Source organism: Oryctolagus cuniculus, chromosome 15 (genome assembly GCF_964237555.1).
Source record: "Oryctolagus cuniculus chromosome 15, mOryCun1.1, whole genome shotgun sequence".
NCBI classification, from domain to species: Eukaryota; Metazoa; Chordata; class Mammalia; order Lagomorpha; family Leporidae; genus Oryctolagus; species Oryctolagus cuniculus.
The window spans coordinates 54,089,165-54,221,329 of NC_091446.1; the positions used below are offsets into that span (position 1 = coordinate 54,089,165).

Below are 132,165 nucleotides of genomic sequence, written 5' to 3' on the forward strand. Positions count from 1 at the left end.
ATTTCTACATAAATTAAACCATCCTGAATGTATTCATCGGCCACAGAAGATAATTCATTCTAGTTGTTAAAGTGGTAATGAAGAAAATGGCAGTAAGAATGCATGTTTCTTAAATCACTGGCAAGACAACTACATTCCACTCAGACAAGATGAATCTTACTTTTGGGTCTGCAAGAGGGTGCAATGATGGAGGGTCTGTGGACATAGCAGTAGCACCAACATTTGAATTTTCCCTTTACCACCACCATCTCAGCAGTAATGGTCTGTAAGTATAGTCACCTGAAGTCAATGACTGAATAATGAAATTGTTAAGTTTTTCAAAATGTTCTTCCTTAATGGTACAATCATATTGATTAAAGTAGGTGAGAAAAGCCACAAATTATTTTGGTCATTTGACTATTTATATTTACAAAATAAATAATATTATTTGGTTTCATTTAGAGCAACTATGGGCACAGGCTGTGCTGTTTTCTATTTCCTTACATAGTTGCCACTTTAGAATCTTTCTGTGGATTTCAAGCTATATTCCTTCCAGCTAAACTTTTTATTTATTTATTTACCCATCTATTTGATAGACATAGAGAGAGAGACAGTGAGACAGAGGTCTTCCATCTACTGGTTTATTTTCCAAATGCCTACAACAGCTGGGTCTGAGCCAACCTGAAGCTAGGATCCAGGAACCCATCTGGGTCTCCCATATTGGTAGCAGGGACCCAGTCCCACCACCTACTCAAGCATTAACAGGAAGCTGTAATGGGGAGTGGAGCTGTGACTGAAACCCAAACATTCTGGCATGGGATGCAGGCATCCTGAGAAGTTTCTTTTTTATTTAAATTTTACATACTTTTTATTTATTTAAAAGGCAGAGAGACAGAGAAAGGGAGAGATCATCCATACCCTAGTTCACTACCCAAATGCCAGCAACATCCAGAGTTAGGCCAAGCCAGACAGGAGCCTGAACTCAACGAAGGTCTCCCACATGAGTGGCAGGGACCCAAGGACTTGGCCATCACCCACTGCCCCCCACGGAGCACATTATCAGGATGCTGAATTCAAAAGAACTAGGACTCGAACTCAGACAGTCAGATATGGGATATGGGTTACCTGAGAGTCATCTTAAGTTCTGTGCCAAACAAGCATCCCCTAAACAATATCTTCAGCACTATGTACAATGCCCATGTTCCCCTGCAAATTTTTTAAAAGTGAAGCTTCAGTAGGTAAATAATTGAAATGTTATAAATACATATTTTCTTATTACAACATATATTACTATAAATGTTAGCATAATGAGACTCTTCCATGTCATCTCAACATCAAATTTTTTCAATGTTCTTAGTATTAAAACACTGACAAATGTCAACATAAGTAATTGCAAATGGTAGTTCAGAGAGAAAACAAAACCTTCCCAGCTAGTTTTAGAAACTCCTCAACTAAGGTAAATTCAGAGCTTAAAATAACATCAAGGTTTAGTCACTGATTATATCTCAACTTTTCTCAAATATTAGGTAAGAAGCACCAAAACCTAACAGACAGTACTAGAATGACATTTAGTACAACGTTATATACATATGTAAGGGTTCCCTTGTTAATAAGTTGATGTTTCCACTAAAATGCAAACATGGAACCAGCAGGTGGACGTGATCTAGTCTATGCTACACTTGAGCTGTTTTACTAGTTTATGCAAATAGACCTGCTAAGATCTGAATTTTTTTCCAATCATTCAAAATTAAAACATTCCTAGCCAATGAAACATTTATACCCTTTGCAAGTGCACAGAGATGCAAAAAGGTCGCATATGTGCAAAAGTGCCTAACACATACTTCAGTAGTTTGAGGCCCTCAAATATGTTAATATGTGGATTACAGTATATTTGAATGTATCCTTTTAAATGTAGTTTGAAAATATGGCTAACTATGGACATTTTAATAAACTAATGCCAAATCAAATCATAGCAAAACCTCCAAATTCAGTGTGGAAACAACTGCTTTGAGACCCAGTACAGTATACTGTAACTTGGTTTTTAATATGATAGACCTGAATTTAAATTCTATTGCCTCTCCTTAAAATTTACACAAAACACTGGATAAATAATTGACTTACTTAAACTTCAGTGACCACATCTGTTGTAAAGTTTAAGAAAGGTTGTGCACAAAAGACAGTTGACTGGAATACTAGTTATGATAATGATTTTGCTCAATTCTTGTCTCTTTGCCAAGGCCTCCCCTGACCATCCTGTGTAAAGCTGCAGAATATCCAACCCCACACTTTTGATCCTCCTCAATTTGCTCTATTTTTTCTTCCATTGCTCTTACCACTTTCTAAACAAACTCTTAACCATCAGGCAACAGGATATGATTTCCAGTTTAAAAAAATCACATATAATATCAGGCTCTTTGTAGATCTTAACATCTCAGACTCACAGAGACAAAAAGCCTTCCAAAATAATAATTAGCGAGTTCTTAAATCTTGAAATAGAATCTAGGTTTATGACTCACTAGAATGGAATTTCTGAGAGGACAAAGAGTTTCTGTCTCTTCTGTTGACTGAGTGCTTAGAATAGTGTCTGACATTTATACAGTAGCCCATAAAAAATTGTTGGTTGAATAAATAATAAGAAAATGCCTCCATACACATTGTCAGTTATTTTAAATTATCTTAAATTGTGGAGAAAATTCCTCATACTCCCTTTTCTGTTCCTATTACCTACATAATAGTAATAGGATACATCAAAAAGTTTGCAGAAAATGCAATGAAAAAGATCAGTTTATTTTGATTCAAAAAATATTTTTAAATCCAGGCATATTTTTGTTTTTCACAATATACACTTCCCATGAACTTTTTGAAGGCACTTCATGTAAGTAAGCAATCATCACTAGAGGTGGAGTTAGATGCAAGGCTTTAATATGGAGTTGGTCCCTATATTCGGAGACAGCCCAATCAAGTTTCATTAGCACTCCCTGTGATTTAGGGCTCTACTAGGGATCAAAGGAGACAACTCCCTAGGCAAAGAGGGAAGTTAAATTTACAGGATCTCCTTGATCCAGGCAGAACATAGCATATACTGCTGTTGGAGATGATTTGGGTAGATTTGTTCCAAAAGCTTGGATATCGAAAGAAAAATGGTTTAGTCATTATCTAATCAAGAGAGGAATAACAATTTTGCCAATTGGTTCCAGAGGACACACGTTAACAAGAAATCAGAAGCGTACCCTGCCTTTTGTTGAACTCTTGAACCTTGGACCTCTGATTGATGGGTTTTACCTTAGGGACTTGTAACCTACACCATGGAGTCTACCACTTAGGAAGTCCATTGAGTTGTGTGACTGCTGTTGAGCATGGCCAAGATGTGATGAGAAGGCGGCCACCTCAAGAATGGAAAGTCTTTCTCTTTTTTAAAGATTTATTTATTTATTTGAGTGGCAGAGTTACAGACACAGCAAGAGACAGAGGGAAAGGTCTCCCATCCACTGGTTCACTCCCCAAATAGCAGCAATGGCCAGAGCTGAGCCAATCCAAAGATAGGAGCCAGGAGCTTCCTCTGGGTCTCCCACATGGTACAAAGGCCCAAGGACTTGGGCCATCCTCTACTGCTTTCCCAGGCCACAGCAGAGAACTGGATTGGAAGAAGAGCAGCCAGGACAAGAACTGGAGTCCTTGTGGGATGCTGGTGCCTTAGACTTAGTCTACTATGCCCCAGTGCTGGCCCCTTGGAATGGCCAGTCTTTTTGAGGGGATGCTAGGTGAGAGTAACCTGCAGGTCTTTTAGAAGGCTATGTTTTCAATATATCTCTGCTATCTAATTTAGCTGCTGAACTGTACTCAAATTGTCTTGGTCCACTCTATATCTATGGCCATGGCATCAAGTATCTTAAGTGTCTACTGATCAACAGAAAAACAGTCTTAAATCAAAGTGACATTTGTTTGGAGGATATAGATCAAAAAAAAAAAAAAAAAACACTGTAATAGCAACTCTCCTACTAAATACCAAGGTAATTCTACAACAAACAGAACATGTTGGACGAATCTCAGATGGGCTCATTCCTAATGACGGAATTATAATCTAATGGCATATTGGTTTCAACTCAACTTTCTATTTGACTCCATTTCATCTCCCCTAAGTCTGAACATCACTTCTGTTCTGCCATCCATCTTCCCTTTCCTTCTTTTATCCCAGTCTTCTATTTTTGTCTTCCTGTGCAAACATTCTAGTTTATGTGCCTTAGCATACAGAATTGTTTAAATATTTTCCAAGTATCATATATAATGCATGAAAACAAAAGCATTTTTCCTAAGATTACTTTAGCTAGGCAAAAACCTCACTTGACAAGGTTCACTATGCTACCCTGCACTCAAGCTATGTCTCCCTGGATACTGGTGGCCTCCAGGTAGAACCATAATGGGCATGATGTGTTTATCAAAATAACAAGCAAGTTGGGGGCAGGTGTTGTGATGTGGTGAGTACCTGGATTTGATTCGTGCCTCTGCTTCTGATAAAGCTTCATGCTAATGTGCACCCTTTGGGTGGGTGGAGGAGGGCAGCAGATGATGGCTCAAGTACTTAGATCTCTGTCACTTACATGGGTGACCTGGATGGAGTTCCTGGCTCATGGCTTTGGCTTCCATCTGAGGAGTAAACTAGGAAATGGAAGATAGTTTGCTTGTTCTCTCACTTTCTCTCTCTCTCTCTCTCTCTCTCTCTCTCTCTCTCTCTCATATCACTCTACTTTCAAATAAAAATACAAAAATAAATGAATTTTTTCAAGAAACCAACCCTTACTTTCCAATAGGCTGTGACCTACTTTAAGGAAGACCTTTCTCTCTGTCTCTCTCTCTCACTGTCCACTCTGCCTGTCAAAAAAAAAAAAAAAAGAAATACTACATATCAAACAGCTCATGCTCTTTACAGACCTAGCCTTCCAGCATTCATAGACAATCAGCCCTCCTCCCACAAAATTCATTTTCTTCTATTATATGATTAAATGGAAAATCCCATGATCATTTCTTGCAATATTCTGAAAGCTGAACAACAACACTATGAATTTCTGTAGTTAGATGCTTAACTCATCTAACTACTTTAAGGCACATAAAATGCATTTTATCTGTGAACAATATGCATAGGCCTTTTGGTGATACAGAGAAATAATATTTAAATTTGCCACCTTGTACTTAAATTGGGACTAACCTTAGCTACAAGAATATTTTCTTTTTTAAAAAAAGATTTATTTATGTGAAAGGCAGGATTACAGAGAGGCAGAAGCAGAGAGAGAGCTCTTCCATCTTCTGGTTCACTCCCCATATGGATGCAACAGATGCAAATGGGCCAATCTGCAGGAGCCAGGAGCTCCTTCCAGGTCTCCCACGTGGGTGCAGGGGCCCAAGTACTTGGGCCATCTTCTACTGTTTTCCCAGGCCATAGCAGAGAGCTGGAAGTGGAGCACCTGAGTCTTGAACTGGTGCCCATATGGGATGCTGGCACTGCAAGTGGCAGCTTTACCTGCTACACCATAGCTCTGGCCCCTACAAGAATATTTTCTGTTTACAAATTCACTTATTTATCATCATGTTCTACCTGTTGATTGGATGCCTACCAAAGCACTGTTACAGATGCTGTGGACAATGGAAGACAATATTAAGAGCAGCTTCCAACATTAGAATATTAGAATAGGTAGAATAAAGCTATCTCTGGCTGGTGCCGCTGCTCACTGGGCTAATCCTCCACCTTAGGCACCGGTACCCCGGGTTCTAGTCCCAGTCAGGGCGCTGGATTCTGTCCTGGTTGCTCCTTTTCCAGTCCAGCTCTCTGCTGTGGCCAGGGAGGGCAGTGGAGGATGGCCCAAGTGCTTGGACCCTGCACTCACATGGGAGACCAGGAGGAGGCACCTGGCTCCTGGCTTTGGATCAGTGCGGTGCGCCGGCCGAGGTGGCCATTTAGGGAGTGAACCAACAGAAGGAAGACCTTTCTCTCTCTCTCTCTCTCTCTCTCTCTCTCTCTCACTAACTCTGCTTGTCAAAAAAAAAAAAAAAAAAAAAAAAAAAAAAAAAAAAAAACCTATCTCTAAGATGAGATCTAAGGACGTACCAGAGAAGACCTCCTATTTCCACAATATAAATCCTATAACTGAGTAACCTTCCATGAAAGCCTCATTCATCTGAGATACAAAAGAATTTTCCATCTTCAAGAGTCTCCTAATAGAATATAAACACTCATTTGTGTGCTAAGCCATATCACTTCATCCTGTAGTTATTACAGTATACCTGGGTTGATAACCTGCTGACTGTAAAACACTAAATGAATGAATAATTATTGCAAAGGCACTGGGGATATGAGGACAGGAGATGAGAGGCATTGAGAGGGAGACAGAAAGTCTCTAGAGATAAATTCTATCTGCCCACCCAGGCTCTTGAGAGCCCCATGCAGCGCTCCACGTGAGGTGGTGTGACCTGGTGGGCAGAGTGACAGGAATCTTAAGGACCAGTTCTCACCTGCACCCACATGCAGCACACTTAGCCATGAGACGTTAGGTCAGTTGCTTGGGCCCTCTGAGCTTTCATGCCCTCATCTGCAAAACAAATCCTATCTCCCTCTTACTGTGACTGTGATCATTACATGTAATTATGTGTGTTATTTTTCCTCCCTGGGATTATCAACATGCATATGAACCAGAAATGTTTAATAACAGCAATACTGCATATTTGCCAAAGTGAATGTCTCAGGCAATGCATGCTTTGGAAAATTATTATAATAGGATTTTTAAAATGAAGTTTCCTTAGAGATTTTCTAGTGACTTTCAAATTTTTTGCATCTCAAACGCCTTCCTTCTAACAAAATTTCCAAGAAAGCTATTAGGTAAAGCAGAAAAAAAAAAAAGCAGCATTGCTATATCTTAAAGTAGAGAGGAGCAAGAGGTTGCCCAAGGAAGGTAGCAACACTTGCTCACTGAGACACTTCCCAGAATTTCCCAGGAGAGATTTTGTCAACGTTTCATTCAAAGAGCAGTGGAGTCCCCTGTCATTAATTAAGTGGCACCAGTGACTTTTAGGCAGTTTCAGAAGTTTTAGTACTTCCAGTGAAATAAATCTGCTCATACACATTTTAGAAATTTAAAGCATAGAATATATTTTGATTTTACAAAAATTCTTTATGGCTAGTTCAAATCATGTGTTTGCAGATTCTGCTTGTGCTTCAGGAATTTGGGTCACTCTGCCTTAGCTAACATTCTGAAAATAGAGTGTAGTTTTTTCTCAGCTGAAACATTTTCATATAACACCCATATACATGTCATTGCTCAGATTTGTTAACTCTGTTTTTTTTTAATTTTGCATTAAATTACCAGTTCATAATTATGGATGGATGACTTTAAAATGGCCCACTGAAGCATAAAAGGAGTGATGAAAATACTAACATAAATACTGCAATAAAGAATAATTTGGGAATGGAAATAATTAACATAACTTGGGTACAAATATGGATTATAAATCTGAATGTGCCGGGACAAGTGAATCCATGATGCACAAACATACTTGTAATTCTGCTCCATCCATCCTGGTTTCTGGAAAAATTCATAACATCACATGGCATGGGATAAGGCTTTACTGAGAGAGGTCAAAGCTTTAAGGCCAAGATCAAGAAGAAGAAAACAAGAAGGCACTTTTCCTCTCCTGCCCAATTGCCATCATTCAGAGAGGCACCCCTAGGCCCAGGTGATCTGTTCTTTGGTCATTTTATATGGAAACTGTTGAAAAAATTTTTGAAAACAGGGAAGCGACACAGTCTGCAAGGCTAGGATTTGGGCAACCAGAAATGTACAAAAGCTGTCTGAGATAGCCAGCTGACCAGGACATAGATAACACAGGCCCTGTGGGTAGTTTACCCCCCTGCCCCCATCCCCCATCAATCCTGAGGACACCTGATCTTGAGTACATGCCCTCCAGCTGGACTATGGGGTGGCTGGAGTGCAGCCTAACTAGATAATTGTTCAGGACGTCCACAGTCAGTACCCAGGATCACCTACAGACAATGCACAATGCATAACCACTAAATGGTAGGCAATAACAATAGTGTTGATCAAGCCAGACTTACTCTATTTTTAAAAGTTTTTGAGGCAATTTTTTCGCTGATAGCAGTCAATATTCCATCAGGAAACAGATGGCACAAAGACAGTAACTGACAAAAATTTTGTAGACAATAGCACAGGGGATGGTGCAGCATGCCAGGGCTAACAGCAGGAGGAGCCATTATCATCCTTAGGTGTGAAGGGATAAGGAGAGAGATGGTTACCTCAAGCCAGAGAAAGCTGTAATTGGAAAGACACTGAGGGACAGGCTGTGGCCTTGAAGACCTTTTGAATAGGAATCCAGTTACTACTGTTATCCTGCAAGTAAGGAACTGGGAAAATAAATGACCTGATCTCACTCTTCTACCCTCCTTCTTTCTGTTCCTTCTTGCATAGCCAAAACCCAGCCAAAAGCCTGAGGGCAACAAATGTGGCAGATGCAGCCGATGGAGCCCAAAAAACTTGGTCTTCTAGGGCACAAGGCCAGATGGAGAAGGACAGAGAGTGGATATGACAGACAGAGGATGTCCATACACAAAAGAAGGCAGGAACCAGTGGCCAAGCTTCAGAGGACTGCTTTAGAAGAGCAAACGAGGTAAGAGACTGATAAAAGGCATGGAGTAGTTATGGAGAGGTATTGAGTAGAAGACTACATTTTCAATGAGTTGCCCAAGAAGGAACGGAACAGGATGCAAAATGATCTTAAGGAGATCTCTGGATTAGGAAAATATAGTATTTCCTGACTTGCAAAAAGACAGAATTTTCATCTGAAGAGCAGAAGGATCAGCTGTAAAATGAATGACTACAGAGAAAATGACTAACAAATGAACCCAAAATGAGACGGGAAAGAAAATTATATAAATAATGTCAAAAATATTACCATATGAGTATTAGAAAGCATTACCCCACTTGATGCCCAATAATAATTAGTTACTGTTAGAATGCATTTACACTATTATATCAATGCCTAAATGTGTTTTGTTAAGGTAACATTTTACATTTAAAGGACAAATTGGAATTATTCTAGTGTGATCCTCTTAAAAAAACATAGGTGTCACTTAATGGATTAGAGATCTCAGGGATCAGTGTTTGAACTATGAATGTGTCATTAATCTTATTAGGGACAGTATATGATTTATTGTTGAAGAATCTCATTAATACTTAAAATATGCCAGTTGCCAGGAACCATGAAGAGTAGAGTCAAAAAGTGTAACCACCTCATGAAGATAGCTCTCACCATCAGTACGGCTGACCATGTATTGTCACACCAGAGCACTGACAGCCTTCCTAACATTATTTAACACCTTCCTGGGAGTGGGTGCTCAGCCATTAGCTATTAAGGTGCCCACTTCCCACACTGGAATACCTGAGTTTGACTCCTGGCTCCAGCCCCTGACTCAAATTTCCTGTTAATAGAGACCCTAGTATGCAGCAGTGATGGTTCCAGTAACTGGGCTCCTGTCACTCTTTTGGAAGACCTGGGTTGTGTTCCCAGCTCCTGGCTTTGGCCTTGGCTCACCCCCAAGATTGTGGGCATTTGAGGGAGTAAACCAGCAGATAAAGTGTTTCTTTTTCTTTCTTTCTTTCCCTCCCTCCCTCCCTTCCTTTCTTCCCCCCTCCGTCCCTCCATCCCTCCCTCCATCCCTCTCTCCCTCCCTTCCTTCCTTCTTTGTTCTCAGTCTTCTCTCAAATAAACAAAAAAATTTCAAAAATCATCTAGCCCTTTCCTGAATTTTTCTCTAGTTCTTAAAAGTGTACTTTGTTTTAAATATCCATCCAATAATTGAACTGGGAAAGTTATGCAGATGCCTCTCTTCAAGAAAAGCTCATTCCATTAGTAAAATGTGCTAGCTACAGGGTTATAGGTGTCTATATTGGAATATTTTCATTAGAACAGGTGTCAATCTGATTAATCAAACAATAATAGCAAGCAACTCCATGTTACTCTAAATAATGGTAAACTACAAGATACATGTTTCCTTTTTTTTCAGCTCTAAAACAATAAACTAAGATAATAAGTAGAATTTTGCAGACTGGTTAGAACCCTTTACTTTCAAAAGAGACTTGAAAAGGAAGACTGAATGACCTTTCCATGAAAAAGTCGATCACCTACTGTTATTTGTATCTCTTCTTGGCAACTCCCTGTGAAAGGAGTGGTGAACTAAAATCAGCTTCAACTTGTGCAAATTAAAAATAACCTTCAAGCTAATGGCTTTTCTACACCACTCTTTACTGAGCAAAAACTTTGTGCCCCATAAAATTAAATTACCTCTTCAAAACTGACTTCTATAATACATTACAAATACATTGAAGTAAAATTGGAATTTCTATGTAATAATATCTTGCCCCCCAAGGTAGCATTCTTTTTCCTGTGAGGATTGATTTCATCCTTAATGGGAATACTCCGCCTAGTTCTGGGGTCTACAACCTGAGAGGGGGCCAGGAAACCTAAAAATTATCAAAAAATGGCAGAACAATTAAAGTCTCCCAAAATAACTCGATCTTTGAGGGAACTAGAACTACAATTTAAAGAAATAAATACTTGACTGCTTTACCAAACACTAAATTGAAAGAATGTGAAGCAGTCTTACCTCTTGGAAGGTGACCAATGATTTTCAATTTCTTGAGCAGAGATCAGAACAAAACAAAACATTAAGTATTGTGATGAATTAGAAGGTGGTGGCTCTGGCATTAACTCTGGTAATCACTAAAAATTGACTATGTTTTCACTAATTGAAGACGTTCTAAGAAGTTTAAAACGGGATGAAAGTCATTGTTGAGTGGATGTTTTATACTGAGAACTAAACCAGGTCTTTTAGCAATGAAAATGTCAAGAAAAGAGGAATGCTGTAACGCACTTGAAAAGCTGAGTCATATAAAACTCTAAACACAGGTTGGTGGTACAAATTAGGCATATAATTTGAATCATAAGACAACTGGAAGGAAAGGCACAATTTTCATGAGGTTGTAGAAAACTAGCCTGTTAAGATTTTGTCTGAAAGACAATGGGTTAATATAAAAGGCAGGTACGTGATAAAATACTATCCTGCCAGCTGTGCCTAGGATTGATGAAAGTCAGAGCACATTACTAATAAAAAACTACCAATACCAAACAGTTACAGACCACTACTAGGTGTCTGTTCTAAAGATTTCCATATATATATATATTAACCTGTTACATCCTCAAAGTGATGCTTTGAGGTCAATACTGTTATTATCTCACTTTACAGATAGGGAACCTGAAGCACTTAAGTAACGTCTGATTCTGACAGTAAGCATCCTGCATAGCACTGTGTAGTCAATAATTAACAAGCCAGGTGGATTTCACTTTCATTGCCAGCACTGATCTTCCAGAAAAGCCAAGAATACTCATACTGCCACAAAACATACCCATTTTGGAAGTTTCATTATGGCAATGTTCAAACATAACACCAGTAGAAAGAGTAGTACTGACCGGGATCCCAGCCCCTAGATACCCAGCCTCGATTCATCTTTCTACCTCCACTTGTTTCCAGTGCCCTCAGACTTTTATCATTTCATTATCATTACCACATTGTTCAGTAGGTGTCTCTAAAAGATAAGATTTTTCTCCCTTCTAAACATGACCACAATGCAATCACAAGATCTTGAAAACTACTATAATTGCTTAATATCAGATATCAATCCATGACCAAAGTGCCAGTAAAATAGTTCACTTTAATATTGATTGAGAGAACTTGCAGTCATCTAGCACTAGGCACTTTCTTTCTTTTTTTGACAGGAAGAGTTAGACAGTGAGAGAGAGAGGCAGAGAGAAAACTCTTCCTTCTGTTGGTTCACTCCCCAAATGGCCGCTATGGCTGGCGCACTGCACCAACCCGAAGCCAGAAGCCAGGTGCCTCCTCCTGGTCTCCCATGCGGGTGCAGGGACCCAAGCACTTGGGCCATCCTCCACTGCCCTCCCGGGCCATTCCTGGGCCACGACAGAGAGCGGGACTGGAAGAGGAGCAACCGGGACTAGAACCTGCTGCTCATAGGTGATGACGGCGCCGCAGGCGGAGGAATAACCAAGTGAGCCATGGCGCCGGCCAGCACTAGGCACTTTCACATATACTAGTTCATTTAAATGACTCCTATTTGGTTAGGACGATGGGACTTGTTCTGGGTGGGGTTTCTGGCTCTGGCTCCTGATTCCAGCTTCCTGGTAATGTGGACCCCAAAAGGCAGCGGTGATAGCTCAAATAATTGGGTTCCTGTCAGCCACGTGCGTGACCTGGCATGCCCGCCCCGTCTTTGATGGCATTTGGGGAGTGAACTAGCTGAGGGGAGCGCTCTTGAAAAAAATAAATTACTGCTATTTAAATCTCACCAGCCTCCTCTCATACACACACACACACACACACACACACACTTAACTCTTTCTAAAAGGTCCAAGTCTGCCTCCACCAGACGACTCACAGCTTCCAGCCTGTCTCCCACCTGGCCCCCAGCTCCTACTGCCCGGTCCCCAGCCACTTCCCAGGCAGCCGCAGGCTCCAGGTCCGGGAGCCGCTTTCCCTGGGGATCCGTTCCGGGGCCCCGCGACGCTGGCCCCACCCCGGTTGCCTAGGAGACCAGGGGCCGCTTCCCTTTGAGACAACATGGCGACGTCTGTGGGGCCGACTCCTGTGGGCACGACCCCCTTGGGGTTGACCCCAGCGGGAACCACGCCCGAGTCGGAGGTACGCCGCCCCTTTGCCATAGTCATCTGGGTCCCACGACTTCTGAGCTCCCGCACGCCCTTCCCGCGGACTCCGCGGAGGAGGCCAAGGCCTGCTGCCCCCGGCGAGGCGCCGCAGACCCGACGCGGCAGGTGTCCTGCCTGGGTTGGTGGCCCCGGGGTGGGAGTAGGAACAGTTCCGGGATTCCTTAGCGCCCGCCGCTGGGGTCCGCCTTCCAACCGGTCCAGCCTCAGCGCTCGGTTGTGCTTTAAGTCGTAAGTGGTATTAGTTCTTGGTCCCGACAGTTCTGTAGCCAAATTACCTCACAGACACATGTTTTTACCTAAGTGGAAAAAATATATATAAAGTGATCTCACACTTTAAAATGGACCGGTCCCTATTTGAGACTTGTCCAAAAGGCATCATGATCCTTGGTAATGGATTGAATAATGTTAGAAGGCGGGGCTTGGTCTTCATGTTTTTGTGTCGTTTCTCTGAACAAATACAGTATTAAGAGAAGGCAAAGGACAGCGGCGTGAAAACCGGCCTTGTGATTAAGCTGCTCATAGTCCACGTGCATTTAGAAAAGTCATTTAACCTCCTGGGACCCCTGTAATCTCCTGGGTAACATAAAGAAGTGTTCTGTGTTCTCTGTAGGCGTCTCCCCAAACCAACTCTAATAAATAGGTTTTAGGTAGCCCTACTCATACACTTAATAATCTGAGATTTTAATAAAGAACAAACATATCTGCATTCCAGATAGTGCCAAAAATATTTAGGTCTTCACACACTGAATCTATCTTACAGTTCCTAAAAAGTTTTCTTCCCCCTTTGGTTTATTTAAGGCTTTGAAGGTGAACAGTGTCTTAATTAACATTGCTTGGCTTGGCTCCCTTGTCAGTCAGTCTAAACAGCATTCTTTGTGCAGAAGACAAGTATTAGCTGCAATTTTATAAGCAAAGAAACACACAGAGCCAGTAATTCTGTGCCTGGATCAGAGATGTGCAAGTCATTCGCGGTGCAGCTCCCTCTCCTTAACTGTGTGCAGACCACTAAGGCATGTGGAAGCTCAGATGAGCCTTTTGAAATTAGCATGCGTTAAAAGTACATTGTAATGTGATAAACCAGTTAGGAAGCCAGTTACTCCCCTGTGATCTGGGATGTAAGTAATAGAATTTCAAAAGTAGCATAGGAAATTTCCTAATTAAATTGTGTTGTTTAAACATATACAAAAACTTAGAATAATGCACAATTGTCAGTGTATACATAAACATATTTATCCAAGTAGATGTTGTCTTTCTTAGTAGACTGATAATTTGGGGTATTAATGAATTTGCACTTACATTAAAAGAAAACCATATATATTTTTAAAATTGTAAAGATGCTTCATGGTTCACAGAAAAGAGACCCTAGATAATTATCTACCACCTCAGGATTGTCAGCTTGTATATTTGCTAACTTCTTGGAGGACCAGGTATTCTCTTTGACACACAATTCATGTTATTCTCAGTATCCTGAGTTGTTTATAATAGGGAAAATCACGTTGTAATTCGGACTCACTTTTCAGTACTCATCTGCCCAAGATAACACGTTAATAATGCTGCATGGTGAAAATTCTGTTTTCCATTCTGTGAAAACAAAGTTCCTGTAGTCCATGGAGCAGACAGTTGCTCTATAGAGCTCTGTCATTTATTAGAATGATGAGTCCTGCCTGCCACCCATTTGTGCTGAATGGGGATTTCAGAAGTTCTAGGGAAAAGACAGCAAGACCCTCTCTTGTAGTCTGTTCCCAAGGCTACAGCTTTTTAGTTAGATGCGGAAAGGTTTTTCTCAGATCCAAATCTTTGCAGAGTTGATCCCCTGGGACCTATTCCCTTATGGGGTCATTTCTAATAAATTCTGTTTTCAAATTGACTTAGCCAGTAGACCACTAGTCAGCTGAGCCAAGCAGTATTGTAATATTTCTTTTCCTGCCGAATCTATCAGAAATAAAGCATAAGCTTCCAGTAGTCTAAGGTTTCCCATGTGTTGTTTGTGGCCAAAATATAGAATAAAAATGATTAACCCAATCACATAGTAAGCATTTGAAAAACTGTGATAACGACTGTAATTATAATCATGGGTGGTCTGACGTATGCCAGGAAAGGTGGTAATCATAAACTAACATCTACTCTGTGAACAAGCAGACAGTAGATGCATAGCCAGGGAAATAATTTTGTCTGTGACATTGCATTAGTTTGGCTTGCCAGCTTTAGGAATGAGCATTCCAGAGTCTTTAGTAATATGCATCCCTTTAAAAGGTAAGGCCCAACTTTTGAGAGACATTTGGTATAAATGCTTAAAAACAGAGAAAATGACAAAAATCTGAAAATAAATGTTTGCTATGTATAGATGTGTAAATGAAAGTTTATACATGCATACTTAGAATTCAGTGATCAATCTTCTATTGATAGTTTGTTCACAAACTGACTTTCTCAATATATTCAAAAATGTTATTTAGGAAATATAATCACTTAAGTAGTATATAGGAGTACCTAGTTCAAGCCCCAGTTCCTTTTATTCTGATCAGTTTCCTGCCAATACACATCCTGGAAGAAGCAGGTGATGGCTCAACTATTTGAGTCCCTGCTATGCAGGTGGGAGACTCAGGATTGAATTCCAGGCTCCTGGCTATTGCATGGCCCATCCTAGCCATTGTGGGCTGTGGGCACTTGGGGAGTGAACCAGTGGTGAAAGATCTCTTTCTTTCTTCTCTCTCAGTCTCTCTCTGTTTCTCTCTCTCTCTCTCTCTCTTTCAAATAAAATGAAAATAAGTAAATAATAAATTTTAAAAAGAAATATACTTCAATTCACATCAGTGTCCTAATGGAAAATGCAAAGTATTATTTCCCAATTGCTTCTTCTGAATGATACCTGTTAAATTGTTATCACCTCTCTTAATACGTGACATTTACTCAGAATACTCGGGGCTTTATAAAGACAAGAGCACATCTAATCCTGAATAGAAAGTTGGTGTTACTTGTCATAGAGATAGTCAGTGTGGCCAGGAGACAGCAGTAGACAATTTTCTATACACTAAATGGTTCCTACAGAGTATAGAAACAGACTCAACTCCATCATTGGATGATTTGTGAGAAAACTTGGGCTCAAGGTGAGGAACGAAATGATTAGGTTTCTGTAATTTCAGTATCATTCAGGAAGTATTTATTGAAATTATGAATAATTCAATATGAATAAACACATAGTGACTAATAGTATAGTCAAACTGTAGGCTATGGGATGATGTAAATAAAAGTCTCTTAAAATATTTTTGAGAAGAAAGTGCTAATGCATCTCAAAATGTTAGTATCTAGTACTAGTATTTAGCAGGTACTGAGAACCTATGGCAACTACTAGCTGTGGGCATGGCAATAGTAACAAACATTTAGGCTTATCTTGCTCCTCACCATTTGTCTCAGGGCTGCCTTGTTTTAAAAATCTTTGTCTTTCTCTGTCTTCCATATTATCCTTCGGGTAGCAAAGAACAAATCATCTTCAATCTTTTGCTAATATTTAAAGTTTTAAGCCCAGTGCTGTGGCATAGCGGTAAAGCCACTGCCTGCAGTGCCAGCATCCCATATGGGCACCAGTCCAAGTCCCGGCTGCTCCAATTCTGATCCAGCTCTCTTGCTATAGCCTGGAAAAGCAGTGGAGGGTGGCCCAAGTCCTTAGGACCCTATACCCATGTGAGAGACCTGGAGGAAGCTCCTGGCTCCTGGTTGTGGATCGGCTCAGCTCTGGCTGTCACTGCCATTCGGGGAATGAACTAGCAGATAGAAGACCTCTCTCTTTCTCTCTCTCTGTGCCTCTCTGTAACTCTGCCTTTCAAGTAAATAAATAAATAAATAAATCATTTTAAAAAAGTTTTATTTTACTAAAATCTCTATTAAGTCTAGACTTAATTTTTTTTTATTTGACAGAGTTATAGACAGAGAGAGACAGAGAGAAAAGTCTTCCTTCCATTGGTTCACTCCCCTAATGGCTGCTACGGCTGGCGCTTCACGGATCCGAAGCCAGGAGCTGCATACTTCCTCCCGGTCTCCCATGCAGGTGCAGGGACCTAAGCACTTGGGCCACCCTCTGCTGCCCTCCCGGACCACAGCAGAGAGCTGGACTGGAAGAGAAGCAACCGGGACTAGTACCCGGCGCCCCAACCGGGACTAGAACCCAGGGTGCCGGTGCTGCAGGTGGAGGATTAGCCATGTGAGCCACAGCGCCAGCCTAAGCTTAATTTTTGATAAATGTATTTTGGGTATTTGAAATGAGGGTCTAATTTTGTTTCCTTTTAAAGGTGAGTCACCAATTATATCAGCTTCATTTATTAAGCCATTGAGAAGGGACTGACTGTTGCTATAACATTTTATATATACATGGATGTATATGAGAATGGACAAAATAATCAGTGGAAGAGATTAGAGAATACAAGAGTGTACATATGTGTATCATATATATGATATGTATGTATGTAATTTTTGTTCTCAGATTTTATGTATATATACACATGTGCATATATAAAAAGTTCATGGGAATGAATATTATGAAAAAAACTATGTTTGGATTTCAAAAAATTTTTGCACCAAAATAAACATCTTTGAATTCCAGTTTCCATGAACTCTTTAAAGTCCCCTTGTTTATGTTTACAAAACAATTTTTTGGAACCTTTATTGTCCATCGACAACCTTGTCCCTTCTTGTGTCAATATCATACCATTTTATATTCAGCTTTAAAATGTAATTTGGAAAGATTCCTCTAGGAAGTTTTCTTTCCTATTATGTTTATAACCAAATCAATTTTCCAATTTCCGTTTCTAATTAATGTCTTATAGAAAGAAAAGCATTTGACTTTTCCCCCCTAGTATTTATTTATTTATTTGAAAGGCAAAGTTTCAGAGAAAGAGGGAGAGACAGAGAGAGATCTTCTATCTGCTGGTTCACTTCCTAAATGGCTACAATGGCCAGGACTGTGCCAGGCCAAAGCCAAAAGCTTCATCTGGGTTTCAGGGACTTGGGCCATCCTCTGCTTCTTTTCCAGGTGCGTTAGCAGGGAGCAAGATTGGAAGTGCAGCAACTGAGACTCAAACCAGTGCCCATGTGGAATGCAGGGATCTGGCTACATCACAGTGCCAGCCCCAGTAACTGGCTTTCATATATTTATGTTATGCTCATATAAATCATCTTGCCAAATTTCTTTTTAACTGAAGCAATGTTAGTACACTGTCAGGTTTCTTAGGTATGCAATCATACAGTCTTCAAATAAAGATTGTTTATTTCCTCATGTTTAATATTTAAGCCAAATATTTAATTTCCTTATTCTGTTAGTTAGGACCTCTATAGTGCAATAATGTTAATGTTGCTAGTCAGAATCGCTTTATACTTCCTGGTTTTCATAAGAATGACTTTAGTATTTCACCATCACCATCCATGATAATTGCTATTGATTTTGGCAAATAATCTTCCTCATGTTTAAAATATTTTTTCCATTTGCATTTCACAGAGAGCTTTTCTGCTGGATCTATAAAGTGCTTGTTTATTATTTATTTATATAATCATAATTTGTGTAATTTAATTTGACATAAAATTGTGTTAGAGCTGTTAATGATGATCCAGCCTTGAATCTCTCAAATTAATCCTATTAATGATAAGCTTATTATTCTTTTAGTACATTGCCTGATTAAATTTTCTAGGATCTATTTTAATTACAATTTTTGCATCTGAATTTATTAGTAATTAGTAATAAATTTGGTCAGTTTAGGGTTTTGTGTGTGGACTATATGGACTTCTTAAAAACTGAACTCTCTACAGTAATTATTAGACTAGTACAGAATTTATGTGGTTTTAACTATTAGACAGAAATTCATCTGGCATGTTTGTAAAAAGTAAACTTCCAGTTGAGTTCATGTTTGGTCAAGTTCAGTTTCTCCTGTTTGATAACTTACATTTTCCCAGGAAATCATTAATTTCTTTGACATTTTCAAATGCATTTATACTTAATGTGTCATGTACTTATTTTCTTTATTCCTTATTCATATTAGCCAAGGTTCGCTTATTTTGCTCATTAAATCATCACTTCTTGCTTTTATTTTATTATTATTTCATTTATTTCCTTCCTTTTCTTGTCCTTTTTTCTTAATTGGCTCCATAGCAAGACTCACTTTGGGCACAAAGATTTAAGGAGAATTCCTATAATCCAGACAAATCACATTTTAATGCAATACCTTAAAAATGAGCATCAATGCAAAAATCCAAGATGGATCAAAATTTTAAATAAAGGCAGGATCAGTGTTGACGATTTTCCTTTTTACCTCAGGCTGCAACATGACTCAATACAGCACTGCATCTTAATTCATTTATTTTCAGGCTTGATAAAAGCCTTTCGAAATCTGGACTTTCTACACCAGGCTGTATTTCTCTGTGACTAGGAAAGCCCTCTTTAGTAATCTTTGGTGAAATCTGTTACTTTTTGAAATAAGCATTTCTTAAGAATCTTTTTTTATATAAAGCACTGTAGATACAAAGCTGCCTCTGAAATCTCACATTCTAGAAAAAAATCATATCCGGGGGTACTTCTAAAAGGTTTGTGTGAAAATGAAATTAAAAGATAATGTGCATTTTTAATGATGTTTTTGAGGACCCCTTGGACAAATGTGGGAAGTTTATGTGGCATTAGAGGGGAGAAAATTAAAGGCAAGATGATCTGACAAATAATACCAGGTTTGCAATTTATTGCTCTTGGAATAGCTGCTCAAATCCACCAGGTGGTGGAATAAAATGAGTTTGCAGTGCAGTTTAGCTTACATATTTTCCTAGTTGGAGATGTAATTTTACAGAGAAAACCATAATTACATATCCCTTTTTTTATTTTACTGATGAATTTTCTGTTACAATTTTTAACAAATCAGAATGTACTTGTTGAAAGAGTAAAGATTTTTGGCCACCTAGTATTCTTTCTAATGCAAAGCAACACAAAAACAAAGAGATCTCCTTAACAATGGATCCAGTAATACAATATAAGACAAAAGAAAAACACCCAGGTGATCATCTTAAGCTTGCAATGCTTCAGTAAAAAAATGAGGCGCTAATATTAGGCATGTTAGCTAGACTTATTCTTATCCAAGAGGTTATGATAATTGTATTCTCTTTCATATAATTCTTGTGTGACCTACTTTTCCCCTATCCAGAGATTTTTCAAATCAAATAAATTGATCTGAATGTCTTTGTAATTTGCTTTTCATGTGTATCTTTATTCATTATTAATAATGACAGCAATCTTGTGTGTATTAAAACATATTAAATGATTTTTAATATGAATCCAAATTTAGGTTAAAACGACTTGCCTTAAGTCATAAAATTAATCAGTAGTCAAACCACTGTGAGATCTGAGGCTTCTAGAAGATCTGCCTTCATCATGCTCTACCATCTAAAAATGTCACCATGTGATGAAAATGAATTCAGACCATCCGTTAGCAACCTGTGTTGACATATCAGGATCTTCAGAATTTTGAAAAGAAGTAAGATGGAATGATTGTCTCTAAGGAATTTACAATCTAATGGAATTGACAGTATAGAAATAATCGTATGTTACTGCTAATAAAAAATGTATATAACCAAAAGACACTTAAACAAATGTCCATGTATTGTGGGACAAAATACTAACTTATATAAAGACTGAGTGCAATTAATTCAATTTACAAGTATCTTAATGCCTACTAGTTGCAAGAAATTAAATTAAGTACTACAACATTTTTTCCTAATGAATTTATAATTTAATAGCGTGACCTAGTTTAGGTTAACTTACTCATCCTACAGTACAAAATATGGTTATTTCTATAGCGTATTTTATTTCTAAACTAGGCTTTTAAAAATAAAAAATATAATAATATTATATGGTGGATATTATGTCAATGAAGTATTAGGTTTTCTGTTTTTCTGATCTTGAAAAAGAGTAAGGAAAATTTGGAACATATTATGGTCAATTATCACAAACAATACGCTTGATGTTCTTATCTATTGGAACCCATTCACCTGGAAGACTCAATAATTATTTGTTGAATTGAAAAACATTTGACTGCTTGTGTTCCCAAATCCTACAATCCTGGATTTTAGTGTAGTTCTTAGTATCCCCTTCCATATTCCATTCTCAGCTGTTCTCTTCATGCTCTGGATTTGGACAATCTCATCCACTCTTACACTTGCAGTTGATTCCTGAATCAGCATCTTTAAGCTTGAGTTTTCTGACTTCAGCATTTCTAATTGACCTCTAAACATCTCTTCTTTGCTATCTGCAGTTTGTCTTAAACTCAACCACTGAAATAAAACTCACCGTCTTGCCTCTGTGAAACTAGCATCACCTTCCAGCCTTGTTTCTAGTGGTCTAACAGCGGTGTCATGTACAGTTGTGCAGGTTATGCTCTGAAGAGTACCTGCACAACATCTTGTAGTTTGTGAGCACTCAATAAGTAATGTTGAATCATCAAGTTCTTCTACAATTTGTTCAGAATGCCCACTTCCTAGCCAAGTTCAGTTCAGTCATATCACGGTGAACTGTGAACTCCTTGACATTTCCAGAGCGTGTCCCTGACAGTTCTGTCTTGGTTACAGCAGTGTTACAGATTCATTCACCTGGAGCATTAGCCGTGTCGATCCAGAAGACCCATTTCTGGACCTCCTCTCTACAAATTTGCTTTGTCCTATCCTTGTCCTTGTCTTTCCTTTTAGACCAAAAGCCACATTTATTGTGCCACTCTTACCATGTTCCTCTTTTTTTAATTTTAAAGACAATTTTGTGTATTTCTCTCACTAGATACTAAGTTTCTGGAGGTTAGCAAGGATCTCCTGCTTGTCTTTACCTCCTCTTCAGTCCCAAGTTCAAGGATGAATATGTAGATATTCAATAAATAGTTGTAGAATTGAAAACTCACCCAGTTCCCATATACTCCAAAAATAGATCTACCAGCCACTTGTATTTTCAGAGGAGAGGTACCATTACTTAAAAATGGAAAAGAGAAATGCTTATCTAGGAGACTATTGTTTTTAATTTTTTTCCTAACAACAATTAGACCACAAGAAAAACAAACTTGGGGGCCGCTGCTGTGGCATAATGGGTTAAAGTGCTGCCTGCAACACTTACATCCCATGTGGATGCCAGTTTGAGTCGTGGCAGCTCCGCGTCCCATCCTGCTCCCCGCTAATGTGCCTGGTAAAGCAGTGGAAGGTGGAGCAAGTACTTGGACCCCTGCTCCCCATGTGGGAGACCCAGATGAAGTTCTGGTTCCTGGCTTTGGCCTGTCCCAGCCTTGGCTGTTGCAGCCATTTGGGGAGTGAACCGGCAGATAAGATTCTCTCTTTCTCTCTCTCTCTCTCTCTAGCTATGCCTTTCAAGTAAATAAAATAAATCTTAAAAAAAAGAAAATTTGATATCATTGTTTTTAATAAGTAAAACATGACTAAAATAACTCATGCCACTTCTTTTTTTTCTAGAGAGATGATGAATTCCAGGAGCATGAGAAGATTCTCTCTCCAGATTTTCTTTCAGTTGCTCAAATCACTGATTTGCTAACTGAGGACGTAGCTGGAGTTCAAGCGTAAGCACATCAATATTACAATCAAATATAGAACAGTTGTAGTTCTGCACCTATAAATCAATATGATATATTAATACATATTTTAAGCTTTTTAACATTTTTATTGTGTATGAAATATATCAAGGCTCTGGAACACAGTATTCTCAAATAACTGGCTTTTTGCTCTGTTTAACAGTCTTCTTTGTGGGAAAAATACATTGCAAGCAAGCTTGTTAATACCAACCAAGGGTAGGGACTTATTGTTAAAAGCAACGTCTAGCAAATGCTGTGTTCTGTTTCATTTCTCTTTCATTCATAAATCTGTCAATATGCACAAGAACTTAATGGGCTTACATCCCTTCCTAAGAAGGGTGAGTAATGGTTTTGATATTAATAGTGAATACATTTTATTTTTCTGTAAATTCTGAATATTAGTCATCTTCCTGTGATTTTATCGGAAATTTAGCTATACTGTGCATGTACACTGCTTAAAAATGTGAGTATAACTGAATTTATAGGCAATAACTCTTAACACATGTACAGTAGATCTTTTACCTATAACTCTATGGTCAGATACTTAAACCAACCCAATTTCCTGAAAGTTGTTTGTATAATCACGCATTTGAAAAATTCTCACTTTAAAATGGGAGCCTAAGTGGACCTCACGTGTGGAGAATGGGGATGATGTGAGGTTCTGGACCACGACATCCTGGTGTCAGGTCTCTGCGGGCCAGCCCCTGGGACACACGGAGGGTGCTGTGGGCCATAGTGGACAAATAGAAAATTACTCTGGCAGTGGTTATCATTGGCAAATCTTACAAATATTATGAATCAGAGGCAACTTAATACTGAAAGGCAGTATGACAGATGTACTGGCTGGAACATTGACAGGCCTTTCACAAAATGCACCGCATCCTTGCTGCTTGCAGACTCTGCTAGAAATTGATGATCTGCGATGGGCTGTATTGCCTACTATCTGCAGCTTTACGAGTACTACTCAGTGAGTTAAAAATTGCGCAGACGGAAACAAGTATCTCCAAATTGTTTTAACATTTTTGTAGTAATCAGTGTTCTTTGGGAATTCTGACTGTTGGTGAAAAATCAATAAGTAAAATGCGATCATTGTGTTACTAACACTGATTATTTATATCTTTATGTAAAATATAATTTTACATTTCCAGGTCACCTTAAATGCTATACTTTATTACAATGCAAAATAATAGCTTTTGAATAATAAACAAAATAATACAGTGCAAGTAACAGATATATAGTACACTTCACAATTTATTTGTACCAAGTATTAAGTAAAATATGTCATATTAAATACAAATAATATTTTACTTGTATATATCACATTGTAAGTTGTGCTGTATTTCATTCTTTGTGTGATTTTTAAAAAATTACTGGGTCTCTTTTGTTGTTAAATACCTAAATCATGAAAATATTCTCAATTTTCAGAAGATAAGGTCTAGGACAAAATACCTGATAAAAAAAAAAAAGGAGATACAGAAGTTAGCACTATACAAACAGCCATGTTCTGTAGCAGACTTTTTTTTTTTTAATATTTTTAAAATTTATTTGACAGATAGAGTTAGACAATGAGAAAGGTCTTCCTTCCATTGGTTCACCCCCCAAATGGCCGCTATGGCCAGTGCTACGCCTATCTGAAGCCAGGAGCCAGGCACTTCTTCCTGGTCTCCCATGCGGGTGCAGGGGCCCAAGCACTTGTGCCATCCTCCACTGCACTCCCGGGCCACAGCAGAGAGCTGGACTGGAAGAGGAGCAACTGGGACTAGAACCCAGCGCCCATATGGGATGTCGGCGCTGCAGGCGGGTGATTAACCAAGTGAGCCATGGCGCCAGCCCCTATAACAGACTTCTTATTCTGTCTCATTGATATGGAAATCACATGAAGTAACCTCAGATTTTAGAACATCATTCTAAATAAATATTTGTTATATTAAGAATAATTTCTTTGTAAAATAGTGTTCTGGATGTTCTTTATTTGATTTTTGGTAATAGTAATACCAAAATATTTGCAATCAACCATTCACTTTTGATTTAAAATTAAAAGTATTGTTATAAAAAGAATTATATACTTTTCAAAACAGTAATTTTAGTTATCCTGTCAGAACTCAATACATTTTCCTACTTTTAAAAATTAAAAACTGACCTCCATGAAAGCAGCCAACCACATGAAATATTAAATTATTGTTAGAGCATATTTCTGGAATATACTTTAAAAACAGTTAAATGTCTGGATACGTTTCTTATGATCTCTCAACTGTTATCAAAAATAAATATTTTAATGTGACCCTGATTTTATTAACAGATCCACCCAAATCTTCTTTTTAAAAAGATAGGAACCAAATTGAAGATAACTACATAAACACAGAAATAATACTGAGACATCTTTTAGTAACCTTTCTATACCTGGGTCTCCATGAGCTGTTGTTTAACTTTTGCCTTAAGATATATTTCTGCATGTCATCATATTTAAGTAAAAGGAACTTCACTTTCAAAACCATGTAACAAGAATATAATATTCTCACTGGAGCTCTTATTGAAACAAAGTAGATAGTTACATCACCTATCACTATAGCAAAACTTCTGGGAACACAGTTAAGCGCCTTCCTCATTTCCTACATTCTCTCACAGCCATCTGGCTGCCCATCCCTGTTCTATTCTCTTATACCCAGAGAAAAGGTTTGCAAATTTGCCAGTAAAATACAAGGAAATTTTGCATTCCAACTGCAGCAGTGTCTTCTCCAAATGCCTTCTTGCATTATCTTCACGTGGAGTGAAATGACCGAAAAAGGGGGTAGAAATGATAAATACTTAGCCTGTAGTTCAAGTTAAAGGGGAAGATTCAAATGGTACTAGGGAGAGTGAAGGAGGGAACATGGAGGAGAGCAAAGGTGGAGGGGGATCAAAAAGATTTCCCCCAAATATTCCTACGCAATAAGTAGCTGCCTTCATTTAAACACAACTAAGTATTGACAAATGGAAGCTAACAGCAAAGAATATATGGAAATATTCAGGTCAAATATTAAACGGCAAAAAGTACTATACAGATGGCAGATGCAGAGTACACTTAGAAGGAAAATTAACTGCTAGAAATAAAGTGTGAGGCAAAATCTGATCATTAAAAAGGACATCAATTCTACAATATAAGAGAGTAAAGAAGAGGCAAAAATATGTAACTAAGCTTTTAGAACTAAGGAAAGAACTAAGATTAAAGAATAAAAGTCATGGCTTGCACCATGGCTCACTTGGCTAATCCTCTGCCTGTGGCGTCGGCACCCCGGGTTCTAGTCCCAGTTGGGGCACTGGATTCTGTCCCGGTTGCTCCTCTTCCAGGCCAGCTCTCTGCTGTGGCCCAGGAGGGCAGTGGAGGATGGCACAAGTGCTTGGGCCCCTGCACCTGCATGGGAGACCGGGAGGAAGCACCCAGCTCCTGGCTTCAGATCAGCGCAGCACTGGATGTGGCTGCCATTAGGGGAGTGAACCAATGGAAGGAAGACCTTTCTCTCTGTCTCTCTCTCTCACTGTCTAACTCTGCCTGTCAAAAAAAATAAAAAATAAAAATAAAAGAATAAAATCATGTTGAACTTAGTTTTCTGAAAATCAAGTCAGTAATGTGGAAGATAAATTTTAGAAAACTTTAAAAATGCTGATTGAAGTAATTACTAGATATTGGAACATATATCTGGCATAATGAATCAGAAAACAATTTAACCTTCAAAAAGAAAGGCTTGTTTTTAATATTTTAGTAGAATGAAATTTTGTGTGTTATCTTATCTCTGGGATAAATCAAGTCACCTATTTAGGAAAATAATCAAGGAAGCCAGGATCTGCCTTAGAAATGTTAGATAGCAGTACTCAGTAGAGCAACAGGTCACCAAAATTTAGGAGTCAAAGATTGATTCCAAAATAAAATACTAATTTGTGTTATGGTTTAGCTGTAGTGACAAGAAGACCTTATAACACGAGGACACTTCAAAAAAATTCCTAGAAAAATACAATTAGATGATGTATTTATTTTTGGTGCAAAAAGTTTTGAAATCTGTGCAGATGTGGAGTCTTCAAAGAGTTTATGTAAAATGCAAATAATAAAACTGCACGGATTTCAAAATTTTTGCGCCAAAATAAATGTATCTTTTAATTCCATTTCTATGAACTTTTTGAAGTACGCTTATATATACAAAAACTCAGAAAATATAGTATACAAGGATCTTATTGAACAACCTACCTTATAGTATATCTAAAAGATGAATCAGTTCATTTTTGAATTCAAAACAACAGAGCTGCCAATGATAAACTGTTACATAAAAAACATGGCCGTTATCATGAGATTCATTTAAAATTCAAGTCTAATAAGGTAATAACAGACTGAAATAATTACTTTAGTGCATGTCAACAAAAACAGGTGTGCAAATGAGAAAAAAGTAGTTAATTTCCTCCTCTCACCTAAATAAAATTGAATTTCAGGTAGCAAAAGGTTTTTAAAAAGTATCATGAATATAGAATATCACTATTGCCCAGTATATACACAAAAAAATTCTTATAAATGCATAAAAAAGAAAAGCATCAAATAAAATTTAAAAAAAAGAAATCTTGGGAATGGGCATTTGGCATGACAATTGGTGTACCTCCATTCCATATCAGATTACCTGTGGTTGGATCCTGGTTCCAACTCTTGACTCAAGCTTCCTGCTAATGCATACCTGGGAGGCAGTGATGATGGTCCAAGTTGTTGAGTCCCTACTGCCCCTGTGGTAAGAGTCCTAGATTGAGTTCTCAGCTCCTGACTTCGGCCTAGGCTAATCCTGGCTTTGCTGGCAAGGATAGGAGCTCTCTGTCACTGTCCTTTCCCTCTCCCCTCCCCCACCTCTCAGACTAAAAAAAGAGAAGAAATTATAAAAAAAACAAAACAAACAAACAAACAAATACCAAAATCCAGTCTGACACGCAAAGAAATACACAAAAGATGGTAAATTTTCTATTAGATTAATAGATATTAAAATTATGGACAAAATCCAAATGAGATCAGAGTATAAGAATGGTCCTTTTCATATGTAGGTTTGTAGGTAAGGAAAGACACTGAAACCCATTTGGGAAGATATGTTCTATTTTCAGCTTTATTTAGAGTGCTTTCTTACTGATAAAACTGGGCAATGCATGAAGACTTTCCACATCTATTCCCCTGTTGAATACTAATCTTTTTTTTTTTAATTTATATTGATTGCAAACTTTTTCCCATCCTGCAGCTTTTCTTTTCAATTTTGGTTAATTGTCTTTGGTCACTCAGAAGTGTTTTGTCTTTTTTTTTTTTTTAAGATAGAACAATGTATTTATCTTTTTCTTTATGATTTGTATTTTGGTGTGATGTTTCAGAAATTTTGGCCCACCCAAACATATATATTTGTATATTAAAAGTATATAATGTTCACTATTGATATTTAGATTTTTAATCCATTTGAACTTTGTTTTAATGTATTAGGTGAGGTACTATTTTAGTTTCCAGCACCATTTTTAAATAGTCCATGGGTCCTTCACTGATTTGAAATACTACCTCTGTCATACACCAGGTTCCCATATACATTATCTGCTGAGTTGTATGCTTGCCAAGATGTACCAAAGTGGGTCATGTAATCACATAATAAACTGATCATGTTGACTTAAAAGATAAGTGCACACATTCACACATATGAAAATACTTCAGGAAGTTCTTGGAAAATTAAGAGTCATTTATTTTGGTGCAAAAAATTGAAATCCATTCATAGTTTTTTTATAATAGTCATCTGCGAGCTTTTTGAAGGCCTCTCCTCTTGCATGCACATATATAATATGTGTAAAATACCACATAGCATGAAATTCAGAGATAGGTTCACTTCACAATTGGTTGAGTCAAAGCCTGAATAGCATTATCAAGAAATGAGGCTTAATCTCAGGTTTGATTTTTCTTGTGATTAGAAGATGGCTTCCAATAACACTTAAAGCTACTTGTTTACTTTAAAAATTTTTGCTCAACAGAATGAAATAATCTTCATTCTTAGTTATGAATTATTATGAACAATTTACGAGAGTGCCTAACTCAGGACAATTAATATTGTAGAGCAATACCACATACTAAATGGAATGATGCATCATTATGGGAAAGGAGTGAGATTACAGTAACTGGCTTAGAATAGTCAGACGTCATTTTTGAGTTTGAGATTTATCATCTGGTTAAACACATATGGACAATAGCTTTATTTATTCTGAAACTGTTTAATCCTTCTCTGATTATTACTTTGATCACCCAATATATTTCAACATTATGAATAAAAAGAACTTACTTTTTTAAGCTTTCATTATAAAGTTATTGCATATATCCTTCCCTACCCCCATCACTGCAATCACATATGAGCAACAAGGAAATACCAGTTCTGTCTTTATCAAAACAAGGAGAATGTTGAAAGGCCAAACCACAAAATACAAAGATGACTGCTGTGATCATTACAGATCAACTAGAAGTACAGGAGAAAATTTAAGATATGCATAGTTACAGATCTTAGGACGAGCCGGAAAGCATTTATTTTCCCACAGGGAGAAAATCCTGAAGGGTCAATCCAAGAACATTTGTTTATAACAGCAGGACCAAGTAGTACAGATTTGGAGTAGATACACTCTGTACCACAGGAAGTAGATTGTTTTATCATGCTAAAGAGAAGCTATCCCTACTTTTTTTTCTTTGTTTTCCCTTGCTAGTTGAGGAAAAAAGTAAAGGATAGAATAATTAAAATAAAGTTACTTCGAATAGAAAACGCCTACTGGTTTGTAACATTGGCATGTCCCCATTCTCCAGTATGTTTCCTGAAAGTGGCTATGTAAGGACAGAAACTCACTTCAGGCAAATGTATTGTGGGAAGAATAAATATCAGATAAAAAAGGAAAAAAACACCAAAAAGATGTAGCTGTGAACAGACAAAGCTCAAATATCAAAATACAAAGCTCAAAGATCAATATTTTGTCATGAATTAAAATATGAAACAGTCACAAAGCAAGGATTTAGAAGCTGAGAAAAGGGACAATAAGAAGTAAAAGGTTTTAAAGCAGTGTTTTAAAAATGAGTAGAAAGGGAAATATCTTTCAGAATTTGAGGTGAAATTTATATAGCCCAAATAGCATTGTTTGAAACAGACTGAAGGGGCTGACACTGTGGCTCAATAGGCTAATCCTCCGCCTGCGGCACCGGCACACAGGGTTCTAGGTCTTCCTGTCCAGCTCTCTGCTGTGGCCTGGGAAAGCAGTAGAAGATGGCCCAAGTCCTTGGGTCCCTGCACCCATCTGGGAGACCCAGAGGAGGCTCCTGGCTCCTGGCTTTGGATCCGTGCAGCTTCGGCCGTTGTGGCCATTTGGGGAGTGAACCAGTGGGTGGAAGATCTTTCTCTCTGTCTCTCCCTCTCACTGTCTATGACTCTTATCTCTAAAATAAATAAATAAAAAATATTAAAAAAAAAATGAAGGAAGAAGAAAGAAAGGACAAAGTGCTCTTTCTTATTTTTAATGTGTGTGTTTCTCTTTTGAAAGTTTTTTTGTACTTAAGGATTTTGATATAACAAAATACTTTTAGACTACAAGTTTTATGTAATTTCAACTTAAGAAAAATGTGTTTCCAAAACTTAGGAAAGGACCTGCTTGGTATTTAATCTGATTTGTTTGAATCCTGCTTTTTGTTACAGAAAACTGGGAATGTTTTTGAAATTCAAGAATGTTCAAACTTGTTTAAAGGATGCCATTATACTTGATTATTATGTGTCTGGATTTTTGTGGGCTAGAGGAATGGAGTTTTCTACTGTTCAACATTCAAAATTTATGACTTTACTAGATATGTTACTTCAAAATCTTAAAAGTAAGTATACTAGTCTCTTTTTTTAAGAAAGGGAAGTGTAGTCCTCTATCTAAATTAATATTCTTATGCAGAAATCCCTGATTTTATTGTACATCCTTTGATGAAAATTATAGGTTTCTAGTAGTTATTGCAAAGATACAGTTCATATCCTCACTGAGTTGTAAAACCCAAATAATACTTAATGAGACTGAAGTTCTCTTAATTAATTTTCCAAGGAAATGTTAATTTAATTTAAACACCTTAGTTCTACTCACCCTCTAAATATTTGGGAACTCTTGAATATTCTTGTAATTTTCTGTAAATCTAAAACTACTCTGAAATTAAAAGCTTATCATTGAGTATATTCCCTAAAATGGAATATAATTCACTATAAACTTAGGAAAGAGTGAGGAAGCTTCCAATGCAGGGTATGACAGACTATATATTGTTACTGATTAAAGCAACATGCAGGATTGTGTACTTTTGTTTACTAAAAACACAAAGGTAGAAATTTATACATTTCATGTGATATATAGACAAATAATGTAAGAATGCAGAATTAAAGTGACTCATGGAAAACAGTCATGTGGGCCACCAAGGTAGAAGAAGCCTTTATAATAGATGATTGACAGATCAATAGATAAATAATATTCATGTGCACAAGAATATATCACCTAAGGAAAAAAACTAAATTTTTTAAAAGAGAATATATGAGCTAGAGAGTCCTGAACTTTGTTTTCTTTGAGCTGAGTATTCATAAACTAGAAACAGAATAAAGGAACCTAAAACACCCTGGTTCTCACATTCCAAACTTCAGATGCTATTTCCATTGTAAAACTTTTCTGTAACTTATAATTGAATCAAGGATATTTCCTTTAGGTGAAACTTTATATGGTTGATATTTCAGAAGTGAATTTCTAAAACTTGAGCAGGATCTATCCAGCTACCCATAAACCATGAGAGAGTGAAAGTACATATTTGGCCTGCGCCGCGGCTCACTAGGCTAATCCTCCGCCTTGCAGCACCGGCACACGGGGTTCTAGTCCCTGTCGGGTGCCGGATTCTGTCCCGGCTGCCCCTCTTCCAGGCCAGCTCTCTGCTGTGGCCAGGGAGTGCAGTGGAGGATGGTCCAAGTGCTTGGGCCCTGCACCCCATGGGAGACCGGGATAAGTACCTGGCTCCTGCCATCGGATCAGCGCTGTGTGCCGGTCGCAGCGCGCCAGCTGCGGCGGCCATTGGAGTGTGAACCAACAGCAAAAGGAAGACCTTTCTCTCTGTCTCTCTCTCTCACTGTCCACTCTGCCTGTCAAAAATTAAAAAAAAAAAAAAAAAAGAAAAGAAAGTACATATGTAAAACCTAAGAAGAAAAAAAGCAAGAATTCTAATTCTTTTTTCTGTCAGTTAAAAAAAAAAGAAAGAAAGAAAATCCCCTTAAAACTTTTTTTTTTTTTTTTTGACAGGCAGAGTGGACAGAGAGACAAAGAGAAAGGTCTTCTTTTTCTGTTGGTTCACCCGCCTAGTGGCCTCTGTGGCCGGCGCACCAAGGCCGGCACACCTCGCTGATCTGAATTGAGGAGCCAGGTGTTTCTCCTGGTCTCCCATGCGGGTGCAGGGCCCAAGCACTTGGGCCATCCTCCACTGCACTCCCTGGCCACAGCAGAGAGCTGGCCTGGAAGAGGGGCAACCGAGACAGAATCCGGCACCCCAACTGGGACTAGAACCCGGTGTGCCGGCGCCGCAGGCAGAGGATTAGCCTAGTGAGCCATGGCGCTGGCGCAGTGGTTAACGCCCGGCCCTGAAGCGCCGGCATCCCATATGGGCGCCAGTTCGAGATCCAGCTGCTCCACTTCCTGTCCAGCTCTCTGCTATAGCCTGGAAAATCAGTAGAAGATGGCCCAAGTCCTTGGGCCCCTGCATCCACGTGGGAGACCTGGAAGAAGCTCCAGGCTCCTGGTTTCGGATCGGCACAGCTCAGGCCGTTGGGGCCATCTGGGGAGTGAACCATCGGATAGAGGACCTCTCTCTCTCTCTCTCTCTCTCTCTCTCTCTCTCTCTGCCTTTCCTATCTCTGTGTAACTCTGACTTTCAAATAAATAAATCTTTTAAAAAAGAAAACTTTCAACTTAGCAAGTGGTGGTCAACATCAAGAAAGAGTGTGCAGTTAGCCAAGTGTGCCAGAGGATGAGCTGTGGTGTGTATACCCTTAAACTCAGGTGAAATGGAGTTCTCAACACAGTGAGCCCTCCCGTTCAGCAACAATTTAACAGGCAAAAGACTAGAGGTGCAGGCCAGGCTGGCAGTGGTAGTGTGGTCAGTTCAGTGTGGGAGCTGAACAGGATTTTGATCTGATCCTTGTCTCAAACTTATGCTGCATATCTAAAAGGCTTTCTACAGACAACCCACATAGAATCAAGTTGGATCAACTTAATAGTTTATGGAACATAGGAATTGCAGAGTTATGTGTACAGGCAGTTCTCCATATCCATGAGTTACATTGGTGAGTCAGTCAACCATCATCTGATAATATTTGGGGAAAAAAATGCACCCATACTGAACAAGTACCGATTTCTTTCTTGTCATTATTCTCTTAACAGTACAGAATCACAACTATTTATATAACATTTACATAATGTTAGATAGTATAAGAAATCTAGAGAAAATTGAAAATGTATGGAAAGGTTGTACAGGTTATATGCCAGTACCACTCCATGCTAATGAAGAGACTTGATTATCTGGATTTTGACATTTCTAGGGGGTCCTGGAGTCAATCCTGTGCAAATACCAAAGGATAACTGCGTTTATTTTGGAGTCTAGTTTTTCTAAGGCCTGGACAAGTACAAGCTGTAGAGTATTAGATCAGCTTGATATTTGGCCTTTTTCCAGATCCAGAGGGCTACATTATTTTTCCTTTAGAGAAGGTGAATATTAGTACCTACAGAATATTTTGTAATTCCTATGATGCTACATTATTTTTCCTTACATAGGAATAATGACAAATAGTATTTATGCAGGATTAACTTGGCCCACTCACAGTGTTTTAGAAATATTATTTTATGTAATTCACATTCAAATTTACGATAAAAATAAGTAAATTCAGAGAGATTAAATAACTCCTTAAGATCACAAAAGGTGAACTCCAGCAAGTGAGAATCCATCCTCCTGACCACAACACCATCTGTGCCCGTCCTTGGACTGGATTCTAGGAAGCACTGTACATACTTTTTGGTTACCAAGAGTATATGTGAATTCTTATTTCATCTTCACAACAGCACTATAATATTGAAAATAGATATTATTCTCATTTTGCAGATGAAGAAAATGAGAGTCAGGTCACCTAGCAGGTAAGTGTCAGGTATAAGGCACCATCTGAGTCTTCTATTTAATTCTAAGTATAGTGTGTTCGTTCATTACACTAAATTTTCAAGAATAAAATTTATTTCTAGCAGCCGTTAGTAGTTAAGTGGTTTAATATTTCATATTTTAATCACATCACTAAATGTAATTTTTAAAAGAGCAAATATTTCAGTTAGACATGTGAAATAACTCCCCAAATTTTTTAAAGCAATTATCTATAGAAAGACATTAGACATTAGAAAAACACTTTTAGGAAGCTTTTTTTCAGGATAAGAAAATAGTCATATAAGTCTAATTTTGTGTTTGATAAGTAATTCCATCAAACTATAATCAGTTATATAAGAATTTTTTTCCTCTGCATCTCTAATTAATATCATTTTATTAATTAAATGATTCATACTTGCCATTCATTTATGAATTACATTTATCCAACAGATTTTTCATTTCTGAAGTTACTTCCACTATTTTCAAAAGAAATTTATCATGGAAAAAGAAATGTACAGTCGATTTGAATTCCACTTAGAATTGCATGGGAAAGCCTGATAATCCAGCAACAATTTAGTGTATTGACTTAAAAGATGAGCTAGAAGAAGACTATGAGAAATGGACTGATTGGAATTCATTAAACTAAATTTTACTTGTTCTTTTAGTTCTTTTTAGTAATATACATCTTTATATAATCAGTATTTCTTCCCAGTTCCTACAAGTAGGAAAGAATCTAGACTAAATAAATGACAACTTTGTGTTCATAATACCTTTCCCAAATTTTAATCTACTACCATTTTATTAACAACTTTGGTGTTTGGAATATCCAGCATTTACATCCCAGAGTAAAAGACTGCACTCCAAAAGCTGCTAGGTCCAACAATCAGCATATATTCTCACAACTTGTTTTATCTGCACACACAACCCACCTCCTAAAAACTCCACTCTGTTACAAAAAGTGGCAAGTTCACTGATGGTTTCCTGAGAGAGACAGAGATTTGGTTGGTAGAGTTCTCAGTGAGCAGCACTACTCCCCAGAAGCCTCATCCAGGATCCTCATTTTCATTCTTTTCCCCACTCACTGCCCGCCCCCAGTCAGCCCAGTCTCAGTTTCTCCAGAGCTTTTGAACTCTCCACCTCCAGCTGCCACAGTTCTATGTCCTTACACCCTGCACTTGTTAGCAAGCAAAGGACCTTCTGTCCAGTTACCTGAATGCATTCTGCATGGAGAGAAGTGGGGGATGATGTCTATGTGGATCACAAATAAGGCTTTTCCTGCCACATGGAAAAATGACTATAATTTTAAAAAAACACAAAAGATATGTTAATTTTTTAGCACATACGTGCTCCGATTTTTTAATATTAGAACAAAAGCCTACAAGTGCTCTGTCAAATTGCTGCAGATATCTCTACATTTATTTCTTTCAATTTCCGTCTTTGTTGTGGTCTGGGTCCAGGGCCACACTCAGGTGGTTACGGTGTCCTCCCGGTTGTCTGTTCTGCTCATCAGCATCCAAGGTCAGACCTGGTGAGCAGATCTCTTCTCTGTGGCAGCTTTTTTTTTTTTTTAACTTTTATTTAGAATATAAACTTCCAAAGTACAGCTTATGGATTTCAATGGCTTCCCCCCATAACTTTCCTCGCACCCGCAACCCTCCCCTTTCCCACACCCTCTTTCCTTCCATTCACATCAAGATTCATTTCCTTCCTTCCTTCCTTCCTTCCTTCCTTCCTTCCTTCCTTCCTTCCTTCCTTCCTTCCTTCCTTCCTTTCTTTCTTTCTTTCTTTCTTTCTTTCTTTCTTTCTTCTTTTTTGACAGGCAGAGTGGACAGTGAGAGAGAGAGACAGAGAGAAAGGTCTTCCTTTGCCGTTGGTTCACACTCCAATGGCCGCCGCGGCTGGCGCACTGCGGCCAGCGCACCGCACTGATCCGAAGCCAGGAGCCAGGTGCTTCCCCTGGTCTCCCATGGGGTGCAAGGCCCAAGCACTTGGACCATCCTCCACTGCACTCCCTGGCCACAGCAGAGAGCTGGCCTGGAAGAGGGGCAACCGGGACAGAATCCGGCGACCCGACTGGGACTAGAACCCGGCGTGCCGGCACCACAAGGCGGGGGATTAGCCTAGAGAGCCGCGGCGCCGGCCTTCAAGATTCATTTTCAATTCTCTTTATATACAGAACATCAGTTTAGCATATATTAAGTAAAGATTTCAATAGTTTGCACCCACATAGAAACACAAAGTGAAAAATACTGTTTCAGTACTAGTTATAGCATTAAATCACAATGTACAGCACATTAAGGACAGAGATCCTACATGAGAAGTAAGTGCACAGTGACTCCTGTTGTTGACTTAACAAATTGACACTATTATTTATGGCATCAGTAATCACCGTAGGCTCTTGTCATGAGCTGCGAAGGCTATGGAAGCCTTTTGAGTTCACCAACTCTGATCATATTTAGACAAGGTCGTAGTCAAAGTGGAAGTTCTCTCCTCCCTTCAGAGAAAGGTACCTCCTTCTTTGATGACCTGTTCTTTCCACTGGGATCTCACTCGCTGAGTTCTTTCATTTAGGTAATTTATTTATTTATTTATTTATTTATTTATTTATTTTTTACCAGAGCGTCTTGGCTTTCCATGCCTGAAATACTCTCATGGGCTTTTCAGCTGGGTCTGCATGCCTTAAGGACTGATTCTGAGGCCAGACTGCTGTTTAGGACATCTGCCATTCTATGAGTCTGCTGTGTATCTCGCTTCCCATGATGGATCGTTCTTTCCCTTTTTGATTCTATCAGTTAGTATTAGCAGACACTATTCTTGTTTATGTGATCCCTTTGACTCTTAGACCTATCATTATGATCAATTGTGAACAGAAATTGATCACTTGGACTGGTGAGATGGCATTGGTACACGCCACCTTGATGGGATTGAATTGGAATCCCCTGGTATGTTTCTAACTCTACTGTTTGGGGCAAGTCAGCTTGAGCATGTCCCAAATTGTACATCTCTTCCCTCTCTTATTCCCACTCTTATATTTAGCAGGGATAACTTTTCAGTTAAGTTTCAACACTTAAGAATAACTGTGTATTAATTACAGAATTCAACCAAGAGTATTAAGTAGAACAAACAAAAAAAAATACTAAGAGGGATAACATATTAAGTTGTTCATCAACAGTCAGGGCAAGGGCTGATGAAGTCACCGTTTCTCATAGTGTCCATTTCACTTTAACAGGTTTCCTTTTTGGTGCTCCGTTAGTTGTCACTTTGGCCTGGCTTATTTCATTCATCATAATGTTTTCCAGATTCCTCCATTTTGTTGCAAATGACTAGGTTTCATTGTTTTTGACTGCTGTATAGTATTCTATAGAGTACATGTCCCATAATTTCCTTATCCAGTCTACTGTTGATGGGCATTTGGGTTGGTTCCAGGTCTTAGCTATTGTGAATTGAGCTGCAATAAACATTAGGGTGCAGACCTCTTTTTTGTTTGCCAATTTAAACTCCTTTGGGTAAATTCCAAGGAGTGGGATGGCTGGGTTGAATGGTAGGGTTATATTCAGGTTTCTGAGGAATCTCCAGACTGACTTCCATAGTGGCTTTACCAGTTTGCATTCCCACCAACAGTGGGTTAGTGTCCCTTTTCCCCCACATCCTCTCCAGCATCTATTGTTGGTAGATTTCTGAATGTGAGCCATTCTCACCAGGGTGAGTTGGAACCTCATTGTGGTTTTGATTTGCATTTCCTTGATTGCTAGTGATCTTGAACATTTTTTCATGTGTCTGTTGGCCATTTGGATTTCCTCTTTTGAAAAATGTCTGGTTAGGTCCTTGGCCCATCTCTTAAGTGGGTTGTTTGTTTTGTTTTTGTGGAGTTTCTTGATCTCTTTGTAAATCCTGGCTATTAATCCTTTATCTGTAGCATAGTTTGCGAATATTTTCTCCCATTCTGTCGGTTGCCTCTTCACTCTCCTGTTTCTTTTGCAGTACAGAAAGTTCTCAATTTGATTCAATCCCAATAGCTGATTTTGGCTTTGAATGCCTGCACCTCCAGGGTCTTTTCCAGGAAGTCTTTGCTGGTACCTATATCTTGAAGGGTTTCTCCAATGTTCTCTAATAACTTGATGGTGTTGGGTCATAGATTTAGGTCTTTAATCCACGTTGAGTGGATTTTTGTGTGAGGTGTAAGGTAGGGGTCTTGCTTCATGCTTCTGCACGTGGAAATCCAGTTTTCCCAGCACCATTTATTGAATAGACTGTCCTTGCTCCAGGAATTGGTTTTAGTCCTTGATCAAATATAAGTTGGCTGTTGATGTTTGGATTGATTTCTGGTATTTCTATTCTGTTCCATTGGTCTATCCATCTGTTTCTGTACCAGTACCATGCTGTTTTGATTACAACTGCCCTGTAGTATGTCCTGAAATCTGGTATTGTGATGCCTCCGGCTTTGTTTTTGTGGTAAAAGATTGCTTTAGCTATTTAAGGTCTCCTGTGCCTCCATATGAATTTCAGCATCATTTTTTCCAGATCTCAGAAGAATGTCTTCAGTATTTTGATTGGTATTGCATTGAATCTGTAAATTGCTTTTGGGAGAATGGACATTTTTATGATATTGATTCTTCCAATCCGTAAGCATGGAAGATTTTTCTATTTTTTGGTATCCTCTTCTATTTCATTTTTTAAGATTTTGTAATTCTCATCATAGACAGTCTAAAAGTTAAGTCTGAGATTTTTGATGTGTACCTACTTCTTTCTCAGCTGGACAAATGCCATAGAAGACCGTTTTGGTGTTTGTTTGTAGCCATAAGAATAGACTAGAATCATTGAGTTGTTGGATTTTGGCGATGCTGGCAAAGCCATGTCATGCTTTTTGAGCTTTCATCTGGCTCCCTCCAACATCACTGGGCACTTGAGAAACAGCTTACATGAGTTGTAAGTCTGTAACCATGGAAAATTAAAAAAAAACTCAATATTTTTCATAAAAAGCTGTACTTTTGACTTTTACTAAAAATCTTTAGGCAAGAATGTTAACAGTAAACAAAAAGCAAGTGTTGGACGCCATTCATTTCCATTTCAGTTCTGAGCTCAGCTCTGCTGTTTATAATAACTCAACCTGCCAAATGGGTCTTCCTAACCAGCTTAGTCAACCAACTTTATTAAAGTATTCTTTCCATATATAAATATACACATATATGTAAAAATATACATATATGTAAAGAGTACTTTACATACATATATATTACATCTTACTGCAGATATAAGCTTCCAAAAATTGTATGGTATCACAGTAATTTATAGTTGTAGGGTTTGTCAGCTGCTGTTCTTTCACACAAAATATAATCATTAATTTATTGTCAAGAAACAGTGAGAGTTTACCATTTGTCCTCACAAATGTTAAACAAAGTAAATTTTGGTACATTTAGGACATTGTGGATTATTTTGCTCTCAAAGCATCTATCAAGATAATGCTTGAGATATCCCTGAATTTTATTTCAGCTCTACGTATGTCATTGGAAGACAATCTAAAGTGGCTTGGGGAAGTTATGGCTGAAATTGGACCAACCCACTTAGAAAAAAATGAAGAATGGAATTTATTTGATGTAAAACAAGCCAATGCCATCATTGATTACTTACAGATCAGGTATAGATTTTTAATAGCATTTCTGTTAATTTCATAATTTCCAACAAATATCTATTCAATAAGAATAATTGTTTTCAGAAAATTAAGATACTTCACAGAATTTATGCAGTAATTAACCCAACTCATAAATAGAGAATATTCAAAGTTTGCATTCTATAAATAAAAATCAGATCATTGAACATTTTGGCTAAACTTGCACTCTAAGAAAATGAATTATGTTTGATAAATATAATTTCATCTAGACTTATATAAATTACCCAAGAATTTTTTTGTTACATTTCTAATACCATTTTATTAATACAATGATTCTTTCAGATTAATCAGATTCTATTACAACAGATTGCATTTTAGATAGTTGATGTGTTCAGTGATCTAATTTTTCATTCTAAAGAACAAAACCCATTTCCATTTATTTAGTTAGTTTATTTTAAATGCTTTGTATTAGAAATGAAAGAGATTTATGTATATGCTTCCTCAAATATATTACATGCCTTGAAAAATTTTGTAATATTGACCAATTAAATTCATTATTAAGTCTTTCTGCTTAAAAAATGATAGTGGATGGAGGGGAAGTATTTTTATTACAGTGATTCTTCATTGGTGAGTGAACAAATCTCTCTTTATATAATCTGTCACAAAGCCTGCATTAGAATCATGCATCTCTCCGAAAGGATGTTTTTGGAATTTGCAAATAATCGAGCAAGAGTAGGTAAAATATGTTTCTTTTGCCTAACTAAAATCATCTGTAGAATATGTTTGCTACACACTTTCCTTTTATGGCATATATTCCAGTGTTTTCCAATTTCAAAATTTTAAATTCTGATTCAAAGAGTGCTAAATGATTTCCTAGACATGCTCATGGTTTGCTTGGCAAAGATCCTGGTTGTAGTTTGGAAGGTTTATAAATATTAGTGTGTTTAATATGATAAAGTTTATATACTGTTTTCTGGCATGAATTAATAGTGGCATATGATATAATATTTTTGTATAATCACATTTGATATAATCTCACGTTACACACATACAAAAAAAAGCTCCTATTGGGTATCTCTCACTAAAAACTACAGTAGTGTTCTTCTCTGTGAGTGGGGAGGAGTCAGGAAGGAAGTTCAGAACTAGAGAAGGATCATATTCCTCAAGGTCTCTCTGCCCATTAGGGTTTGAGAATCAATGAGTGAGAGGAATTGTACTCTGCGCATTTGTATCAGCATCTTCTTTCTCTTCTGCGTCTATTTGGGCATACCAAGTTTCTCTTGCAAAACACCTATTTACAGCCGAACTCTGTGCCCAGGAAGTTTGTTAGGAGCGTGGGGACTGATAGTTAACCAGAGCTGCAAAATCAGTGTAGGCATCACAACACCTTGTAGACAATGAAAAATGGCATCTCTTCTCCCTTTCATCTCATCTCTCTAGACATATTTCATGACATTTTCTTTCAGAAGATTGTTATGTTATGAGGGATCATCAGTGTTAGTACCTTGATATTCCAACCAAAGTGACTTCATATACCAAAAATCTCTAATCTTACAACTCTGAAAAAAAATCAATATTTCAGATATCAGCTAAAAAATAGAACTATTTCAATTCTGTTAAATCTTCATGATGTAATTTTAAAGAAATTATACATTTTAAATAGCCATATTATAGAAAAATAATATCAAGTTACTAGGATATATTGAAGTTGTGTAAAGTGAAATAAGCTTTTCTACACCTGTCCACAATCCCTCATGCATACACAAATGGAAGCTTAGTGGCAGTTAAATCATACAATACTTTTCATTTTCATGACTACAAAGCAGTTTTCTTAAAATATGAATGTATCTGAATTATCAAAAGTATAACTATTACAATTTAACCCAATACTGAGTTTACCCAAACACTGAAATCTCTAGTCAGTTTAGGAAGCACTCATAGCACATGAGCCTGACAATAAAATTAAAATGTCATTGAGTGTTCTTAAAGCAGTCTAAACTGCATATTCTGTCTTATATCTGTAATTTGAAAAAAACTCATACCAAGATTCCTTCCCAACATTACTGTAAGTAGATGTGTATAGATAGGCAGATAGATACGTGTGTGTGTATGTATGTATTTTTTGTATATACCATGTAATATATTGTGCAGTGTATAAGAATATATGTACAGCTGCAGCTTTGTAATATAAGTCATCATTTACATATATAGCTGGTCTAAGTACGCATTTGTCTTTGTGAATTCTACCTGTCCCCTGGGAATGAGGTGGAAATAAAGTACACAGTCACATGCCCTGTGTAAGAACGAACTCTTTCCCTTTGTACATAGCAAGGCATTACACTTCCAGACTTGTAGATACATTTCTATTCCATCTTCTTCTGATTTAGCACTAAGACTAGATGTTTGACAGAATAGCATAGGAGCCTGAACTAGCACAGATTCAAAAGGAAGAGGGAGAAAATCCACTTACCTGGTTGAAGTGTCACTTTGCTCCCATGCAAGACCTAATAGCTCCCTAGCAAAGCTGAAGGTTGGGGGTGAGATGAGGAAAGAGAAGCATCTCAGCCTACCCCTGAGAAAATGCCCCCTTAGGTACCTACCCTGGATATCTAATCCTACTCCTGACTCTGTCCCCAAATACGCGTGTTTAATCCCCTCATCCAAGTCATACATTTTATTTTCATTGTGAGAAGTAAATCTTCTTTTGGCATTGGACAATTAATTTCTACATGCAATGAAGAGAATAAGACAGAAAGACTATGAAACTGTCAAAAGGAAAATGTATGAATTAAATAATTTGTGTGACACAAGATGGAGAAAGGAAACTCTTACATTTGTTTATTGAGAGGGAGCTAAGTTATTTCCAAAATCCTCCATCTTCTTTATTTTTCTACTCAGAATTAGACTGTAGGACTAGTTGGATGCTGTGAATATACTAAAACCACTGAATTGTAAATTTTAAATAGATGGATTGTAAGCTTTGTGAATTACTTATCTCAATGAAACTGTTTTTAAATTTTCAAAAAAAAAGATCAGTTATTATCAGTGCAATGTTTTTGACCTTAAAGCTTTTCTTATGTCACCAGTGTAAAAGAGAGAAAATTGGAATTTATTTTGCTTCATCAGAATTATCAAACTTCACTAATCTTAATTTATTCTTCTAGCCAACAAATCAAAGTGATGTCAAAAGCTAACTTAGTTTTCTGAATTTTGATGGATAATTTAAATGTACAAGCTCCCCCCCCAAAAAAAATGTGGTAACTGAGTTTGCACACCCCTCACTTTTTAATGAATTGTGTTAGTAGTGAGATCAACTGCTAATATAACTCAGAGAGACCCAGCTGCCTGAGGATTTCTTCATTGATTTCAAATGAATTGAAACTTTGATCCATTACAGCATTCAGGAGAAGCCATTATTATACATGCTCTGTAGCTACATTTTGCAAATGTTAATTTCTCAGTTATATTAAAATCAATTTTCTTAAATAGCAAAACGCACCAGAGTGAAAGAGAAACCACTAAGACAATTTTTTTTCTTGTGCATTTTGCTGTATTATGAGTCTATTAATTTTCCCAACCAGCAGGAAGGGAATTAGAAAAATTCAAATATTATCACAAACAGGATATTAGAAGTCAGCCCTTCAGTAAATTTTTAACTCTCAATAATACATTGCTGAGCTCTTGAAAAATCACTAGAAATGTTTGTTTTCAGTACCTTCTATCCTTTAGGTCTTTGTAGCTTTTAGGTAGGAAAGGGACACATGTTCCTTCTTAAATTAATTTCACCCTTTGATGTGCGACTGAATATTTTTCAGGAAAATCAGAAGGCTTCTAAATGGATTTCAGTTCATGTCAAATAATTTTTTCAGGTGCTTTTGGAGATTAATTTAATTTTGAAACAGTTCAGGAATGTGAGAACTAATTGATATGGAAGTAGATTGCAGAATTCAGTGCCATTTTACTGGAAAAAAATTGACTCCATTTTAGACCAAAACGTAATAAATAATGTGAAGTTTAATGTTCCTTAGGGATGGTGCATTGTTTGGCTTAAAACTAGGAAAAGTCAAGTCAATCTAATTGTTCCCTTATCCCAAACCTATCCAATCTTCACAGATAGACTTACTGATATCATTGTAGGTACCGTGTTACAGTGTCAACCTCTCAAAAAATAAAACTGACTTCTTAGCATTTAAGGACAATTTCTTTTGGAATAACAGATATGTAAACTCTATGTTAGCATTTAATATCATTAGCATGGTCATTATGAACTTTCTTTTAATAAATACCATAATTTAGTTTGTTTTTCCTGAAATAAATCCATCAGTTACACAATCATTTTGTATTTCAGCTTATTTCAACACTACAAGCTGTATGAGTTTATGTTTTACTTTACCAGAGAAGAAATTGTGATCGGAACTGAGGTAAGTAATTTATCTAGATGGAACCAATTAAGCTGAATCACTTAATGCATGCTGATCAGCATCTGGATATTTAACTGCTTAAAGCAACTTCTTGTCAAGATTATTCAAGTGTTAATATAACCAACTTCTAGTCTGCAGAAAGAATAATTATATAAAGTGAGCTTTGGATTTAGAAAATAAGCTGTCTTTCGGCATTAAAAGCACTGTTAATCACATATACTTTATGGATTTATGGATTATTTGAGCTCAATTGAATAGACTGTATGTCTTCATACAAATAAAATCAAGAAAATGAGATAAATTAATTCAGTTAAATCTTTTCTAATTTCATATTAATTTTCAGTCTATTCATTGTTTAAGGCCTAATTCAAATTCCACTTCCTCAATGAAGCAACCATATCTTAATTGCATCAAATTTCAGACAAAGGATTTGGACAAACTCTCTAATCACAGTCTATGATTTCATTTCAATTGATTTCTTCTTGTTTAATTGTGGCTACTTTACACCAATAATCACATAAATATGCACTGTGTTACGTGATTTTCTGTTTCCTGTGGGTTGATATGGTCAATACAACTCAACAGTAATTGTCCTGAAGGGTAGGATCATTTGCTGTTTTTCTATCACAGTACATTGTATAATGTAGGGCACAGTAGCCCCTCAAGTAGTGCACAGAACAATAGTTCAGCACTAAATAGTCTGTCCAGATACATGCTTGGATATCTTTACATATAATCATGTGTTGGTAAACACTAGGAATTAATCCTACGTAACAACATCCTCAGGAGGCAAAAACTATCCGGAAAAGTGCTCTTGTATGTTCTCAATCCTGCCCCATATATTCACATTTTTCTTAATAACTATCCTGATATTAAGAACCAGATGCAATGTGCCAAGTCTTCTGTCTTACTGAATGTTGTTATTTTAGGATTTATAAATTGCTTACTTCAAAACCATATCAATCACCGTGATTCATCCTCCATCTGAGTACTTTTTCTAAGGCAGGCCTTTTAAAAGTATGCTGCAGTAAAACAAAGGAACCTTTTTACTTTTGATTTTCCTCAAAATTACTTCTTTGTAATCTCTTCATACTTTTGCTCATATTAAATGTCCTTTGACAATGTTTCACTGAAAATGTTTCCACTTTAGAATTATATAGCATGACAGTATTACACACTGCAATTATTAGTTTGTAATACAACCCTACCCAGCAAAACTTTCTGAAAATAATAGTGTTTTCAATGGTATAAGTGGACATTTAGAGTCATCAAGAAAAAATTTCAGAGAGCGCTCCCTTGCCCTTTGTTAGTTGCACAATCATGTCTTTCTTCTATATTTAGGTGACATTTATGCTTATGGAAAGATAAAATGAATGAAATATCCTTAGGGAAAAGATTTGCGTCTTTTAAGAATTAGACCACTCATGGGCTTTTAAAGGATTAACAAAAGTAGATATTATACTATAATACGTTATAGCATATTGTTAGTGTCAGATGACCGTTGGTACAAATATCTGCTTTTTAATTAATGATCTTTCATGGCAGAGGTCTGCCCCACTAATGTGATTATTCATGCTGATCTCAGCACTGTGAAACCAAACAAGGGCCACATGAAAACCTCATGAATGTTTCAAAATTTAACTGTTAGGCAAACATTCAGATAATACTGATGAAATTTACTTTATTTATTAATTGTGGATGGAAGATTAGAACTAAATGCAAGTCTCTTCTGCTGATGGGAATAGCCAGTTCCTAAATGATAAAAGAATGAAGAAATAGAATACAATTGCTATTCAACCCTTACTGAAATAATGGATCTAGAAAATGATGAGCAGTGGGTTGTTAACAACATGAAAACAGAAAACCGGACATTATTTGCCTTCAAATAAAATTATACAAAACCACCTATGAATTGTTTTTGCTAGACATTTTAACTGGCTGGTCATCAGATCATTCTTCTAATACTACCAATTTACTGGAAATACCGATACAGAAGAACAAGTAAATGACATCACAGGAATGTGAACAGCAATCCAGGTAGTGAGAGTCTGTAAGACAGAAGATGTAGACTCTTCAACAAATAAATTGCACGGAAATAAACAAAATATATATCCTACTGATTAAAATTACTTACATACAATTCAATGAAGATATCTTACTTGTACCCTACTTCAAACAAACAGGCAAACAAACCCAACACAACACAAAACAGTTACAGGATCATCAGCAATGTTTGAGCGCGGGCTACATATGTGATGATAACTAATATTAATTTCTGGAACCTGTGAATATGTTACCTTTCTTGGCAAAAGGGACTTTACATATGTGATTGAATTTGAAATTTGTATTAAATTAAATTTGAAGTGGGAGGATATTGTGGATTGCCCAGGTGGATCCAATGTATTCATAAGCTTCCTTATAAGAGAAAGAGTAGACAGGAGAGTGAGTTAAAGGAGAGAGAGCTTTGAAGGTGTTGCAGAGTTGATGGAGAATGAAGCCATAATTATATCAATTGTCTTGGGGTCTGCTTTGGAAATCTCTTATTGTTCTTTTTAATATTTAATTGATTATCATTGTTCATTTTTGTTAAGTAATAAATTTGGAATTAAACTCACTTATATAAGGATTTTTAGTGTATAACATATATGAGTAGTAAAGTGGCATTTAAAATTATTTGGGATTATTATATGTTTAGTAAAAACAAATTAGATTTCCTTCTTATAACAAATTTTAAAAATGATTCTAATTTATTAAGAGATCCATTTCCCATCTGGCTCAACATTTCCATTGAAAACAACTAGAAAAGCTGGAAGATTTTTTTAACCATGTTTGAAAACTCAGCTAGCAAAGCTTTAAATATTATGGATCCAAGAGGCAAACATTGCCTTTGGAAATGCCTTCTACCTATAGTAATCTACCAGTTTGGAAAAGGTGGTAAGAGAAGCTGAGAAGTAGAGTTTTGGTGCATATATGGAGCAAAGAGAGCAAAAATTAGAAATGAAGAGAATATAATAAATCCTGCCAGTATGTGTTGAGACTCCAAAGGATTGCATTTTTTAATGTTTTTATTTATTTATTTGAGAGGTAGAGTTACAAATAGTGAGCAGGAGAGATAGAGAGAAAGATCTTCCATCTGCTGGTTCACTCCCCAAATGGCCACAATGGCCAGAGCTGTGCCAATCCAAAGCCAGGAGCCATGAGTTTCTTCCAGGTCTCTCACGTGGGTGCAGGGGTCCAAGCGCTTGGGCCATCTTCTGCTGCTTTCCCAGGCCATTACAGAGCTAGGAAGTGGAGCATCCAGGACTCATACCGGTGCCCATATGAGATGCCAGCGCTGCAGGCAGAGAATTAACCTACTGTGCTACAGCGCTGACCCCAGGATTTTATTTTAAAAGAGATCATCCCTCACATGGACTGAATTTCATTTTCAATTAATTCAATTTCTGGTAGATTTATGTTATCTATGCATAATGTGGTTAGAATACTCCCTACAGTAAAACAAAGTCATGCTACATTCCAGGTTATATCTACAGGTTTTTTTTAATGACCATTATTTATCACACAATAAAAAATGACAAACTGGAAGACAAGTCAAAAGAAAAAAATAAAAAATGAAGCAAGACAAACAGGGCAAGAAAAACATGAGCAAAGAATATTAACAAACAGTATATGAATAAATAGATATGGGAATATTCAAATTGCAGTTATCAAGGAACTATGAAATTTGATATTTTTCAATTGTAATATTGGCTAATAATAAAAAGATTTATGAACACCCTTAATAGTGAGGATGCAAGAAAACAGAACTCTACATATATGTGGTGAGAGGTTAAATTTGTAAAGCCACTTTGTATACCAGATTGGCAAAATCACATTCAATGAATGTGAAGCGTAGACTAATTATAGAAAACTGAGTTTTTAGAATAAAGTTGTAGATTCTCATGTATCAGTTATGTTGAGATCTCTAAAATGCATTCTTAATTTTAAAAGTATAGAACAATATGAATAGCATCCTATTTCTTTTTTGAAGGAGATAAGCTTGTAAATATATAGACATGTATATGCATGTAAGAGATAGTAAAAGAACTAGAAGAATTTAAACTATATATGGTTTACCTGTGGGTGGTAGAGTAGAAGTAGGAATTGGCTATGATGTGAAAAGGACATTTTATTCTCTGTGTTTCAGATTTATGTTGGTTTTTTACAACATGGATGTCTTCATGAATTACCTGTACAAGAACAAAATTGTTCACTAGTTCATTCCCAAGAAGGACCGAGACACATTTTGTAAATTAAGTACAAGCATATAAACTTGTTTATATACTAGCATACTGACAGACAGGCACTGGGATATCAACCAGCTGTTTACAAGGAAAAGGTCAAATAGAAAAAAAACTAGACAAACTCTCAATCCATAAAATTAAGTACTTTACAAGTGAGTTGCTACCACATTTTAATTTTAAGTATAAATGAGTTTTAGCTGAAAAGTCATTTATAGAGTAAAAATCTGGTGTTGTGCTATAACATCTAAAATTTTCTGCAAGAAAATAAAATTGATATCATGAATTATGCATACATACCACATTTTAAAAATATTTATTCAGTTTAATTTCACCAAAGTAACAACACATCAAATCTTGGATCATTTGTAATTTCAGAGGTTACATTATATATATTTAAACACATGCACATACACATAGACATATTTGCATTGGGATATATAAAACCTTAGAAGATGTAGTCTGCTTTAATAATTTCTCCAATTTGTAAAATATGATAGATAGGTTGTATTAGTCAGCTTTTCATTACTACAACTAAAATATCTGAGAGGAAAAAAAGCTAATTAGGAGGAAAGAAGGTTTATTATATGTTTTGCAGGTTCTCAGTCCTAGATCTGGTGGCTGCATTAATCTGGTATCTGGCCACATTTGTCTGGTATCTGATGATTGGCATAAAGTGTGTGCAATAAACATCATGTAGTAAACCAGGAAACAAAGAGGGAACAAGTGAGCCAAAGTTTGCTTACATAACTAACCCTCTCTTAAGAACATCTTCTAAGGGCACGCCCCAATGACCTAAAAAAATTTGACTGGTTTCACCTTATACATGCTATAATTAAATCAAGTCTCCACTTTTAATCCGTTAACCATGTGATTATAAATTGAAATTATATTTTTGCAAAGATAAAAGAAGGAAGAAGGGGGATTAAGGGAGGGAGAGAAGTAGGGAGGAAAGTATGCTTATCTTCTTAGAATTGTACCTATGAAATGCATGAAATCTGTTCTTCTATTAATAAATTTTTTTAAAACTTTGGGGTTCAAACTCCTGGTAAATGGAACTTTGGGGGACATCAAAACTATTTTTCAAAACCAAAACATTGGTATAGTTGTACTTCTGACCATTTCAGAATTTTGCCCTAGAACATCAGCATTTTAGCACAGGTGTTTCTTGTACAACTCTAGGGGGGCACCATTTATATTGTGGTCCATGTGATTAACAGAGTTGTGCCTTGCACAGCCCATAGAGCCATTAATGGAAATCATGTTTTCACAAGTGATGCCATAGCAGGATCTGATTATTATAAGTATGATATACTTAGAAAGATATTTAAAGAGAATCATAAATATACCTAAGTGGCTACCTTGCCCAGAATCGTACTTTGGCAGTCTTTCATAACCCAAAATAATACCACTTAAGGTTAGCAAATATAGAAATTTCAAACCTCACTAAAATAAGTGAATGTCAACCGAATATAATTTCATGTCCTAAGTACTTATTCTTAAATTAAAAACAAAACAAAACACCTTTTTCTTCCTTACTTCAAAACCCACACAGTTAATGAATGCTAATGAGACTATACTTAAAAATTCTTAGCTTTTGGGGGAAAAATACCAGATAGACACATAAATTTTATTTTATTTCTTTAAACTGTAAAGTTATGGTGTCCTGAATAAACAAAATATGATACTTATGTAAACATTCAACCTTTTAAGGAAGAGAAAGCTGCAAAAACAACACTGCGCGTCTCATCATGTTTTGGAAAGGAGGAAGGCGACTGAAGCATAGCTACAAAGATATCTTTTTTCTCTTCAGTTTACCCTTGAGATGTACCTATCAAATAATCTAAACTTATCCAGATGATGTTTTTAATCTTGAAAAAAGGCTTTTTTTCTTGTTGGATGATCCTATTAGCAAACTGCTGGAAGGGAAAATCATACAGGGCATAATTTGTAGCTTGACCTACTCACATTGGGTGTTGCTAAAGAAAATCAATCAGAAATTGTTGTGTTAAAATAGCTCTATCTACTCTCCCTGGCATGTGTGACTAACTGACTTCAGAATCTATCATTTAAAGAAAATGGTTGACGCTTGGATATACAATTTATCAAACTTCACTCTAGTCCTTTTTCTCCAAAGCTTAGAAAAATAATCATCCTTCCCTAAATATAAATCTTTTAAGAGAAATTCAAGGAATCTGTCTGCAGCAAAATAATTGATAAATGGCAGGAGCATAATTTAAAGATAGTTTCCATCACTGATCACATGGCACCTCAGCTCTTGAGCCTGTCACTCAGGTCTCCGCCCGTTGGCCCTCTAGCTTCAGTCTAGCTCTTCTGGGCCCAGCTTTCTGATTGAACTCAGTGGGTCTTTTTGTAATTACAGTTCTCCTGCTTCCTTCTGCCTGGAAATAGGAGGGTTTTCCTACTTCCTGAAATGCTCTCCAACCTTTTTGCAAAGCCAAACCTATTATTCCCTCACAGCTCAGTTTACAGACATTTCTCTTAGACACACACACACACACACACACACACAAAAGAAGAAGAAGAAGAAGAAGAAGAAGAAGAAGAAGAAAACACTTTCTATGATACTGCTTTTTATTTCCTTAGTGTTAAATATCTTGTTAAAGATTAGTTTTCACATATTCTCTTAGAAATTATTATATAGTTCCATGAAGTCAGGTAATTGACATTATTGTTTTTCTTGTTTTTCTCAGCATAGGAACAATATAATTTCACCTAATGTTTAATAATTATTCACTAAGTTAATTAATACAGATGAAGCAGTTTTATTGATTAATTTCAAAATATTATATTTTGAAAATACTATTTTGGTGTGTAGGCTGAAAAATCGAAATCAATCTGTTAAATGATCAGTTGAGTTAAGGTTACAATTAAGATACCCACATCTCACATCAGAGGGTCTGCATTGGATGCTCTGGCTCCTACTGCAGCTTCTTGTTAATGCAGACCCTGTGAGGCTGCAGTGATGGCTGAAGTGGTTGGTTCCCTGCCATCCAAGGAGGAGAACTGGATTGAGTTCCTGGCTCTTCGTTCCAGCCTCAACCCAGCCTCAATCATGCAAGCATTTGGAAGTGAACCAGCAGATAGGAGCTCTCTGTCTCTCCTTCTCTCTCTTTTTTCCTGTCTATAAATAAGTAAATAAATAATCAATCATTAATTCCACTACCAGGCAATTAAAAGCTGATTTTTGTATAAAATCTTTACATTACTAATTTTTAATTATTGACTCATATGGAGCAGCCGAGGAAATCTCTAACTATAGTCCATTTAAGCCAAGGTTCCAAGATACTGGAGGCCACTAATCGTGACTACATCAAAAGTTAGAACTTCTATTGGAGGAAAACACCATACTCAAATTTAAAAATCAAGCACTAAAAATAAAATGTGTAGTATAAAAGACCGAAAAGGCATAATAGTGTTAATATCCTATGTAATAATTCTTACAAGTCACTAAGAAAAACGATTCTAATGGAAAAGCTAACAAAAGATATTTATATGAGAAGATATATAAATAGCCAATAAACTTGTGCAAATATTTTCACCCTTCGTATAACTAAAAAAATGCAAATTGCACTAAAATTATCAGACGCTCAAACAAACATTAAAATAATAGCACATTATCTTACGAGAGTGTGGCAAACTGCACTCTCAGCCACTGCTGTCAACAATGCAAACTGGTAAACCTTCCAGACAGCAGTTTTCAAAGATAGTTCAGTTTTTTTTAAGTGTTACCTTTGAGTCATCTTTTGTATTCACTGAGTTTACCCCAAGTAGGTAGTCAGATAGTGTTCTGAAACATAGGTGTATGTATTTGCTTAAAATCGAGAAAAAATATGTGAAATTCCTAGATTCCTGTCATTTGAAGGAAGTTAAAGAATTAGCAATGCCTCTCTATAATACTGTAATCATTAATGGTATGTATATGCTGTTATACTGATAATTGAAAGTTATTCACTATGTTATTTATGCAATTAGAGGCTACTAGTTTGTCTATTGAGATAGCATAGAGAATAGGTCCTGAAGGACACACATCAAGTTATTAGCAGTGGTCCTTTGATGTCACTAGTATGCCACATAATCTTTGCTTTCCCTTTTTTTTTTTTTTTTTTTTTTTTGGACAGGCAGAGTGGACAGTGAGAGAGAGAGAGACAGAGAGAAAGGTCTTCCTTTGCCATTGGTTCACCCTCCAATGGCGCTGCGGCCGGCACACCGCGCTGATCCGAAGGCAGAAGCCAGGTGCTTATCCTGGTCTCCCATGGGGTGCAGGGCCCAAGGACTTGGGCCATCCTCCACTGCACTCCTGGGCCATAGCAGAGAGCTGGCCTGGAAGAGGGGCAACCGGGACAGAATCCGGCGCCCCGACAGGGACTAGAACCCGGTGTGCCGGCACCGCAAGGCGGAGGATTAGCCTGTGGAGCCACGGCGCCAGCTGCTTTCCCTTTACACTTGTCCATATGTCCTGAAGTTATTTTTTGCAATCAGTATGTATTACACCATGCTGCTGTTTCTTGAAGAGTAAAGGCTTAAACAATAAAAAGTTTTACTTCATTCTCTTTTGTTTTCCTTATTCAGCAATATTTCTTTTTTCTTGCCTATTTAACTTTAGAAGATTGCATAACATTATGAAAATGTCTGTTTTATTTTTGAAGAGATGCATTTCATGTTTATGTGATTAGGCAGTATTTTTCCTTAAAGAAAAGGGCTCTGTTGCAAATGAAGATTTAATTGTTACTTGAGGATGAGCATCTTATTATTCATGAGTTGTACAAATCATAAAAAATATCCAGGATGATCACAGTAAGACATACAAAACAAGGACTCTGTTTACAGGAATTTGCTCTACTATGTAAGACACTACCTTGCCCAAAGATGGCAGGATGTGAGGCAAGGCATGGAGCCTAAGACAATCAACATGTCTCCACTCTATGATTCCACACCCAAAGAATCCCCTAGTAATCCGAACTTCTGGTTCAAAGACAACATGATCTTTTCAGTCCTTTCTGGGATGTCCAGACTTGCCTAAGTAAGATCAAGTTCAGTAACCCATGTTTGAAAAGAGACATTTTGAAATCAAAATATGTTCAAAGGGTAGTCCCTTGAACTTTTTAGAACCAAAGAAGAAAATATTCAGGGTAGATATGCCAGCTGCCTTCAAATGTAAGACACTGACAGGATTAAAAAGGGGGAGGGAGGGAGGGAGATTGATTTATGTTGTCTTCATAACCCCCAGATGGCAGACTAAAGACCAGTGGATCTTCTGGGAGGAGATTTTTTTGATTAAATAAACACAATCACTTTCTAAATAATAGATGTATACAGAAATGGGAGGGATATGGCAAGGCAGAGGCTCATGAATTCCTCACTGTTACACTACCAACTCTGACTTAGTACAGGTCCTGGCAAATATGCAGCACTTAATACATTTCATTGAATTGAATCGAGAGGAAGTATGTTGTATCTTCATTGAACATATTTCGAGTTTAGCAATGTGATTTTTGGTGAAATTTTGTAAAGTTGTTTAAAGCATTGGATGGGACATTAAGCTAGATGATGTGTTCCAGATTTTTCTAGGATTTTCGAGGACAGTTTAAACTATTTTGTCCTCTTCTTCCCATGATTATACTTCCAAATGTTCTTCGCATTAGTAAAATCCAAAATTTATGATAAGCCAGTCTTAGTTTGGGTAACATAACTAATAGAGTGACAAAATGGATTCCTTTCTACAGGCTGGAAATTATGTTGGACTGCTATAGTTGGAGTGGAGAGAGAAATATAGTTGTTTATAACTAGGAAGTCATTTGCCAGAAGTATATAGCCAGCTCTATCTTGGCAAATGCAGACTTACAAGTTAATAAATGTAATCAAATGTAAGTCAAGAAAGACTCAGGGGTAATGTATTTTTATTGATTACTCTCTTTAAAAGGATTTTGGTCACATTTCTGTAGTATTGGACCACATTCCAATGTTTCAAGTTTGATTACTAGGCCACCCTTATGGCCTGGTGAGTGTTTGACAGATGGCTGAGAATATGCAAGTAAGTATGCATTGTGCAGAAAACCATGCAAGTGAAGAGTCAATCAAGAGAGAATAAACATGCTTAGAAAGAGGCCACCTTATTGATATTCTGACTACAGAATCTGGCAACTTTCTATGCAAATGATGCAGCTGCATCAGCACTGTTGACACTATAGGAGGGAAGAGGAAAAAAAACAACAAAGTTCTCTGTGGCAAAATAACTCTGTGTTTGATCAAGGAAATAATATAAGGGTAGATGAGGTAGATGGTTTTGAGTTTGCTTTTTTTTAAGTTGCCTTTTTTCTTCCGTTTGCCTGGAGTGCTAATGACCATGGCAGCAGTGGCAAGTTTAACTGATGAATATGGAGTTTCATAGCTCCCAGAGCACAGCTTTTGGACTAATAAGAATTTCGATAGGAACTGCAACCTACTTTCTCTTATTTCAATATTTGCATGCCTGGTACACACAGTATAATATAAATGCACCAATAGTGATGGTGACATATTCATTCTCTTTCTCTCTTCTCAGAACCAAAATGATAGAAATATTTTTCTACCTTATTCAATACACAGTCACTTAAAGAATTAGAGACTTTCACTTAAAGAGATCAAGTATTTTAGATGGGAAAAAAGAAAAGATACTTGCAGCTAACAAATAAATACAAATATATTGCTTCACTTAAAGACTGAAAATATGACCTTAATTATCATTTTTCTCAGTTAAAAGCAAAAATATATTAAATAAATATCACATGTGCGTTAACATTCTTAATCTATTGAAACATATTTCTTCCCAGTGGCCTTTCCTGACTTTCATAGACTATGATAAATCCTTCCTCCTACAGACCACTGTTCTGATTTGAACTAAGGCATCTTGCTTTACAGTGTTCCTTTATATGTAACCTAAGTCCTGCCTCTAACTTTTTATTAAATTTATTTTTAGTTGAAGGGCAGACTGAGGGAGAGACAGAGACAGACAGGAGATCTGCCATCCCTTGATTCACTCCTCTAATGCTCCACACAGCCAAAACTGAAGCCAGGAACCCAGAACTCAACCCAAGTCTCTCACTTGGGTGGCAGGGAACCAGATACTTGTCCATCAGCTGTTGCCTGTTAATATATACATCAGCAGGAAAGTGGAATCAGAGACAGAGCAGAAAGGTGAACTCAGGCACTATGATAAGAGATACAAGCAGCCCAAGTGGTGTCTTAAACACTGTGTCAAACACCTTTGCCTCTGCCTTTTGAAACACACACACATACACAGTTTATCCCTAGGAGATTGAAGGAAATGCCAATTTTTGAATCTCTTTCTTTATAAGGTCAGCCAAGAAATTATACAAAGGGCATCCACAGAAGTCTGGATATTCCTCTGACCAAGTGTCCTTTTTTTTTTTTTTTTTTTTTTTTTTTTTTTTTTTTTTTTTTTTGACAGGCAGAGTTAGTGAGAGAGAAAGAGAGAGAGAGAGAGAGAAAGGTCTTCCTTTTTTCGGCCCTCTGCTGGTTTTAAAAACATGTGCACAAATCCTTTAGTACTTTCCTTGAAAAGGTAGTTTGCCAGCGCGGCTCACTAGGCTAATCCTCCACCTGTGGCGCCGGTACCCAGCGTTCTAGTCCCGGTTGGGGCGCTGGATTCTGTCCTGGTTGCTCCTCTTCCAGTCCAGCTCTCTGCTGTGGCCCGGGAAGGCAGTGGAGGATGGCCCAAGTGCTTGGGCCCTGCACCTGCATGGGAGGCCAGGAGGAAGCACCTGGCTTCTGGCTTCAGATCAGTGCAGTGTGCTGGCTGTAGCGGCCATTGGGGGGTGAACCAACAGAAGGAAGACCTTTCTCTCTGTTTCTTTCTCTCTCACTGTCTAGATCTGCCTGTCAAAAAAAAAAATAAGGTAGAGTTTACATTGCCTTTCCTTGACAGTGGGCTGAGCTTACTGTCTTGCTTCTAGTAGATAGAATATTGTGGAAGTGATGACATGTCCCAACCAAGGTTAGAATATTAATAATAAAAAAAAAACCTGTGGCTTCCACATTGGTTGTTGTTTTTATTTTTTTAATATATATATTTATTTATTTTTCACTTTATTAGAAAGGCAGATAGACTAAGAAGGATTTTTCTATCTGCTGGTTCACAGCAAGTAGGGCTGGGCCAGCCTGAAGCCAGGAGCCTGGAACTCTACCTGCATCTCCCCCAGTACTTGAGCCATCACCTGTTGTTTCTCCGGACATGCATTACCTGGAAGCTTGATCAGAAGCTGAGGAGCCAGAACATGAGTCAGACACTCTGATACAGGATGCAGGCGTCCCAGATAGAATCTTAACTGCTGCACCAAACACTCTCCCCTTGGTTACTTTCTTGCTGTCTCTCTTGGATCGTTGGCATTGGGAGATGCCAGCAGCTATGTCATGAGGACACTAAGGAGCCTCTGAAGAGACCACTGGAGAGATCCCGAGACCCATCCATCCAGTGTCATGAATCAATTCAGAAGAGAACCTTCCCTTAGTTAGCCTTGAGATGGCTTCAGTCTGACAGGAAGACTGCAATTTCCACATGAGTCTCTGAGCCAGAACCCACCAGATAAAGCATTATCAGGTTCCTGAGACACAGACTAGAATGTTTCTAACTATTGTTGTAAACCGCCACATTTGGGGTAATTTGTTAGGTAGCACCAGATAGTTAATGCATTTCCTATTCACAACACCAACAAAAGTACCCCTCTTTGGAACTACATTTTAATCACCCTCTAAATGCCTCCTTCTTTAACAGTCCTTCATTTTCTCCTGCCTTGTGTCTGGTTGCTCCCACATACCCCTACTTGGCCTACTCGACTCTCTTCACTCACAGAGAAGCCCCTGAAATTCCATTAAAAAAATCCAATTCTCCACCATCGATGTCTCATCTCTCAAGCCATTGCACATAATAGGTACTTGGTAAATATTTCTTCATAGAATAACTAAATTTCAATTTATTTTGACTTGTGCAAATAAAAAAAATCATCCATTGGAAAAACATTTTCTTAACAACTCAGACTAAAGTTATAGAGAAAAATGCGTAAGTGCAGAAGCTAAGCTACTGATAGTTATAACACTGCATCTGGTGCCTGAGCCAGGAAGATATTGGGCTTAACACACTGACTTCTGGAACAGGAACACACGTACATTCTAATTCCAATTGGACAAAGCTGCAGCACAGTTAAAAACTCAAGTACTTTGCCCTAAGGAATTATCCTAGGATCAAGATCTCTGTTTTCTAAATGCATTTTCCGTTCTAGATGTTGCCTGTAATCTCCAGGTCAATGTCAGTTGCCCCCTGATTATTAAGATATTTACTGAGAAAATGCAGGATGCCTGGCAACATTGTAAGTGCTCTGGGAACTGACTGCTATTCAGGCGGTACGTTCATGTACAAGTTTTACTTTTACTGCTATCGTGTGGCATTGCTGAGCCAAACAAGCATAGTTACTCATAAGGCTAACAGCCCAGCAAGAGAAATGGACATATGTTAGTGAGCCCACTGATATATAATTGAAATCAAACGGTAAAGAAAACTACAGATTACTATAAAGAGAGGCACTGGGTTTCTCTAATCCTGGAATCACTGTATCAAAGAAGTCTACTCTGAGCTAATTATCTTTGAGTAGAGTCTAGGGATGACATTTTAACTAGGCAAAAGTGTTGGACAAAGGCAAGTTCAGTTGAGCATTTGCTCTATGTCAGGTGGTATCTAGGCACTTTAAGTATTAACACATGTATCGTCACACAAATGTACGAGATAGGCACCACTTTCAATCACATTTTAAAGACATGAAACTAGGATTAATATTGACATCCTTAACTGTTGTCTCAAACTCCCTCTGAAAAAATCTTGATTAATTCTTCAAGATGCAAAAAGGAGCCTTGAATGAGAATGTTTAGACCTCTTTTAGGTGAAGCAGCACATCACAATATTGATTATCCACAAAAGGTTCAATAGTTAAAACACAAACAAAACAGGACATGGTTTAACTTTATTACCTTCCAAACATGCATTCTAACAGAATAAAGTGTGATATACATAATATTGTGATAAAGTTATTTCGAATTATTCATCATTTTTGCAATGTTTTCAATTTATTTTTACCCAAGAACTCCATGATGTTCTTTTTTATATGGATAACAAATATATATGTCCCAATTTATATATTTTATGAAAACACAGATGCTATACTATGTATTAAATTAAAGAGAAAGGAAAACAGTTCATGTTTCCTTATTAAATTATGAATTTTTTGAAATAATATGATCATTAAATGCAAATAAGCATAACTGATATAAATGTAAATTTTTCCAAACTTGAAACAGTCCTTCAGATAAACTCGCTGGCAGAAGTTCTGAATAGTTAAGTGTTCTGTTTTTACAAAATGAATGCAGTCACCTCGTCAACATAATTAGTTATCTAGGTAAAAGCAATTACAATTGAAGAGAGCTTTTTTTCGGATATATACTTTAAATAACTAAACAGTCCTACATTAAATATTTGGCCAGTTGCTTGCATGTCTTCTGTTTGACACTCTAGTTCTATTTCTATCCTTTTCTACCCTCACTTTATGCCGAAGAAACTCGATGTAAATGGAAACCACCAATGAAATGGGAACATTCAGATTTCAGCAGTGCCAGGGGCTTGAGTTGGAAAATAGTGAGGCCAGCTCCTTTCTATGGGGTCCCTGACTGTTGGGGGCATCCTGTACAGTAGGCTAGAGTTCCTCTCCTGTCAATTCAGCTGTTTCTTGGTATTCTGGACATTGCTCTTTCCCTTTTGCCCTAAGGAAAATAACAGATAGGGTGCTGCACCATCACCACTAACTGTCCACCAAATCCACCTGCACCTTTGTAAACAATTTCTTTATTGAACTCCACTCTACTAACCAGCTTCATTTAGAACCCTGCTTTATAGTATCTGATACCAGGAGTGGCCTTGGAGAACTGATCCTCAAAACGGGCTCCTGAATTGGGTTCTTCACATATGCATGTGGTGTCCAGTGTATAGGGAAGGAATCGATGTTGAGTCTGGGGGCTGAGATGGAGCACTGAGGACAGGGTTGACTGAAGACAGTTGACAGAAGAGGGTTAAGTAGGAGGTAGAGCAGTCTGAATGTGTCAATGTGGATATGCTTACTTAGAACTTCGGATTTGATCATAGGACTTAAGCACCCAGGAGTGGCACTAATGGGCTGGCTAACTAAATGCTGAATTCAGTCATAGCCTACAGTCAGTTAGGTTGATGTGCTAGAATTTCCCCAGAATAATGGAGAGGAAGGATTCTGACAGTTCAGGGAGATGAAATTGTAAAACCTACTTAGCCATTTCCTAACCAGATCCCTAGGAGACCAAATCCCTAACCATATCCCTGGGGAGACCTAGAGGAAGCTCCTGGATCTTGGCTTCAGATTAGCCCAACCCCAACCATTTAGGGAGTGAACTCACAGATAAAAGATCTCTATCTCTACTTCTCTCTCTCTCTGTAACTCTGCTTTTCAAATAAATTAATTAATTAAAAAAAAAAAAAAAAAGATGAGAGCACCAGCAGATTCAGTGTCCAGGGACGCTCACCCTTTGCTTCATAGCTGGTACTTTCTCATGGTTTCTTCTCTTTAGGGAAGGGGCAAACTAACTCCCGAAAAGCTCTTTATTAAGGGCACTAATCCTACTCTTAAGAGCTCTGTCCCAAAAACCTAATCATCTTCCAAAGACCCCTCTTCTTAATGCCATACATGGGGGATTCAGTGTCAACATGAAATTTAGAAGGTTAGATCATGGCTACCTCCTATCAAGAAGTAACCTAGGTAACAACTACAATATCAGGAAAATAGAGAGTGCTTCGTATATTTATTTCCTTTTCTCTTGTTCAATTTGTATTTCAAAAATTCAACACATTATAAACACTGAAATAAATGTCCATGTTGGACCATGCATGGAGTTCTAATTTTGAAAGCTTATGCTCTATTCATTGCTTTTTTAAAAAAATTTCTAAATATCAAATTACTGCCCATGGGATTGCAAAATATTTTTATTCCTTTTATGGTTAGAATGCTCTAAGAATTTGGAAGGGGTCCCACTTCTGAAAGTGATTGCAATAAATCCAAAATGAGTAAATATGGAAAATATTCACATTCAACAGTTAAATTTTGAATAAGAGAGCTATATAGTTAATTTTATCCCTTTCATTTCTACAAATCCTAAAAAGAAGCAGTTTGGATAGGTTACTGAAAGAGGCTCCCTGAATCATTTCTAATGGGATACATCAACTCAAGTGTCACCCAAAGATTGTTCTGAACAAATGCACATATTGTTTGACTTTACTTGGAATAAACAAAAAGCTTAAAATTAGATTATTGCTTAAACACAGAGCCATTAAATTAAAATAAGGCCAGACATTTGGAATTAAGTCAGTTTAAGATAGTCACCTTTCATTAAATCATGGCTACAATATTTGGATAGTTTTATTAGCTTTATGCCACAGTCATAAAAACTGAGTTAAAATTTCACAGTAAATGCATAGTGCTTTTACACAAATTCACAAAATCCGTAACTTTAAACAAACACATTTTACATTCTAAAAGACTCCAGTAACCACTAAATCACTAAAAACAAAAAGAAAAAATTATAAAGTTTTTTTTAAGTCATTTAAATCACTATGGACCTAATTTTTTTCCCCTTCAAATTGGGAAAAAAAGTATATATATTGACAATAATTCAATGCTGTTTCCCTTCATTTCTCTCATTTTTTTCTTAAGTTTCCAGCCCTATATTACTATGAAAGTTCAATACATTTAAACTGATTTAGAAAAAGAAGCTTTATTTATAGTCTTATTTGTGTAGAATGACTTCTCAAAAAACACATTTTTCAGATTAAAGGAAATGTTTGTGGTAACATAAGCTCCACTTGCCATTTCAAAATTATAAGATGAATTAAGAGATGGAAGGACATTAATTAAAGCATGAGTAACTTCATAAAATAACCATTTTACATAACTTATAAATTTAAATTTTTTAATCTCAAAATGTAGACACAATGATTTAAGAACATAGTGCATTGATTGACCAGAAACAAGAAGAAATTTGCCTAGTTACCATGTAGGATGATTTTTTAGTGATCTTTTGTGTGTGTATTTTTTTTTTTTTTTGACAGGCAGAGTGGACAGTGAGAGAGAGAGACAGAGAGAAAGGTCTTCCTTTGCCGTTGGTTCACCCTCCAATGGCCACCGTGGCCGGCGCGCTGCAGCCGGCGCACCGCACTGGTCTGAAGCCAGGATTCAGGTACTTGTTCTGGTCTCCCATGCGGGTGCAGGACCCAGGCACTTGGGCCATCCTCCACTGCACTCCCGGGCCACAGCAGAGAGCTGGCCTGGAAGAGGGGCAACCGGGACAGAATCCGGCGCCCCGAACAGGATTAGAACCCGGTGTGCCGGCGCCGCTAGGCAGAGGATTAGCCTGTTTAGCCACGGCGCCAGCCTTGTGTGTGTATTTGATAGAAACATTTTGTTCTCTGTCACAGGTTCCCAACTCTGAATGCAGTGTTCTGATTAGAGATGGAATTCTGCATTAATGGAGTCTGTGTATATGTAACTATATGTTTGTGTATGAGTATGTGTGTCTATTCTATGTATATGTATATCTGTGCAGAGATATATATATGGTGATAGTGCTAGAGACTCCATCATAGTAGCTTCTTTTTTTTTTTTTTTTTTTTTTTTTTTTTTTTTTTTTTGGACAGGCAGAGTTAGACAGTGAGAGAGAGAGACAGAGAGAAAGGTCTTCCTTCTGTTGGTTCGCCCCCCAAATGGCTGCTGTGCTGCGCCGATCCAAAGCCAGGAGCCAGATGCCTCTCCTGGTCTCCCATGCGGGTGCAGGGCCCAAGCACCTGGGCCATCCTCCACTGCACTCCCGGGCCACAGCAGAGAGCTGGACTGGAAGAGGAGCAACCGGGACAGAATCTGGCTCCCCAACCGGTACTAGAACCCTGGGTGCCGGCGCTGCAGGTGGAGGATTATCCTTGTGAACTGCAGCACCAGCACAAGTATGCTTTTTGGTCACAGTTAAGTCAGAAGTTAGTAATAGAAAATCTCAAATGTGTATAAACTATATAACACAGTCCCAATAATCTCTGGATAAAAAAAATTTTAAGGAATTTTTAAAAAATATTTTGGATGGAATTAAAGTGAAAACTACTATATGTGATAAAGCTAAACAATACTGGGATATTTATAGCACTGACCTCAACTTCTACCATAAGAAACTAGCAAAGAAGAGAAGATTAAGCACAAATTAACCCGAAGAAAACAAATGAAAGAGCTTTAAAAAACTAAAAATAGAGCTTAAAAAAAGCAATATATTTGATACATCTCTACCAAAATTAAACAGGAGAAAATATACAGAAGACAAAATTATCAGTATCATCAATGAGAGAGATGATAGCATTAAAATTTTTACAAATGTACAGAGTATAATAAGTAGTTATTGACAAGAACTGTGAAAGGTCTGAGGTTTTACCTGCGGTACCGGCCATCGTGTCATTGTTTCATGGATGCTGGCAGAAGATCCAGAACTCCTGAGGCAGAAACAAAGTTAGAGAAATACATATTAAAATATGTGAAAATAAACTAAAGAGAAAAGAATGTGAAAGAGCAGAAATTAATGAAATAGAATATACATTACATAGAGAAAACAAAATAATGAAGTGATTCTTTAGAAACATGAATGAAACTGATGTTTTCCTGATAAGGTTTTAAAAATAAAAAGAGAGATAAGTTAGAAAATTCTATGTCAGTAATAAATTGAGACATCTCTCTGAAGATCATACAGACATTAAAAAGAGAATATGAACAATACTGTATCCAAATTTTTGCACTTGGTCAAAATGATAAAGCTTGGAAAATTCTAATAGCTCTATATCAAATAAATTAAATTAAGTTAAATTAAGTTAAAATTTTTTCCACAAAGCAATTTCCAAGTCCAGATTGCTTCATGCTCAGGAAAAATAAAATAAAATTGTTCTTACATGAATCTTTCCAGAGTTTTGAAAAAGATCAACATAACTGTACTACCAAAATCTGACAGATATTATAAGAAAGGAAAACTTTTGACACAGCTCCCTTATGAACATATTTGCAAAGTTCCTAAAGAAAATTTTAAGAAATATAATCCAATTGTGTATAAAAAGGAGAGCAATGTAAGTTTATTTCATGAAAGCAAGATTTATTTAATATTTGAGAATCAATCTGCAATTTACTACAGTACCTAATGATCAGAAATTATGTCACTTTCTCATTAGAAACAGAACAATAATTTCATAAATCTCACAATTATTATAAAATCTCTTAGCTAGCCTAGAACAGAAGAAAAATTCCTTAATGTAATTAAAAATTAAAAGTATCTACAGTCACCTATAGCAAACATCACAATGTTCAAATATTCAAATCTCTCCTCATGAGAATGGAAGTGAGGATGTCTGCTATCACTAGTTATTTCTAATATACACTGGCAATCCTAGCCAATGCAATAAGGCAGGAAAATATTAAGAGCATGAAACTGGAAATGTAAGATATGAAACTCACTGGTCATTTGGCTCAGCAGCTAAGCCATCCCTTTATACCGTTACTCCTTTTGGAGTGCCTGTATTTATGTCCTTGCTGCACCCTTCATTCCAGCTTCCAACTAATGCACACCCTGAGAGGGCGTAGGGAATGGCTCAAGTACTTGTGTCCTTGCCGTTCACATGGGAGACCCAGAATGAGTTCCTGGCTCCTGGCTTCAGCCTCACCCAGCCCTGGCTGTTGCTAGCTTTTGGAAAGTGAATCAGCAGACGGAAAATTCTCTCTCTCTCTCCCTCTCCCTCTCTCTCTCTCCCTCTCTCTGCTTCTCTCTCTCACTCTCTCTAGTCTCAAATAAATCTCATTTTCCACATTTCACATAATTGTATGTGTATAACACAAAAGAATCTACAGAAAAATTATTACTGGATTTCACAGATTTTTCTCAGTCATTAAATAAATGACCAATATACAAATATAACTTTAAATGAAGTGAATACTCCATAAGGAATCTGGATTCTTGATGCACAATATAAAAATTTCCAATCCAGTTGAATTTTGGATCTAAATGTGAATACAAACCATTTAAGTTTATAGAAGATAGCATAGAAAAAAGCCATCATGACCTGAACAGGTCAGCAAACTATGAAACATCCACAAACTATGAAAGAAAAAGTTGATAGTTTGTCTACATTAATATTAAGGACATCTTTTCAACAAAGGGACAAAACTTTGAGTAACTAGGAGAAAACGTTTGTCACAAAATATTCATTTACAAAAAATGTTGCACTAAAATGTCTTTAATTACATTTTTGCAAGAACTTTTTGAAGTTCCCTCTTGTGCACCCAAAAGGACATCCACATAGATAAAGAACTACAAATCAACAAGATATAAGGCAGATAAACTAGAATTTTTAAGTGGGTGAAAATTTAAATATACACCTCACCAACAAATATAACCAAAGAAAATTTGTGTCCAACTTTATTTGTCATCAAGAAAATGCAAACAAAAATCAGTTGTCAGCCGATCTCTTTTGATATGGTCCCTAGAGGTGGTCGTTCCTATAGCTAGCTTGACTTCATTTATACCGTGATGTTTGGATCCCAGAAGTGAGGATTCCAAGAGAGAGGAACTGGAAGCTGCCAACCTCTTAAAGAGTTTGGGTCCAGAACTGACACAGTGTCACTTCAACCACATGGTAATAATTAAAACAGGATTAGGGTTAGGGTTAGGGTTAGGGCTAGGGTTAGGGTTAGGGTTAGGGTCAGGGTTAGGGTTAGGATTCAAGTGGTGCAGAAATAAACTCCATCTTTCCATTGGAGAAGTGATAGAGAATTTTGCAGTCATCCACATTGCATTACATCTTCCAAGCATCCTCAAATTTAAGCTTGTTCAAAACCACCTCTATCATCAAAGTTCATTTCAGATTCTCTCTCTTTTATGAATTATTAACCCCCTAAACTGAAAATAGCTCTTCTATTTCCCCCTGTGAACTCTCATTTTATCTCTACCTTTCTTGGGGCACTTTTAACTTTCAACCTTGAATTATTTATATAAATCTTATCTCTTCTACATTTTAAATTACATTTATTCCTAGTTACTGAAATAAGAAATTCATACTGTAGAAAATTAGCAGGATTCATTTCTGCATGATATGTGCCTCCTCCACGTAACTTTGCATTTATGAGATGCTTAATAAACATTTATTAAGTAAAGATTGGAATAAAATCCAAGCTTTCTAATAGGTTGATTGGAGGTGCTTCTGAGGTTGTTCGGCTGGCTATTTTCTGGCTTAGACTCAATCATATGTTTTTAGATAGAGGTAGGCAAAGTGATACTAAATAATGTGCGTGTGTGTACTTTACCAGGCCTATACTGGGAGGGGCGAAAAGGCGGAGGAATCATAAAGGAGAAAAAAGGAAAGGAAAAGAAAATAACATAATCACTGCCACTTACCGAAATCCTAACTGTGGGTCAGGCACAGTTCTGAGCACTTCATCCTTCTCACATCCTCAAGGTTGTGAAGAAATGGGGGGTGGGGGGGAGTAAGCCAGGAGCGAAGAACAAAATAAATAAAAGAGCCAGAAAAAAATTACCCTATGGAACCCTGAACAGCTCTAAGACATCTGAAATTCTAATGTAAGTTGGCTGCATGGTGAGGGGAGTCAAGCCCTCGGCACATTCCTAAGAAAGTACTTTGAGCCGGCGCTGCGGCTTACTAGGCTAATCCTCCGCCTTGTGGCACCGGCACACCGGGTTCTAGTCCCGGTCGGGGCGCCGGATTCTGTCCCGGTTGCCCCTCTTCCAGGCCAGCTCTCTGCAGTGGCCAGGGAGTGCAGTGGAGGATGGCCCAAGTGCTTGGGCCCTGCACCCCATCGGAGACCAGGAGAAGTACCTGGCTCCTGCCATCGGATCAGCGTGGTGTGCCGGCTGCAGTGCACCAGCCGCGGTGGCCATTGGAGGGTGAACCAATGGCAAAAGGAAGACCTTTCTCTCTGTCTCTCTCTCTCACTGTCCACTCTGCCTGTAAAAAAATCTTTCTTCTGAATTAGAATTTGCTCTTTCCATATCAATATTAAGTCCTGTCCATTTTATGAATTCTTTATTTAAATAAATACATCATTTTTTTTCTGGAAATTTAAAGTTTGAAGGCTTCAAATTCATTTAGTTTAATTTTTAATGTAATATTAAAATCTTCAACTGCCCATACAGGAAAAGAAAAACTAATGTTACTTTAGTTTTAAATTGTTTTCTACCTAGAGGTAATAGCACAATTTTTCTGAAACTTTTACTTAACAACAAAAATGTAGTGTGTATTTTGTACTATGCTTTATGACTGTTTAAAAAATGAGTGTAGTATGTTACATGATATCAGAAAATTATACAATGTATTTGAAAAAATAAAATTGAGTATTTAAGCAACTAATAGGACAGCTTTGGTTTAAAAAAGCAAGATCATGAAAGTGGTGGAATATAACAACAAAATCAATTTTTGTTGGAAGACTTAGGAATTGAGGTGAGCCTTTAAAGATAGGTAGAATTTAGAAAGGTTAACAAAGAATATTCCGTATTTGAGAAAGCAGAAACTACTAAAGGTCCAAGCAAGAGGATGGAGGCAAAAACAATTACAACATTTTCACCCAATAATAGGGAACAGAGTACACATCTTGATCAGGCTATGTATTGGTGATTATTAGAAAATATAATCTAATTAGTAAGATAGGCCAGATGGTGACAAACTCTGACTGGATGCTTGCCATTGTGGTTCAAACTTGGTATAATAAACAATCTAAAGCCATTTTCATACTTGATTGTGAAAGTATTTGATGTATTAATGAGAACTTTACTGAGTTTTAACACGGGAAATTTCTTCTTACAGTGTAGTGGGAATAAAATAATGAAATCAGTCTCCTTTTTGCCATGAAATCAGCATGATTTTCCATAAAGAGATTATTAGTTTTGACATGAAGCAAAGGTCAGAGTTTGGGTGTGTATTTGTGTCCATAAATATGATGATTTGTGTAGGTGTTTTAATTTCCAAAGCCAAGGTCAAAAGACAGGATTAGGGCTGTGCAGTGTCATGGCAACCAATCAAGGTGTTCGTTTCAATCCAAAAGTAGTCAATTTACTGGAAAACGTTCAATCAACTAAGTTCAGATTTAAATAGCTATGAAGTATTTATGAAAAGCAACCACAGTTCATTTTTTTAAAAAGGTATAAAAATAAGCATATATTTCCATGAAGATATTATTGTTTAAACATGTAGCAAAGGTCAGAGTCTGGGTGTGTATGTGAGCATGTGTGTTCGTGCACATTTCTGTGTTTTAATTTCCAAAGGGAGGGTCACATGGCAGAAATTGGACTACTTCAGGACAGCCAACCAATTGGTTGTCATTTCAGCCCACAAAGTAGCCCAATGTTTAAACAACCAAATTTAAAATAAAATATTCAACAATTAATTATGAAAAGTCACTCTCAGTACATTTAGTGAAAGGTATTGATGCATATATTGCTTTACCAGTTCTCACAGCTTGTTACTCTATCATAAAAACAAATTTGATTAAATGATGGAGTGTATTTCTCACTAAAAATATGTCCATTTCTACCCAATGCCTATATATTCTAGGTGACTAGAAATTGATTTCCAATTCATAATAAAACATCTACAAAATTACCAAATGAGAACTTTCATCAATTACTTTTCATTTCATAAATATGCTTTGAAAACACTTCATTAATTTTACAGAAAGTCATTAGGTTAAATAAATCACCTTTTGGGTACATTTAAAAATGGAGTAAAATAATTTATTTCTGAATGCTTCAGCATTTCAGGAAGTATTAATAAGGTCCTGACTTCCTGTAGGTTAAACCAAACATTGTTTGATCATTGCTTTCCTGAGTCTTAAAAAAACGAATTACAAAAATTATAATTAACTTCTTGGAAAGGTAGTGACATAGGGCATGTTTACCAAAGTACCTTCTTTCATTTCCAACTTAAATTAAGATTAGGCCTATGCTGTAAACTCCAAAGAAAACCTTTATATAGAGAGAGGACAGTGGAGGCTAAACTCCAACTCTCTCCCGTTTATGAAAATATAATCACAGGTGAAACATGATGGAAAACCTAAGAGTGCCCTCTAACTTTTGTTTGTCTGTTTATTGTCTTTGAAAAAGTTTAAAAATATTCAGCATAGGGTCTGCTTTTTCATTGCTATTGAGAAAAGCTTGCCAGTGGGTGGGAAATGACTTCTCCAAACAGCACTCTTGTCATTTCTATCTGCCATTCCTTGTCATAGTTACCTTGGAGCGTAGTCAAGGTTATTTTGAGTCAAACATTAAGCTATATGTTAAGAGAGAGTCTCCTTTCTCTGTTTTTTCAGAAAAATTTTTGAAAACTCTACACTGGAGGCCAGTTTTCTGTGTTAGAAGTGTGTATTGTTTTGAGGCATGTACTTTCAGATTCCTCTTACCGAACTGGGGGATATATAATGGGAAAGAGATCATCTCAACTAAAAATAAATAAGTAGTTTTTTAAAAAATCAGATAATTTTAGCAAAAAAAAAAATGAGAAAAAAAGGAAAAGGAGGAGGAAGAAAGAAAAGGGGAGTAGAAAAAGAAAACAAGGAGGAAAAAGGAATGAGATAAGAAGAGAATGGAAGGAGGGAAGGTGAAAGAAAGGAAAGAAAAAAAATAGACTCACTAAGGATAAACAAAGTCAAGATTTACTCTAGAGAAAAAAAATTGAATAGTTATTCTTTGAGCCCCCAAAGAAATTAAAGGAAATACTTGCAATGTCTAAAGAAAAAATTAGACAAAATTTTATTTAAAAGGCAACTGATATCATAAAGAGAGAAAAATAAGGGCATTGAAAGACTTTACTGTATTTGAAAATAGTGAGGAAGAGAAACAACATTGCAGAAAAGCCAGCCCATGACATGAAAAACAAACTTTATAAAATCACATAAGAAACATGAAGAAAAATACAGAGAAACAGGGGATCCCAGGGGTCTGACATACATAGATCTTTGTCTCTGAAGTAAACAGCAAAATGGATGGACTAAAAAAAGAAATTACCAAAAAATATAATTCAATAACATTTCTGAGGTGAAAGAAGACAGGATCTGAAGAACAAAAGGAATCACTGTCCTAGAAAAACAAAGGTGTAGAATGACAGATTCTGAGATATTGAACTTCACTGCAGTGTTGAAGCATCCAAGCCTTGCCACCCCTGTCTCCCACCACCCTGCAAAACATCACCAACAAAGGAGGAGGTAAAACAAAACACAAACTTGAGACTACTTGTTAGGATCTTTAGAAGCAAGAAGATTGTGGAACAATGTCAACAAAGTTTTGGGAGAAAAGAAATGTGACTGTAGAATCGTACTAAATCGAATTGGTATTTAAATGTCCACACAATAGGACATAATCTCAAATATTCAAAATTTGAGGAAGCATATCTCCCACATATTCATGTAGCTTTTCTGATAAACCTTGTCAACACAGTGTAGCCAATACAAACATTAAACTAAGCAAAAACAAGAGGAATGGGAAATTCACAGGAAGAGAGATGATTGGTGTCTTAGTTTGTTTTGTATTGCTATAACAAAATGCTGGAGGCTGGGTACTTTATAAAGCAAAAGACGTCTTTGGCTCATGATTCTAGTGACTGTAAAGTGCATTGGTTTCTGTGAGGGCCCCCTTGGGGCATCACAGCAGAAAAGCAAACAGCTGCATGCTAATGGCCTGCTCTCTCATGTGCTCATTGGGTTCTGCAAAAGAGAACTACCAAGTACATTAATCTCTTCTGAAGGTGATGCCTCATGACCTAATCACCTGGCACCAGGACTCTCCCCTCAAAACTATCACAGTGGGGAGCAGACTTGTAGCACATAAACCTTTGGACGACACACTCAACCAATATCAAGCCAAGCAGTTGAAGAGTGTTAAGTTCAATTGAACATAAAACTTAGGCTGAACAACTAGCAAGGTATAAAACAATGTAATTATTATAATTTCTCAAGGAAACTTTGCTTAGTATTTGCAGGAAGTGATACTGAAACACTCAGCACCACAGTATAAATCAAAATTCTTGGTATGAAACAGCACACTCAGAAAAAGATAATAATTCATAGGGGTGGGAAAAGTTCTCACATGCAAGCATAGCAAACAAGAAGGCATTGATTCCCTTGGTTGGACTGTCATCCTCTTCTACTTCTTGGGGAGATTCATTCCCTGCCCCCATGAAGTCAGACTTGAACATTTACCTGAGTTGAAGTGTCATTACATGGATAGAGAGAAGTTTTTGAAGTTTGTTGTGCTTCTTCATCACCCAGACTGGACATCAGGAAGTAGAAACAAACTAATGTACAGTGGGTATGTACCAGGAATAATAAATAATTTTTATGATTATAAATCCCTGATATTTGGGAGTAGTTATTTTATAGTAGCAGATCTAACCTTTTCTCACTAGTATATTACCCCAAACCTAAAGAACAAAGGAAGGGGTAATCTATTTACTAGAGTCTAATACATGAAGGAATCCTGGAAAGAGGAACCACAAAACTAGAACTAAAGTCCCAGAGGTATGCAGCATAGTACAGAATCATAATAAAGCAGTAGGAAATGGGGTAATAAAAACTTGACATTTGCTTCATTTTGTCCTTTCACTTTCCTCTGCTTTTGGATCCATTGGCTAAGTCCAGCTGGAAATACAGGGCTAAAAAGGGCAGTATCCTGGGCCGGCGCTGCGGCTCACTAGGCTAATCCTCCACCTGCGGCGCCGGCACACCGGGTTCTAGTCCCGGTTGGGGCACCAGATTCTGTCCCGGTTGCCCCTCTTCCAGTCCAGCTCTCTGCTGTGCCCAGGGAAGGCAGTGGAGGATGGCCCAAGTGCTTGGGCCCTGCACCCCATGGGAGACCAGGATAGGCACCTGGCTCCTGCCATCGGATCAGCGCAGTGCGCCGGCCACAGCACGCCGGCCGCACCAGCCGTGGCGGCCATTGGAGGGTGAACCAACAGCAAAGGAAGACCTTTCTCTTTGTCTCTCTCTCTCACTGACCACTCTGCCTGTCAAAAATAAATCAATAAATAAAAAGAAATAATATGTAATAAACATAATGCATTAAAATTAGAAATGAAAAACATATATATAAATAAATAACACAATAAAAGCTGGTTGAAAATTTTTTAAATCTCTAGAAATACCTTTAGCCAAAGAGTAAATCTAAACAAAACTTACATTTGGAGGAAAAAAATCCACACAGATAATAGGAAATACTGTTCTGCACAGAGCCATGTATGATTTCCCAGAACTGGGTGGCCTCCTTTTACTCCCACATCTTTCATTTATGCCATTTATGTAATTATAAGAGACAAAACGCAACCTTTAAGTTATCACCTGCTCTAATATTATAAAATTCTTGATGTTAGGGCCATTTCTTATTTATTTGATTCTCCGACAGATCTTACCATAAAGGAGTACTCAGTAAATAGATACTCAGCTGAGTCGATCTTTATACCCATATTAATAAAACCAGAATTTTCAAAGCTCTTACATTTTAAAATCATTTCAGTTACAAAGCAAAAGGGTCATAATTTGTGCACTGCATAAATTTCAAATATTTTTTACATTATTTTTATATTATTTTTTACATTTTATGTTTAAGAGACACGTAGTGATAGACAGAAAGAACTCCTTTCTACTTGCTCAACCCCCAAATGCCCACATTGCCCAGCTAGGGCTGGACCTGGGGTTAAACAGACGCAGTGAACTCATTCCAGGTCTCCTACACAGGTGGTAGTAACCCAGTTCTTGGAACCATTATTGCTACCTCCCAGGGTCCATACCAATTTGAAGTTGGAATAGAGAGTAGCGCTGGAAACCAGACACTCTTTAGTGGGACACAGGAGTCCCAAACACAAGGATAAATGACCACCTAAAATCTCAAGAATAATTTAGATTGAAGTAAGATTTTCTCCAGTGTTCTCAGAATATTAAAGAAAGATGTAAATGCTTTCAAGTCAGTTAATATGCATCTAAAAAAGCTTTAGAGTCAGAAGAATGTACAATCAAACCCCTTATATACAGTGTCGCTCCCCCTCTTCGTGGAGGAACGACACAGGACCCTGCGCTGTTCTTTCGTCTGCTCGGCCCTCCCCGGGTTTGCTGCTGGTTCTTCCCGGGTTGGCTACTATCCCTTCCACCTCCGTGGAAGGGCAGTTCCCCCTGGCCACATTCCCCACTTCCGCAGGGGAGCGGCACACCGCCGGCCGGCTCTTCTCAGGGGCTGCACAGGTGTTCCCTTAGATGTTTCCCATAGATGTTCCCGGTGCATGCCATCTCTCTCCTCCTTTATAGTCCTCCTCCGCCAATCCCAACTCGGCTGCCCACACGCCGAGTACGCTGCTCTCCAATCAGGAGCAAGTCCTACAGTTAATTGGTTGAACTGGAGGCAGCTGCGCGGAAGCTGTTCACTTCTCTCCCAGCGCCATATTGTGGGAGAGCAGATGCATAGAATAAGTCTTAATTCCAGTAACTCAGTCCAGTCCGGATTGCTCCCCACAGATCCCCCTTTCTTTTTATTTTTGGCGTTGATACGCGCCTGTCTTCGGTGTCCCACGGCACACACTCTGCTCTACTTGCTAGAGTTGCCACAGGCTCTTACAAGTCCTATCAATCAGGCAAACCGAATCCGGGTCCTCTGTTCGCCATGTTGTGAGGAGGTTTTTAGGCGCTGATGCGTGCCTGTGTTCGGTGACCTGCGGCTCACACTCTGGTCGAGCCGCCTGCTGGCGCTTACCGCCTTAATCAGGCAGACCGAATCCAAGCTTTCTCATTGCCGTATTGTGGGGGAGACTTATTAGTGTTGGTTCGTGCCTATCTTCGGTGACCTGCAGCTCATACTCTGGTCGAGCTGCTTGCTGGTGCTTACCGCCTTAATCAGGCAGACCGAATCCAAGCTCTCACATAGCAGTGTTGTGGGGAGGCCTTATTGATGTTAATTCGTGCCTGTCTTCGGTGACCTGTGGCGCATAAGCTGCTAGCCGCCGCAGGTGCTCATCGCCTCACTAATTGGGCAGACCGAATCCAAGCTTTCTCATTGCCATGTTGAGGGGAGGCCTTTCTATTTCTCTATTTCTCTATCTCCGGGCATTCCTATTTCTCCCATTTTACTTCTGTCTGCCAACATTCCCATTTCTCTCATCTTACTTCTAAACTTTTGTTTCTCTTATCCCTGCGGCTTTCCGGTGCCCGCCCCGAGGCTGCTTCCCGCTCTGAGCCGCTTCAGCTGTTTCTCTTATCCCCGCAGCTTCCCAGCACCTCGCCCCGCCGGCTCTGAGCCGCTTCAGCCCGCGCCTCGGCTTTGCGCGGCTTGGCTTCGCGCGCTCCGCGGTCTCCACGCCCTTCGCGTCTGCACCACGGCCTCGCGCCAGCCCCGTTCCCTATCTATTCACGCCCCATGCTCTCTCTGCACGCGGCGGCTTCCGCGAGTAACACAGCGTAGCTTACGTGTCCGCCACTAGCATTCAATCTAAGTTCCCCGGGCTAGCCTGGCGAATTCAACCCAGCTTACGTCTCCACCCCACGGTTTGGCTTCCCGTCCTTTGCTCCCCGGGCTAATCAGACGGATCCCAATCTGGCTTACGTTTCAGCTTCTGGTTTCAACTTTTCGCCCCCCATTCCCGGGCTAACTTGAGAATCCCAAAGTGGCTTTCGTATCCGCCTCGGCCTGCCCCCCGCGGCTTCAATTTCCCTAACACTTTTCTCTACCCGGTATGTTTCCCTAAGTTTTCTTCCAACAATATTCCTCCCTCACTTCTCCTGGCCTCTCCCCACAGTCCGCGTCCGAGTCTGTTTGTTCTAGCTTTCACTTTCGCTTTTGACCTTAGAGATTTCTCCCAGCTTCCCCCCGTAGTCCGTATCTGAGTCTATGCCTAGGCTTTCAATAGCTTCTTCCGGCACCCTTTTCGTCCGGCTTTTCCCTAGGCTGTTTGCTAGTCTCTCTCTCCGGTATTTTCCACTTCTTCCCGTTTCTTCCCTCCTAAGTTTCCTATCCGACCTAGGTTTCCTAATCCGAGTCATTTCTTCCCTCCTAAGTTTCCTATCCGCCCTAGGTTTCCTATCCGAGTCACGGCACCATTATGTCGCTCCCCCTCTTCGTGGAGGAACGACACAGGACCCTGCGCTGTTCTTTCGTCTGCTCGGCCCTCCCCGGGTTTGCTGCTGGTTCTTCCCGGGTTGGCTACTATCCCTTCCACCTCCGTGGAAGGGCAGTTCCCCCTGGCCACATTCCCCACTTCCGCAGGGGAGCGGCACACCGCCGGCCGGCTCTTCTTGGGGGCTGCACAGGTATTCCCTTAGATGTTCCCCATAGATGTTCCCGGTGCATGCCGTCTCTCTCCTCCTTTATAGTCCTCCTCTGCCAATCCCAACTCGGCTGCCCACACGCCGAGTACGCTGCTCTCCAATCAGGAGCAAGTCCTACAGTTAATTGGTTGAACTGGAGGCAGCTGCGCGGAAGCTGTTCACTTCTCTCCCAGCGCCATATTGTGGGAGAGCAGATGCATAGAATAAGTCTTAATTCCAGTAACTCAGTCCAGTCCGGATTGCTCCCCACATACAGCATTTCTCTCTAGTAAAAAAATTAAAAACTAGAAATATCTGTTTTCATCCATAACTCTTCAAATAGCTTTTCAGTTTAAAAAGTGATTTTTGCATGTATTAGAACAAAAGAAAAGCAGAAATGTTTTCCTGGTGTCATTTATTCCTTTTCTGTATTTTCTGTGATGCGCATCTATATCAATCAAGAATATTTTCTAATTTTGCAAATGATCAGCATGACTCAATAAGAAGTAAGTCAAAATAATTTTGAACACCTAACTGGTAATATTTTAAAATATTCCTTGGCTGGAACAATTAGATGTTTGAATTACTTACTCTGAATGCTAATGTAGGAACACTTTTCTCCTGTTCCACATTCATCTCTCTATATATAAACTATTTAAGTCACAGTATAATTATGGAATATGTTAGTAGAAGGAAGGCAAAGTGTGTTTTATCAATGCCTGTAAGCATCATTTACATTAGCATCTGTTACAGAATTGGTTTTAAATTTATTTCTAGAGCCTTAAAATCTGTGGGTCACACACAGCAGTATTTTTAAACTCTAATGTCATAGGACTAAATACACTTGGAACTGTCCTTTGTTTCATGATGCTATTAAATGCATCTAAAGATGTGGCTATTGTATCTTTCTGGTTTCTTTTGTTTCTTTTGGTTCTGCCAGTGTTCTTATGTATTGTTGGCTTTTCTATTTTTATTGTTTTCTTTTCAATGATCGAGTTTGTTCCTACTTGTGCTTCTGCATAAGGCCTTTAACACTTAGGCTGTCATCCAGAGATGTTTGACAATAAAAATATCTTTCCTGGGGCCACTGTTGTGGCACAGCAAGTTAAGCTGTTTCCTGAGTTCAAGTCCTGTTTGCTCCACTTCCCATACAGCTCCCTTGTTAATGGCCCTGGGAAAGCAAGAGCATGGCCCAAGTATATGAGGCCCTGCCACCCATGTGGGAAACCCAGCTGAAGCTCCTGGCTCCTGGCTTCAGCCTCACCCAGCCCCAGCTATTTTAGCTACTTGGGAAGTGAACCAGCTGATAGAAGATCTCGCGCTCTCTGCTCTCTGTGTCTCAGTGTGTGTGTGTGTGTGTGTGTGTGTGTCTGTCTGTCTGTCTCTCCACTTCTCTTTGTAACTCTGCTTTCAAATAAAAAATAAATCTGAGGTCAGCATTGTGGAATAGCATGTAAAGCCACTGCCTGTGGTGCTAGCATCCCATATAGGTGCTGGTTCGTGTCCCAGCTGCTCTACTGCCAATCCAGTGCCTTGTTAATGGCCTGGGAAAAGAAACAGAAGATGGCCCAAGTGCTTGGCCCCTGCCACCCATGTGGGAGACCTGGATGAAGCTCCTGTTCCCTGGCTTCAGCCTGGCCCAGCCCTGGCCATTGAATCCATGGGGAGTTAACTAGCAGATTCAAGATCTCTCTCTCTCTCTCTTCCTCTCTCTCCCTCTCTCTAACTTTGAACAAAATAAATACTTCTTTAAAAAATAAATATAAAAGAAAAGAAGAAAGGCAAATACTGCCTGATTCCTTCTATATGAAATACCTGAGGTATTCAGTTCACAGAGTCAGCGAGTAGAATGGTAGTTGCCAGGGGTTGGCAAGAAGGGGAAATGGGAGGTGACTGATCCAGGGGTATAAAGTTTCAGCCAAGAAAGATGAATATGTTCTTGAGGTCTCTGGTATAATACTGTTTAAAGATTTATTTAGTGTTCTTACTACAATAAAATAAGATGAAATGATAAGTTCCATCTAAAACAATGAGCACACTTAACACCCAGTTCTTGGTTTCTAAATACCATTGCCTGATAAAAGAAAACTAGAGCCCCTTGAGAAATGGCTGGCTTTTGGGTTTGGAGAAAGAAAATAATTACGTAGATCTAGAATATGTTATGCCAGAAAATAAAGAAACATGTGAAGAATGATGGGATCTTGTCCAAAGACAGAGGATCTAGCTTGAAGCATCTTCTACTAGCCAATTTGAAAACCAAAATAAATTTCGATAGTAACAGATTGTAACTATTTGAGTAAAATACATATCCATGAGGCACTATAGTTATAAATACTCAATTGTTAAAAATAAATATATAGAAGAAGAACACACTAGTAGAATGGCTACTAATATATCCACAAGGAATAATGCAATTAGCACATTATTCTTTGGTAACTGTCATAATAATTCCTTTAGGAGTGAGTGATCCAAGAGTGCTAAACATGATAAGTGTAAGTTTGATAAGGAACTGAATATGTATGTAGTCTCAGTGTATCTTCCTGTAGAATTGTTAGTAATTGCTTTTTAATTAATAAGTATAATATACTGAATACTTAACCTCACAGGGGAGAAATTTGTCAGGTACTATCTTATGCAAGTAATAATCATTGATAATATAAGAAATAATACAAATTATCATTTTTGCCTCCTGATAAACTGTAATGAGAAGAACACAACATTACTTTGGTTGTATTTCTCTAAAAAATGTGTGAATTATGAGGAAACATCAGACAAACCCAATGAGGAGTATTCTAAAAAAATAACTATTCTAGCACTTAGTGGTAACATCAAGAAAAATAAGAAAAGACTGAGGAATTCTTGTAAAGTGAAAGAGACTGAAGAAAAATTTCAGTGCAACCCATGCTCCTAAATTAGATCCTGGACTTATTGAGATAGTTAGTAAATTTTATTGGAGTCTGGGATCATATTTCAATATTAGATAAAAGTGTATTTTAATGGGTTTTTTGGTTATATGGGAGAGTATCGTCATACTTAAGAAATGCATACAAAAGTATGACAATGCAGTATTAACCTGCAATATATTCTCAATGGCTATACAGTCATATTATACATTATTTCTGTAATTTACATGTAAATTTGAGGCCATTTCAAAAGAAGATAGTAAAATAAAAACTCTTTGACCAAAATTTGATCTAATATTTTAAAAATCTAAGTCTGATTCATGAAACACTGGAAAGTTCATATGAGCCATGGGAAGAAGCTGCCTCCATGAGCTCAGGCTCCTATTTCTGTAGGGTTTTGTTACATAACTGTGACATTTCCTTCACTCAAGGATGAGCCTTTATAAAATCTGTTATATTCCTTTTGTCCCCATTGTACCGTTCAGATTAATAGCACTCACCTCATGTCATGTTTCACCTTATGCCTTTTCTTGTGCAAGGACATTTCAAAGAATTATTGGAAAAATGGCGTTAAAAGATAGGTTTGATTTTGGTGCTCAAAACTTTCAAAGTCCATGCATATTTTTTTCATAACACACATGTTCCGTGACCATTTTGAACACCCCTCAAATAGGACATTTTGGACAGAAATAATAATAGTTGACCCTCAAAATATTGATTTATTTTAGAGGAGTCAAATTTCAAAATTGAATAGATTTCTGTAGCAAATTTTCTTATTAGAGTTTAAGAAATGGAGCATTTTACCTATCCAAATCTGCTTTTATTTTGACATTATATTTTGTGAAAATCTAATGGTATATTTTCTTGATGTATAAAAAGATTTTAAAAAGGAAGTAGTGGAAGGAAATTGGTAAAGGGGAAGGAGAGAGAAAGGGAATATTTTCCCAAACAAAATCTTTTTTTGGGGGGGAGAGAGAGATCTTTTAGTATCTCATAATGACAATTAAATCCAGAAAAAATTGCCTCATCCTTTAGACAGATGACAGAAGTTGCATTATTTTAAGTTACTGATGTCAATTCATTTGATTGTAATTTGTCTCTTTTAAAATATAAACAATAAGGAACCTCATTTTTTTAGTTACCTAGAATCAGATTAAAAAGCAAAAGAAAACTTGGATTATATATGGTTCCATTATACAAGTATCGGAATATATGCAATTTGTCAAATTTATGTGACAATGATATTTAAAAGTAATTTTATTTTGTGTAAGCAGGTTATACAAATCATAAATTCTTTTTTGATTTTTTAAAATCTACTGTTTTTTAATTCATGATTGACCTAAAGAGCTAACAGGATGACTATTTAAATTAAGTCTCTCTTGATTCCCCAGGGGATGATGAACTTGCATTTTAATTACTAACAAATGCAATTATTCAACCAAGGTGTGAACCATCAGAAGTTTCAAGAACTCCTGTACTTTTAGCAAGTGTTTTGCATTCGTATAAAAATGTGATGCCATTAATTTCTAATATAGGATGCAAGTTCAGGAATCTGTCAGATTTGTACTGTGATTATATTATTTTGTTTCAGCTATAAATTCCTAGAGCATTAAAACTGAATATTTGCTGTAAATACAGTATGTGCTATGCCAAATTTCAGCCCTGTTGCTATAGTCTACTAGAACTTTTCACCAGTCTTTCCCTCCATTGTTGGAATTTACCCAACTGGCATTTTTTAACAAAACTATAGCGAAATGAATAATTTCCTTACTGAGAATAGATTTGTTATATAAACAGTTATTGGAACCATATAATCTATATCTATTACCCCTGTTCCTGTTACTTTTCAAATTAAATGAAACTGTCTATTCAGTATTCCTTTCTTAGACTTGCATGGCTCTGTTAGTCCTTAAAATAATAAGCAAGACACATGGCAACTGCCAAGGTTACAATTAGTTTTATATTTATTTAACTCCAGTAAAATATTAAAATACTTTATCTGCTGGAGAACAACAAATGCATGAGTGAAATTGAAAGTTAGGGCAAGGAACATTTTTAAAATCTTAATTTGGACCAAATTTCTATCTTTATCAACATAGTAATGTTTTTAGAAACTTTATTGTAATGAGAAGAACCAGTTTAGAAATACTTTGGTATTTATGCTTTGATTCTGTTTCTGTATTCACCAAGACTGATTACCTTATCTGCCATCTACCTAACTAGATATACATACTATGATAAGTAATATATACCATTTGTAAATAATATAATTTATACACACTATTTATAAATAGTAAATGTATTTATCTGTTGTGATGTATTTTGGGCTTGATTTCTTATCCTGATAGTTCTAAAATATTTCTGTTCTTTTTCAATTTTAACCTTTTTACATTTTTGCTTCATTCAGACTGTGCATCCTATCCATTTACTGTATTTTCAGATGATATTTTATGTTGAATATATGCCTCAAAGAAAGATTAAATTATCTATAATTGTTTTTTACCAAAGAAGAAATATTTACCACATTTGAAATCCATCTATCTTGAATTTTGGAAATAGAATTTTCCAATTCAGAAGGACTCACTATTTTAGACATTCATTCCAGAGTGTAGGTAAGGACAGAGTGGGTTGCTGCAATTGCGACTGATGCCAGAGTCACACTGTGGTGCCCTCCTGTGGAGGTTTGGTTAAAACTTCATTTTGGAACCTATGAGAATGATTTTCAAATGAAGTGGCAAAGCTATCACATTCAGAATTACTAAAGTCACAAAGAATGTTTTTTTCTTTATAATTAGATCTTAAATTACTTTTAAAATGTAAAAAAATCCTCAGTTCAGAATATTTGCAATTCAAAATACAAATGTCAGCTTTTCATTTTTCATTTACATGTCTTAATCATTTTATTGAAATGGATTTTTCCTTGTTTTTTACTACGAAGAAGAAAGAACATATGAAATCCTGAACTAGAAGATACATTCTTCTGTTAAGACATTCTTGCATTTGTATCATAAAAAATTTTTTTCCAAATAGAAGTGTCAAGATTCTGATTTTTTAATAAGATAAAAAGACAACAAAAATTTAGTTTAGAATATACTCTTATTTATGTTAATTTTAAAAATATGCAAAGGTGACCTCTTTTCAAACTGTCAAGCTTTTCTCCCTCAGTTCATCTTTTCTGAAGATAAATTAATGCTATTTATTAGGTATATTTTAAAATAATTTTGTTCATTTATTTTTCCTCCCAGTCTTCAACCTCCTTTTATACTTGGTTTCAGCACTATGGAAATATGAACTTTATCATATGTGACACACACACACTCACACAGGCACCCATATTCCTATTTACCCCAAAACTTCTTCACTCTTGGTGCATGTTTATAATTAGGTTTCAATGTATACAAAATTCTCAAATTTGTGGATTTAGGTGTCCAATATTTCTGTTGTATTTACTGTTTTCCTCTCCTAGGTGACAACTACACTACCCAGCTTTTTCTAATTTGCTAATGGGGAAGATGCCTTGCCAAGTACTCAAACCCTAAAGCCCACCTCCTTCTAAAATGGGAAATCAAGCAGGTGTAAAGAACCTCTAATTAAGGCTTTCTACAAGAATTGTATAGGGTGGGAGGGAACAGCGAGGTGACACTAAAAAGGGTTAAGAGAAAAACCAGAAAGCTGTCTTCAACATTCTATATCAATAACAAATGCTAAGGATTTTTTTTTTTTTTTTTTGTCTCTTCACATAAATCTCTTGAATCTGTCTCCTGCAAAATGGGAAGGGAAACATACTGGTTTTTCAAAATTTAAATACCTATAATTATAGATTATTAGATAACTGGCAACTTCCATAACCAGAGAAGTGGAGCTCTTTCTGATTAGATTTAAAAGTAAGCTCACCCAAACTAGAAGTGTTGGACAAAATCTTAAAAGTAGAAACAAAAATAAGAAGAGAAAATGTAGAACAAAGTAAAGGATGGTGTTAGTTTCCTTTAGTAAAAATGGCTTAATTAGTGAGACCAGATTGGATTAGAAATATAATTGGGAAACTCAACCTAACCTAAAAGTAACCTTAAAATTTTAAATAAAATATGCTTATAGTATTCTTATTTTACTGTGTTCTAAATAGAATCCAAAAGGATGAGATTTTCTCAAGGCCTAGAATATGAGAGATCTTCAGAAAGTTCATAGAAAATGCATATTATGAATGGAGTTTTACAAAAATTGCACCAAAATAAACTTATCTTTTAATTCCATCTGTCCATGAACTTTTTGAGGTACCCTGGTAAATGGAGCTCCATTTATAAGCAAAGATAAAATCTGGCCTAAAATTAAGGGGAGAAAATTGGTTCCTTCAAAGGGACCCAAGGTGAAACCCACAAAGCCGGGTACAAAGTGAACATCACATGGCCCATAATCCAAGGGATTATTATTGGAGAGATGCAGGCTTCTAACTCAATTCTTTCCTATAGTCCCTCCCCTTAACAATTCTGAAATAATGTGCTTCTGAAATTCTAACAAGGGATTACCATATGACACTATCCAAATCTTGACCATGGACCTGTTTCACGAGTAGTACTCTTAGAAACAAACTACTAACAGCTCCCCACCATAATTCTAATTCGATATATCTGGGGCAGGGCTTGGCATCTCTAGGTTTTTAAAGCTCCATAGTGAATCTGATATATACATATGGCTGAAAACCAGCATATGAAACTTTTGCTGCAACTGGGTGTAACTTGCTGATATACGTCCATCTACTATCTCCTGCTCCAAAGGATAGCAATTGTGTAGACATGGTTTACTATTACATAGTTCGGAGACACATCCAAATGAGGACAGTACCATGTGTTGGTAGAGCCCTCACGTTATCTCTCAACTTTCATTTTTTCCTTTTCTTGTACGAGAAGATATTTCACCTCAACAAATAGTTGACTGAAATAAAAAATTCATTTCCTAAACCTCCTTTGCAGTGAGTCAGTAAACTTAGCCAAGATTAAGTTTTGCTTGATGGGATATAAGCAAAAGTAAAGTTTGGAACTTACTAGAGGTCTTTTAAGGGAAGGAACATACCCATTTTGTAATTTTTTTTTCCTTTCTTCTATTTTTCTAGCTGGAATACAAAGGGGAGAAAGCAATGACTTAGAGAGAGCAACCATTCTGGACCGTAAGGTAGTCTTGGAAAAGGGAAATGGATAGAGGAGCAGCAAGCTAGGAGAGAGGATCCCCCAAAGACTTTGTAAAAAGCAGAACCACAGCAATAATTTTGTTCTACTTATGTCTGTGCTTTTACAGAAGAAGAGATAAAATAGTATCTTCTTAAAGCTGCTGAAATTTGAGAATTTCTGCCACTTTAATAGTGAAATGCAGCTGGCGCCACGGTTCAATAGGCTAATCCTCCGCCTGCGGCGCTGGTACCCCAGGTTCTAGTCCCGGTCAGCGCTGGATTCTGTCCCAGTTGCCCCTCTTCCAGGCCAGCTCTCTGCTGTGGTCTGGGAGTGCAGTGGAGGATGGCCCAAGTCCTTGGGCCCTGCACCTGCATGGGAGACCAGGAGAAGCACCTGGCTCCTGCCTTCCGATCAGCGTGATGCGCTGGCCACAGCGCGCCGGCCGCAGCGTGCCGGCCAAGGCGGCCATTGGAGGGTAAACCAACGGCAAAAGGAAGACCTTTCTCTCTGTCTCTCTCTCACTGTCCACTCTGCCTGCCAAAAAAAAAAAAAAACTAGTGAAATACTATATTAATACTTTATATTGCTAACAAATATTATCCATCTGTGACTTTTAAATATCTAAATCAAGAAGAAATCAACAGGATTGAATCCAAAAAATTACGAAAAATCAGCCAAACGAGGAGCTGGTTTTTTGAAAATTAAACAAAATTGACACCCCATAGGCCCAACTAACTAAAAAAGAAAAGACCCAAATCAATAAAATCAGAGATGAAAAAGGAAACATAACAACAACACTACAGAAATAAAAAGAATCATCAGAAATTACTACAAGGATTTGTATGCCAGCAAACAGGAAAATCTATCAGAAATGGATAGATTCCTGGACACATGCAACCTACCTAAATTGAACCAGGAAGACATAGAAAACCTAAACAGACCCATAACTGAGACAGAAATTGAAACAGTAATAAAGGCCCTCCCAACAAAGAAAAGCCCAGGACCAGATGGATTCACTGCTGAATTCTACCAGACATTTAAAGAACTAACTCCAATTCTTCTCAAACTATTCAGAACAATCGAAAAAGAGGGAATCCTCCCAAATTCTTTCTATGAAGCCAGCATCACCTTAATTCCTAAGCCGGAAAAAGATGCAGCATTGAAAGAGAATTACAGACCAATATCCCTGATGAACATAGATGCAAAAATCCTCAATAAAATTCTGGCCAATAGAATGCAGCAACACATCAGAAAGATCATCCACCCAGACCAAGTGGGATTTATCCCTGGTATGCAGGGATGGTTCAATGTGCACAAATCAATCAATGTGATACACCACATTAACAGACTGCAGAAGAAAAACCATATGATTATCTCAATAGACGCAGAGAAAGCATTTGATAAAATACAACACCTTTCATGATGAAAACTCTAAGCAAACTGGGTATGGAAGGAACATTCCTCAATATAATCAAAGCAATTTATGAAAAACGCACAGCCAACATCCTATTGAATGGGGAAAAGCTGGAAGCATTTCCATTGAAATCTGGTACCAGACAAGGATGCCCACTCTCACCACTGCTATTCAATATAGTTCTCGAAGTTTTAGCCAGAGATATTAGGCAAGAAAAAGTAATTAAAGGGATACAAATTGGGAAGGAAGAACTCAAACTATCCCTCTTTGTAGATGATATGATTCTTTATTTAGGGGATCCAAAGAACTCTAAGAGACTATTGGAACTCATAGAAGAGTTTGGCAAAGTAGCAGAATATAAAATCAATGCACAAAAATCAACAGCTTTTGTTTACACAGGCAATGCCATGGCTGAGGAAGATCTTCTAAGATCAATCCCAGCCGGCGCCGTGGCTCAATAGGCTAATCCTCCACCTTGCGGCGCCGGCACACCGGGTTCTAGTCCCGGTTGGGGCGCCGGATTCTGTCCCGGTTGCCCCTCTTCCAGGCCAGCTCTCTGCTATGGCCAGGGAGTGCAGTGGAGGATGGCCCAGGTGCTTGGGCCCTGCACCCCATGGGAGACCAGGAAAAGCACCTGGATCCTGGCTCCTGCCATCGGATCAGCGCGGTGCGCCGGCTGCAGCGGCGGCCATTGGAGGGTGAACCAACGGCAAAGGAAGACCTTTCTCTCTGTCTCTCTCTCTCACTGTCCACTCTGCCTGTCAAAAATAAAAAAATAAAAAAAAAAATTTAAGATCAATCCCATTCACAATAGCTACAAAAACAATCAAATACCTTACAGGAATAAACTTAACCAAGTACGTTAAAGATCTCTATGATGAAAATTACAAAACCTTAAAGAAAGAAATAGAAGAGGATACCAAAAAATGGAAAAATCTTCCATGCTCATGGATTGGAAGAATCAATATCATCAAAATGTCCATTCTCCCGAAAGCAATTTACAGATTCAATGCAATACCAATCAAAATACCAAAGACCTTTTTCTCATATCTGGAAAAAATGATGCTGAAATTCATATGGAGGCACAGGAGACCTCAAATAGCTAAAGCAATCTTTTACCACAAAAACAAAGCTGGAGGCATCACAATACCAGATTTCAGGACATACTACAGGGCAGTTGTAATCAAAACAGCATGGTACTGGTATAGAAACAGATGGATAGACCAATGGAATGGAATAGAAACACCAGAAATCAATCCAAACATCAACAGCCAACTTATATTTGATCAAGGATCTAAAACCAATTCCTGGAGCAAGGACAGTCTATTCAATGAATGGTGCTGGGAAAATTGGATTTCCACATGCAGAAGCATGAAGCAAGACCCCTACCTTACACCTTACACAAAAATCCACTCAACATGGATTAAAGACTTAAATCTAAAACCTGACACCATCAAATTATTAGAGAGCATTGGAGAAACCCTGCAAGATATAGGTACTGGCAAAGACTTCCTAGAAAAGACCCTGGAGGTGCAGGCAGTCAAAGCCAAAATTAACAATTGGGATTGAATCAAATTGAGAAGTTTCTGTACTGCAAAAGAAACAGTCAGGAGAGTGAAGAGGCAACCGACAGAATGAGAAAAAAATATTTTCAAACTACTCAACTGATAAAAGGTTGATAACCAGAATCTACAAAGAAATCAAGAAACTCCACAACATCAAACAAATAACCCACTCAAGATATGGGCCAAGGACCTCAATAGACATTTTTCAAAAGAGGAAATCCCAATGGCAAACAGACACATGAAAAAATGTTCAAGATCACTAGCAATCAAGGAAATGCAAATCAAAACCACAATGAAATTTCACCTCACCCCAGGTAGAATGGCTCACATTCAGAAATCTACCAAGGCTGGCACTGCGGCTCACTAGGCTAATCCTCCGCCTTGTGGCGCCGGCACACCGGGTTCTAGTCCCGGTCGGGGCGCCGGATTCTGTCCCGGTTGCCCCTCTTCCAGGCCAGCTCTCTGCTATGGCCAGGGAGTGCAGTGGAGGATGGCCCAGGTGCTTGGGCCCTGCACCCCATGGGAGACCAGGAAAAGCACCTGGCTCCTGGCTCCTGCCATCGGATCAGCGCGGTGCGCCGGCCACAGCATGCCGGCCGCGGCGGCCATTGGAGGGTGAACCAACGGCAAAAGGAGGACCTTTCTCTCTGTCTCTCTCTCTCACTGTCCACTCTGCCTGTCAAAAAAAAAAAAAAATCTACCAACAATAGATGCTGGAGAGGATGTGGGGAAAAAGGGACACTAACCCACTGTTGGTGGGAATGCAAACTGGTTAAGCCACTATGGAAGTCAGTCTGGAGATTCCTCAGAAACCTGAATATAACCCTACCATTCAACCCAGCCATCCCACTCCTTACAATTTACCCAAAGGAAATTAAATTGGCCAACAAACAAGCTGTCTGCACCTTAATGTTTATTGCAGCTCAATTCACAATAGCTAAGACCTGGAACCAACCCAAATGCCCATCAACAGTAGACTGGATAAAGAAATTATGGGACATGTACTCTATAGAATACTACACAGCAGTCAAAAACAACAAAACTCGGTCATTTGCAACAAAATGGAGGAATTTGGAAAACATTATGCTGAGTGAATTAAGCCAGTCCCAAAGAGACAAATATCATATGTTCTCCCTGATTGGTGACAACTAACTGAGCACCAAAGGGGAAACCTGCTGAAGTAAAGTGGACACTATGAGAAACAGTGACTTGATCAGCTCTTGTGCTGACTGTTGATGTAAATGTAATACTTTATCCATTTTAGTATTTTGTTTTGTTCTAGTACTATTGGTTGAACTCTGTAATTAACACACAATTATTCTTAGGTGTTTAAATTTTAACTGAAAAGTGATCCCTGTTAAATATAAGAGTGGGAATAAGAGAGGGGGGAGATGTACAATTTGGGACATGCTCAATCGGACTTGCCCCAAATGGTGGAGTTAGAAACGTGCCAGGGGATTCCAATACAATCCCATCAAGGTGGCATGTACCAATGCCATCTTACTAGTCCAAGTGATCAATTTCAGTTCACAATTGATCACACTGATAGGTCTAAGAGTCAAAGGGATCACATAAACAAGCCTAGTGTCTGCTAATACTAACTGATAGAATCAAAAAGGGAAAGAACGATCCATCATGGGAAGCGAGATACACAGCAGACTCATAGAATGGCAGATGTCCTAAATAGCACTCTGGCCTCAGAATCAGCCCTTAAGGCATTCGGATCTGGCTGAAGAGCCCATGAGAGTAGTTTAGGCATGGAAAGCCAATACACTCTGGAAAATAAAAAAGAAAGACTTAAATTAAAGATCTCTGTGAGTGAGATCCCAGTGGAAAGATCGGGGCCATCAAAGAAGGAGGTACCTTTCTCTGAAGGGCGGAGAGAACTTCCACTTTGACTATGACCCTGTCTAACTAAGATTGGAGTTGGCAAACTCAAAAGGCTTCCCTAGCCTTGGCAACTCATGACTGGAGCTTAGGGAGATTATTGACACCATATACAAGAGTGTCAAATCGTTAAGTCAACAACAGGAGTCACTATGTACTTACTCCTCATGTGGGATCTCTGTCCTTAATGTGTTGTCCAATGTGAAGTAATGCTATAACTAGTACTGAAACAGTATTTTACACTTTGTGTTTCTGTGTGGGTGCAAACTGATGAAATCTTTACTTAATATATACTAAATCGATCTTCTGTATATAAAGAGAATTGAAAATGAATCTTGATGTGAATGGAATAGGAGAGGGAGCGGGAGATGGGAGAGGTGAGAGTGGGAGGGAAATTATGGGGGGGAGCCATTGTAATCCATAGACTGTACTTTGGAAATTTATATTTACCTAATAAAAAAGAGAGAGCGAAAAAAAAAAGGAAAAGTGATTAGGGACAGAGAGGCTAATTAGGAAGTTAGAAAATTTGAGAAATTATTTTTAAAATTGCTATTGGATATAGCAACACTAATATAAAGGAATGGGTATAAGTAAGACATAGTCTCAAGGAAATTTAACATAGAAATTGGGAGCCATGAAAGACTAAGAAGTTAAGATGAACCAGAACTTGGGAAGATTTTAGCAAGAGGATCTAAAAGAGTAATTGTGCAGGGGCTGGTGCTTTGGCACAGTGGGTTGAAGCCCTGGCCTGAAGCACAGGCATCCCATACAGGCACCAGTTTAGTCCCAGCTATTCCTCTTCCAATCCAGCTCTCTGCTATGGCCTGGGAAAGCAGTAGAAGATGCCCAAGTCCTTCAGCCCCTGTGCCCATGTGGAAGACCTGGAAGAAGCTCCTGACTCCTGGTTTCTGATCGGTGCAGCTCTGGCCATCACAGCCATCTGGGGAGTGAACCAGTGGATGGAAGACCTCTCTCTCTCTGTCTCTACCTTTCTCTGTAACTGTCTTTCAAATAAATAAAATAAATCTTTTAAAAAACCCTGGTCTTAAAAATAAGAGTAATTGTTCATTAGCAGTAAAACCATTTTGTCATAATAATGGTAAGAGTGGTGATAATGAGTTTGTTTATTTTTTGTAAGATTTATTTATTTATTTAAAGTCAGAGTTACAGAGACAAAGGAGATTTACAGAGAGAGAGAGAGAGATAGAGAGAATCTTCCATCTGTTGGTTTGCTCCCCAGATGGCTGCTACACAGGGCTGGGCCAGGCTAAAGACAGGAACCAGGAGCTTCATCTGAGTCTCCCACTTGGGTTGCAGGAGCCCAAAGACTTGGGCCATCTTCTGCTTCTTTCCCAGGCCATTAACAGGGAGCTGGATCAAAAGTGGAGCAGCTGGGACATGAACCAGCATCCATATGGGATGGCAGCATCACAGGTGGCAGCTTTACTCACTATGCCATGACTGTGGCCCAAGCTTATTGTTCAAATATATTAAGTTCAATGTGATATTGGAATGACAAGTTATAAACTTCCTACAAATAGTTGGAGATATAGGACTGGATAAGTGTATTAGAAAGGGAATTCTTTTATAATAATCTAGGTCTATATAATCTATATCTGGCCATCCATTGTGATATCATGATACAAAATTTCCAGGTCCAATGTCATTCTCCCATGTGAGTGCATACTTTGGAGCAGGCTCCGGACATGTGTGAGGAGTGGAGGAGAAACCAGATTTGAAATGTGAGTCGCTCAAAGCTAGTCTATGGGAAATTCTTCTAAACATCAGCTGTGTAAAAAGCTATTCAAGTCTTGCCATGAGTTAAATGACATTTTAAGAACTGTAAAATATATTTTTGAAGACTTGGAATAAGAATCAAAGTGCAAATGAAATGCAAACATTTTATTCAATAGATTTTGAATATACCATTTTAACCATAATTGGGGCAGCCTTTTGGAAAGTTTTAGTTCAACACGTGAGAAATTACAACTTCTGATTTGAATTTACATGTAGGAATCTTCTTTTGTCAACTTTAAATATATTTATTAGAGAACTGAGAGAAATGTAGAATATAATGGAATTTGAAGGAAGCAAATACAAATGAGCAATGAAATCAATAGAAGTTATTCTGACATCAAGAAATAAATTATAACCCCCTAAATTTAAATCATCACAAAAGTGGTAATCCAGTAATAAGGAGAAATACATTTTAAATAGAAGCAATGATTAGAATTCTAAATTTCTCAATAATCCAATTAGTAGAGAGGAGTAAAGCATATCACTACATTGAAAAATAGATTTAAATTTCTTTTCTTTTTTTCTGCTAATTAAGACCCTGGGAAGGAGGCCACAGTAGTAACTCAAGTAACTCAATGCCAGCAGCCCATGTGCCAGATCCGAGTTGGGTTCCTTGCTCCTAGCTCTGGCTTCAGCCCAGCCCTGTTCAGCTCAGCTCCTGTTTGCGTTTGGGGAGTCCACCAACATGGGCTATCTCTTTCTGTCTTTTTCTATATCTCTGTATCTCTGTCTCTGTCTCTGTCTCTCTCTCTTTCCCCCACAGATAGATAGATCATAGATAAATGACAGATAGGTATAGAGATAATCTGTCAAATATTTATATTACACTTTTACACAAAAGAATTGCATGTATCAATTAAGGCAGCATGAAAAGCATAATATACCTCTACAATCAGGGCACCAACACAAATTAGTTAATAATTGTCATCTATTCTAGAGTAAAGAAGAATTTGAATTGTTCCTTGCATCAGAGAACCTGAAAAGAATGTTAAATCTTGCAATTCATGTACAAAGATAACTTGCAAAAGGTTTTCTGACATTTCACATCAATCTTAAAACGCACATGATGTTACCAGCAATAAGTTGTAAGGCTGAGACTTCTCTAAACCATCAATAATAAAAACATTTCTATTAACCAACCTGGGGAAAAGATTGAGTAATCCTTCTTTTTCCTTTGGAAAACAATATTGCAGTCTTGTTGTATCTGAAAAGCTGATTAAAGCATAAAGCCCCCAAAAGAAGGATAAAATGTATTATATGTATAGATTAAACAGTTCACATTTATAATTTATCAGATTTGTTAGCATTTTAATAAGTATAATTTGTTGCTGCTTCTTTAATTCTTTTACACAAGGATACTTCAGAAAGTTCATGGGAAAAGCAAAATTAAAAGATAAGATTATTTTGATGCAAAAAAATCTTGAAATCTGTGTATAGTGTTTTCAAAATATGCATTTTCCTTGAGCACTTTGAAGACCCCTCACATCTTTAGTTCTGCGAATTCTGTATACTCACTTTTGCATCTAGTTTTGTATCACAATTTAGCTTCAGGCTTCACAAAATTTTTATACGTGGTTGTTGTTGGACAGAAAAAGGATACCAGATAGAAGGTGATGGCTGTGGTCTGGGTGGTTTGGAACAGGGTGGTGGTTAAGAAAGTGGAGAGAAGTCAACTTTAGATATTTCTCAGAGCATACCTGACAGGACTTGCTGAAGAACTTGGTAAGAAATTGGAGAGAGAAAGGGAGAAATCAAGGATGCCTCCCAGTATGGATTTTGAATGCCTGGGTAGTTACTATCACCATCGCCTGGAAGACTGGAGCAGGCAAGCTCCTTCACTTTGAGTGTTTAAGTCTGTCATGTGTTTCCACACTAGATTCCACACTCTTCGTGCTGCCTATTATATTGCAGTCGTTCCTCGGGCTCCATAGGGATTGGTTCTAAGACGTTACCCTCCTCCCATAGATACCAGCATGACAAACACTCAAGTCCCTTATGTCAGATGACATGGTATTTGCATGTAATCCATGCACATCCTCTTATATACTTGAAATTATCTCTAGGTTACTTATTATATTAGTAGAATGGAAATGCTATGTAAATACTTGCTGTAATGTATTGTTTAGGAGATAATGACAACACAAAAAATCTGTACATATTCAGTACAGACCAAATCTTTTATTCAATTCAATTATTTTTCCATCCACAGTTAGTTTTTTTTTTTAAAGATTTATTTGAAAGTCAGAGTTCCTGAGGGAGAGAGAGGGAAAGAGAGAGAGAGATGTTCCATTAGCTGACTCACTCCCCATATGGCCACAATGGCCAGGGCTGGGCCAGGCCAAAACCAGGAGCCAGGAGCTTCATTTAGGTCTCCCATATGGGTGGCAGGGACCCAAATACTTGGGCTATCATCTGCCTCTTTTCCCAGGCCTTTAGCAGGCAGTTGGATTGAAAGTGGAGCAGCTGGAACATGGTATCACACTCATATGGAATGGTGGCATCCTGGTCAGCAGCTTTACCTACCATGCCACAATGCCAACCCTCCCCCCACACACACACACCATAGTTCTTTAAATCCACAGATGTGGAATCAGAGATACAGAGATCCTACCATGTATTTTGTAATCCCACCAAGTCAAAGAAGGCTAGAGGCCGGTACTGTGGCATAGCGGGTAAAGCTGCCACCTGCAGTGCCTGCATCCCATATGGGAGCTGGTTCAAGTCCCAGCTGGCTCCACTTCCGATCAAGCTCTCTGCTATGGCCTGGGAAAACAGTAGAGGATGGCCCAAGTCCTTGGGCTCTTTCACCCTCTTGGGAGACCCAGAAGAAGCTCCTGGCTCCTGGCTTCGGATCAGGGCAGCTCCAGCCATGGTGGCCAATTGTGGAGTGAACCAGTGGATGGAAGACCTCTGTCTGCTTCTTCTCTCTCTGTGTAACTCTTTCAAATAAATTAATTAAAAAAAGAGAAAGGGCTAAAACTGACTGCTTTTTGCCCTCATGAGCATAAGATTTCTATTCATTTTAACTTGCTTACGTTTTAAAGGCACAGAGAGAAAAAGAGAGAGACAGATATTTACCATGGGTTGCTTTGCTCCCCAAATGCCTGCAGCAGCTGGGGCTGGGGTTAGGCCAGGCCTAATCCAGGAGCCAGGTACCCAATCCAGATCCCCTATGTAACAGCCAGATCTCAAGAACTTGAGCCACATACTTCCTCCCAGGGTGCACATTAACCAAAAACTACAATCAGGAGTGGAGCTGGGCCTGATACAGGATACATGCATCCCAAACAACTTCCTAATGACCTAGACAAACATCTGACCTTATTCAACTGAATTTAACCTGTGTTACACCAACTATATGCAAGATGCTCTAAGAAAAATATTCAAATCCTTAAATCAAACACTTAACTACAAAAACAAAATATAAGTGAAAAGAGCCCAGATTTGGAATGAGGTAAACCGGAGTTGGCACCCGTTATGTCACCTGCTAATCATGAGGTCTTGGACAAGTAGCAGTAACCTACCAGAGCCTCTTGTTACAAATCGTCAAGAGAGAGGAGAGTGGAGGAAGAGAATGATCATCCTTCCCCCAAAGAACTATCACAAAGTAAAAATAAAACAATGTCGGCAAAATCTTACTACAGTGCCCTGCATATATTAGCACTCAGTAATAGGTATTAAGTACTTACATTTGATTTCCTTGCCAATACAGACAAAAATCTACACACAGATATTATGAAATCAGTGGATTCGATAATGTTAAGAAAGAGAAGGTATGTTCCAACATTAAAAACGTATCTGAAATAATTTCAGGAGAAGATAATGAGTTTCTACCTTCTTCCAATCCTAAAGAGAGGTGGGGTAACTAATGGGCATTGTGAGCAAAAATAGAGTGAATTCACCCAGTTCTTTACCGCACTGTTTAACCTCTGCTTTCTCAGTCATATGCACAGCAGGGAAAGGATGTGCTAAAACAATTCATGTGTCATGAACGAAGCAGCCCCAGATTTTAGCTCAAAATTCACACTAGGAAAACCACCCGTTGGAAGTAAAGTAATAAGGCCAAATTTATTTTTTTTAATTGAGTCTTGAGTTACAGGCAACCCTTTAATTACATTAATCAAGCAGGCTTCCTCTCAGCAATAATGGAGGAAATACATTGTTCTAACTTTTGCTACATAGATTTTTTTAATTGCTGGATATTATTTGAATATATGGAAAACAAATCTTTTCATTTCTTTTTTCTGTTTTTCAATATATATAGCAAAAGACAAACATACACTTCTAAATAATGACTTACTCTAAAAGATTATAAACCACATTTTAAATGTAAAACATTCACATTTCATTACTTAAATGTTAACATTCCTTAACTAAATGTCATTCCGTTGTTAGACTTTAACACACAATTTTTATGTACATTGTTCTGATTTTTTAATATTTGATATACAAGGATGTTTCAAAAAGTTTGTGGAAAGGAAATTAAAAGATAAGTTTATTTTTGTGCAAAAAAATGAAATCCATGCATAGTGTTTATCAATCCATATTTCCCATAAACTTTTTGAAGACCCCTTGTATACACGGATTTCAAAAATTTTTGCACCAAAATAAACATCTTTACATTCCATTTTCCCATGAGCTTTTTGAAACCCTCTTGTTTGTGCTCAAGAAAATTGACGCTACCAATCAGATGATTTTTCAATCAGTGTTTCATTTGTCCCACTGAACAGGTGAGACATCTAAAAGCTTTTGGGAGATTAAATTATTTGCCCAGAGATCTTGTAATTATATATCAAAGCAAGGACTGGGTCCAAACCTGTTTCTCTTTAACTATTCACCAATAATATGTGCATCTTTTATTCTCAAATGCTGTCCTTGAGCATTCTCTCTTCTTCTGCTCATGCTGCTTCCTCTGTCTGTCTGTCTACAGGAGATTTTCTTTCCCAAACCAACTCCATATTCATGCCAACTCCTCTTTATCCTTCAAGATTCAACTTAGGCACCATCTGCCATTTGTTTGCCCTGAATCTGTTCCTCTCTTTCCCATCAGAATGAATGCATTGTCCCTTCTCTATATTTCTGGGACACCCTGCATATACTAATTATTTCACTCTGAAAATTATTTCATATGCCATCCCTACCAAGCCCCCTGCCCATACCACTAGATTGCGACCTTCAAATTCAGGGACTATGCGTTGTGCTTCTCTGAATCCCCACGACCTGGGACATGCTCAGTAAAGGTTCCTTGAAAATGATGGCATAAATAAGAGCTTTAAAATTATAGTGTTCCTTGTCTGCTGAAGAAATTATGACAGCTTTAAGGAATTGCTGCAAGTTTAGCTTAGCTTTTAAAGATACTTAGGTTATATAGAGGAAGAAAGAGAGGGAATGTAAAAATTTTAACTAAGTGATTTGGAATAAGCCTTGAACTAAAATTTCTAAATTATAACATCATTACAAGAAATGTAATGAACCTTCATTTGTATTTGTGTCACTGGCTGTCATACTTTGAGAAGGCAATAAAGTGATTAATATTTTAAATTGAAAACCCTAAGGATACACACTAAGAATTTACATTATCTGGCCTTTAAAAATGATTATTGTTGTGTAATTTACCCTTTGTCCAAACAAGTACCAACAAACCTGCATCCTTCTAATCACTGTAAGCAAGCAGCCTAGCAACAGCTCATTTGACCAAACATTTCACAAATTTGTTTGAGCCAGATGGTGTTTCACAGATAACTAAGATCAGTCTTGGTTAGTGATGAAGTAGAGTAACCAGTCCTTCAGTAGCACTCCCAAGGTATGCTGGCACATCAGCCCTCTTACACTAGGAAGTGCTAAAGAGCCAAGGCTGATCTCCTTGGGAAAACGATGTTATCAGCCCTGAGCTTATTCACTCCCTCAGAGCTCAGGACCCATGTAAGAAAAACATGCAAATATTGTTGGCGTCTTAGTATGAAAACAGAGTTAGATAATACCATAAATTCAACAAAATTGAAAGAAAATATGACAGTTTGGGAGAAAGTGAAGTAGTGTGAGTTTCCATTTCCAAATGCACACCTATATTCTGCAGACCTATATTTTAAATACATCATCCATTTGCCACTTTCTTCTTACATAAATTAATCTCTAGTCTTTTGAAAGGGTAGCAGCATTTCATTGCTATCCCTGTGTATATATTGTTAGTAATGTCTGTCAAGAGCTTTGGGAAGAAAGAACTATATAAATGTCTATATTTATTAATATTTGGATTTTTATATTCAGCTATTAAATGTGTTTCCATAATCTATCACCAGAGATCTATTTGTACCCTTCTAACTATATACATTTTAAGTAAAAACATCCATTGGCTAACAACAGTATTGTTTCTTTGATTGTAAAGTAATGTTTAACAAAAATTAACAATTATACTGAAGTTTTTCAAGACCCCAAGTTTATTTTGACATGTTTTAATATTCAAAGCTATTTTAATGCCACTTATTCTTCTGGCTTTCAAAAAGTATTATTATGGGTGGCTGGTAATGACGTCTGCCTATACACACCACCATGCCCATCCCTTCCTTGTTCTTCTCTTTGTCTGATGATCTGTAACTGGCAAATTATTATTCAGTTGTCAGCTAAATAAGAAGCAACTAATTCAAGCCTTGTACTGTAGCCCAATTGTAGCCATTTTCACACAATATTATCACTGATCTTACACATATTTGTATCCCCTGCCTTCTAACTCTACCTCCAGACTGTAATCCATGCATGTGAGAGCAGAAATTCTGTCTATAATGTGCCTAAGCACACAATATGAATGTAGATCAATTGGGCTGAAATGAAATCCAAATCTTGCACAAAAAAAACAACAGCATTAAAGTACAGCATAAAGCATACTAACAGAGAGGCATAGCAAATTGAGCAAAAAATTTTTTTTTACTTTTTCCTTAAATAGTATTTCAACTTCATTTTCTTTGAAATACTCAAAGCATGTTTTAAAAGGAAAGGATAAAACATTTGGATTGACCTACAAATGATTCTCAAATCCTCACTTAGATTAAAAACCAAGATAGATCTGAAGGCCTCTTATCATATGCCCTATCCACTAACACATTTTTAAAGAATCACCCAAATTCCTGTGTTTGGCAGAGACTCATAAGAAAAAGAATATATCGAAATACATTATTAGCAGGACCACATAAAGGAGTCTATGAAATGCAGGGCTATGCTCTCTCTGACTCAAGCCAGCAACATCCCTTCACTTTTATGAGCCTAAATTTCACTCCAGTTTTAATAATAATAACAGCAGTAAATACAATAATAAAATTGTGTTTATGTAAGAGTTCCATCTTATTAAAAATGCGTTGAGACTCTTGGTGCTTTGTAAGATCCAATTTATGCTCTCTTTGGTGATTTAAAGGAGATAACTTCATGTGATTCATTGCCACCCAGTTCTGAATTTTAATAATATAATGACTCATGATTTTTACATTTCTGAAAGAACTAGCTTGGTTAAAACCAATGCAGTTGATTTTACTAGGGTCATCTGAACTATAGTTCCCAGAATATTCGTGAAAAGGACGTGTTTTATGTGTCCTAAACGGCTGTCATCTATCATGACTGGCGCTAGGTCGGCAGATTATGAGTTTACAGTGTCAGCCCAGTGAATTAAAGCTTTGTTGTAAACCAGCCTGCTAGGCAATTATTTCCAGTTCATATCCTATAAATCATTACTTGTCACATGACCATCAGAAATTTCCATCTAGATTGCTAAGCATCCATGTTCTGTCTTAATTGGGCTGCCTGATTCTGCACCTAGAACAGTGTGGCATGACTTGTACCAATAGCTTAGAAAATAAATGTCACTGTCACTAGAACCTATTTAAGGAATACTCTGTGTTCTCACTATTTTTTTCTTGTTGGGCTGTTTGCTATGTATTTCGAAATAATAGGAAATGAATTTAAATAGAAACACTTCTCAGTGTCTTATCTCTGCAAACAAAAAACATAATTTACAATAAATTAGCACAGCAGTTGTTAGTGTAGCTCATCTTTATTTTGCAATTCTCACACCTAAGCTCACAAGATGACACTTTTTCTGATAAGGTAATCTTTATAAGGTAGTTCTGTAGGTGATTAAATCTGACAGATGCTAGTGAGATGGTGAAGCACAGAGATAAAACAGCAAATGCTTTAAAAAAAAATCTTGCTAAAATAATAAAATGTCTTTGATGTATCCATAGAAATCTGGATCTGGTAAAAGAGTAAATCAGTTTACAATGTTGCATTTCTGAGTCTAAAACCAAGTTATTCACCAATAAGTAGATACATAAGCCAATTATAACAAAACAAAATGTAATGAAACATAATTTTTAGAACAATTGGTATAATAATATCTTCTCAGTCTTTTCATAGTATTTACATATAATTACTGAGTAGAATGAGAATGAAATACAAATAAAAGCTGAAGAAACAGAATGTGTCTCTTCACAACATTTAGATAATCTGCTCTTCAAAACATGCCTTGAACACCAAATCCTTCAAGGTACAAACATCTTCTCCTGGGGCAGTGATGATAATCAGGTGGCTGATGTTTCCAATAATATCAACAATCTGAAATATATTGAGGCTTAATTGTAGACTGTATAATTAGACTAACTCAATTAATGCTAGGGCTTAGGTTTACAATGTACTTTTATTATATGAATGTTTTAGGCTCTGGTTTCTCATTTCTAGCAGAAGAATTTTGAAACAGTAGCTCATTGTCCTTGCTTGTTTTTGATTTCTTATATGATATTAGTTTTGCTGGAGTCAAATGACATTACAATCTGTTGAAGCGTTATTTTGCAGGAAGTGCTGTTTTCTGATTTTCTTATCTAAATATTGGTTGTCTAATGTACAGAGTTCATTTATAAATACCAGAAAGTTCCCTGAATCGAGTAAATTAACATGCTGGGCTGGATTCACTGACTTCATTAGCAGCCCCTCATACCAAGTCTGTGTTCATACAAGTGTGAAAACCAGAACGACCCTTCAAGGGTTTTCCTGGCCTGAATAATTCCCTCATCAGGGCACAAGCTACCCTCATCCTGGTATTTCACTCTTACAGCCCCAGTCTATTCATTTTCTATAACTCCATCTAGCATGGACACCCCTTGGAAGATTCTAACCATTAACAGAAGATAAACATGAAAAAGTACAGGAGCAGGAAGGGAGACACAGATGAGTAGCAGCCTAAGTTATAGGTCCTATAAGGGGATAGGAGAGATATGTGGAAAATAAAATTGTTAACATTTGGTACACTGAACATTGACAGAATACATTACACCAAGAGAAATACTGTGATATAGTGACTTATTGACCAGATATAACCACGCAATCATTTCCTCACATTTAATTATTCAATAAATATGTATTACTTTCCCACTGTTTATCAGCTGCCCGCTAGGCAGTGAACTGGGAACAAAACAGATCAAGTCCTTGTCCTCAGAGAGCTGTATTAGTGAAGATAGAAACATGTGACATGGAAAATCTTTGTAGAAAACCAAAACATTGCACTTTAACTCTTCATGTCAACTGCATACTTTCCACATAATGTCTTAATTTGATTTAATCCTCACCAAAACCCATGGTAGGGCCAGGGGTGGAAACAAGCATGGTCGTGTCCACCTTCCAGATGAGGAAACAGTGACCCTCACTGTGGGCTCATGGAGGAGCAGGCATCCTCTAAGCACTGCCATGATGCTTTTAGCGACAATGACAGTGTTTCAAACAGCAGATGATAAATCTTTTTTGGTGCTAGAGATTTAAAATAATTTTTGTGCAGTAGGATGGCATCCTGTTCCCACTCAAAGAAATGAGTGATTTGAACCAGAAACACGATCTTCAGGACCAAAGCAGCACTGTAGAGCCTGTAGGAGAGCTCTCCTACAGGGTCTCTGGGTCTCTTTGAGAAGCGGAGCTTGGTACAGTTGTGTAATTCCTTCTGTGAAACAGTTGGATCTGATCAGGAATTAGAGCCACAGAATGGACAATGAAACTCAGGCACTACAGAGCTAATATCTTATTCAACCAGGTTTGACTTTAAAATTATATCAGCCATGAAAATTATTTCACTGTCTTCTGTCGTGAGTAATCAGGCTATATTTAATTTTAATCATTAAAATGTAAAAATAATAAAAGCCACTAAAATAGTCTATAGTCAATTTTCTGATAAAGTAAATTTGTTTTTTCCTTCATTTGTGATTTAAATAGCCTGCAGAAAGTTTTTTGGAACTAAGTGTTAATTAAAAATATGGAAATGGATTTAAAGCACATTACAGCACACAAAGGAAGAGATTTGTTCACAAAACCATACCCATTTCTCAATGTTTTTTAACTGTCTAAGTTACTGGTTGTTTTTCCGCATGCCTGTTCCTAGAGAAAACTGTGCTTCTAATGAAAACAGTAATTACAATTACAACAAATAGGATAAATTACTGTTTGAGCAGGAACATGCAGTTTTAGTCACTGAAAGCAAACTGATGCTCCTTACAGTTCACACAAATGAACTAATGTGTCCTCAGATTTCTTTATAAATCCAGCATTTTTATGTCTTGCCATTTTTTAAAAAAATCAATTTCCATGCCTTACTTTTGTTGACTCATTTTGGAACAATACACTGTAATGCCACCCTGGTGCTATGGGTAAATTCTCTGTCTGAATTTATCTGAGAACACAGGCTATCAGATCCTGTAATGTGCATATGCCATTTTATTATTCTGAATCTCTACTTCCTTACTTATAAACTGGAGATGAATATTTTAAGGAGCCATACAGAACCAGTAGGATTCCACTTGTACCAAAGTATGGACTTTGCAATCAAATGGACCCAGGTTTGAGTTCTGATCAGGATCCATCATTATTTTTTTGTGTGACTTTAGCTTTGAGCTCTAGGTTCTTCCTTTAAAAACTAAGGTCAATAAAACTGCCCCTAACACTGTAGTGTAAATTAAAAGATCTAATATTCATCATGTACTTTCTAACTAGCCCAATGCATGATGGAGTAAGTTATCAATAAATGAGAGATTCTTTTTTTTTTTATCATCACCATTTATTTCCCTGGATGGTGGCCAGCAATGCTTTTGGGGCTTCCCTATTACACAATTCCAATGGATACTTTCACACTCTATTGGGGTTGGGGGGTTCAAGGGTAACACATGGAAGGGAATGTGAATCTTGGCTTCTGGAGTTGAGCAATTTGGCAGCTTCCTTAAAGGTTTTTTTAAAAAAATATTATTATTTCCTTTAGGAGGTGGCTAGAGGGAGTGATATCCATGAGGAATTTTTAGAATTTTAAACTACATTCTGTCTACTAAACAACTGTCCATCTGTTTATATAGCAATTTAATTACCAGTCAAAAACAGCTATCAATGCAGTCAAATCAGTGAGAATCTGGTTGGTTGTTTGACCTGTGCTAATCAAACAAACACTCTAGGACCCGACTGACACCTAGGGAATACAGATATTGCACTGATGCAGCAACACAGCCACTAGGTTCACTTGCAAGTCATGTCATCCTTCAGGACAAAATTTTAAACTTAATTATAGCCGACCAAATTAGGAAGCCCCGAACAGTTTTAAATGAGTGGACACCCTAATGGAGTACTCAACATCTGATGAGTACCTCCTATGTATGAAGACCTGAGCTAAGGCCCTTAAAATGAATAAGCCCTGAGCCCTGCCTTCAAGCTGTGTCCAAAAATGGTAGGATGTCACTCATAGCAGGCTGTATAACTCAAGGTCAGTGTGGCAAGTACTATGCAAGAGAAATCAGCAAAATACTCTGTGAGCACAAGGAAGGGAGATCAGGAAAGACTTGACCATGGTGAAAGAGCTGGTCTGGGAGACCAGAGGGAACATTGCAGGTAAGAGGAGGGGAAGAAAGCACTCCTGGCACAGGGAGCAGCACAGGCAAGATGGGACTGAGACAGCAGCCAGTGCTTTGACTAGCTTGTTTTTTCCTTCACATAACAAATACTTATGGAGGAGCACACACTATAACCCAGATGCCATGCATACTGGCGAAGAGTGAGTACACCAGTCTGGCTGGAACTGTGAAGGCAAGAACTTGGACTTGAAGGTTGTCATCATTGTGAAAAAAGGGGCAGATGTGACAAACACTGTGGAGATGCTGCCAATGAGGTTTGTGGCTGATTTTTTTTTAAAGATTTATTTATTTATTTTAAGGCAGAATTACAGAGAGAGAGAGAGAGAGAGTCTTCCATTCCCTGGTTCACTCCCCAAATGGCTGCAATGGCCAAAGCTGGGCAGATTCAAAGCCAGGAGCCAGGAGTTTCTTCCAGGTCTCCCACATGGGTGCAGGGGCCCAAGGACTTGGGCCATCTTTCGCTGCTTTCCCAGGCCATAGCAGAGAGCGGATCGGAAGTGGAGCAGCCAGGACTCAAACCTGCGTCCATATGGGATCCCATCACTGCAGGCGGTGCCTTTACCCATTTCGCCACAGTGCCGGCCTCTGTGGCTGATTTAATATTGGAGCAAGGAAGGGGACTAACTGAAGACATCCTTTAGGCTTTGATTCTGGTAACTGCAATCGAGAAGCTGATGATGACACCGAAAGACAAAGGATGGAGGAGGAGCAGGTTTGGGGAAGATAATGAAGTCGAAATAAACGGACACGTTTCAGCCTGTCTGGGGTTCCAGTAAGCATTGAGCATGTAATCCAAATATTCATCTGCATCACGAGTCTGAGGATCTACACAGGCGGTGACTTTGAGTCTCATATAAATAAAGAAGAAGCCACTTGAAATTTAGTAACATGGGATGTAACATCTGTAACTGGACTGGAGATGACCTAATACAACCCCTGATTTTACAAACAAAGAAACCACATCTCAGACATACTCTCTGCTGAGTGGCAGAGCCAAGCCAGAACACCAACTACACATTTAAGAAAAGGAAAACAAAATCCAGAGTCCTAGGATATTCAAATGTGAAATAAAGGTTTCAGAGCTGCTATGATTTCAGTTTGTTTTTAACTAAATGCAGTGATTTTACAGATTCTAGGTGGAAGGACGTTTTTTGAAAACATCTACTGCTCTGTACACCATTGTCTCCAAAATCAGTTTTCTAGTTAATTTCTAAGATTTCAGATTCCATGAAAAGCCCAGAAACTTAGAGGACCTAGACCTGGATCTAGGGAAGAAGTGACTCTATCTGATTGAAATGATGATAGCCCCCATGTATAGACTAAAGAACTGTGTAAGAGGTCTTCCCAAAAAAGCTTTCTTTCTAGTATGCCAGGCACAGAAGAGTGATTGGCAGGAGTTTCCTCCAAAGCAAGCAAACCTTTCTCTGGTGATCAGAGTGCCTAATACAGTTACAGAATCAGTTAATGGAGCTTTTTGTTTTTGTTTTTTAATAAAAAGTTGGGGCTGGGGTGAGGGAGGTGCTAAGCAGAGAAAGTAATATGTACAACTGTGACAACATGTTTCCTGGTAATAATTTATGAGCCTGCTGGAGAAACGGAAACACACAATCTATGAATAAAATATCTAAAATGTAAACATCATGCCTTCTGCAGATTTTCTTTAGTTAAAAATTAAAGCTGAGGTTGACTAAAGTAAATGACTACATTTTCGTGGTCTCTTATTTCCTTGATGCGACGGGTTACCAACTGATCTACAACTTCCTGTGTTGTTTTTAAAATCTATATTTGTCAGCACATTTTTAATGTCAAATTACTTAAAATAGACTTCTTGACTCTAAGAGGTCAGGAATAATAATATTACATTGACTTTCCTAAGGATTTCATAGCACTTTACAAACATTCTTATTTAGCCCAAAAAACTTTTAATTTTCTAAATGAAACTAGTTTCAATATAGTTTTAAGAAGTTTGCTTTTGTTTTTTTCCACTTTCAACTGACGGCTTCAGGACTGAGGTGTAGTTCAATCAGTATGCTTTGAAGTTAAATAAATTACATGTATCGCTTTTATTCAAATAGCTTCAGCCTCCTCTTATTCAGGTTGCTTAAACTGTCAAAATAACAGAAGTTCATGAACAAAGAAAGACTAGAGCCAAGGACCTAGTGTTGTTCCATTGAAATTTCTGTTCTCTTATAATTTCCTGTTGCATATAATTTCTATAAGTTGCAGGTACTTGTGAGAAAAGAGGAACTTGCTCATCTACAAAAGCCATGAAATAACTTCAGGTTTATATAAGCTATCATAAGGTGTAAGGAAAATGCAACATATGTAAAATCAAATTTTTGCATTTATATTTGGTAATTCAAAACAGGCTTTGCACAAAAATAGTTGCATAAGTCATTTTTATTGTATTACTTGACAGATCTGGCTATTCAATTTCAAACCATTAAAAAGCAACTAATTTAGAATACTTCTCCAATTTTAAATATTAAAAACCTCACAATTAAATAGAATACTCCATGTCAGGAGTCACTGTGCACTTACTCCCCATGTAGGATCTCTGTCCTTAATGTGTTGTACTATGCGAATTAACAGTAAAACTAGTCTTCAAACAAACTCTGTACTTTGTGAGTCTGTGTGGGTGCAATCTGTTGAAATCTTTACTTAGTATATACTAAGGTGATTTTCTGTATATCAAGATAATTAAAAATGAATCTCAATGACGAATGGGATGGGAGAGGGAATAGGAGATGGGATGGTTTGTGGGTGGGAGGGTGGCAATGGGGGGAAAACCGCTATAATCCAAAAGTTGTACTTTCGAAATTTATATTTATTAAATAAAAGTTTTCTTAAAAAATAAATAAATAAATAGAACTCTCTAGATGAAACCAAACAACAATTTATCTGTGACTAGAACTGTTTGGAATATTTTATACCAAGTTCAAAGGTATGCCCATGAGTGTATAACCTAGTAAGCTAAACAGATGCACTCCGAGTGGCTTCTAAAATATATTTTTGGAAAACATTAGGTATTTTCCAGCTATTTGCAATGGAATCATACTTTCTATCTCTCATCCAAAGGATGTCACAAGATAAGGTCAATGTCAATCTAACAATCAAGAGTACAATGCTGAACTTGGTAGTTTCAAGAGCTCTCAGATTTCGTTTTTACAAGAAAGACATGTTGAAGGTTTGTTTGCCCTGTATGCCCTGACACTTTACCTTTGACAAAAGATATTAAAGAGACTCTTTTTAAAATGAACGTAATACGGGCAACCACAGGTCACATTTGATGCTGAAAAACAAACAGTGATAAACTGGGCAAGGGACAGGGAGAGGCCAACTGCCTGATTTAGAAAGTTAAGTGCAAGCACTGTCCTTTTCTGAATAGGTGATTTGCCTTGGTCCTGACCGTGCCCAGTGACCACTAATTATGTCATGCTCTCTGGGGCTCAAAAGAGAAGGAGTTTGGTCTAAGGAACTCTTCAAATTAGATGGCACTGGATATATGCTTGATATTTTAAAGACTGTCACTCTGTGGAAACAGGGTGATGGCAGGTCCTCTTTAACAAATTCTGTGTTAATTGGGCTGCTTGAGCAATGCTAACAATTACATATAGAAATAGCACGGACCAATGTCCTCAATATGGCGACTCCAATCTGTCTTTCAACGATGGTGTTGGAAGGATAATCCTTTCAATAATAACAGTAATTATAAATAATAATAATGCACCTTGAGGTTTAATGATACCTTCCCTTTGAAGAATTCCCAGCATTTTTATCCACATTATCTAATTTGTGCTTGAAACTATTCAGGGAAGTAGCCAGGTAGCAATTATCTTGATTCTCCTTTTGCAGATAAATAAACTGAGGCCTAGGGATTTTCTTAGCATCACACAATTAGGAATGGAGCCAAGTCTAAAGCCTCTAATTCAGTGATCTATCTTCCAGATTATTGCATCTTTAGAAAATATCTGGGTATCTAAAGAACTGTTCTATCCCTCAGGAAATGTTTGCGCCAGAGCCAGATCAAAACATCTTTTCCTTTTAAATTGCATTTACGCTCCAAGAAGGTGCTCCTTTTTAGATTCATTAGAGCATTTTATTGTCTGAGGTCATTAAGATAGAAATACTCACATTTCTTTTCAAATGTAGTATTGGCCTTAAGCAAAAAGTATACTCAGAAATACGAAAGGTATCTACAATGCCCTGGACTCAGTTTCTTTAATTATCTAACTTTTTAAAAATTACTATTTGAAGCCCAAGTTAAACAAGATCACATCAAGATATATAAACAAAAATGGGCGAAAGGTGTTAACTAGAGTGTCCTAGCCAGATTGCAAATTGGTTTTCTGTGGCCTGCCAACTTGAATTCCTCCTTGCAGCCTCATCTGGAATGGATAGTCTTCATTTCCTGTCCTAACTTGTTGTACTGTGTTACCTTTCACTGTTTAGGTGATTAGCATGTGTGGATCTGATGGTCTCGAAGCTCTTTTAAGTTATAAATGTTCAAAGTACCAGTGTGCTGTGGATAAAAATAGAAGTTGCTATTAGATGTCTATTCATACCCTGCAGAAGCCTGGCAACATTTTGAACCTTTTCAAAATGTAAATACTGCATATTAAGCATAGGAAAGAAAATTAATGTGCTGCATTTGCAAATTTATTTCCAAGTCAGAAATGCAAAGGGGGAGGAGGACTCTTACAGAAAAATTGATATTCGACATTTACAGGATTTATTAAGGAGTTGGTAATGGCCCTAACACAAAAGAAAAATACTTTAGAAACGGATTAATTAGTTTCTCTGATAATCTTAGCTTTTGAGTTTCCTTTCTTTTCATTTTAAATTTATGGCCTCGGTCTGACATTATCAGAGTTTATTGCATTTTACAGGTGGCATTCGTATGTTGTTACTTGATTTGCAGTGTATTGTGGGCAGTGGGTTACAATTTTTTGTTTAAAATTTCCAGAACCACACAAGTATTTCTTAATTAGACTTGCAAATAAGCAATGCCTTTCTTCAAGGGGGGAAAGTAGCTAAAACATTACAGGATTTTTTTGTGACTGTTTTTCCTCAGTTAAAAGTGAAGAAAGTTTGCTTTTTGTGACATTTTTTAGTAAGTTCTGATTTACATATGAAGTCATCATCTGACAATTCCAAACAAATGTCTTTTTAAAGCACACCCGTTTTTTTGTCTGTGTGCCTGTGGCTCAAAAAGGGCTGAACAGATTTATCTTGGTTTCTGCCACTCAAAGTAGTGAAAAGTTCTAATCTCAATGGTATTTTTGATATTTTGAGTAATGTAATGATATATTTTAATCATTCCATAAGTGCTTCGGTGATACACTTTATTCGTACGAACACTACACACAAATCATCTACACTTTCCCTAAAGTGTAAATAACTAAAGAAAACAAGAAGTCTGAGTTAATATTATTGATAATGATAACACATAAAGTAGAAAAATAAAGCAAGAAGTAATACAATTTTGAGATAAAAATCTTTGTACTACTTCCCGGACACAGTAAGATCTGCAGGCAGATTCTAATTCCTGTAAGCATGCTTTGAGACCCAAATTGACCTTGTGCTTAGTTCCAAGAGAAGTCAAAATTCTCAGCATTTATTCCCATGACAGTTGTCCATTTAATATTGAATATGGAAATTTTTAAATATGTCTAGTGATTTCACTTAACTTGTAAGTAAAGATCTCGAATTTTTTTAAGCTACATAATGTTTGACAATGAAATTTTGTACTTATGTGTATTAAATTATGCCAAAAAGTCATTTACTTGATATTCTGCAAATACCATAGCACAATTCAACTAAAACTCAGATTATAAACCATCTTGAATAACACTAATACAATGTGCACATAATGAACAATATAACTAACTTAATTTTCATGTAACAGATAACATCTGGGGGAAATATATGTTGGTAAATTATGCAAAACTAATTTTCTAGCAACCACATCTGTAGATTTTATTTATTGTATGTTCACTTAACAGTCCATTATTCTGTTTAGAAATCTATTCTCTTCTTTATTAGAGCTTTTAATGTACTCACCTAGGTTCAAATGATCTGCTCATTATCAGAAAAAATATAAATGGCATTCACATGGAACAACATGATTGTTTTTATTATATCCATTTGTGTGTGCAAGCATTCAAAAATGGCAAGAGAAACACGTTTATTACTTTACATTCAAAGTAATATTTAGGGGGTATTTGAAAGTCAAGCAAAACCAATCATTTCACCAAATGGTTGTATGTGTATAATCAGAAACTCCTGATTTTTAATCTCAGCATTAGGCCTCAGGCAAGTCACTTAAAGTCCTTCCCTTTGTTTCCTGATCTGAAGATTATGGGTGCTATGTTCCTCTATAAGAAAGGGGGTTGCTAAATCAGGGCACCAATAGGAGGGTTTTTCTTTTTTAATAAATATACTTGATCCGTTTTCTGTTTTTATTTTTCTAGATTTAAGAGGTAACATATTAGACTTTTGAGGGAAAAAAATGAGACAATTACAATTCTACAGGAATGTATAAAAATAGTTATAAAACTAGCTTTATTTAATTTGCTTCAACTATTCGTAGACTTGAGGAAATTATAGCGTTCCTTCAGAAAATCTAACTTAATAAAGCTGACCATGTCTCTCTGTTTTAAATAGATTTTATTACAGAGCCAGTGATGTTGTAAAACATGAGGTTTTGTTAAAAAAATACAAAGGTCTAATTGTATTTTTTTAAAAGAAAGTATTGCATCAGACGGTTTTATTTAAACACATTTGCTGGCTCTGCTCTCTCACCACAATTATTGATTCTAATTTTCCTCCAACTTGCTTCTTTAAAAGGCTATCATTTTTAATGGGGAAAAATCACTGTGATGTTTCTGGGCACTATGTGTCTTTCAAACTATATGTTACCGCATACCGTCTTATTATTGAAAGGCTTTGTATTCACTCTCCTGGGAAATTGGGCCATCACTGTCCCTTACAGTATCTCCCTTACACAGACACATGTAGTTCTTCATGAAAGAGAAAACCATAGTCATAGTTTGCTTCATTAAGAGAATCCAAAGCACCCTGAAGAAAATAAATTCTCACTCCTGGTTTTTGTGCACTCATTAAATCAAATTAAATAAATTAAAATAAAGTAATAGTTCTATGAGCTACACATAAAAATCAAAGGAAGGAAAAGTCCAGTTCTTGCTCAAGGCTTTCTTGGGCTAAATGGGAGCTTCCTTCCACCAAAGGACTGATGATAGAGAGGGAGAGAGTTCCAAGTTTCCAAGTGTGTGTCCAGTAGACACACACACACACACACACACATATGCATACACACACAAAAAGTGCCAAAGACCTGGAAACCGGTAGTTTGAAAGTAATTCAAAAGAGCTGTTTTATGAAATCTGAAACACAGGGGTGTGAGGGATGACATGAGTGACTGGAGCACAAATCTCTTCTTGCATTTAAGCATAAAATCCAATGGGGAAAAGAGCACACAGGATCACATGGTAGACTCTGCTCCTACCAGAATGGAGAGGCTCTCTGTTAAGAACTTCTGCAAGGAGGTAAGGGCAAATTAGCAAGAAGGACGAGCCTGTGTATGGAAAAGCAGAGCAGGAAGACAAATCTGGTGACAGCAGACAAGATAAAAGTCGGCTTCCTTAGAAGAAAATCCTTTTACCTTGCAGATTAGCTCATACTTGCTTTCACAGTGTTTGCAGTAAATTCAATGAACTCCACTCCCACTTGGTTTTATTCTCTCTGTGTCCCACTCATTCTTACCCCTGCCCCTAACTTTATGTTTCTCACCCTTTATTAACGTCTGTACCTCCCTATGTAAAAGTCTATACAAGTAAATACCCTGTCATCTCCCCTTGTCCCTGACTACTTGTACAGCTTATTTATTTTACCTAAAATGTTTCAGAAGACAATAAAACATGAGGGTACCTCAAAAAGTATGACTTTACTTTGATGCAAAACTATTTTGGGGGCAAAAATATTCATAATATATCAAGAATGAATATTGGCCGGCGCCTCGGCTCAATAGGCTAATCCTCCGCCTAGCGGCACCAGCACACCGGGTTCTAGTCCCGGTCGGGGCGCCGGATTCTGTCCCGGTTGCCCCTCTTCCAGGCCAGCTCTCTGCTGTGGCCAGGGAGTGCAGTGGAGGATGGCCCAAGTGCTTGGGCCCTGCACCCCATGGGAGACCAGGAGAAGTACCTGGCTCCTGCCTTCGGATCAGCGCGATGGCCATTGAGGGGTGAACCAATGGCAAAGGAAGATCTTTCTCTCTGTCTCTCTCTCTCCACTCTGCCCGTGGGAAAAAAAAAAGAATGAATATCATGAAAAAAATACTGTGCATGGTTTTCAAAATTATTTTTGCACCAAAACAAACTCAGATTTTTTTGAGAGACAGATTAAGACGGAGTTTCATCCTCTGGTTCATGCTTCAAATGCTCAGGAGCCAGGAACTCAATCCAGGTCTCCCACATGGTGGCAGGGTTCCAAATACGTGAGCCATCACTGCTGCCTCCCTGGATACTCGTGAACAAGAAGCAGGAATTGGGAGCAGAGCCAGGATTCACACTGAGGCACTTTGCTATCGGATGTGGGCATCCCAACTGGCATTTTAACGGCTACACCAAATACCCACCCCAAACTCAATTCTATTTGTCCATGAACTTTACAAAGTGCCCTCATATGTTTAACCAACCCCTTTCCCTATCTTAGTTGAACAAATAGCAATTGAAGGAGGATGAAAACCAAGAATGGTGGGAAAATGTACACATAATTCCATAGGATGATGAAAATGCTTGCATTCCCTACTTAGGGAAAAAGCAATGGTTTGTGAAGGTGATAAAAGGAAAGAACTGTTTTGATATGTTTTCTCAACGTTCTATTTTGATTAACATGTAGTTGACTTAAGATAAATAATCTGGAACGATGTCACCTAAAAAGTAAGTACTTAATAATATCAATAATTTCCAAGAACAGCAACTTGATGATGTATTGCAGTTTACTGAGAACTGCAAAGGCCAGGAAGTCAGTGTACCAGGATGTAACTCCCTCCTCTGCCACTAAGTAATTATTTGACCTCAGGCCAATCACTTAACTTCTTGGTTATCCAATTTCCTTGTCTATAACATGAAGATACTACACTACTTATGTTTATTAGTACTAAGCAGCAACTTCCTATCAAATCAAGTAGACGTCAATAATATTAATTCAGTCCAAAATATATATACATTTATGATACCAATAAATAATTGAGCATATAGTATATCCCAAAATCGGTATAGATCAAAAATGTTAATATTTCAATGATGAAATATGACATGTAAGCTTATTTGAAATATTGTGAAGAAGTGAGAAATGATTGTGTGGTTATTTCATGACTTTTTTGAGGCTTCACAGGATGACAATTATTTGGTGAATTTATGTATTTACAGAGTTCTATTTTCAAACTTATACATGCTCAGAGACTTAGATTCTGACTTTGTCAGCATTAGAGTCAGTGGTTTCATCTTAAGGCCATAATAGCAAAGTCATGCAAATTTACTATACAACTGGAACAATTTACTGATTTAAGTGAGGAATGTTACAGGCATGAAAACCAGAGTGAGCATGTCTTTACAGATCAATTGAGATGGGAAATCAAATTATGATAAAAAAAAATCTTGCTTGTTAAACATAGAATTAGAACAAGAAGAACTAATTAAATTAGTTGGATGTTTAATGTCACTAGTACCCTCATCTCCCTTTTCTCTCTCTCAGGTCATGGTGGGAAAGGGCACTGCCAGACTTGGCTTCTTTGACTCTCCTTTTCCGTCTCCAGTGTTGACTAGCATCCTTCCTCTGATTAGCACACTCTTGATAAAGAATCATTAAATGCTCAAGGTGAACTCTTGCCATGGCCTCTACTTTTTTTGGGTGGGGGGCAAGTTCTTTTCTCAGATCTCCTGTGTCATGGCTTTACTTAACTTACAGAATGTTTAATATCCTCATAACCAAGTTCTTGATGGCCATTTCACTATTGCCACCTTCCACCCAATAAATAACTAAATAAATAAAACAGCTACATACTGCCCAGTAGTACTTATCATCACCAAGCTGTTAATGAGTGTAAGAAGCACCTGACCCTCTGCCAGAGCTGGGTGAGATACACTTGGGGACCTAAAACTTGCAGTTGTCTACCTACAGGTAGCTTATACACAGGAGGAAGGGAATACTGGTACATGAAATAATTAAAGACCAAGTCAGTGCAAAACTAAATCATAAACCACTGAGTTTAGAAAGGGAATAAGACAGTGAGAACTGTGGAGCTCATAAAGCACTAGGGAGCTAAGAGGGCACTAACATTGGAATTCAGAAGAGATGGCACTTGAGAGAACAGACTTGGAACTATGGTATTTACACAAGGAAACGGACTGAAAGTGTGGTTTCCTACTGAAAGCCGTGTCATAATGCAGCTGTTCTCTTCCCCACCAGCAAGTAATAGAGGTTGTCAAGCCTATAGGTCACCCTTTCCCAGATCCTCTGGAAGAAGGAATCTCATATGACATCTACTCAACATTCATAGAGCCACCTCCAGCACTGGAAACAGAAACTAAGGTACGTCTCCCTTTTTCTTTTCCCTCATCCCGCCTCAACATTATATTCTCTATATCTTTGCCTCCAATATTTCCCAACCAACTATAAATATATCTTTTAATGTTGATTCAAAGATGGGCCAGCTGATGATGGTTCAGCAGTTTTCTTCTCTTCCACCCCAACCTCCCTAATCGCCACCTACACTTTCCCAAAAGTAGGCACTGCATAGGCAACGTGACTTGTTCTGTCCTAACCCTCATGGGCAATAGAAATGTAAGGTAGTGGGAAATGAAAGTCTCCCTCCAGGTTGACATACTGTCTGGTACCAAGTATCCAACAGAAGTTTGAGGCTACTGAGAAATCGGTCAGTGCTTCAGAAGTCATGTGGGCTTTGTTTATTTTCCATATTCTAGGTTTTGCCTCAAGAACAAGGCCCTGAGGATTCCCAGCTGGAAACTGCCACTTCAGACACGGATCTTTTGGTCGGTTTCACCATTGAAGATGTAAAATCAGCGTTGGGTCAAGTCACAGATGACGTTTTAATCAGCATCCAGGTACTCAGTGTTGATAGTTACTCACTTACTTTATGATTTGTTGACTAGCTAGCCTTGAATTTAATGTCTGTAAGCCCTGTCTACACTCTGCCAGCAAGAGTAACGCTCATGATGGAGTTCAATTTAACATTTCCACATAATTCTCAGTGGAGTCATCTGACATTCGATAAGATCACAAAAGAGATTTGCCAACAGGATCCAGTGTGGTGTGTTGTCAGTTGGCAAAATCTTTCAGCAACAAAACCCAAAAAATTACATGGTAAACACTTCATACTTTGTCACACTGTAAACATGGCTCATGCAGAAGTAATTGGAGTACGTTCCTACACAGTAAACACTGTAGATCAAGCCATAATTCTTAACTAAATTTTCTCATCAAATTTCTAAGGAAAGGCTTTCAAGTCTCTGAACTCCCCCTTGAATAGTTTCTTCCTTTTCCCCATATCACTAATAGCTGAAAAATGTACACCAAGGACTTGCCTGAAAACAGTGATGGCGACTGCCATCTCTGTAGCAGCTGCCACAGACTGATCAGTCGGCGCAGCTCAATGCTCACTTTTTTCTAATTCTGTCCAAAAAACAACCAAACTGCTAGTTCCATCTCAGCACAAAGACTTATACAAATTCACAAAATTCCCTAGTCTGAAGGATTAAATGAGTCCATATTTTAAATAACTTTGCAATTTCCTATGAAAGTGAACATAACTCAAAGGGACAACATAGTGCATATTACAATATTACTTCAGCTGAAAGGAAGATTTAGTCGTTATCTGAACACAAGACTACATATAAAAAGCATACTGTTTTAACAACGAATTTAGAAAGAGCAAAAGATTAGCTTGGCATAAGCCCACCTTGCTGCTTGTTTAATCATCAAATGTTATTGCACTATTTACATGAACATTTAACGATTTGGTGCCAACAGAATCAGCCAAAGTCCTCAGCTTAATGAGGGGTGTTTAGTGTTTACTAGAAATAGTGGAAGAACACGTTTTACACAAAGCTTTATTGTTAACAACTCCATGAATGTAATAACTAGTTACTGTGTGGAAGGGCACAGTGCAGTTGAATTAGGCTGACTTCAGAACATATCTCCTTTTCAGATTTGATAACATTTCATCTAAATATAGTTTATGTATAATCATGGCCCTCGGCTCTTTTGCAATCTGAGCTCTGAAATGATTACTGAGGAACTGCTAGACAGTAATGGAATTGTTTGCAGCCCCCCCCCCCAAAAAAAATTGGAAACATTTTTAAGGCCATGTTCCATGTAGTGAACAGTATGTTTTTAACAATTCACTGAAATTTTTTTAAACATTTGAGTTAGTAGCATTTGTACTTGTACTCTGTAACAAAAGGAATGTGATTGTTCTATGTGTACATTATCTTCCCATTGGCCTGAAGCCATCTGGGAAATTCATAGCTTGCTCACCTAAATTTAATTAGGCACAGAGAGAACTTGGGCCAGAAGAAAGGGATGCAGATCCTTTAGGTGCCAGTCATTTTCCGTATCAAGTGGATTTGTGGTCATCAATCTGAGCCAAATTACTGATATTTTTAAGTGAAGTTTTCATTGGATCTGCAGTGTCTTATGATAGCAAACCTGCTTGTGTACTTTCTTCTCAATAGTCTTAGTAAACTCCATGTGAGTTAGGCAGACACCTCTGTGGAAAAATTGAAAAATGGGCATCGAGAGACTAAGTCATGTATCCAGGACTTCCAAGGTGGACAGCCGATGAAAGGCCCTGAATGGGAGCTATGAATTGGGTTCTAGTTCTAATTCCAGAGCTATCCACTAAAACCACTTAGTGTCCAATATCACAACCAGACTGCTTGGGATTTTAATAGTCCCATGGGGTGGCACTTTTTCCGTGTTTACCCTTGTGTCTTGGTCGAATTCCAGTTTGGGTAATTACTCTCTGCTTCCCTAAATCTCTCTTCCTGTTTTAGATGGGTAAGTTATTTTCTACTTCCAAGCCTTCCTCTCAGTGTTCCTGGCTCTACAAATGGCCACATCCTTTTCAAAGGTAGCTGCACATCAACGGTCAGTGTACATGTGCCTTCTGAACACAGTGCCCTGCTACAGGAACAGTTAATGAGTTATTATTTGTACGATGGTTTAAATTTTTTTCTTCATCTTTATTAAAAGTCATACTGTTATTACAATTTTTACAGGAAAAGGTGGTAAAGAATTCATGTCTCAAGTATAATTTTTTCAGAGCTCCTTTTCTAGCACCATTACAGATGTCTTTCATCTTATGTAATAGAGAAATTTCTGAAAATGTAGTGTGAATCCTTAAATTTTTTATATTAATCCACTTATTTTCCCATTGACTAACTTTATAGTTTTAGAGATTTATTAAGAATGAAATTATCTTGGCTCTGAGATGTTAATTAAAATTACACTGAATCATGCAAACATTTTAAGCATATATACTTTAGGTATTTTAATTTTAAAGATACATTCAAAATGAAATTATTTTGGCCCTGAGTTGTATAATAAAAATTATGCCCAGTAGAGCAAACTTTAATATATTTAAAAAGTTACATTTCAGAGAAATATGAATGCTAACATTAAAGACTTGCATGAAATGTTGGCTGTTGGCCCTGTCTAAGCAATAGGGTAAAATAATGTGAAAACTTTGAGGGAAGTTTGCCATCTTGCAACATTAGGTGTTTTTAGGCCTGTCTGAATTTTCCAGGTTAGAAAAGCAGAGAGAGATCACCTCAGGGTAGTGGTCAACAAGAGGTTGACCACGGGTTGTCCATTCTTTCCTAAAGGAAATAGAGTCTGTCCCAGCCCTAGCGTTGGTGGGATAGCTTGTATTTTCAACAGTGTTCTGAGTAAAACAAGTAAATGTGACAGACTAATGACAGCTTGTTCTTGACCAATGGCATCTTTTGATCCAATCCCTGCCATTTGTTCCACAAGTACTGATCACTCAGCTCTAGAGATCTGAAATGTCACTCATCTCTGTCAGGACTCCACTGCCAGGTTCAACTTACTTTCATGAACCTCATCCCCAAGGCCCACGCTTGTTTCCGTAAATTCTGTCTTGAGGCTGGCATTGCAGTGCAGTGGGTCAGCCTCCACCTGCAACGCGTCATCCCTTAGCAGCTGCTGTGCTCCGAGTACAGTTCCCTGCCTCTGCATCTGGGAAGGCAGCAGATGCTGACCCAGGTACCTGGGTTCCTGCCACCCATGTGGGAGACCCAGATGACATTCCTGGCTCCTGGCTTTGGCCTGACCCAGCCCCAGTGGTTGTAGCCATTCAGGCATAGCAGTTGAAAGCTCTCTTTCTCTCTGTCTCTCTACCTTTTAAATAAGCAAATATTTTTTTCTTTTTTTAAATTTTTTTAATTTTAATTTTAATTACTCTTTAACAGAATAAATGTAATTTGTAGATACGGCTCTAAGAACATAATGATGTCCCTTTCCTCCGTCCTTCTCCTGTCCTTCTTCTTCCTCCGACCCCTTCTCCTTTTCCCTTTCTGACTTTTTTTTTTTTGAGATAACATTTTAAAATTACATCACAGTAAAAAAGCTTAATCCTGCACCAAATAAGAAGTTTAACAAGCTTTACCAGCTATGCCACAGTGCCGGCCCCCGTAGGTGTGTTTTAACATCCCCTAAAAATACCAGCAAAACCAGGTTTTGCCTCATGGACAACTGCTGATTTCTCTGTACATAATTTTATTGTCCATCATGACAAAGGATAGACATTTCCAGAGCTACTAATGTTCAGATAATACGAAAGCATTTCTGGAATTGTGCAGGTAGCAATGTTAGTTCACAGAACATTGTTGCCAGAGGCTAAATGCTCTCACAGCCACAGCAATCAGTAAAACCTGTCGGTAATAGCTTACTTTTTGCTACCAAAAATATACGACAAAGTGGCATCATTCCAAGAGTCATAATGTATGATGAATACTCTTAATTATGAGAATTGTTCTAATTGGGAGATTATTTGTGTTGGTATTTCACAACAGCAGCTTTCCAGGATCCCATTTAGAATGTATTACACAGGAGACAAAAACATCCACCGCGAAGGGGTGGAGGGACCAACAACACCGCAATAACTGAGCCCAAAGCAGTTATTCTGATTCGGTGCTTATTGGTAAAGTCTGTCTGAAAATACAGATAAATTATCCTATCTTCCAACACAAGGCTATGTGAAAAATGGCTGTCCAAATACCACTTCCTGTTCATAGTAGACATGCTATACATTGGGAATGTGCAGAAAAATATGATAAAGTGTTATCACATCACTACAGGCTGAAACACGGCTATGTCTGCAAAACAGGAAGGTGTGTGCGGGGTAATGTCTGTCTTTAGGCACTATAGTATGTCAAAACCACAAAGACAATGTGCAGCAAAAGATAGCTCCATCATCACCACTTCTTTATGATTGTCTTCACAGACCGAGATAAACGAAAAGCTGCAAATACAGGAAGAGGCCTTTAATGCACGAATAGAAAAACTGAAAAAGGCCTGAGGACTCAGTACGAGCAGAGTGGTGCTAAACTTCACAGAAACAAACAACACCATCCAGCATAATAGACTCTCTAAAGCAGCCTGTCTCCTTCATTTAGCTGTGAAAGAAAAACCAAGCCCCGCTTTTTACTATCCTAAGTAATTAGAAAAGTATTGGCCCCAATTTTGCTATCTCCTGTCCCATAACGGTCTCTGAATTTATTGCACCAAATGTAATAAGAACATTTTGTATACAAGAGTTCAGAGAACTATACAAAATAATATAATTATTTTTATGATAGTCCCTTGACATTTTGACTAATAAACACTATTCATCTTCAGTGTAAAAGAAGCCAATTTTTTAAATAACCAGAAATAACAAAAAATAATAATTTTATCCAGACTGATGCGAATGAACTTTGGAGTTACTGGAGCACTGTAATAAGATAGATACCAGTACCACCTTGCTAAGGATAAATTTGCTAAACAATAGCAATTCAAATGCATATGCTACTTTATTTTAACTAAAATCATTTGGTTGTCTTATTTAAATGTTTCAGTGTGAAACCAATTTTCTGAAATTATATAATGCAGTTTGAAGCATTTTAATTTATTCTGTACTGTATTTGTTATTTCTAATCTTGTTACTCTCCCAGGAGAATACATGACCTATATAAAAAGAAGCAAAGTATAAATGTTTATTAAAGCCCAGCCTATATATAGATTGTAAAAAATCTTAACTACAAATCAAGCTCACAGAGCTGCTGAAATTAACCATTATACTGCAGTGGAATGATTGAAAATATCTGAAGCCTTTAAATACCTTTATTAAAAGACAATTTCAAAAGAAAAAATCCATTTGCCAACTGATTGTCCCTGGTTGGACAAATTAATTAATCACTCCCTAAAGCTCTTTCCAACATTCTCAGAGTATTCTAGAAAGGAAGCAGAGCATTGCTAAGAGAAGGCGGCTTCCCTCAAGACTTTTCCAGGGTGTGCAGTTTTTGCATCTGAGTGGCAATTGCCTGAATATGTGTTATAACCTTTAAACTGCCCAAAACGTATTCATGTGGGGCAGTGATAGACCTGACAAGCATACGATAATTTTCCAACTACACTAAGCAACAAAGTCAGAATCTCCCCTAAAGTAAAACCATGTTTGTTGCTCACACAGTTCTAGGGCTGGAAGGCTGGGAGATGTGTTTTCTTTGCTGAGCTGCCACTCCAGAAGGAAAACACACTGGTGACTATAGAGATCACTAGGAGGACTTCCAAGGCTGGATTCCATCAGATGGTCTTTTCTCCATGGAAAACAATGAAATGCGGGTGGGGGAGGGGAAGCAAGCAGGCAATAAAAGGTGCTTCTGGAACTCACCAAACGCAGCTTCAGTTGCGGTCATTGGCAGCGAGTGGGCCTCCATTTCTAATGAGGAGTGTTTGTACAAAGATATCAGGAATCTAAAAGTGAATCAAAAATATCACAGGGATTCCTGCACCCCACAAAGAGACATTCTGTAAACACACCGAAAGTTATGGCCTCTGTACAGAAGGTTCTGGGGCCTGACACTGTCTTCACCATTGGCTGGTGTGTGACCATTGGCTAGTGAGGCTACTCAACCGCTGTCTGCTCATCTGTTAAGTGGAGATAAGAATTACTTTCAAGGTAGTTCTGACAAGTCACTCAGTTCCTGGTGAGGACTTTAGTTATAAGACTTGGTTTCTGTTTACCTCTTGGGATGCACAAAATGCCACTGTCCATTCCTAATACCCTTTGTCCAGTTGTTCAGTCCGCCTGCTCTGTCTCTCTCTGTGGGCGTCTATGGATCGCTGGGTGCTCCCACTCTGTGGAAGTCCTCCCAAGGTAACCACCTGCTGCCTGTATCTTTCATGTTGGAGCAACTGTGACAACCCAACCTTACAATCCAACAAAAGAAGCTGGGGCTGGCGGAGCAATCGAGCAACAGCAGCTACAAATTGTAATTCACAATTTGTGTTCTTTTAGATTGAGTTTGATGTATAGACGATGACGATTTTATTTAAATGAAAAAAGAATGAAGTATAGACAGTGAAAAATAGATCGCACCCTGGTATGCTCATTCTCACCAGAGGCAACCACAGCTTTCAGTAAAATTTAGAGAAGTTTTAAAATTTTTTTAACCCACTTAAACAATAGTATTTTCTATAAGTGAGGTTTCTTTTTGTTCACACAATTTGTACTTCTCTTTGCATTGCTTTTTTCCTGAAGCATTTATTATATCTGGGAGTTAATTCTGTATCACTATTTTAACGGCCATATAATATTTCATTTTATCAGTTCCATGATTTTTTAAAGAATGTTTTATTTCCAGTGCTTTGTTATCACAATGTTTCGTGGTCATCTTGTTGTATCTTTGGAAATATGTATAATTATAGGATAACATTCTAGAGACGCAAGTGAGCATTGTGGTGCAGTGGGTTAAACTGCCACTTGGGGGCCTGGCCTTGTGGTATAGTGGGTAAAGCCACTGCCTACAACACCAGCATCCCATATGGGCACCAGTTCTGTCCTGGCTGCTCCACTTCCAACCCAGCTCCCTGCTAAAGCACCTGGGAAAGCAGCAGAGGATGGCCCAGGTGCTTAGGCCCCACACCCATGTGGGAGACCCAGAAGAAGCTCCAGGCTTCCGGCTTTGGCCTGGCCCAGGCCCAGCCATTCTGACCATTTGGGGAGAGAACCAGCAAATGGAATATCAATCTCTCTCTCTCTCTCTCTCTCTCACTCCTCCTTCACCTCTTCCTCCTCCTGCTCTCTAACTGCTTTTCAAATAAATAAATCTTTAAAAAAAAAAAAAAAAGGCAAAAAAACAAAAACCACCACTTGGGATGTCCAGCACCAGAGAGCCTGCAGTCTCCTACCAACTCCACTTCTGATTCAGGTTCCTATTTATGTGTACCTTGGGAGGCAGCAGATAATAGTCCAGGTACTTGGGTCTCAGCCACCTGTGAGAGACCTAGATGAAATTATGGGCTCCTGATTATAACCTGGCCTACCCTCAGCTACTGGAAGCCTTTGGGAAGGGAACCAGTGAGTAGAAGATCAATTTCTCTCTCCCACCCCGTTTGTGTGTGTGTGTGTGTATCACCCTGCCTTTCAAATAAATTTGAAAAACCTTTTTTAAATAAAAAAAAAAACCTTTAAAACAAATTTCAGAGAGGAAACTTCTAGGTCAAATTGCATGTGCATTTCCAATTTTGATAGACATTATCAAAGACATTTTATCATTTTGTTATCATTTTGTATGCCTACCAACAGTGTAGAGAATGCCTCTTTCTCTACATAGCTATCAACAGCAGGCATTAGCCAATTTATTATCTTTTGTGTCCTGATAGAAAATAATGTCATGTCATTGTTATAATTTGCTTTTACTCTTCTCCACATGGGTTGAGCACTTTCTCATATGTTGACAAGCAAATACGTATACATTTCGTGTTTATTTAATCCTCCCAATAATCCTAAGAGATATTGATGAGAGAGAGAGATGATTAGCCTTATTCTATGGTTATAGATCCCTTGAAGCTTAGGCAGATTATTAACTTAAATCGAGTTATAAATCATTGGAGGGTCAATGCTTCAAACCCAGGTCTGACCTATTTTGAAGATGTTGTAACTGGAATGCACAAATATTTTAAGTAATTTTCTCATGATCATACAGCTACTAAGTGGTATGATTACAAAATCCACTTGGATTACACACTTGGAGTACATGTTTAGCCTAGGGGTTAAGTCACCTGTGTCCCATGGTACTTACCTGAGTTGATTCCTGCACCTGATCTAAATTCCTAAAATGTAGATCCAGCACCACGCACATGGGAGACATGGTTGAGTTTCCAGTTCCTGACTTTAGTCTGGCCTAGCCCCAGACATTGCAGGTGTCTGGAGTGTGAACCAGTGGATGGGAACCCTCTCTCTCTCTCTCTCTCTCTCTCTCTCTCTCTCATAAATAACTTTTTTTAAAAGCCCACATATCTTTTATGTTCATCTAGCCATTTCATAGTTGACAGGAAATAAAGTGAAAGCTGATATTTTCCCTTATTAGTTACAGTAAGGGAACAAAATTTCTTACGTCATCAGCACATGAAGTAGAAGATTTATGCAAAAATGGAATGTGCATCCCATCTGCGCCCACTCACTCACTCATTCATTCACATATTTTATATTCATTGAGTCCCCTTAATATGCCTGGGCATTTAGTGGTGAGGCAGACAGAGTTGTTCTCTGCCCTAATAATCTTATGGGGACAGGGAATTAATACTGACTGTGATGAGGACACATTCCAGAGAACTAAGAGGCTGTAGAACAAAGGAGCCTGATCTCGTTTGAAAGGTCATGAAACTTTCTACACATATTTCCATTTGGGCTGGAATCTGAGAGATGACATAGAACTTTACCAGACAAAGGGAGTTGAAGGAAGTCAAGTGTCAGGCAGAGAGGGAAACCTGTGCAAAGTACCTGGGACACAGATGAGACCAAACAATTGGCCAGAACCAAAGCTCTCACAGGGTTACCCACATTAAAGTTTTTATTTTTGACCTAGAAACAATAGGAAATTGTTGACAAGTTTTAAGTTGAAAGAAACATCAGATTAGTGTCTTTAAAAATGTCACCTCTTGATACCAAGACTTCTAGAAAATAGAATAATCTCATAAAGAGTTTCCTGCCACTGATGGTACTAAAGCATCACTTCTAGTGATTTCCAAGAGTTGAAGAAACAAAGGGGGTAAATGGACTGTTTTAAAGTCACAGGATCCACCTACTGTAAGTAGTCTCCATGGCAAAGACATTCCTCTAACTACTTTAAAAAAAAAATACCAAACTATCACCTAGACAAAGACCCAGTTTTCCCATAGCATTCATAGGAAAATGTATCTCTCTTATTTCCAGGAATAATTTGGGAAACACTTTTCCTAGCCCACCTGATAAGTTTCAAATAATAAATATATTCATTGTGTTATGAGCAAGCCACATACTGCCACCACTTAGGTATTTGCAGGCACTGTTGCACCTAAATATAAATGTGGGGTCATTTTTCTAAAATCCAAATATAAAGCCCTATTTCCAGCCTCCATTTGATTGGAACCATTCAACCATCCTGGTAGATAATAAGTTTGCATGTTCTTAGATTGCATTTCATTATGCTTCAGTTCCCCCAGAGAATAAATGTGCTCCTTTCCCCAACAATTGTAGAGGAGAAATTCTCTGACATCTCGAATTTCAGTCTCAGGAAGACCTCCCTCCTTTGGACATCAAAGTCATTTTTTCCTGGACATTATTTATTAAGTAAAAGAAGTCAGGACCCCCCTCATAGAAGCCAAAATACCTATTAATTTAAATTTCCTAAGCTAAATGGGTCTGAACTAAAATAATCCCATCATATTAGAATTCACAAATTCCAAAACAGAGATAGAATATCAAAAATCCCTTCCCTTTTCATGGAAGTACGAGTAGTTTAGAAGATCAATTTATCATATTTTACTTGTCAGTGCTGCTAAAGAGTTTTCTTTTGGTTATTTAATTTTTAAAATCAAAGAATGTTCAGTGAGATGTCTGTAACGCTCACTCCAAGTACAATGGCATTTGTTTCTTCTTTTTTGTCTGGCTTCTGATTTGTTCTGGGTACTTTCTAGTTACTAGGATGAGATAAGAAAGATAAAATTCTTGGTTGCCTAGAATGAATCATTTTCATTACCTAGAGGCAGATTATCAACAAGTCAATAAGTAGGGAGATTTCAGATAGCAATGATAGAAATGAATCATACAAAATTGTGGAACAAAAGGTTCAGGGATGGGGCAGCCACGTTACCTGGGGTGCTCTCAGAACTCTTCTTGGAGGGGGTGACTTTTGAGCTGGACCAGAATCCAACAGGGAGTCAGCCGTGAAGCCAACCATGAGCAATGCTGAGAAATATTGATTCCAGGCAGGGAGGAGAGCTGGTCAAGTGGGCTCTGTGTTATATTGCCAAGGAGAACTTTTGACCACTTCAGGTGGCTTCAGGGAAGAGGAGCATTCCCGGGGTCACCCTCCTGGTTAGTGATCAGGCTGGCATGCCATTACAGACCCCTGATTTTCAACCCACAGCTCTTCCTGCTCCACCACACTGGCAAGGCCACATTACCTGACTTTTTCAAGAGAACATGCAGAATTATGGCACAAAATGCTTATCAGAGGAATTCCCAAACCCAAATAATCCCACCTATTTAAGAGAATATTAGAGGCAAATGTTTGGCTTAGCGGTTAAGATGCCCACATCCCATATTGGAGGAGTGCCTGGGTTTGATTCCCAGCTCTGCTGCTGATTCCAGCTTCTTGCTAATGTGCATCCTGGGAAGTAACAAGTGATGGCTCAAGAAGTTTAGTTCCTACTATTCATGTGGAAGACACGGGTTGAGTTCCTGGCTCCCAACTTGGTTTAGCCTCATTCTAGCCATTGTAGGATTCTGAGGAGTGAACAAGTCTCTCTCTCTCTCTCTTCCTGACCCTTGAACAAATTGGGGGAAAAATCCTGATCCAAACCTCCCTTGCAGGAGAATTCCACTTAATTGTTGATCTTCACTCCAAGGGAGGAAGCATAGCTCCCACTCATGTGTGGACTATACATAGAGACTTCCTTTCAAAGAATAAGGTATGGAAAGGCAGGAGAAGGGGAGTAATGTTACAATTAAGGAACCTGACCGACACCACTTCATCCAGGCAATGACATCAATGTCATAAATTATGTGAGTATGGAAACGGTGCTTTCCCTCTGTGACTTTCCTCCCCAGTGCCAACAATCGCGGTCTAGGGAAACGTAAGGCAATTCCAGCAGGGGGAAAATGCTCCAATATACCTGACCAGTCTTGCTCAAAACTGTCAAGGTCATCAAAAACAGGGGAAGTGTGAGAAATTATCACCCCCAAGAGGTACTTTAGGAGCTAGGACAATTAAGTATAATACAGTATTCTGGATGGTATTCTCTAATAGAAGATAGAAATCTAAAGGCTATGAATAAACAGTAAATTTTAATTAATAAAAAACAATTCAGTACTGGTTCATTAACCAGATCAAATGTACCATACCAATGTATGAGCAGTGATAGAACTAATAATTGGTAATAATAGGGGTAACGCTGGGGATACGGAAACAATATTTGGAAATTCCCTGTAGTATCTCCTCAAATTGTCTATAAATCTGAAACTGGTCTAAAAATTGTCTATAAATTTTTTAAAATCGTGGTTAAACAAAACAACATTAATTACAAGGACAGATGCCCACTGTCAGATTTTGCCATTAATGGGATGACATCCCTTTCTAAATGGACCATAAAAAATGAGATATAGTCTTTTGCAAACTAGAGGGAGAAATGCTCATAAAGAAGGAGAAAGTGATAGCAAAGCTCATTTTAAAGAGGTAATTATGGGGCCAGCGCTGCGGCATAGTGAGTACGACTGCCACCTGCAGTGCCCGCATCCCATATGGGCTCTGGTTCAAGTCCTGCCTGCTCCACTTCCGATCCAGCTCTCTGCTCTCGCAGCTCCAGCCATTGAGGCCATTTGGGGAGTGAACGAGGGGATGGAAGACCTTTCTCTCTCTCCCTCTGCCTCTGCCTCTCTGTGACTCTGCCTTTCAAATAAATAAATAAATCTTTAAAAAGAGAGAGAGAGAGAGATAATTATAAACTTCACCAGTCTTGACCTCTAGACCTCTCTCAATTCCATGAAAGGATGTGAAACTTTCTTTTTTATTATTTATTATTCTTAAAAGTTAGTGTGTTTTTCCCCCCTCTCTCTTTTTAAAGATTTATTTATGTTTGTGAAAGGTAAAGTTACAGAGAAGCTGAGAGAGAGAGAGAGATGTTCCATCTACTGGTTCACTCCCCAAATGACCGCAACAGCTAGAATGGTGCTGATCCAAAGCCAGGAGCTTCTTCCGGGTCTCCCATGTGAGTGCAGGGGTCCAAGGACTTGGGCCATCTTCCACTGCCTTCCCAGGTGCATTAACAGAGAGCTTGATCAGAAGTAGAGTAGCCAGAACTCGAACCAGCGTCCATGTGGGATGCCGGCACAGCAGGCAGTGGCTTTACCCACTACGCCGCAGCACCAGCCCCGGACGTAAACTTTCTAAAACTGTTCATACTTCATAAAAGCAGAGAGTAGATTGATTTATTTTAGCACCTGACTCTGCAACATGAAATCATGATACAGTCCATCAGTTAATCTTGAATAAAGAGATCAACCATTTATAGAATGACCCCAATCTCACACAATGAGAGGAATCTCCTCTGGAGCCATCTAAGACTTTTGTAAAGGATTATTCCTTGCCTCGTGTATCATAGAAAGCACAATGAATGAATGCTTTCCAGAGGCTTTGTAATAATCATATCAGCTGTTACCCTATCAGCAGAAACAAAGCTAAAATGAACTGAATATTATCTTTATCAAATATTAATCTGTAATAACTAATATACAGAGTCCAAAAGATTTAATGTATATGAACAAAATCAACATTTTGAAATTTTATTTTTTTATAACCCTTGTCTATACTCTTGAGGAACAGTGGGTTTTCTACTTACTATTTGTTGAATTCTTTATTTAGCAGAGGGTAAACCTTGCAATTAAAAAGAAAATTGAAAGTATGTCATTGTAAAAGTTAAAAGAGGGGCCAGTGCTGTGGCATAGTAGATAAAGCCACCACATGCAGTGCCAGCATCTCATATGCGCACCAGTTCGAGTCCCGGCTGCTCCACTTCCAATCCAGCTCCCTGCTAATGTGCCTGGGAAAAGCAGTAGAAGATGGCCCAAGCTGGGAGACTCAGAAGAAGCTCCTGGATCCTGGCTTTGGTCTGGCCCAGCCCTGGCCATTGCTGCCATCTGGAGAGTGAACCAGCAGATGGAAGATTCTTTCTCTCTCTCTCTCTCTCTCTCTCTCCCTCCGTCCCTCCCTCCCTTCCTTTTTTCCTCCCTCCCTCCCTCATTCCCTTTCTTTCTCTCTCTGTAATTCTGCATTTCCAATAAATACAATAAATCTTTGTTAAAAAATAAGAAGGAGAGGGGAATGAGGGAAGGAGGTAGAGTAGGAAGTATCATTATGCTCTTAAAACTTTATATATGAAATGCATGAGATTTGTTCCCTTCATGTAAACTTTAAAAAGTTTTAAAAAAATCAAAAGGAGGAAAAAATAATCCCTGTTCTTGTACCAACAATGTTATACTAATACACCACCAGTGACCTTCATAAAACCAAGGCCTAAATTCAATGAAAATAAAAGTACCATAGTACATGTTTATTATCCTTATCCAAAATCCTTAGGACCAGAAGTGCTTCAAGGCTGTGGGATTTTTCAGATTTTGGAATATTTGCACATACATAATGAGATATATTGGAATGGGACCCATATCTACAAACAAAATTCATTTAGATTTCACACACATCTTACTCATACACCTAAAGGTAGTTTTATACCGTATCTCTAGTGTGCTGGCATTTTGACTGCAACAAGTCACATGAGGTCGAGTGTGGAATTTTCTACCTGTATTGTCACTTCCTACTTGTGAGATTCAAGAAGCTTTGGATTTTGTGGCAAGTTAGATGTCAAATTTTCAAATTGGGGACACTGATCTTCTAACCCCACACAGGAGTTAAGCTCTTAGCAATGTCCAGCAAAGATTTGTGGATTTTCTTTCCTCATGTATTTCAATATCATAATTGACATTACTATTTTTCATTAACTCTTTACTCTCTTCTTTTTTATTGTTATTGGACTTTATGAATCCGGATAACATTTACAGTGAATTAGTAATGCTTGAAGATCCAAAATGAAAGAATAAAAAGTGCCCACACTCCATTTTACTATTCTCAGAATTTGTTATACCTGCTTAGGAATCATAACTGAGTGAGTAAACAAAAGTCATGACCTGTAAGATTAAATTGTAGAATAGTAGGACCATTGCACTGTGCTGCTGAAAGACCTAAACATCATCTTAGTTCAACTCTTTCATGACCAAAAAATTGAAGCCAAGAAAAATGAAAAGACTTTGTGATAGAATCCAGATCTTCATTCATCCATTCAAACTTCCTCATAGTCAATGATATTTTCCCTTAATTGTCTTCTGTATGTCAGAAACTGTGCCAAGAATACATCTATGAAAACAGAGCAATTGCTCTCATGGAATTTATGGACTAGTGGGAAAGATGGATTTTAATCAACCACAGTCACACAATTATTTTTTTTTAAATAACTCTATTGGATGCTATAAAAAATAGGTGTACCCTGCAATGGGAGCTTACATAGAGGAAACTGACCAACTCAACAAAGGCGTCCACTAGAAGAATCATACGTCAAGGATTTGCAGGCACTAATTAGGCAAAGAGGGAAGAAGGGAGTTTTCAGACAAAGGAAAGAGCAAGTGCAGAATCCCTGTGGAAATGGAACACAGATGTGATAGGAGGCTGGTGTGGCTGAAGCCTTGTAAATGAGAAAAAGCGTTTTCAAAAATTGAGGATTCATTGGTAAGTAAAGATTAGGTAACGCACAGCCTTGTAGGGCAAATAGATTTTTGCCTTTGTCCTACATACAATGAGAAGAAACTGAAAGATTTCAAGCAGAGATTTGGAGGCAGATGGTAAGGACAAGCATGCTTTCACCTGCAAAGATGACTCTAATTGTAGTTGGGAGAGAAGACTGGAGAAGAGTCTAGCCAAGATAGGGACTTTTAGCAGCCCAGGGCTCTTGCTATTACACTACATGTGTGTTGGAAGCCGTCCATCAAAATCCATTGTCCCGTTCTTCCAAAGCACACTGTTGGATTCATTTTCCCAGGTCCCTTTGCAGTTAGATGTGTCCATGTGACTAAGTACCAGTCACTGGAAGATGGGCCAAAGTGAATGTGCTCCTTTAAGGGCATTGCTCAAGACTAGACAACACCTCCTCCTTTCTCAGTCTATATGGCATGAGGAGGGTAAAAATTTAAAAGTAACGAAGTAACCGTCAGCCTGAGCTTCTGAGTGACCACATGGCTGGTGACCCTCACAACCAGGACTGTACACCAGACTGACTCCTGAGCCAGAGATAGACTTTATCTCTTAGAACTACTTCATTCCTGAATCTGTCCATCACAGCAATTTAGTCTGTCCTCATTAACTCAGTGGATGTGCCTCTCTGTGTTTGTGTGTGTAACCTCTCTCTTCTGGAGCAACGTCTAAACTGGGAGAACTGGAAAATTCATTGACTAGGGGGCCTGCTTCTAGTTTTTTTTTTTTTTTTTTTAAGATTTATTTATTCATTTGTAAGTCAAAGTTACAGAGTGGCAGAGGAAGAGAGACGGAGAGAAAGGTCTTCATCCACTGGTTCACTCCCCAGATGGCAGCAACAGCCAGAGCTGTGCCTGTCTGAAGCCAGGAGCCAGGAACTTCCTCCTGGTCTCCCAGGTGCGTTCAGAGGCCCAAGGACTTGGGCAATCTTCTACTGCTTTCCCAGGCCATAACAGACAGCCTGATCGGAAGCGGAGCAGCTGTGACTTAAACCAGCGCCCATATGGGATGCCGGCGCTGCAGACCGCAGACCGAGGCTTTCACCCACTGCACACAGTGTCAGCCCCTCTAGTTTTATTACACAAAGTAGTTACTTATTAGCTTATATAAGTCCACAGTTTCTCCTAAACTGACATTCTATGAATAATTCACTGAGCCTATGGTGAATTCCAAACTCAGGAGCTTCTTACAAGGGGTCATACCTCAAACACTTTCTCCCTTAAGTGAGACCAATAGTTTTTTTTTTTTTTTTTTTTTTTTAACATCTGTGGTTGCCCTTTGATTCCCTAAAACAATAGAAGTATAAACAAGAGCTTAAATTATTAGTATGCAAGTATTTTTCCCTTAGGCTAAGGCCATTTCTTCAACTAATATGCTCTTTAACTCACTAAAAATTATTTGTTACTACCTGGCTAAGTCCCTTCCTATAGCAAATGCCAATATGTTGGCTGCAATGGGTATTGACTATAACCCAGTTCTAAACACTAGTAAGTATTCCTGGTATATTATTCCGGTTCAGGTAGTAGACAGGTTTGTAGATTCAAGTAAAATATACAGTCAGATCATAGAGTTGGAAATAGAAATAGAATTTAGTTTGGAAATAGAAATAGAACTAGTGACATACTCAGTCACTAGTTGTCCACTTGTTATTATGGGTGACCACTTAATTCAGCTAGAATGCTTTCGGCTGCAAGTAAGCAAAATTCAAAACTCAAAATGGCTCAAACAATAATAAATACATACTGTATTATCTAAAACCAAAAGGAAGTTTAGAAGAGAAGAGCCTCAATGACATTCTCAAGAGCCCAGACTATTTCTGTCTGTGGGTGCTCCCTTTAGTATCTGGGCTGTTGTCCTCTGAGTTGTCCCCATATAGCCCAAGGCCTATCAAGAATAGGCCAGACCTGTGTCACATAGCCCAATCCAAAACTAGACACTAGCAAGGGAGCAGAATTGTCATGAAAGATTTAGGTGAGTTAGGATTCACCAACCAATTCCCTAGGCTGTGGAATGGCCCTGAAAAAGATGGCTAGCCAATAGTTAAAACAATTGGAATACTCTTAAAAATATTAAAAAATTGAATGGCTTTGGGGTTCGCAGCTGCCATTTCTACTCCATCAAGTGATCTTTTCTCTGTAACATTTTGTACCTTGGAATGTCCTAGCATTCTCAGCATTTTTCATGTCCAGGTATATATTTAGATAAATAGTTGATAGACAATAAACAGATCCTTTCTCCTTTTTCTTTCTTTTTTTTTTTAAAGATTTTATTTATTTATTTGAAAGGTAGAGTTACAGACAGTGAGAGGGAGAGACAGAGAGAAAGGTCTTCCATCCGTTAGTTCACTGCCCAATGGCCGCAATGGCCGGAGCTGCGCCAATCCGAAACCAGGAGCCAGGAGCTTTTTCCTGGTCTCCCACGCGGGTGCAGGGGGCCAAAGATGTGGGACATCTTCTACTGCTTTCCCAGGCCACAGCAGAGAGCTGGACTGGAAGAGGAGCAGCCAGGACTAGAACCGGCGCCCATATGGGATGCCAGCACCACAAGCGGAGGATTAACCTACTGCACCACAGCGCTGGCCCCTCCTTTTTCAAAGATTATGATACTTATGCTGATTATTATATCTCTGTGTGGGTGTCATTTAAAAATATTTATCTTAGAAGAAGCTACTGCATTCCAACATGTCTATGAAAAATAGCCAGAAAGTTTTGAAAACAAACCTGTTCAGTTCTTAAGGTACCAGCCTCATATTGAATTATTACCTGCTGAAATTTTGATGACATGGTCATCACTCATTCAATCAAATGTGGCCATTTCAGATTTAGTTAAGTGTTTTCATTCAAGGTGTCTTTATAGGCTCCTTTGTTTGTTAGAACTATTTCAAAATGAATAGACAGATGAATTACCCAAGCACCACACCACAAAACTCATGGGCCAGAGTTAAACTGAGAAAACAAAAAACAAAATATTGATACAAGCACAGATTTGGGGAACTGTACATGATATAAAATTTTAAGAGACATAATCTATTATTGAATATAATGTGTGTTTTGTGGGAAAAATTAATAAGCAAAGCCAAAACATTCAAACCAAATGAGAGTTACCTCTTTTTGGTGAAGTTGCAGGTGGTTTTTGGTGTGTTATCCATACCTTCTATTTTAACTTTTTCTTTTGTATAATAAGAAATAGCTCTACTTCTTCCAGGTTTATATAGTGTCCTAACTTTCTTTCTTTTTTTTTTTTTTTTTAACAGAGTGGACAGTGAGAGAGAGAGAGAGACAGAGAGAAAGGTCTTCCTTTTCTGTTAATTCACTCCCCAATGGCTGCTGCGGCCGGTGCACCACGCTGATCCAAAGCCAGGAGCCAGGTGCTTCTCCTGGTCTCCCATGCGGGTGCAGGGCCCAAGCACTTGTGCCACCCTCCACTGCACTCCCTGGCCACAGCAGAGAGCTGGCCTGGAAGAGGGGCAACCGGGACAGAATCCTGCGCCCCGACTGGGACTAGAACCCGGTGTGCCGGCGCCGCAAGGCGGAGGATTAGCCTAGTGAGCTGCGGTGCCGGCCATGTCCTAACTTTCAATGCCATTGCTCATCCATCAGTTTCCAGACCAGCCCCCTGGAAGCTTGGGGATTTCTCTGTCCTCCTTGGAAACTTAGGAGTCCTTATGACAGTGATCCTCAGAACACAGCAGGTACTATTTTGATCCAGGGACCCTGAAATGGCTCTCCAGAAGTGCTTCTTGTTCTGAAGAAGCTTCCAGTCTAGGGTAGATATATTACCAGGCCCCCGGCAACCAGTAAACAGACACATTGCCCTTGTAGTATTAAGATGACTTCTAGAGCAAGATTCCAGGAAGGATTTGGTTGAAATCAGCCTCATGTCACTTTACTCCACTGAGCTCGAAGTTTATAGTTTATAAAATAGATGAGTAGAAAATAGTCAAAAGGAGGCAATGTTGAGAAGTCTTTTCCTAAAACTCAAGTTATATTTCTGACTTAAAAAAAAAAAAACTAGAAAATTGCCTTAGAAGAACACATTTTAAAGAATATTTCCAATTGGCTTAAAATTGAAACAGATGCATTCCCATAAAGTGAAAATGAGCTAAAGGTAGTGATTTGAATGAATGCTATAGTTACTTATTATTGCCTGTCTCCAGCCTAGGCCACAGCTCTGGAAGAACAAGAACCATTTGTTCCAGCTTTGCTCACTGCTCTATCTCCAACCTCTAGCACCGTGTCAGCACAGACTAGGTACCATAAATATTTTGTGGAAGAAAGAGCAGAAGGTGAACAAACATGCTAGCTGCCTGCCTGTTTTCACCACTAGTATTTTACTTTCCTACCACTACAAGAAGATGATGTGGTAATTATAAAAGTATAAGTAAAACAAAGCTAAAACTATGATTTATAGATTATAATATTATCTACACTGAAAACTCATGAGACAAACTATTCTAAAATATCAGTAAGAAGTCAGAAAAATAAATATTAAAACATTTTCTACATTTCAATAATAATTAGAAAATACAATGGAAAAATTGTATGTCAACAACACACATACAAAAGATTTAAATGTAATTCCACAGAAGTATTTATAAAATTTGTTGATGTTCATCTGAGGCCAACATAATACTTGAGCCATTGAGAGGAGTAGAGGAGTGATGAAAAGAATGAAAAGTAATACAGGGGAAGGACTTTCAGATTTCAAAATATTTTGAGATTAAATTACTCTAAAGTAGTGTATTAGTGAAAAATAGAAGCCGAGTTAATGAAACAGAATTTATTTCATAGAATAGTGTATTTGAGTGGTCCAGTCTATGAACTTTGTTGTCAACTCGATCCTGAAAACCCTTCACAGTTGTATCTCATAATAGATAAGCAGCTTTAGCTACCTGAGCCTCAGTTTTCTCCTCTAAAAAACAGAGATTAAAAATAACTATACCGGCCGGCACCGAGGCTCAATAGGCTAATCCTCCACCTGCAGCACACCAGGTTCTAGTCCCGGTCGGGGCACCGGATTCTGTCCTGGTTGCCCCTCTTCCAGGCCAGCTCTCTGCTG

At 37.9% G+C, this 132,165-nt stretch overlaps 1 protein-coding gene across 10 annotated transcripts; it reads left to right on the forward strand.

Annotated features, from left to right (window-relative positions):
* The first annotated feature begins 12,237 nt into the window (after positions 1 to 12,237).
* CABCOCO1 (ciliary associated calcium binding coiled-coil 1) lies at positions 12,238 to 116,912 on the forward strand. 10 transcript variants are annotated; one of them, XM_008270097.4, is made up of 8 exons: positions 12,619 to 12,754; positions 22,249 to 22,352; positions 30,059 to 30,228; positions 39,037 to 39,181; positions 43,503 to 43,575; positions 111,434 to 111,556; positions 111,949 to 112,089; positions 116,511 to 116,912. In XM_008270097.4, the coding sequence occupies exons 1-8, from the start codon at positions 12,674 to 12,676 to the stop codon at positions 116,583 to 116,585; spliced, it is 912 nt and encodes a 303-aa protein (XP_008268319.2). In that variant the 5' UTR covers positions 12,619 to 12,673; the 3' UTR covers positions 116,586 to 116,912. The 10 variants fall into 10 exon arrangements, 9 of the variants coding, with proteins under 9 accessions (XP_069914438.1, XP_008268319.2, XP_051679822.1 ...); XR_007911014.2 differs by lacking the exons at positions 111,949 to 112,089; positions 116,511 to 116,912 and adding an exon at positions 88,886 to 88,972; XM_070058337.1 differs by lacking the exons at positions 111,434 to 111,556; positions 111,949 to 112,089; positions 116,511 to 116,912 and adding an exon at positions 51,998 to 52,424 and having other exon boundaries at positions 12,238 to 12,754.
* Positions 116,913 to 132,165: the final 15,253 nt, after the last annotated feature.

What these genes read in the sequence shown, in the direction of transcription:
- CABCOCO1 (XM_070058337.1), top strand. Translation starts at nt 12,674, where the DNA reads ATGGCGACGTCTGTGGGGCCGACTCCTGTGGGCACGACCCCCTTGGGG. An exon ending in ATTGATTACTTACAGATCAG is followed by an intron (nt 39,182 to 43,502) that starts GTATAGATTTTT and finishes TTTGTATTTCAG; the next exon opens with CTTATTTCAACACTACAAGC. An exon ending in AAATTGTGATCGGAACTGAG is followed by an intron (nt 43,576 to 51,997) that starts GTAAGTAATTTA and finishes TTTTTTGGACAG; the next exon opens with GCAGAGTGGACAGTGAGAGA.